Here is a 106587-nt window from a genome sequence, read left to right as displayed (position 1 = left end):
GTATTTTATGTAGTTTAGAGTTGTACAGTTACAACTTCACTTTTATCCTTTAATTCAAGCACATCAGTGCAGAAAAAGCAAATGATATGACAAATAACATCAGTTGGCTCTGATCCTGTTAATAATAATCCCTGCCTTGCAGCACGCATAAAGGACCATGACACTTTAGTCATTCTGTCAAGTTACTTTGCTGTCTTTATCATCGTGGAATCTGTAGTCTTCCTGTTGGCTTTAATGGCTAATATGTTCTTCTGTAGCAATTGTGCAACAAACATGCAGTGAAACTAAGTGTACACAGGCATTATTGGTTTGTGTTTGAGATGGAAAGAAAGGTGTCTTAGATCCTCTTAGCTTCTCCAACTTGGTTGCTAATTATTGCCAGGAATGAGCTTGTTGCTTATTCCTCCTCGCATCACTCAGAGGTCAAATGAAAACGTGCCACTTTTCCGCTTTGGAGAGGTTTTTTTTTTTTTTTTTTTAGGGGATGGTGAAAAAGATGTGTTGGCAGAGCGTTACAAGCTGCTGGTCTCAATGAAAACACGCCGGGCAGCAAACATTTGTCTGCTAAATAAAGATGACTTCATGTCACTTAGTTCAGCAGAACCCGGCGGTTCCTCTGGGTCAGTTTACAATATCTCGTCCGCACCAGCTGTAAATTTGACAGCTGAAATTTGCCCAGGCACCCAGAGGAAATAAAAAAGTGCACTGCATTAATCCATGCAGCACTGGACTTTGAAGACTTGTCTCTGGGGAGACAAATGCCAGGTCAGGAGGGGATACTAAAAGCAGCTTGACACAGAATGATTTTTAATGTGACCCTGGCTTTATGAGCGGTAGGTGATAGGGATGACGGAGGATAGTGACTTCAAGGTTTTACAGACTTTATATGGAAACGCTGATAGTTGCTAACAAATAACAATTGGACTCCTCAGACACTGAAAAACGCGCCGGTGTCCCAGTTCATACTCCCCAGCTCGTGTGTCATTTCTCCACTTGCACAATTTGCTTTGGGGCCTAAATTCAATCTCTGCTGTCTTCTTCCTGCAGCTTCAGGAGGCAGGATTCTATTAGCAGAGTGCAATCCACCTGTGTGCACCGCTCTGCAGTGAGAAAGGGAGAAAAAGCTGCCCGTGGCCTCCCCGAGAAGCGCAAAGTCAAACAAAACCTCAACTGAAAGTAAGAAGGAAACGCATGGCAGGGATAAATCATGTGGATGACTTTGGATAATTAGTGGATCATCTCACTTGTGGTGGTTTGAATGTATGAAGTTCTGCGAACTGTGGCTGTGAGTGCAGTCTCAGTGAAATAACTATGAGATTAGCCTCTCCCTCATTTCCCCAGAGACCCCGATGGAGCCCCCAGGCCCTCCGGACTTCACTTCAAATCCCACTGCTGCACCTATTGATACGCGAGTGTCAAGAACTTTCAAATGGAAGCGTGGAACAAATCCCACTAATAGTCTGGACGGGATTAAAAGAAGGGATACGTCAGGTCCTCTGAAAGTCATCACAATGCAGAAGTTACTCTTCAGCTGTGGGATTCAAGCACATTACAGTTGACAGATGGAGGAGGGTGGGGGGGTGGGGGCAATGCACGATCATTCTCCGTGTCATCCAATAGAGGGTACTGTTTAGTTTCCAAGACTGCCCCCCTTAAATCAGCATGCAGACCGAGTCCTGCTCCTGCTTCTTGTGGATGCAGGCTGCGCCTCCTTGAATCGCCTGGAAAAGCGCACGCATGCACGCAGACATCACGACCTTCCTCCAGCTCCATCCGACGCTGTCCGCGGGATGAACCCCAGCCTGTCTAATGTGGTTGCAGCCAGCCTGTGAAGGCATGTGAAGAAATGGGATATTACCCATCTTTATAGTCACACATGCCAGTCACAGCGTCAGTGGCTGCTGCTGCTGCTCAGTTTAACCTGCGCCACATTCATCACGCCTCCACCTCTTCACGAACCACAGACATCACAACATCCACTCCCACGCGTCTCGTTTCTCGTGGGAGAATGAGCCTGTATCAGAAGATGCTGCTGCTTGTAAACACCAGCTTCCGTGTTTGTGTGAAGTCGCAGATCAGGTGTTTTTTTATTTTCATTATTATTATTATTTTGGGGGGGGTGCACACAGAAGGGTCAAACAAGTGGCAAACACCAGCAGTGGGTTGGAAGCTGCTGAGTGTGTTTGCAGACTGTGACTTGAAGAAAACCCAGCTCACCTGAGGCTTCAGGCAGCAGGGAGGCTGCACCGCAGGAGGCCGCTCAGCAGGGTGGGTGCTCTGAGAAACACAGGGTGATCTTCACAGACTGTCCCCGGACAGAGGCACACATTGAATAAGGGTTATGTCTGGGGCTCCAGGAGGGGTTTTCATGTGGCTCGGTGTGTGGGCGGCAGAGCTCAGGCGGCTGCTGTTTGACTTTCCACTTCTCTGTCAGAATGGCATCATCATCATCACACACACACACACACACACACACACACACACACACACACACACACAGACAGTAAGTGGATGATTGCTTTGATTTAGCTGTCCTCTTTGTGTCGCAGCCTCGTGTCTGATCGGCCTCAGCTCCTGTCAAATGTGCCAAGCTGAGACATTACATAACACATAAAGTGGAGACATTCATGTTTAACAATAAAACCTTGGAAATGTGCACGCCTCACCTTATATTTCCAACAGATGCATCTCTGCATATAGATATAATATAATAATACAGCTACAGTTTGACCCCTGGAACAACTACAAGAGATGTGATCAGTGGCGCCCCCAAAGGGGGGGTCAGTGGGGCCCGTGCCCCCCACAAACCTTCTCTCTGCCTGCTACAAACACGGCGGCGGGGGAGCGCTGGCAGCTAGCGGCTTGTTAACCTGTTGAACATAGATTCTGTCCATTGGCGTATGGATCAGGAATGGATCCGCACCTCTTAAAGCATGAATAGATATGGGGGCAGAGGGTTATCCACAATCAGGTTTGATTGTATTGTTGGTAGATAAGATAAAATAGACTTTTATTAATGCCACAGTGGGGAAATTATTGCGTAACAGCTTAAGTTACTTATTTCATGTGCCACCGTAAGATTTTCACTGGCCCCATCCGGCCACCTCTATGAAAAGTTTCTGGGGGGGCACCACTGAATATGTGTTTTATCGCCTCTAAAACGAACCAAAGGCAGAGACGGCTGCAGCATTTGGAATTTTGTCATCAACACAGTCTTTTTTATTCAGATGTAATGGGGTGGGGGGGGTTCAACTAGAAATTAAATAATGCAGATTGTGGAAAAAAAACAAAAACCTTTTGCTCCAGATATCTGGTTTAGACGATAACAGGCAGCTTTTGTCGAGTTGTTTATTGAGAACATATTTCCTGTCACACAAGCTTAGCGGCAGTAATACACAAGTTCTGGTTTGTTATTGCTCAGTCACAGGAAGTACTGTGACATTTGCTCGGTTATGTCTTTTCAGCGAGGGACGTGATGGCAGGTTTTTCCCTTTTCTAATGTCTCATCCACTAACCCTGGCTTATATAACAGCTGAAAATGACCCAATTACTATTTTTATTATATATAGCTCACATGCAAAACAGTAAAAACATGTATATTTTATGTACTTCAACGCTAAAATATCCATCTAAAGTAAAAAATATTACCATTGTACCATTGTGCAATGCTGCAAGTTTACTACACTCTAATGAAGTACACTAATTGACTTTCCTCATCGTTGTTAGAAGCACGGGACCTGTCTGTGTCCCCCAGCCACTTAGTCTAATGGCACTGGCCGGGGCTTGTTCCTAACAGCCCCGTGCTTTTAGAGGCCATTTCCAGAATTGCGACCTGCTCTTTGCACCAGGTTGCGAAAAAGTGTAAATGGGAGACTAATAAAGGTGCAATTACAGCAATTGTGTGTGTACGTGGCGATACAGGCATTGAGGGGGTATACGCGCATCCTGCAGCTGAGTAGGAAGTTCGCCTGGATGCTTTACGGGGATGATAATAGATTGTTAAGGCACATGAAGAGGGACATTGGCCGTGAGAGGCTGTCTGAGCTTCTGTTATCTGTCCAAGAGAAAGCTGACGTGGTAATTCTCAAGTAACTAACAAGTAAATAACATAAAGGCCTAAATACAAACTGTATGAAACTGACTTGGCTGTTAATGTGAAACCCTAACACTGTGTACAATTAGTGTTGTTTTTCCATTTAATCTCCTCAAACCCAGCTGAATGACTCTTTCGAGACAGCCGCTGAAGCCGTATTGATTTGACCTTCAGCTAAAAGAACATAAAGCTGAAATGTAGCTTGTGAGAACATGTCGTGGATGGTTGAAGGAGGCCAGAGAGGAAAAAAAAATAAAAAATTAATAAATAAATAAAGCGAGCTTTAAGCACAGGTCATTCAAGACAGCAATAGACCTCTTGCTGCTTTCTAAATGAAAAGGCAGGAAGGGAGAGTTAATCACCGAACCCGTCACGCACAGTCGAGAGGTCTGGAGACCAGTGATACGTCATGGCACATGCATTATAAATGAAAAAGAAACAAAGGTGGAGGTGGTAAATATTAAAGGGTCGACACCTAAATTGTACGAATAAAGCGCTCCTGCAGTAAATATGTGAACTTCAGCCTTAGCTCATGCTCTCCAGGGATGTTCATAAACGGTCGATAAAAAACCTCAGCGAATGCACACATGCACAGTTCGAATACACTCACTCACACACCTACTGCACGTTGTCACATCTGTGTGGAGGGCACGTTCAAACACAGGATCCTAAAAGCCGTGAATGACCGGATGAGTGGATGGATAAATGATTTTATCTACGCAAATAAAAGATATTACATTAATATTAAACACAGCACAGAACAATAAACTGTGCATGTTCACAAGGGTGGAGTTTTCCAACTTATGGGTGTGTTCGATTGAATAAGGGGCAGTGATTTGAGGCTGAGTCAGCCATAGAGGGACTTATATCGTTATATCAAAACGACTACAGTTTAAGCCTGTTTTCCTTTCAGCGGATGAAAACGATGCGTAAGTTTCAATTAGGGCTCGTTTCACGCTGAGATTCCAATTTCCTTACTCCAGTGGTTCAAAAAGTGGATCCCCTGAGGGGGGTGTTGGGCGGGTGGCTGTTTCATTTCGCCATCATTTCATTTAGCACGTTACATCTCCGGCGAGCTCTCGGATGTGCAGACATCAAAGTCAAACATCTATATAATCTGCGCATTAACACGTTTGATACGGTCTAATGAATCACCTCAGTGTTGCAGAGGCTTGAAGCTGTTCACGTGTTTTGAAGAGAGAAGCTCTTCTTTTCAGCAAAGTGACCACGTGGAGTGTTTTTGCAGCTTCCTCAAGCTGATGATTCAAGATGATGTAATTGTCTAGAGGCTCTAATGTCGAGCATCCCCATAAATATAGTGAGATGGAGCCGACAACGTGCTGACATTGTGAGTGGTCACACACACACACACACACACTAGAGTAGTATGTCGACGCACCTGTGTCTTCACCAGTCAAACAGAACAAAGGCACAAGGCAAACCCTTATATGGTTGGGCATAACAAGATCCACACTTTTTGATTGGATGACACATAATCAAGATCCCAAAGCCGGGAGAATGAATCTTAAAAACGTACATCACCACCCAAAGGAAACAGGACAAGTTAAGTTCTTTATTAGGGTCAAAGGGTTCAGCTGTGTGAATCCAGTAGGCCTCCCACTGAGACTATGCATTCACCACCATGTGCCACCACCTCTAGGACAAGGAGAAACTTTTTTTATGTCACTAAATTGTAACGAAGCCACAGAACCATGATTTGCATGCAAGTAGTGTCGTGCCTCAGCACAGTCCACACATCATACAGCGGTCCTGCTGTAGTAGTACACTTCAGTAGTACACGTCATCTACGCACTTTAATGTCCGAGTGGTTTGGTTTACATTCAACAAAGACACCTTTGAAGACTAGATAAATGGCATTTCACTATGACCAAGTACTTTATATACAGGTTTGCTCTGTGCCTCTCGTTCTGTTTGACTGCTGAAGACACAGGTTGCATACAGCACACTGATCTGTACAAGTCTTTTGGTGGTACAGGAACCCTCTCTTTCTCTCTTTCCCTGCTCTTTTGATGCCATCCCACTGACTGAGGCCTGTAATTTGGAATGTGTCTAATGGATAAATTAGCCGTCAACCAATAAATCTGTAGAAAAAGGAGCCACAGAGGTTCATGTGATCTGACCCAGGAAACCGCTCAGTGAGAATAGCTGAGCCGAGAGGGACGAGCCGTGGGAGGACGGAGCGCTGTGAGTTACGGCTCTGCTTGGCCATAAACGAAACCAGCAAAGGGGCTTTTGAAGCCAACAAGACCATGGGTCAAATTCGTAGTCACAGACATTTGTGTGTCTTTGGCGTTCAAAGATGTGGCCTACGTTTGGCATTTATCTGGTGGAAAGAAATCTCACATATGTTCAAAAGAAGAGGGAAAGTAGAAAAAAGCTCTTACAGCAGGGTATGTAGAATCTCCAGTAACGAAAATGTGTCACACTGACGACTGACTGACGACATCTCACGTCATTTTTTGAAAGCCAATCCTGTTTCTGCCAGGCCTCAGTTTGGTTAAGTGGAAGCTTATGCGACACAGCCGCCCTTCTGGCTGACGGGATACTTGTTGCCTGTCTTGACCTTTAAGTCAAACTGCGAAGAAATGCCTTAAAAAAAGAAGCATCAGCAAAGCCAGACGGCGTGCGTACAGATGAAAATGATCGCGGTGCTCCTTGTTTCTCATCATCAGGGAATTTGAACTTCAACATCACGTTTTCCTCTTTTTTTTTTTTTTTTTTTTTATCAGTGGATGTTTTTTCTTTCTTTTGACTCCAAAATTTACAGACAGACGATATAAGACACAAAACAGTCACACGAGGCTACAAATTACAAAGTAAATTGCTTTATCGCACGTGTTTAGTACAAATCAGGTGGGCTGTGCGGATCGGGAAGTGACACAGCCTCATGTAGGTGCTGGCGTGGCAGAACATACTGTACATCATGCTGAACAGTGTTGCATTTGTTACCGTAAAGGTCATTTTAGAGGCAAGAAATCTATGAGAAGAAAATATGGTTTGGCTCGAGAGAATAACCACATGTAAATGAACTTATGATCAATATTTAAACCTGCACCATATATTACATTCTACCTGATAAGTCAGGTTCTTCCATGTTGTCCAAGATCGAATCTCTTTTCCCTGCTATTCAGCATTTTAATGTCTTTGCGTTGCTCCATCTCATGCTTGTGATAAATCAGAACAGAACAGATTGTGGATTTCGTGGTACATTTACTTACCTTTGAAGGATTTGCTTATCTAGCCCAGCCGTCAAATAGCCCATAATTTCACAGCAAAACACGCTGTTCTGGTTTTAAAGAAGAGTGATAAAATGCTGTCAAATACAATGCGGTTGTCACTTCTTTACAACAATCCCCAGCTGATCCCGCTGCCAGACGTAACTTTGCTGAAGGCAGCATGAAAGATGAAGACCCAGATGAGAGTCGTTTACATTTCTATCCAGCAAATAGTGTTTCTTCGCACATGCGTTTCGATTTTGGTACCTCTGAGGGCCGTGTTTGATTTAGTTAGTTTAGGAATACTTTGCAGCAGTGGATATTGCACTTTTGGAATAAAACTCTTCAAATATTCAAAGGTCAGAGACTAAAGCGCCTTGAGAACATGGCTCCACATCTAAGCGGAGCCTTTTCTGACTGATGTTTAAACACGATGGATGATGGGAACATGTGGTTCAGCATTTCTTTTTGTTTATTCTGCAGCTTGCTCTCTTTAATCCCAAGACGTGAGATGTGCTAACGCGGTGTCTGCACCTGCTGAACTTGCTGGAGCGATTAGCTGCCTCCGAGGTTTATCACAACATGCAAAGATAAAAAAAAAAAAAAGTGTGGATTTCAATTTAGGTCACGCAAAATATCTGGCACTTGAACTTGATGTTTCACCAATAGCTGTGAGTACACCAGTCTACTTGTAAATAAGGCGATGTGAGGGATAATGTCCCGGCTTGTTGAGCAGCTACAAGCCCTCAGTCTCCACAGAAAAGCAGCATCGGAATCAGCAGTGATTGCGAGGTGCAGAGGAGCCTCTTCCTTATCAGTTAATGGATGAGTACACTGGAATGTCGCTCTATTCTCCACGCTGACATTTAAAGTGATGAGCCCTGCTCTCCAGCCCAAACACAGGACTGTCAGACTGCTGGGGAGACGAACACTTTAATCCCAAAGATAATAAAAATACATGGTGGCAGCAAAGCCAGGTATGCGATTGGCTAATCTCCCAGCAGCCTGTGGTGATGGTGGTGAGGGGGGGGGGGGACATCTCACAATTGATTTCTAAAGCTTTTTGTTTGCCTTGCATCCCATATTGTTATCTCCCATTAAAAGAGTGTGTGCGGAGACTTGCATCCACACATAAATCACAAGGCTTGGGTTCAGCCTGCTTGCAGAGGAGTAATCAATTATAGTCCGAGCCAGACGTAGAGGAAGAGGCTGAGCTTGCACCCCTGGCTGCTCACATTATCATAATCATCCTCCTCCAGTGACGCAAATTCAAACCTGGAGACGAGCTCAGTTCGTGAACCACCTGACAAATGTTACAAAGTGAACACAGAACAGTGGCGTCTGCGATTAAAGGATGTTTTGTTGTGAAGGGTTAGTGCGCGGATAAGTGTCGATTGGAGCAATTTACGTTGTAGGATTGACTGGAGAGAGATAGAGAGGGAGGTTTTAACATGAATCAGTAGACAGTCATAGCTGTACTACCTCAGATTATTTCATCAGATAAACCTGCAGCTGCTAAACCATTTGAAATAATGACATATTCTCATACACTTACATGACTTTATTTATAAACTTGAGTATCAAGAAATAAAAAACGCATATTAACGCTACCAAAAGTGTTGTTCCCTCATTAAAAAACTTAATGGAAAGTGAGAAGATAAAAGTAGTCTTCCAGCAGCAGCATGGAGCTGCGTTTGTCCTCGCTAACGAGGCACTGAGCTGCTAATTGAAGGATCATATGGGAGTGAGGGTACGAGGTCCTGCTAACAGATGGTAGGAGCCTGGAGTCAGATAAATAAACCATTATCCCAGCAAGGAGATACCGCCGTGCGAGCGAGGGAGCCTCGTGCCAGCTTCACTTTCGACTCAGTTCCAACATGAAACGACAAGAGTGTATGATGTCAGATCTTAGTTATCAACTGATTGACCAACAACAGATGATGGAAAGAAGCTGCCACTGCAGGATCCACGTGAGGGAAAGTCTGTCACGATGATTAGAGAAAACAAATGAGAATGAAATCTTTGTTATCAACCTTCAGCTGTGTCAGATCTGGAGAAACGGGATCTCTACTGGGGGTTGGATTGTGTTGTGTTAATGCCACCCTGACTTATTCTTGCCCCACTTGGATGCAGACACAGCCCACAGTCTTCATTTAGCCTCAGGACCGCTGCTATCATTACTACAAGTTGGCAAATTAGCATGAACAGTGTCTGATTCTGTGATTCCATTAAGAATTCATATCCTCTATTTAAAAATGCATTGAATAAGCACGGAAGGAGGGTTTATTACTCACTGTGAGAGATAGTGAGGTTGACCAAGCACCAGAAGGGGACAGATTTAAAGAGGGTTTGGAAGCAGATCTGAACCTGTGCTACCATTTATCCTCGTACCTAAGAGATATCCTGGTGGATGTTCTATCACAGACCACTCTCTGAAGGATTACTGGATTTCCCCACACAGATTGTCTTGTCCTTGACTAAGCTTTTTTGCTTGCTTTGTGCTTCACTTGTAAGTAATGTTGGATAAAAGTATCTGGCAAATGACTAAATGTAAATGCTGAAGTAAGAGCCCAGTGCTTTCACCTTGGTCTAACAGCTGATTCACACTTTCCGCAACCCGTGTCAGCTTCAGTGCTCGTGACATAAATTTCCAGAGTCCATGAGGGTTGGAAGCAGACTTTCTATAAAGACATTTTGCGTGCAGCCCAAATAGTTGTCTCCTCACTGTTTGTGCATGTGTCAGGAAAGTAAACCGGACGCTTGTTTCATACATCGAAGACATGCGATGTTTATGTCGACGTCCTCGACACAGTTCTCGCGAAGCAGTTACACATTCGCTTTTGTGATCTTCACACTGTCGTGTTGTTCAGTGAAACACAACAAACAAGCGAGCACCTCTGCTTGCTGTCGCTCCTGTTCAGAGTTGCCATCGTGTTTTATGTTGTGCATTCAGGGAATGTGTCCATGTATGTGGAGAGCGCAAATTATGACTTGGTCTTAGGTCTAAATTTAAAATTTGGGGTCAAACTAGTGGAAAACACATCTGAGTTCCATTCACTTTGTGCTGTACAGTACGCAAAGAGTGAGCAGTTCCAACTAGAGCACACGCTCAGCAACGGAAACCATTCAATTCATACTATGTCAGCTCTTGTGTAATTTGAATTCCACTTGCCTCACTGTATAGGGCCAACTTAATACCTGTATAACAAATGACAGGTTGCAATAACATTTCAAACTTCATCACATATAAAACAATAATTTATTATTTCTCTGATTTTACAAAACATCAAATTGTGTTTCTAACTAAGGATTTGTTGAGCCGTTCTTCTGCTCACTACAGGAAACCCTAGGAAAACAACATCGACTACAAGGTGTGCTTGAACAGACAAACATTTCGAATTCAACAACGTGAGAAGCATCCTTCTCTAAACGTACACAATGATATCGCATGACGTTTTCTTTGTTACGCAACAGATGGCACATTGCTGGTGGTATTAATGTTATGGACATTAAATATGGACATAAGCACGAATAAAGAGAAATTCAAACTAAAAAAAGTGGATATTTTACAAAATTTTATTTTTTTAATTTACAAAAGTCCTTTAGAAAAGGATTATGTGTTCTACTTTGCAGGAAAATAGCATTGTTTCCATAAAAGCATTTAGTACGCATAACAGTAAAATACTGGTAAGAGATATATAGTACGAATAAAATAATGTAAAATAGTGTAAATGCTGGCTGTTTATGTATGGCACACAGTCTTTGCACACTTTCGAAACCTTCCAAAAAGTCAAACATTGCGTTTTTTTTGTTTCCAAAATTACTGAATAGAGCAAGCACAAAGGTAGAAAAGGTTTGAAAATCATCCTCATCGCCATGTCGCACTCATGTGCAAGTCCAACCATCATTTATAAAGGACCTTCTCTTTCACCGCTGTGGTGGAAAGTGTTTCATCCAGAAAAGGCTTTCCTTATTTCCTATTTACAGAATGTTGCCACTTTGAACGAGGCAGCAATCTCTACCCCAACTGGTAGTGTCCTATGTACAGTCCATTACACTCCTCTGTCCTGACCGGGGCTTAGACTGTGGTCACAGACAGAAGTGAGTTGTAAACCCTGGTGCCATCTGGTGATTTAGTACCATGGGTGAGCAGTTCCTGGATGGTCATCCAATTGTCAAATATTTTCTTATTCCTCTTTTTCATCATCTTTTTGTGGCTGAGTTCGATGATATTGGGCTCCTTTTTGTCCTCCGGGGCGGCCTGCTCCTTCAGACAATCGGCTCGGCTCTGCTTCATGAACTCGCGGCGTAGCCTCTGCTCCTTGGCGCGAACGGCGTGCTGCTTCCTCTCCTCCTTGCTCCAGTAGCGCCCCATCTTCAGCTCGCTGATGGCGTCGTCGTCTGTGGTCATCCCGCTGCGCTCCTCGTGAATGCGGAGCGCGCGCTCCCTCAGCAGCTTGTCCCGCACAGGTCGCTTGGTGATGTACCGTGTGCCGTCGCTGCGGATCTTTACCTTCCACTCCATTTTAGGCTCCAGGTCGCTCGGGCTAATGGGGTCCCGGCACATGCTAACCAGACTCATCTGGCTCTGGGCGTACTCCACAGCTGATTTCTGCTGGATCAGCTGCATGTAGCTCTGGTAGTGCTGGGCATGGGCAGGGATATGGGCGTGTTTGTAAGGTGAGTGCGGCTGGGAAAAGCCCCTGCTGGACTTACTCGACTCCCCCAGCTTCCTCTCCTTGCCCTCTGCCGGTAGGACTCCATCTAGATCCTTTGGGCACCCTCTGCTCCGGCTGGGGCCACAGGCTTCTTGTACAGGGGACAGTAGGGGCTTGAGCATCCGGCTGTTGGAGCTGGATGTCCCTGCTGTACCCTGGTTCTCTGCTCCTCGGCGGAGCGAGTTGTCTGGAGACAGCTCCAGAGTGAGAGGCGTGCTGCGGCAACTTTCCCCAGTGTTGTAGGCGCTGGAGCTGTCCTTGTCTGATTTCTCTGGCAGTTCTGTGATGTCTGAGAGCTCGTGGCGACGTGCGTCGATGCTTGTATTGTAATTGCGGAAGCCGCTGTTGTGGAGCATCCAGGATTCACGGCACTGCTCCCTCAGCTGCTGCATCTTGTGAGCACGAACGATATTTAGACATTCGAGCTCGATGGTGCGCAGCTCCTCGTTGAGCAGCTCCAGCTCTTTGTCCACGCCCTCCTGGTCTTGACCTTCTGCTCCAACACCTTGATAGTACAGGCTCTGGGCTGCGCCGCTTCTCATCTGGCACTTCAGCTCCAGGAGTTCTCTGAAGCGCTCACACTCATCAGCTGGGATGCCCAGGAAGTCAGTGTCTGCGTTGTCGGCAGAGATAAATGACTCGCTGCTGAAGGGCAGGTCGGTGCTACCCAGGGTGTCTTGGCTGTAGGTCAGCTTTCTGCAGCTGCCCAGTGTGTTGGAGGCCGTGGTCTGGTCATCACCAAGGTTCTCCTGCTCTGAACTCTCATCATTTCGCGTACTCTCATCAGTGCGACCCACACCGCTGTCTTTCTCGTGGTGGTTTGACAACAGCGTGGCTGTGTCGGTGGTGCCTCCATCCTCCTCATGCTTCTTCTATAAAAACAGACAATGAATAGTTCAGAAACAGTCTCACCCAACATAATCTATAGATGAGCATATGTATTAGTGCAGATGGATTGTGTGTGTGTACCTGCTGCAGCATGCTGGCAGTGAACTGCATGGCCTGATGGTGCTGCTGCTCCAGCATGTCCATGTGGAGGTCGTCCAAGAAGTCATTCCTGTCATCATCCATCCAGCCCTCGTCCAGCTGAGATGCAGAGGGGAGATGAGATGCCTCATTAGATACAAATCTGCCACTAAAAGCTTTCACTCCAAAAATAAAAACATTTACCTCTAGTTTGTTGACATGGAAACAAAAGTCACTTTGAAGGACATCTCAATCTTAACCTTTCCTGAGCTCACATCATAATGGTGCTAATTACCTGGATCTCTGGTCTGGCAACCAGCAGAGAGATATTCTGGTTCCCCTCGCTGGTCAGGAGTGCTACAGCGTCCTCCCGGTTCTGGATCTCAACACCATTTATCTTAATGGACACAGATGAAATATTATATATAAAACAGTTTACAACTGACATTGTACCTCCACCTGAAAAATCAGCTAAGATAAATAGAAGTACAGCTCTCTCAGCTAGACAGTGACATTACAGACGCCTTACCTGGATGATTTTGTCCCCTTCCCTAATTCTACCATCTTTTGCAGCAATGCTGTTCGGATCAATCTAAAGAAAACAGAGAAAAGAGGTGTAAGGTTACTACTAACTCACTTTGTCCTCTGTCAGATCATTGTTTATGTGTTTTAGTGTATTTCATGGCTGCACATCATACCTCACTAATGTATATTCCAGCTTCATCCTCATCATCAGTCCTATAACAGATCGTCAAGCCGAGTTTGTCTTGAATATTGGCTCGATACAAATCCACCTCCTGGTAAGACAACAGCACATATACATTATGTGTATGTGAATGGAATGAATATATTGACTATTAAACTGAGATCATGGAGTGGAGCAACAGCAATCTATCAGTTAGTGTAATGAATCTTTCAGCTGGAGGCAGGGAAGCCGTAGCTTTTCTTACAGACCCACTGACAGCATGAGAGATGATGCAGTGGACTATAGACAGACAGGGGCCCGTTTTTCACTTGTCAACACCTGTAGTCTCCCAGGTACAGATAAAGATAAGAGCACTCGTGTTCTCTGAGGGCAGAGGACAAGCTCTGAGACTGTTAACCCCACAAGAACTCAGTTGAATACTGTCCACCTAAGACGATCCTTAAGGAATAGCATGACATTTTGATACATGTAGAATCTTCATTTGCTTCCTCACTGAGAGTTTCACAAGAAGCTCAATAACTCTCTTATGTTTCTGAGGTAAATACAGTGCTGCAGGCAGGAACCGGTTGGTTTAGATTAGCATAAAAACGGGAAATGGGGGAATGACATCTTAAAATAACCTATTAGGAGACTGAGTCTCAAAATGCTAAACTATTCTTTTCCAGTTAATTTGACATTTCATTGTTGAGTGACTACAATGCACACTGAGTGACTGATCGGACCCAGGATCACTGCTTCATTTGTCAGCCCTTCTTTTCCAAAGCGGAGAGTCTCTCTTCAAGGACACGCGAGTTAGTCTGTGTGTATCTGCTGCGCATCTGCCATTAGCCGCTCTGAACTTCACCTCATAGGTCATCCATGGCTATCATCTGTATCAAACAGTAGGTGGCTGGGGTTTAATAGGAGGGGGTTTAGGTGTCAATGGAGGTCACCGAGGAGGCACAACAGAGGCTTGATCATGGCCTCATCAGGCATTGTTAGCGTGCATCATCAGAGGGATCACTGCAGACCTATTATCCCTGCCATCTAATTATCCACCGGGCCTCATCTCCACTGTATAGGAGCAGAGGAAGACTTATTAGGCCCTGTCACTTATAAGTAATGATGTTGCCGTTGTGCATCTGCTGGAACAAACCAGCAACTCGAAACCTGTCTGGCCTACATCTCAGTGGCCGTATGCAGGGATCATAACACATCAGTAGCAGTGTGCTATAAGGCCATTCGACTGGAGACACAAAGGCGACCTCTGGTCTGGTAATGGGGCAATAATGCACTGAACATCTAAATGTAAATCTTCATTGGTAGACAGTGAGGGAAGATGATGTTTACCTCATATTCCAGCTCCTCGCGTTCAATGTCCTGCTGTATGCCCTCCAGGAAATCATTGGGGTCAAAATATGCATGTCCAGGAGGATGCCTGAGAAAAAAAAAAGCATAGCTCTTAAACCGGAGACAAGTGGAATGATGATGAGTGTAAATTGAAACAGAAAAACAGCACTAACACAGTTGTCAATCTGGATTTAATTTTGCCCCAGAGTTTGACAATTAAATGAGAAGTAGGGAGGAAGTAATGGGAAGTCGAAGTAGAAATCACTCTCGAATCTGATGTATTGGAGCTACATCCGCAGGCTAATCACAAATTAACATGCCATGTTATTAATTTGACTCAGAAATCAATTAAAGAAATCACTATTATTCATTAAAGGGCAACTGCAGCTGCCATGTAAAAATGAAGCCACCCTCTCTGAGCTCGAGGGCCTAACACACTCACACGCACACACGCACACACACACGCGCGCACACACACACACACACACACACACACACACACACACACACACACACACACACACACACACACACACACACACACACAGGAACAATGGATGCAATTTGGAAATGTGCAAATGCAAATGAAAAGAACCATCATTTCAATGTGACTGTGTGCCTCAGAGGAGCTGTCATCTCCCAAAAGTGACACATTTTGCCTTCAAACGTCAGACACGTGCTCTGTGATCACAGCGGTGTGGTCTGGAGAACAAGATAAGGTGTTGGTGTTGCTCCCTTCATAAACTATTAGGGTGAAAGGTCGATTGTCTCCAACTAAAGTAGAAACCTTGAAAATATGGCATAAAATTGTCCTGTATTTGCTGTATAACAAGCTTTTTATCATGTGTTTCAGGCCAGTCTGCCTCTCTTACACTTCACTTCTCTGTACTATGGTGATGCATAAAATAAGTTTGCAAACAATAAGTTCCACCAAGCAGGTTGCCAGTGAATTCAAGCTCGTTTGTTTTTTAGTCTCCCAGCACCCACTGAGAACTGTACTGAACTGTTCTGGTACTTACTCCTCTGGAAGCAGATACTCCTCCAGTTCCGTCATAGGGGGTGAAGAGGGAGGCAGCTTGGTAAGGGCCATGATGTGCTGGAGGGTGATGTCGGTCTGGGTGCTTATGTCCGACACCTCCGTGTCAATAGCGGAGGTGACCAGTTTAGGGTGCGGGGCCCGGCGCAGAACCTGGACCATGATGGGCTCCTTGGCGGTACGGAAGGCCTCCACTGCCTGGTCGTGGGTGGCCTTGGACAGGTCCTTGCCATTGACCTGGAAAACAGAAAGAGAGAAACCAATCAGCAATTGTCATTAAAGTTTTTATGTTTTTTGTTGATTGATAAGAGGAAGGAAATTATTACACTGATGAAACAAGGGCACATTATTATTATTTCCATTTAGTGTTGCAATTTCTGAGACTAGAGAGGATATTCATTACACCAAACAGATGAAATCATAATCTCCGATGATTAAGGTTTCACATGAAGAACTGTGCCCACACAATTCAGCAGCAATATTCTGTTTGAGAAATGACTCATTACTGCCTCAGCTTGTTTTATGGGGTCACAGTCGGACCAAATAGAATAAGACCTTAATTAGGTAGAGTCTCTCTTTAATTAATCAAGGTTATTAGCTGAGGCTGCATGGAGGAGCTCTCATTTAGCTAACTAATTTCACAGCAGAGGATATATTTGACCTGCCGCCAGAGACAGTAGAGCGTTTGCCGCGCGTTAACCTGGGAAGATTCATTTGAGCACAAGGCAGCAGGGTGTTTCGGGGAAGAGCCTCATTAAGTTTGGTTGAGCCACTTAAGGCCTCTGTGTGCTGATGAAAGATGAGAGCGGACGCTTTAAAGTCCCTTGCTCCCAACAGAATGTGTCACTGGATCCAATGAGAATTACAATTAAATAAAGAAGATTTTAAGTCTCCACAAACTGTCTACCATGTCAGGCCAAGCATGCAGATTAAATATGAGGCTTCTGGCTTTAACCCACATGCTATCGTGTCACTAAAAGTGGTAGCCAGAAGACAACTTCAGGTACAGTTGCCTATACGGCATCTTGGGTCATTCCACTGGATCTCTGCCTTATCTGGCTTCACACAGAGCTGCTGTTCCATTTTCAATCACCACATCATACACAATTTGCTGGTTTGTGATTCCTGGATGTGTTGAGAGCTTTGATAGGATGTTAGTTTGGGGTTCCTCTCATTTTACCGGCTCCGTCTTCCTGTCTCTTCACTGCATACACAGAGACACACACACACACACACAGAGACAGATGCTCACAGCTGTCTAAGAATAAAGCTACTTCCTAGAAGAAGTTTGTAGTTTTGCAAGTCCTTAGGCGTGTCATACACCTTCTCACTCACCTCCTGATATATACTACGTGCAAATCAGTGTTTGAGGATTCATTTTCTGATAAACATGTGGCTGGTTGTGCGTCTGCCTCCAGCTTTGGACACCTCATTTATTTTATTTATTTATTTATTTTTTTGATCCCCTTAGGGAAATTGTTTCTGGTTACTGGTTTTTAAACCATCTCCAGGGAAAGAACTCAGTATGTGTACAAAACCCCGACTGCAACCCAGACAATCTAAAAGACGAGTGCATATTTCTACAAAGGAGTACATGCAGAAACCATTGCCATCACGCCTGTGTGTGTGTGTGTGTGTGTGCGCTTATAGGAAAGACAAAGAAGCTGGAAAAATAGTGGAACTTAATGCAGAAGTCAGAAGAGACTGTGCGCCCACTAATAGCCAGAGCAGATTAATGCTAATCCTGAGCCTGCAGGATAATTGGATCATCTCAGTGGACTTAAACTTCTACTTCGTCTACATCATAACTTGGTCCAAAAAAAACAAAAAGAATAGCTCATCTATTCGCAGTTTGCTCTGAATAATTTCACAGCGAGAAAAGCGAGTTCCTTCTATAGCACAATACTAATGGAAGAAATTCTTTAAAAAACAATTCCTTGAAATTTACGACCACTTGCCTCACAGGCAAAGAAGAAAAACAGCCTTGACTCTGAGCTGAAACACAACAAAAAACAGTATTATCACATCCCAGAGTCACAGTCCCTCCAGGTATCAGCAATCAGCCCTCTTAAAATCACATGGAACCTCACATCATCAACCATCTTTGTCTCCCACAGCAAGCCACGATGTTGCACATCAGCTGAGGAATACAGGGTGCTTTTGTGCTTTCTTCTCTCTGCATGCAGGCTCCAACAGTCAAACCTGGTTGCCAGGAATCCCGAGGCCACTTGAAGGCAGTGAACCAGAGACAAAGCCTTTAGCCCCCATCTTGTCGGGCCTGGAGCATTCTGCCTCAGTGCTCTCAATGGGGGCAGTCTCCTCCCCGCTGCGGAGGGGGGTCCCGCGGCCTCCATTCATTGCGCTCACCTCTGACACAGAGCGGCCCTTTGCAGCACACTGGGAAAAAACACACAACACTCCCCCCTGACACAATACACAATGCTTGACCACCGCTGAGCTCTCCAACTATGCTGTGTTAACCCTGTGCTTTAACACAGCCACGGTTTGGCTACTGGTGAAGGACAGTCCAGTTTACTTCAAATACCACCTTAACTTCACTTTTCAGCCCCTTAATCAAAAACTAGGTTTTCCTTTGTGAAATACCAAACACCTGAGCAGCATTACACATCGATGACTGACATGCAGAAATTACTCTGTCAAATTCTGGTGAATCCTCTGAGAGGGGTCTGTGTTAAACCCATTTTAATGACAAGAGGGCAGCAAGGCCCTACTTAAAGGAATACTAATTAGGTCTAAATCACACGTCTGCTGTGTCGGTGCCCAGAGAAGAATTTACGCAGCTGTGGCTTTTTGTTATTCACAGCCTATTTTCTTTCATTAAAACTTCACATTTCACAAGTCACATGTAAATACTGGATGATCTAAGAACATGTATCTCTTCCTACACAGGATTCATCTGAGGCCCTTCCAGGACGATTCAGGATTTCAGTTTTTCTTGACGCTTCAATAGCTATCAGTCCTCAGTCTTCTGGGTGATAATGAGGGGCAGCAGGGGTGAGCCATGCCGGGAGCTATCGGTGCAATATCACCCCTGAAGCGCATATCAAGCTGGATTGAGATGTTGATGTGCGAGCGCGTGTATGTGTGTGTCTGTTCAGTGATAGAGTCCACTGTCTGGCAGATAAGCATCTCTGGCAGGCAATCACTTTCATTATTTTCTTTTATTGTGGCAGATGAGGTGAGGCTGCTTAAGGTTTGCATTTTGAATGGACTGAATGTATTATCTATTCAGGTTGTCTTACTGAGGCTGAGCTTCTTATTCATGAGGAAAAAATGAACAACCACAATCATCAGTATAGCTTATAACATTATATAAGTTGTTTCGTATAAATTTAATCGACCGTTCACCAAGGCCTGCTGTCCTTGGTTACTGTTGCTATGTCTGTGGAGGGGCAAGAAATCTGCAGTTTACAATGACATGGAAAATTCCTAGTCCACATAAAACAACAGGTCCTTGATTTGAGACAGAGGCAGACAAAAGCAGAGTCAGTTCCAGAAAGAAACATGCTAAAAATGCTATTTCACTCAACATAACTCTTCGACTGCTGCTAAATTAAAGTTATGCTTCATTGTTCTTCCTACGACACAAACAAAGAGGCTCTTGGGTAAGGTACCTCAGAAAGTACAGTAAATATATGTTGCGTAATGTAGCTGCAGATAATAACCAAACATGCCAATTCATTTCTCAAACGTTGCTCCCATATTTTCATTCTTTTTTTTTTTGTGACAAGACAAACAAAAGTCTGAGCTCTTTAAAATTATGTGTATCTCTCATATTACAGCTCAATGCTGCTTCAACACACAAAGAAATCTAAAGCTTGACAGGCCTTCCATGTCTAGTTAAGTTGTTAAGCAATGATTGAATAAACAGCAGGGTGTTAGCTTATGGTCAATAATCTATTTCAGCATATTCTGTAAATAATGAGAAATATTTGCATACCCTGTTAAAAATGGGACCAGGACAAAGCAACCAGCAAAAGCTTCTGTGCCTGTAACAGGAGCTCCTGTTCTAATCATTATTATACAGATATTAAGTCATTTCACTCACTGTGTTGTGTAACATTAGTCTTTGATACGGCCATTCAATCACCACGTAATCCTTTAATAAAGAGGAGAACATCATTAAAGAGCCAGTGTTTCTGTTCTTTGGGGAAAAGCAGTGAGGTGAACAGAGTGGAAACTCTGCCAGGCGAACGGCGCCTTTCAGAGCTGGGCAGAGGAAAACCCTGGGAACTTCACTCTATAAGACAAGCATTTTAAAGAGCCTTGAGAGCCGGGGCTGCTCGCCTTCTCTTTCTGCTCGGATACACCTCTTAGATGAGTTCTTCAAAGTCTGTATTTCGGAACAGAGGCAGGCGCTGACGTGATAGGACGCACGAAGACTTGAAGGCTTATTTTCCGGAGGCCTGTATAGTGTGTGAGTGGCAGTCTGAATGTGGGTCATTCTACTCGATAAACACAGTTAATCCCTCTTTTATTTCATTTTCATATGAAAGAAATAAAATTCAAGCACTAGCTTATGCTTTCTTAATGCATGAGTGTGTAGATGTGCACGCTTTCAGCGTGTCTTTAAATCTGCAGATATTGTTCTTTTAACTGAGCGGACAAACAACTCTCCACAGTGAGGGGCTTGAAAACACAGCAGCCTTTATTTACTGCAGCGTGCAAGCTTACTGAGGTTTATAGAACAAACAGATGATAACGTAATGCTGGCTGAAAGAGAAACTGCTGTTTACTTTTACCTAACTGGAAACCAACGTAAAATGCCTAACGTAGAATAACAACTTGTAGCATCTTAAACCTGAAGGATGCTGGGAATGATTACCCAAGCAGACATCCTTCTCTACCCCTATGTGAATATATGACAGGTACAGAGAGAAATGAAGGGTGGGGCTCATAGGAGAGGTAGAACAAGCAAAAGAGCTGAAGCCCAGCACTCCACTAACAGACTTCCTCCTCTCCAATCAGCATTAGCAGCTCCACACACACACACCCACACACCCACACACCCAGACACACACAAAAAATATCTACACCAGAGTCAAGTCTGTTTGTTCTAGTCAGCAAAGTCAAGTTTGCTCCAGCCGGTGATCAAACACAGATGTACTGCACTGGAAGAGACAAAGCAGAGGAGAGGGGGGTCCGTGTGAGTCACACACACGCAAGCACACACACACACAAAATATGTATATGATAAAGTCATCTCCACAGAGGGATCACAGCTCCCTCCATGCAGGTGACATTCACAGTTAAGTCTAAATGATGCCGCAAGTAACACATATTGGCAGACTGTGACTCAGAAGAGGAGCAAGAGAAGAGAAGCAACACACTGGTGGCACACTCCTTTTAACAGCCTGATGATGGGAAATAATAATCCTTAATCATTCAAATGTTCAAGCTGGAGCTATTGAACAACTGCTTACAGCCCACATGGGCCACACATGTTTTATTCATTACAGAGTGAATAAACGCACACACAAACGAAGCACTTGTGTAGATGTATCTCATTTTACAATCAGGGAAACTCTTAATCATGTTCCTGCTGTGACTGCCTTTCTGACTGATGGAAAGTAAAAGCACTATACAAAGGGAACTAAGTCATCTGAGAGAAAATCCTACAAGCTCCTTGTGCATCTGCACAAATCAACCCATTCACGCCTGCTTGTAAAAAGGATCAGCCCGACTCCTCTGTACAGCACATTGTAGAATAACATCTTAATAACATGGATCATTGCGCTGACTCTTCTATTCCAGCAAATGAACTAGCAATGGACTTAGTTAACGTAATAATCTATAAGTGTGTTGCAAGCTCACATATGAAATGTTGTGTCCTCGTTAGTGAAGGATATGGAGTCACGTCATGGAAGGGTTAATAGGCATCTGTGGTTTGCAATGACAGTCTCATGGGACTTGTTAATCATGTCTGACATACACAATTAAAGTGACACTGAACCATGTCAGTGACATCTATATCGAGTGACATTACGAGTGCACGGCTCCCATCGAGGTGCATGGTCCTGCGAAAAAAAAAAAAATTTAAAAGGTACTTCATAGATGTAAAACTAAGGATGTATGTGGTGCATCTCAAAGTGTGTAACGGTTTAAATCTGAGAGCAAAACTATGACATGCACTTCCACAGTATCGTGTTGTGGTTTCACCTTCTGGTCCCCCTTCTTCTCCCCTACCCTGTTGACAGCCTGTTGGAAACAGGCCAACTGTTTTGCAGTGAAATCTGTTGCATATTAATACTCCCTGATACTCCAATTGCCTTTATGCATGGGCTTTACGCCAGTGAAGTAAAATTGCGTCTGAAGTAGTGTTAGTGGCGTGTTGAGTTCGAGGACAGTACATAATGTAGGTCATCTCCATTTGTAAGGCAGTATGGGTAGTAGTAAAAGTGTTTTGAAAGCCCGCCATTAAGATACAAAATGGCCTCATTAGGACAGTCACTCTGATAATGATTGGTTACCAAGCTAGCTGCTGATTGTCAGATGTCATCTCATAAAACAAACTGACATACTGTATCTCCCAACCATTTAAAGCACTGTAAGCAGCGATAATTTCTGCTAAAGTATGTTCTGGGTTGAATGAGAAAACGTCACTCTTGACGTTGATTTCTGCTACAGCAACATTGTGTTTCAATATGCTGTCAGTGCTAATTTCATAGTTCACTGCTGTTTTGTCCTGCTGTTGTCAGGATCTTGTTATGTCTCTGTTGATGCTGTGATCCCTCTGTGTCATTTGCTCTGAACTGACAGTAAGCACACGGGCTCCTGCGAGTGCTCCCCTGTGGCAGCCAGCCACCTGCTCCAGTGTTTAACAGATGTGACGGCACAACAGGGCTGATCTTAGCCGTTATTAAAAACACACAATGTCAGGCTCCAGTGGCCTCGCTCGGCGCTGGTGATCCCTGCTTTGTCTCAGTATGCCTTCCATGTCAAGCTTCATTATGGGAGCCAGGGGGCCGAACAGGCTGAGCTGCATCTCTGTTCTTTTTTTTTTTTGCTAACAGCTTTGATGGTGGGGTTTGAAGAGAATGAGGAACTGTCTTGTACAGAATTTTCCATCTCATTTTTCTGTCTGTCTAGTCCAGAGGATGTCACACTGAGACCATCTGCTGCTATGACAACATGACTTCTTGAGCCGAGCATGACATCTTTGCAGCCTTCAATCAGAAATATGGCTAATTAGGCTAACTTGGAAAGATTTGCATAGGAAATGTTCCAGCGGGCTCATTTGTAAACTTCTTTTGCTCAGCAGATCAATCATTTCTGGTTTGTGGTGATGTTCCTCTGCAGGAAACAGACAGAAAATTTGACAGAGAAAGACTGATACAGACAGGGAGAACTAGGCAAATAAAGGGTTCAGCTGATAAACTGTTGCCCATATCAGTTCAGCGTGGATCAGAGCCTAAATAGTGAGCTTGTGCTGAAGCTCTAATTAAGCTCTCGGTCTTGTAAGAGCCACTGCACGGGGCCACGGCTATTGCAGAGTGCTTCTGGAGAGATTAAGAATTCTAGGACTGTCAAACAGAGTTTCCAAGGCCTCTACCTTAAAGCTTCTGACAGAAGCAGCTGAGCTTACATCGCCACATGGTGCTTAACTTCAGCTTTGAAGAAAGGACCGAAGGGTTCAGTGCTGTCAGAAGGGTCAAGTTTAAAAGGGAGCACCGAGCTCACCGCAGCTCAGCCCTTTAATGATGATTACAAGAAGGGAAAACACTTCTCTAGGATGCTGCGTTGGCTGCATTTAATAGACCTTAACAATGGCTTTGATGGCTCTGTTGACCCGTATGCAGTAAACAAAAATTTGCAGCAGTGCAAAGCAGAAAGTAATGTATGCCGATAGCAAAGCTCTTAATTCTATCCAAACAGGCTGCTAAAGTTACAGAGCCAAGGGAGTGTTTCTAATCCTGTTAGGACTGATAAAATGACTCCAGGTAAAAAAAGAAAATGATGTTGTTGACTTTTATAAAACTGCAAAATGAAATTTTCATGCTTGCAACACGGGAGTTAGAGCTGAAGGTGTTTAACGAACTGGAAAGATTTCAAGTGTTCATGGATTATTGAGTCCTCAGAGAGATGACGGGTAGAGCAAAGCCGACACTCTGCCAGACTTTCTGATCAATAGGATATGCCTGTGTTATAGGTACAGAGAAATAAGACCACCTAGAATTCCCACAGGATGTACAAACCGGGAATGTACTTACTACTATATCGGGAATATCTGAAGGCAAGGAATAATCTGTTTTTTTCAGAGTCCAAGTCTGTGAGAAAATGTGTGAAAAGATAACAAGGAATGGGTGACACCCAAATGAATGTGCATACATGATGAATGCAGGCATGGATGAACTTGGCCATCTTTAACTAATTCTAGTAGCAGTAGTTAAAGTGTATGTTCACACATTCTAGTATAACATATGTAATGATTAAACAGATGAAGAGTGTCAGTGAGCTGGAGTAGTTGCATTTAGAGCGTAATGTGTGATGTCTTGGATTGATCATTGTGGTATAATTGGCTAAACTCACCATTTCTCATACTTCTGGGTAAATAAACAAGCTATTAAGCTCCTAGTTGTATTATTACTATAATTCAGTTACTGTCTGGGTTAAAAGGGAAATAATTACATATGAGAGATGCTGTTTAGGAACTTTACTAGGTCAAAGTTTCAACTGTTCCAGCATCACAGCAGACAAGTTCAAGTCAGGTCCATGTTATAACAATTTAAGTATGTCTCAAGTAAAAGTGTCCAGTTGATATCTCTGTCTTACAGTAAAGTCTTTACATAATTTCAGTCCTTTTGTTTCCTAGAAGTGAAGGGGAAATAAGGAAAATGTTTGAAGATTGTGGAGAATGTTTGTTTTGCTTTGTTTCTTCAAAAACCAAACAATGAAAAGTAGAGCTGGCATGGGCTGATTACTTCTTGATTATTGACCATTAGTTGGATTGTTGGTTAAGACAAATTAGGACATATGAAAACATCGCCTTGGAGCCAAAATGACAAATGACTTGTGACGTTACAAATCTGCACACTGACTCTTTGCACAGTGGCAGATTGAGTAACTGACTGCTGAATGTAGTAGGTGACGGACCTGTCGACGCAGGATAACTGACAGGCGAATTGACACTGTGACCGCGGTGGAGGCAGAACAAAAGAAATGACAGTGCTCCACCAGTCCACACACAATGTTTTTGCTATTGGTTGGTTGGGGGTGGACAAGTGGAGAGCTTTGTGACCCCAATATTAGCATCCATAATCCATTTATTATGCCACTGAAAAACCCCTTCTTTTCTTTTAGACAAGCCAAAACCTTTTAGTCTTTTTCTTTTCTGAGCAGACCTCATCAAAGGCGAACTATCTGCAGGCACGATGTCAGACTCCTCCTGTTATCTCCCCCTGACAAGAGGGAGCTGTTTTTTTAGGGAAGAATAATGAGCAAGATCCACAGAAAGGCTTGATCATTACATTCATTTTAACTAGCCACCAGCCGACCAGCACCCTGTGCAGTAAATGGAGATGTAATTTGGTGTGATAGCAGGATAACACTTGGCCAGGGTCCATTATGGATGAAAAGACAGAAAAAAAAAAGAAAAGTTACTGAAACCAGTTCTTAAAGACGTACGTTTGTCAGACTCATCCGCTGTCTGCTGTCAGACAGGTCAGTGTTTTCACTCATTAGACCAGACGGGCACTTGAATCCGAAAACACTCTCAGATGAATAAACCAGCACTCTGAGTGTGTTGTCTCAATTAAAGTTGACACTGCAGCAAAGCATGGAATGAGCAGAGAATGGCAACACGTTGTAGGTTTTTGTTCTGGAGCACCACATGCAAGTCACAGAGCAAATGATCTACACACATATTCTCCACTGAAGGAATACATAACAGTCCCCTAAGCCAGGCTAGATTTCATTCTGACTTCAGTGTGAAACATCTCTTTTTATGCTACAGCTACTGAGTTCATCTAAGGACAGAGAGAATCCAGACAGATAAGTAGAAGATTCATTACTCAACTGTCCATTGCTTTAAACGGCTGAAAAATTTGCATAATTTATGTTTTATGTAAAACCATAAATTGCATTTGATCATTTTCAATACGAGTGCATGAAGAAGTTAATAGATGATGACAAATGCCAATCACAGGCTCTCAACAGACAACAGTAGAAGCCATAAATATTCCATTTACTAGACTATAGAATATATGCTGCTGCTGATAGACTCTTGTGTATTCATTATTAGTTAAACAATAAATCAGTGAATCATTTCAGCACTTAATCAGCATTGTATTGTTAGGAAGTATTGTTTAATGACTCTTACAAACTGAAAAAAGGCAAATGACAAATCCTATTCTGTGCCCTCATGTGAAAACATTCTCTCAGTGTGTTAATGGTGCATCTATAACACGCCTGCTCTATTTTCTTTCGTGGAAAAAAAATGTGCAAAACAAGCAGTGGAGTGTTAAATATAAACTTCAGTGAAAGTCAAACAGGGGTTAAAGCTTGGAAAGCTCAGACTCAGCATTCAGTTGACAATGAGGAGGTGGGCAGAGATCTGCACACACTAGCAGACACATTGAGAGAGCTGTCACCTCTTCATCACCCCCCCTCCTTTAAGCACAGGGTGCCACCTCTTGCTGACCCCAGCGGCCAGAGTTCAGGCTGCTCAGCTGCAGGAGCGGGCAACAGCTCCACTCCACTTTTCTCTACTCCCACTCAGCGAGTGACCCCGTAGACATAAGCGGAGCTAACGGCCACGCTTCGACAAGTCAGTACATACAATGAAAAACAGACTGTGGCTACTGCCAAAATAGCCGAAAGTACAATAAGAAAACCTAAAAGCATGAAAGTGAGTTTAAAGAACTCTTCCTCCAGCTAGGTCACAGTACCTGACAGACTTCATAGAGTAGTTTATATTGCTCCTCAGGCTTCTGCAGAGTACAGAGGCTGCATCCCATGGTGGAGCAGATCACACCATCCAGACTCTCCCTCCAACTACTCCAGCAGGAGGAGAGAAGCAGTAGATATCTTCTTTTTCTTCTTCTACCCTCTGAACTGACTTCCCTCCGTCCGCTCTGTCTTTCTTTCCACAGCCACACAACCACTTTGGCTGACAGGATTGACTTCTCCTCAGCTTGTGGCTGAGCGCTCAGCCTCGTCTTTTACACACATACATAAAGGCGCGCGCACACACATGCACACACGCTCCCCCCACCTCCTCTCCTTGCATGCTCCCACCCTCTCCAACGCTCTCCAGCCTTCTGCTGAGCTTACGGAGGTTGGTGCAAAGGCTTCAATATATACACCCCCCTCATGTTTATTAAGCAGCCACTCACTGATTATTCATAAAGGCGGGGTAGGCTCCCCCAACTCATGAATGGGATAGACTGACATCACACAAAATGTGTTCTCAATTAATAGGCATCATTAGAGCTACAAGCTGTCTGACGGAAAGGCTTTTCATTTCATGACAGCATTAATATGTTTCTTTAAAGGGTGCTTGGAATCAAGTTTGTTAGCATCTGCAGACTTGTGATTTGAAATCCAACTCCACATGTATGCTTACTTCAAGGCATTTCTGAATGACAGCAGAATTAGCACCAAATATGTGTCTAAAGCAACTTTGTTGTAGAAATAACCCGTGTCCCAGTTAAATTAACACTTAGACACTGAGCATTCTTTCCTTGTGTATTTCTCTGCAAACGCACAGACTCAAAGCCAGGGAAAAACAGTAACACAGATAAATATTTATGCTGGCCCTCTCCAGTGCAGCAGGACAAACATTACCCAGCGGAGTATCTTACGCTTCGTATCATACAGTACAGTTCACTGGGTCCTTCATGAGGTCTGCTGTGTGCAGACAGCGGGTATGGCTCTATAAGCCAGAGCTGGCATCTGTCCTGCTGTCTGCTCTGGTGCCACACAGCCAGCCAAAGATAAATGTCCATTAGGAGCAACAAGGGTGACAAAAGCTCCTGCTGGTTACAATCGCTTGGCTTGTAGGGGTCAAAAATGGAAAACATTGTATTTCCACAGGCAGAGGAAGAATTTCACCATATGATTCCCCCTCCCTTCGTGATACAATCCCACTCTCGTGAAATATGAAAGATAATTTCAATTTAGTCCATACTGCTAAGCTGCATACCTGGATACATTTCATGGCAGGAGGAGGGGAAAATGGTCCTGTGGGACAAACCCTGACTGCTGGTGATAGTGTTATTTCCTCCGGCCAGATGTGTCCACTGATCCCTATCTATCAGCACTTCCACAGCTCCAGCGCTTCCCAAAGACAGATTCATTATTAGAGAGAAGGTTTACAGTCAAATGTCACGCAAATTTTATGTAAATTCTTTTAAATGCCACAGAAAGGAAAACGTTAAGCCTAAACAAAGCACAAAGGTCAACACTGTAAGTCAGCTATATTCTGCCATTTTTTACAGCGTAACATGCAGAAAGTTACTGTACTATGAAGCACAAATCTAAAACTTTATTTTAACAAAATCCAAATGCTAGTATTTGCAACATTTTGGATGAATCATAATTTACAATTTTTGGCTACAAACACTACCACAAATGTGTTTGGCATTGTTGTGTATTGGCAAAAAACCCTCCTGCCTCAAGCAAAGTTTTAGAATTTTATCAGAATTACAGTTTTACCAGTACTTTGTGTACTTTGCCTCTCTAATTTCTAATTGACCCCAAAAAACACTTCTCTCCATGTTTATATTCTATCCAACAGCTATTAATCAAAAGCTGTCTTTAAATAAATTATCTTCTTTTTTCTTCCCACAAGCTTAACTGCACTGCATACAAGGCTTTCTACAAAAAACTTTAGAAAATAAAATCCTTGAGGCAAAAGAAGTGATTGTGACAAAAAGTTGCCTCGGGCAAGCTGTGGAGGTATCTGTGTGAACTTAACAATCATTCATAAATACTCCAGGCTTTGCCTGTCTGGGTGCAATGCTTAAACTTTCATCCAGCGTAGCATGAAAACTAATTCTACTCTCACATTAGCCGTACTATTGTGCCTCGGGCTGGGATCAGTGGAGAGTTTTAGCCGGCACTTTTCCTTGGCTAATCTTTATTTCACATTGAGATTTTTCCCATTCACAAAGTCAAAACGGAGACGGTGCTCTGAAATCAACAACTACACTAGAGGTTACGGCAGTTGTGGCAGAAAAACGTGCGTATTAATAAATAATCAGCAGCAGTAAAATATGGAGCAGGGAAGTCAACTGAGGGTGACCTGTTCAACCACAAAGAGCAGACTGTCCGTCACTGTGTTCAGAGATTGTATTTCACTGTACCTGATTAAATTTCTTGCCCTCGCTAGCGACAAAATCTTTTTGCCTGTGTCCCAGTGGTGTGGTTTCATCTGAGGACTCAGCAGACACACACACTTCAGCTTTTATTCATTACTGGTCTAGACAGTGACACAGTGTCAAAGGTTCCTATCTCAGTGGGAGCGAGACCAAACGATAATAATGTCATGCGGTTTGTTATAATCAACATCAACATTTTTTTTTTTTTGTATAGAGATGAGAGGGCTAAAGATTACCACATCCACTCCCAATTAGGAATGTGGTGCTCGAGTTCTGTACATTTGATCTACTTGGTTGGATAATTCATATTCATAGCAGCTTCCTGGTGTTGTTTCAGCGTCCCACTAGACCCAGTTTCAGAGCTGTGGCTTTAACTGGAGCCACAGCAAGATCAGGTGGCCATGGTTTAAGCCATGTCTGTGTCTTTTCAACTCTCTAACACATCACCTTCCCTGCCTCTGAACCCTTTATGCACATCACATTCAAAAACAGACACGTCAATGTCACACCAAGAATACAAAGCAGACAGTAAGTAATCGTTATTTCTGTTTTTTCTTTAATCAACTAACCCGGAAATACCAGACAATAGCGAAAGCTGGACTTAACAATTGGCCTGTGCAAAAGTTCTTGTTTTGTTTGACCATCAGTACAAAACTCAAATCCAAATCCAATGTACACTGAAATGAAACAAAGAAAAGCAACAAATTCTCACAGGAACTGAAATCAGCATCTGCTGGGAATCTGTAAATAGTTTTAAGGTATAAATGAGTTGTACGATATTTTGGGAAATACTTTTCTGTCAAGGCTGATGGTGACATGAAAGCAACTGTCACCACTTATCTCTGCATGGTAAACATGCTGCTGGAATCAACAACATTAAAGATGAGGACATTAATTTTTGCTAACAGCTAAATAGACTTTTTTGCACGTTAGTTAAGTGTATTTCCCAAAATAATACTGGTTAATAATAATACTGGTTAATCTGAGAATTTACAGAATGTGTCTAAGTACTCATCACATATACATTACCCTCACTCTCTTCAGTCCATAGGATGGCATCGCTGCAGATCAATTAAAATTAACATAACCTGACCTCAACAGTTTAGCCTGCCTTGAGGAAGAATGCCAAGTCGTTTATCTCTACACTGTGGGAAGTGATTTCAGTGATCAGAGTGTGGAAAGGATTAAAGAAAAAAGGAGTTAGGGTGTGGAGACAAAGTCTGCGTAAAGTTGACAATGTTACAACGTGAAGAAACACGACACAGGTAACTGAGAGTGATAACACAAAGAAAAAAGATGTCCATGTCCTCTCACGTCTCTAATGCAATGTCCAGACAGAAGGATGGGGAGAAAGGAGGGGTGGAAGATGAGGAACGATAGAGTGACAGGGAGAACTACATTGGAAAAGCAGTGTATCTGGACATCTGCTGTTTTCATTTTGACTGTTCATTTAATGCCTCCATGCTGGCAACAGCTGTGGATGGAGGCATGAAGTTTTCAAGTTGTCCATCTGTTCGTCTGATTGCCATGAAGGCAATATCCTGGGATCACCTTTTATTTTCTCAAAATTAGCACAAATGTCAGTTTGGACTCAAGAATGGTTGCTGGTGTAACACCAGAATAGGATAAAGGGACAACCCTGATAACAGGGTGTCTTAAAAAATGATACCAAACATAGTTTGTGTGGCTGTTTGGACACCAAATCATATGCTGTAAAAAGAAACACTTCTTTTTGAGACGTGAATTTTTTTAGTCATGGACATGGATTAGAAGGGCTCCACTGAGTTGATTTTGGTCCTTTCTTAGTCCCCTTGCTTTTGGCTCGGACTTGAGCCCTCATATCAACCTTCTAATCTGTAAAGGATATGAGAGGAGGGGGAGCTTACAATACCACCGTGTAAATGGAGATTCCAGATGAGCAAACAGCAGCGGCAAGAGGGAGTGAAAGCTAACACAGGGGTTTAACACAACGTTAAAAGATGGTGTGAAAATAAAAAAAACAAAACACAGGAGACGGGATACAGACAGAACCCACAGAGGAGAAAACGGGGCAGAGAGAGAAAGTAAATGTGTGGAGGAGTTTAATGAGTCTCCAGATCCTCTCAGCTGTACCACTGGGGCCTGAGTGCACAAGGATCAGTGTGTATGTGGGTGCGAGTGTGTGTAGCCACCTCTGAAACACTGGGCTGTGCATAATTTATCAGACAGCTGTCAGCTTTGTACTCCTATTTACTCTACGAGCCAGATCCTGTGCCAACAGGGACCCCAGCCAGCAGGAATGGCAGTCACAGAAACAGTTTAATTGGAGACTCAAACAACTAATAATGCCATCACTATCACTTCAGTGTAATTACTCAAGTATGAGAAGATGTTTAACATGATTGATATGCTCAAATACTATGTTAATGCCCTTATGTCAAAACTGGAAATATCTCTGGGATATAGGCTTTGTTCTTATTGTTAGCTGGAGATGTACATTTGGAAAGCTGCTTCTTTTTATCAAACTCCCTCAGGCTGTTTCCCATTATCAACAACCTGGCAGTAAAATACACATAATTTTGCTCTGGGCTATATGAAATCACTTTCATTTTTTTCAAGGTTTGGGGAAAAAATGGCTTCAGGCATTTGTTGTGGTGCAGTCACTGAGGTGGATTTAAAAAAAAAACAAACAAAGGCTACAAAAGCCATGATTAGTATTTGCGTCTATTCACAAGAGAACGGCCTCTGTCTCTTTGCCAAGTTGTAGGAAGATTCACCACTTTTCTACAGAAAAGTTGTTAAGTTGTCTACATAAGAACAAACATCACTCACAGAAGAGTATCCACGACAGCATTCTGGCTTTCTAAATGAACCAGTATTGGTGCCAAGTGGATGCAGACATGTAAACAATTTAAGAGTACGGGTTTAAGAGTAAATTAATTAGTCTAGGTGTAGACAGACTTACATGGCAATAATTCTTTTGGCCTGATCCCTGGCAGACTACCCTACAACCTAAAAGAGACCTGTATTTAGCACCATGATAGGGCTAGTAAAATTACCACCTAACCTTTGCTAACATAAAAACCTCTCCACCACCGTGTGATGGCCAGGTATAATAAAATACTATTTACAGCTAATTATCCAAATGCCATGACATTCCTGCAGAAGGTAACTCATTGCACTTGTCAACACAGTTATTAGACGGGATATTAAAAGGAGTTATATTTCATCCGCTGCGCTGTACTCAGAGCGTGGCTTGATGATGTGACTCCAATCTGAGCCTCCCTGCAGTGCTCTGCCAGCCCTGGAGTCCACAAAGGGCTCCTGTCACAGGCTGGTTCCCCCAGCTATCACCCATCACTTGTTGCTGCTCCAGCATGTTGGCAGCCAGAGTGAAGAAGCGTGGGTGCTCACACTGCTGATACTGCTGATATGCTAGTCAAACGGATACAATGGCATAAATTAGACAAAGGGTGTTTTTAAAGATAGCTTTTATAGCATTAGAGCTGTTTCTGTCAGTTGAGAATTGAATGACTTACATCTTGTATGAACCACTGCGTACTCCTTGAGGCATGCTGTGTAAACCCCCTTGTAAATATCTGCTACCCTCTGTAATTATATAATTGCCCAGTGTGTGCCTCTCAAAATTTTAAACAACGTGGTAAGCAAACATGCAGCCAGCTCTCCTTGTTGATGACCGGTTTGGTCTGTGGGCACCTCGACTCAACCGCACTCAACAGCTTACATGTATAACACTGTTCTTTCTTCAAACACCACTGACAGCACTGCTTGCACCACAGAGCCTGCAACTTATTATCATCTTCTGAATAGGGCTGAAATGCAAAGTCTTGCTAAAGCAAGGAAAAGTGGAAATGGGAATAACAGCAGACCTCTTGACGATGACTACACAATAAAGCACATTTGGTTTACTTCCTATGGCGGGAAGAGGTAATACATCAGTCTGTTTGAGTGAGAGCTACTAAAGAGTGAGTTGTGGCCAAAAGGTCCATGTTCAGCGCTCAATCTCATTACATTACACTGCTCTTCCAAATGAAAAGCTCTGACTGAGAGCTGAGGCCATTGAAAGGTAAGTGAATGACATGTTGGTTGACATCACTCAGACGTCTCAATATCCAAATGGACGGCCAGGTTTAATTGGCCAAGTCAGTTGTGACAAATTAGTCCACTGCCATGGAGAGGGAAATATTATTTTTACACACAATACCGTCTGTAGCACACCACAGTAAATTTGATGAAATTGCTAACTGGATCTCTTGACCAGTCGGTAAATCTCTTGTCTACGTGACCTCCTGCCCATTAGCCAGGCCAAGGCAGTGACCCCAGAGGCCTTATGGGCAGTGGAGACCGATTCACAGCGTCCCTGTTGTTTTTGCTGAGCCAGTGAACAATTTCAAAGCAAGATGTTCACTCCTTTTCACGTGTCAGACTTCAGTGGTCACCAGATGACATTTACCCTAAACATCACTTTCACTGATAGTCATCATGTCATATGGCTGAGTAAACCTCTACCTATAGAGGTAGCAAAGGAGGAACATGTGAGAGCTTTTAGTCACAATTGGCAAAGAAAAATGTCTGAGTCCATTTTAATTCTGGGCTGGACTATTAAATCTGTTCTCTATCTTAAGGACTGGCTGAGGTAAATCTGCAATATCAACACTGTTTCTTTATATTATCTGTACTGTCTCTGTTGGATATTTCAAAGGTTAAAAAATCTATAACCAATGTTGGCTGCCAAACTACACTGGCAAAATAACAATTTGTAAAGCAAGTGCGTGACCAGTGTGTTTGAACGCTAAACAAATTTAAATAACTAATTATGCAAAATGTCATGAGTAGTCTGTAATGAATTTGATTTGGCCAATAAACTCTTCTCGAATGCTTCCCTTAACACATCTGCTCATGACAATACAAACCAGGTTTGCCTGAAGTAAATTTAATTATCTAGTCCCAGGAAATCCAAATGTGTACAATGCTCCCATTCTCCACCACTGATCCAATGATTACCCAAAACAGTGGGGCTTTTAACGAAGGAAATGTTAATTCAATTAGCCCAAGTGGAAAATTAATTTGTGACATATGTCAATAAATGCAGTGAAATGCTAGTGCAAAGTGGTTCTCAGGAGCGCAAATAGAAGCATTTAGAGTGCCAATGTGTTATTCAGCAAGTGTTCTAATGCTATGCAAAGCAAGCTCAGAGTTGCGAATTAAAATTGAAATATAAATTCTCATTTGCAAAAAAAAAAAAAAAAAAAAAAGTTGTACATGCTATTCTATCTCAAATAAACAAGGATATCAAACAACTCAGTCACTCATAATGAGGCTTCTTCTCATGTGTGGCTTTTTAGAATGAAATACATTACAGTATATGCTACATTTATGGAGACACAAAAGGATTTGGGACAACAGGACTTACTAATGTCTATATGAGGCACTGGCTGAAAGCATTTCATTTATGATTCAAACAGTGGGATCAGCATATTTCACATCAAACTGGGAATTGGAAAATGGCCCCAAAGTGCAGGTTTCTCCTTTGATGCTCTGAGCATCATTAACCCAAATATAATTTCTTGAGCAGTGTTTCCACCAACACATCTTCAGTAGGAGTGTATTTGATTGAAAATAACAAGAACTGCAAATCTCCCCCCTGCACCCACCCTCCCTTTTACACCCCATTCCCCTCCAAATGGAACGGGAGAAAAATAGAAGTGTGCTTTTAAGGAACCCAAGCCTGTAATTTCCATCTAGTTCCAGCTTCATTTGCACTGAAGTACCCTGCAAATGGTGCCTTTACACAGCACAATGCCGTGGTGATGCTAAGAGGACCTAGTCCATTAAGTCAAACAGGGAGAGAGAACCATCTTCTCTTTCATGAAGAGCAGAGAAGCAAAAGGGAGAAAGGGACAAAAGAGCAACAGACTGAGGGAGAATGGTGGATGGATGGGAGCAGAGATGCAGGGTAAAAGGGAGGGAGAGGAGTTTAATGAGGAGACTATGATTTTAGGAGGGAGCTTGGGGGTGGGAGGTGGTTTGATCTTTGACCTCTCAGATCCCTCGGTGCGTGTGACAGGCCTGAGTACAGAGGGAGGATTAAGGTAATCAAGGGTATTAATGAGAACAGGGCACACATTCATGAGCCTGGACACTCCCTGAAAGCAACAATTCTGCACCTTCTCCCCCCTCCTCTCTCCTGAGTTTGTGTGCCTGTACCTAGGCATCATCTTTGCCTGCAGTAGTTTACTTCAACATGACAGAAGGGGGACACAGCAGACACATATAGATGGGTGAAATATTGCCTCAGGGTCGTCATCAATAGGATACCGAGCCTTTGTCCCACTTACAAAGACGTACAGGATCTTATAGCTGGTATGGACTGCACCTAAATCCAACTTTACAGATGTGCATTGGAGGGAAAGTGGATGATCGTGAGCAGGACCTTAGCAGAGCACCAGCAGTCACTTTTGCTGATGTGTCTGTGTCTATGCTGGAGGCGTTCAAGTACAGAACAAAGTGTAGCTCATACATGATTTGGAAGTGTTCTGAGCTGAATGAAAACATGAAAACAGAGGTGTAAAAATAAGTTTCACTTAATTTACATTTAGTCATTTGGCATATGCTTTTATCCAAAGCAATTTACAAGGGTACAAGGTAGAAGGCAAAGGCAGGGTAAGAGTAAGAAGGTCTTGCCTAATGACCCCTACTGGAGGTAGGGCACAGCGGGGATTCGAACCCCGTTTCAGGTTGCAGTTATGCATGTACAACATGTGTTAAAATAATTGCATATTTGCTGATGACTGAAAAACGCAGCTGAATCACTTTCAGTGTAGACATGGTGTAATAGCAGCACCCTGATGTCTGCATATGATGTATAATATGCTGGAAATTATTCATTTCCTCTGTCCTGACACAGGACTTTCCTGAAATGACTTTCTCCAGGGTGGGACGTCTGGTCAACTGCAAAAAAGTCCTACATTAATAAATAAGTGTCCCCATCACACATTTTTAATGTTCAGTATGACTTTAGTAGAAGAAGATGCAAAGGAAAAAAAAACAGTTAGTGTAAAACATTTATGCAAAAACACAGTTAGTGTAAAACATTTATGCAAAAACTGTGCTATACTGATATGAATGCTAAAACACTGACAGCATTGGGAAAGCTAAGGGTACAACATATACAAAAAAGATTACTCAAGAAGACTCAAAGAGTCTCCTGACAAGGCCAAGAGGAAGGAGACACCAGTGTCTGCAGCTGACTGTTGACTGTTGAACATGACTTCAGCGACAGTCTTCAAAAAAGCCTGGCTTCGCTCATAACACCTACAAGGGGAATGTTCATAATGAGGATGCCACATGCCGATATAATCTTTCCCAGGCTCCATTTAACCAGTCCTCCTTTTGGATGGAGGCACGTTCACCGATGCACATCTCTGCCCTTTTTAAATCACGTTTTCAATTACTCAGGGAGTGCACACAACCGACTTGTGATGTAATTCAATAAAGACACAAAGATGCAGGTCAGCTGGTTGAGACAGCACAGCATTGTCCCAGGACAGTTGAGTGACAGGGGTGAGTTTAGGACCTCAGAGAGACCTCAGAGCACACAGTGGTTACTTTGTACCTGTCAGTCAAGCTGTGACATCGGCAGTCTGCCAGGGGGCTGGAGGGAGCGTTTTGAGGGCTGAGTGAGGTGAGAGGTCCTTGACCACAGGGCAGCCCCCCACTAGCAGGTGACTCCCACTGTGTGCCTTGAGAAAAACTTTACAGGACAATGAAAAGCATGCTCCTCCTGCACTGCTTTATTTTTACATTGGTGTATTTTTTGATCTAGGCCCCTCTGATTCAATTAAGAGCATTCTTAATGCAGCACACAGTGATAATTTTGACCAAAGCTGAGAGTAGTGTGTAGGAGACCCTTTTTTGCCTTACATGAAAATGCCACTGTGCACAATGCAAGCAAATGCTACTTGCTATATAACTATATAAGTAAACTATATAACAGGCCTTTTTGTCATCAGCAGCTGAGTAATACCTCAGGCTGCGGTCTGGTTTGTGGATAGCAGAAAACAGTTCCATCTTAAGGCTGTGTGCCTACTCACTAGTGCTTGTGTAAAAAAGTGCAACCCATACCCTTAGCCCTTTTGTGCAATGCAACATGACATCATCCCTCAAGGTGCAGCGCTAGTCAGGGTGGATTACTTTGCAACATGAACGCTGTACTGTAATTCTGCTGTTTACCTCCAGATCACCGTGACTAAATATCAAACAGTTGCAGTTGGTGTTCCACAGTTCCACAGTCCTATCTGAGTATTACGAACGACGGCACATGTTTGGGCAACACACACTCCATAGTTGCAGCTAGACATCCTGTACCATACCAGAACATGTAACCAAGCACAAGGCTAATGACCATGGTTTTCAAATGAGATATTCAACAATCTACAGTCAACATGTAGATGTAATTGGATATCCACATACGTTTGGACATGTAGAATATAATTAGTGGTCAAAGCACAGCCTGCATTTTCTGTTTTAAAGAAACTTTTTATCCAGCAGCTTAATACTACAGTGTACTGCTAAATCCATCTCTGTTTGCAGTATTCAAATGCACCACTCGGTGCCAGAACAGTCTGAACTCTTCTTTACACTCAGGTTCACACTCCAAACTCTTTCAGCCTCATCTATCTTTGTCAAAGCTTCTCACTACAAAGTACTCCTTCCTCAGTCCACCACTGGCTACTTTCCTTATCTACCGCTCTCAGCTAACACACTATCACTTAGGCTGCTTCCGAGCCAGCGGTCGTTCCTCAGCCAGGGAAAAAAAATAGATCAATTTTTTTTTTTGCAGTTGAGTGGTGGAGGTGAGGAGGTATTATGTGCCAGTCACGGCTGGCTGTGCTGCCAGCTGGAGGGAACGGCTGTGGACAGCAGATCACACAGAGGCTGCTGGATAAGACTAACTATGGCATTAGAACTGTACCTGTGTTCAATAACAATCAAGATCTCAGTGGAGACCTCAGACAAAAGACCTGCATGTGTCTCCAAGTGCATTTTTTCTTAGTAACTTTGATTGTGGCTCATACCTGACTCCTTCTGTATTTACCCGTGACTGTTCAGTAAATTACAGATGATAGAACTTCAAATCTGAAAACATAAAACTGAGCTCTCTCCACTCAGAATTCATTGTGAGCCGGTTTTGATGACGTTCACATCATGTGACTGGTGCTGCTCCATGTGCTCTAAGTAAAACAATTTTTTGCAGCATAATCTTTGAATCATATCATGCTTCCTGCAACCTTAAATGAGGTGCCACCCCTCGTTCAAATCAGACACCAATACTGACCAGTCTTGTTGTATATACATACATGAACTAAGTGCTCCATATAAAATATAGTTGCTCCTGTTTCAGTCATTGTAGGAGAGCCCCAGCAGTTCTTGCCTTTACATATCTTAAAAAATTATTCCAAATATTCCATATTTTTTTTTGATTACATTTTTTTGATGGCAGTATATCACTGGATTTTAATAAAAGAATAAAATAACTGAAATGAATCTGTGTCATTCAAGTTTAAATTCACAGCACATATTTTGCAGACTGAGGTGGACAGAATGACAAGAAAGTATATTCCCATCAACAAAAAGCCTGAACTGATAACTGCATTTATCATCCAAACTCTACCGATGTCTCTCCCCTCCTCCCTACTCCCAGGTCCCAGTGGGCTGTCATTAGCCACCCCAGGGCAATATTTCCCCCTGCTCCTTATTGAGAGACATAAATTGACATGGTGTCCCCATCCCACCCCCTTGATGCTGTTGTTTCCCCTTCGCCTCACCCCGCAGAGGCTCCTAATGGGAGAAAAAGGTGAACAGTGTAAAACCATTAGCCAGTCTCGCCTCAACAAGACAAAAACCTGACCAGAAAAACAGATTAGGGTAAGTAGAGACAGAGGTTAAATCTAATTTTCAGAAATTTTATTAGAAGATAATATTAAATGTTAATAAAGACCAAAAATGTTCAAGGAATGTTGTTGTCGATGCAGCCGCAATGACCTCGCTGAAAGTTGTTTTTTCCCAAAACACTAGTCTGTAAGTGTGTGAGTGTATGTGTTTGGGGATGAAATGAAGAGACTGTCAGGCAGCATCTGAGAGGACGGTAACAATGAAGCTAGTGCACACGCCAGGCAGGACCCCAGTCGCCAAGGAAACACAATCTGTTTTCGAATGTCACCATAGCAACCAGCACCTAAAAAGTGTCAAGGTCTCCCTTCGAGAGACGACGTCCCATTGACAACGATTTCTATGATGAGGTTATCGTTCTTCTTCAGTAGCCACCATCAGTGTATGTTAGAAAAGTGGTCAAAATAAGCTCTTATACAGTAAATGGGTGAATGAATGGGATTTTTCATCAAATTGATCCACGATTAAAGATTGTGCAAACCCGGTGAGATCACACCATCCTTTCAACTGTAAAATCTGAGATAATCCTTTCCATTTAGTAAGGAAAGACTTCAAATGCTGTTGTGCCAAAGAATGCTAATAACTACTGTAATTCTTATGCTTTTCCTACCAGACTGAGGGAAAAATGGATGCCCACTGGACAGTGAATCAACCCTGTGGCTTTACTGGCTTTGAGCCACTCTTACGCTTGACGTTCCAGCTTTGCCTTGAGCTCCGGCTCTGGTGGTTGTTCAACCAGTCCAGCTACACACATAGTCATGTTATGCAACCTGAGCCGGGCTGAGAATGTGATTTACTCCGTCCGGCCCGCTCTAATGCTGCCCTTGATGTGTAATGAGTACGAGGTTTCAGGTAAACTGGAGCCTTTGTTCTCCCTCTGTGTGTTCGCTTTGGTAATGAGATTAGTGGTTCAGATGGGAGTTGGGAGAGGCTGAGGGATGGCAGAGCTGCAGATGTATGGACTGCGTGTGCATGTGTGTGTTAGGGAACAGGGGGTGTGAGGGGGGTAGGTTTACATGCATGCCTGGCTTGACTGCCCTTTGGGGCTGATCAGCAAGCAACAGGGCAGAGATTAACTCCTGATTACATCACAAATCTGCCCCAAGCTGCTGTCCTCAGCCAATACATGCAGCACTAGAGATTTAGACTGTAGAATCTATCCCAGAAAACCTACATTCATAAACAAATACACACTGTCAGATTCCCCCATGTTCCTCTGCTGATTGAGAAACAACAACAAACAGCTGGTCCATGCAATACGTAGCAAATCAAACTATAACAAAGAGTGATGGGAGTCCACTGAGAGTTCAGCTGCTGTGCTGCAGTCCAGACAAGAAACCCTCAGAGAGGGGTGATCAGTTGATCTGTCATCTGACAGAGAGGTCATGAAATTTGAGAGGCATAGAAGATGTCCACAAGCAGAGACAGACAGCAAGAAGGAGACAAATCTAATAATCCTCAGTAACACAGTCTCCTGAGTTTTCTAAGCTCGTCCTTCTTTCCGTATCCTCCTTGAAAAGTTCATCTTCAGACGTTCAGTATCCGGCTTTGACCTTCCATGGAACTAACCACCTGGACTCCCGGAGGAAGTTAAGATATACTGATGTGAGATGCAAGTTCATCATGTGGTGGGAAAAATCCACAGCAGTCTAACCTCATGAGGATCCCACAATATGTGCTTTCAAATTTAAGCTATATTATGTAAGAATGTGCAACAGTGTGAGTGAAGTCATTTGTCCACAAACACAAGTTGGTCTCTACTTTTGTTACCATATTTTATCCTAACATACTACCAATATTCCCACAGACTGGGGGAATTGTAAGCATGCCACTGTCAAACACACATATTCATCTGTCTCATCACAAGCAGGAAGCTGAAGCAGTGAGAAAAACGCATTCATATTTTGTTCTATCAGAGCCGCAATGAGACATTGCTTTTCTGAAGGGATGTGAGATCAAATAAGGGCAAGAAGCAGGTTATTTATTAAAGAGAGCATGGAGTGTGCTTCTGAAGAGCCATATCGCCATCTACTGGTGAGGCCAAAAAAGACTGGGAAGAACGGAACACGTTGAAGCTGAGCTGCAAAACAGCTTCACAATGTTCAAAGCCTTGTGTTTTACTTTCTTGTTGCTCATGTAACACACAGACACTGTACTGACTGAAAAATGAAGTAAGGAGAGGAGATGTTAAGCTTTCTTTAAAATAAAAAGTAAGGCAAGGCAAAGGAAGTGGAGGGAAAAAAGGCATAAACAAGTAGACAGACATGAAGTGTGATTAGTAAGAGGGGGCATGTGGCTTTTAGCAAACTGAGAATTTGTGGAAACAGCTTCAACAAGTGGCCTAATCGCAGAATACTGTCCTGTGGGGGAGGAGGGGCCACACTGGTGTTTACCTGCTAGATTCTACAGTAGCACATCAATCTCATCGTGGGCCTCACACCTCCCGCTCCTTTTCCTTCTGGCATTTCATCACTCCTCTCTCCCTCCATCTGTCCTCGCATCATGTACCTCTCCAACGTGTGTGTGTACAGCATGTGTGTGTTTGGATGTTTCGGGTGCCCAGCTGGTTGTCTCTGCAGTGGGAGGAGAAGGAGTAGGAAAAAGAGGGAAGTGCTTATGGGAGATGGAGCCACGGCTCCAGTCTGGCATGACTCAGTCTGGGTGCATCAGTGCCCCTGGGGAAAATGCACAAAATATGTACCAAAAACACACTGCTCTCGTCTCTCCTGTAATCAGCGTGTTCAGATGGACACTTTCCCCCGTTTAACAAGCATTTCCATGTTTCTTAGCCCAGCTGCTTGGAGCAGTAATAACAGCAATGACAGGAGGGCGACTGGAAAAGCATTAGTGCAGGGTCTGTTTGAGTTTTCCTGCACAGAGGGAGCCAGGCTGCTTCTCTGCTCCAGAGACTCTGCTGTGCTTTGGCCTTAAGAATGCGACACCCAGGAGAGACAGCACAAACTGGACTACATAACAGAGGATGGAGCGTTTACAGCCTCTGGGGTGGGGGGGCTTAGCCCACCTGTTCAAACAGCCCCAGCTATCCCGAGGAAATGAAAACTTCCATCTCTTCAGAACTGTGCAGATCCTGCACGCCAAATCCCCTTTCACTTCCTCACTGACTCACTCACTATCCTTTGTTTCCACAGCTGAATCCAGGAGTGTCTTTTCCTGCCTAGCCGCACATGTACTCCCGGCACATAACCAAATAAAAATCTCTCAACTCATTCAGGTGGAAAATTAAAGTCTTAAATGTCAGTGTTTTCTGCAGTGTGTCACATATATGTCTATAAAAGTTATGGTATGCAAGCCAACTTAAAAGTGGGTCACAGTTGCCTGCTCCAGTGCAACCATAATTATTTACCAGCCCACTCGCACAGACAGACCCCACTGGGGTTTTTAGTGAACTGGTTGAACCTCTGCAGGGTCAAAGTCCTAAACAGGGTGCCATGAATGAACAGCAGTGAGAAGGACAGCGACAAACACAAGCTGTGACCGACCTTGGCCAGTTATTTCTCAGGTCACTGCTCGCACCGAGGTGTGGGATGACTCTCAGGGTCGACCTGGGTATTTTTCTGACCTTAAAATACTGTACAGCAAAAATATAACACATAAAAGTACAAAACTCGGAAATGTATATTCTCTATACAGAAGCATTAAGAAAGAAAACGTTATTATGTCATTTGCTGCTTAACTTTTACAATTTATCAAGTGCTGCAGTCCCTGCTATAAAGTAGTTCATAGGTTTCCAGGGAAATACATTAATTTACTGAACTGTACCACAGAAAAAATGGGAACAAAGTTTCTCTTGCACAACTTTACCCTAAAGCAAAAAGCAAACGCCTCCCAGACTGTGGGTATTAACCTTGAGTCCCTGTCTCTTCCCAGCCAGTCTCAGCCTTATCTGCAGACGCAGACTCCTGGCGTCGGACGGGACAGACTGCTGTACCTGGAAATAAACACCGCCTTAACTGCACCCATTGCCATAGAGACACCCTCAGGGGGCAGGCCAATGAAATACCTGTCAATAGAGGAAGAGTCTGTGAGCGAGTGCCATCAGCTTTTTTTTTTTTTTTTTTTTACGAGCGACTAATGTACTGTCATGTCAGGGCTGTTCCGTTTTTACTGCTATTTACTTAGACCTCTCTCGCAAAGACTCATCTGGTGACTCATGTATTGGAGCAGGAGGAGGAGAAGAAAGAGAGGTGCTGCTAATGTATTCTGTCACCTCTTTGCTTCACTGTAGGTTGAAAAGTCAGAACTTTTGGGTGTCAGAGAAGGAGAAGGTGCAAATGATCACAGCTCCGGCTGGTCCCTGCATGACTTGACAGTGAAGAGACAAGCAAGTTTTTTCCGTCTTCCACCAGAAACCTCTAATTACACCTTTCACAGTATTCATAAATCAGAGCTTGTTGGTTAAATGCTTTTGTGTCAGGCATAAAACATAAGGATGACAGGTGGAGAAAAGTGAGTCAGCTTGTAAATCGAAAGGAATGAATAGAACTGTGGTGGAGAGCCATTAAAATAAAAACTCAAACATTAACCACCAGCGACGAAATCCTTTCACTATCATGTTTGACAAGCAGCTTTGAAGAATGGCAATTGTAATAGCACACTGTGGCCACCAGGGGTCGCTCCATCCCTCCAGTGCTGTGTTTTGTCTGCAGATCAGGGTAAAGCCAGCTGGACAGCAGTCAAGAATGGTTTTCAAAGAACTGAGCGTCTATCCTGATACAAAGCCCAGCCTGCAGCAGGTCGACCTGCACTCTTTTAACAGACAACAGCTCAGGTTACATATAAAATGCATATTTTAGGGAGCATATAAATACTTTATGGAATTGCCACAGCTGGCACTGAAACTAGTAAATAATCCCTTCTCATTTGTGAAAGTATATGCCAACATGTTCCTTTGGGTTTGGATTATTACTAAAGTCAAACTCCAGAACTTGAACCCAGGATGTTGAACAATGCAAATAAAAAAGAAATCAATACAATGTCAGATTAAATAAGTATTTAAGTATGAAATCTGTGTGTTTTGCCAAAGTAACAGACCACACCTGAGAAGAGGAAGAAACATGCACACACTATGATGAGAAACGCAAAGCTCCCTGCTTAACATTTAACTCTCTCTGCAGATGTTGGCGACAAATTGATCTCCTTTATTGTAAGAGTCCAAGAGAAGAGCAGAGAGCGTGGGAGGTGGAAAGGGAGAAAAATACAGAGAGAAAAAAATAGTTGGATGTTTAAAGGCCTTTTGCTGGTCCCACAGGGAATTACAAGAGCAGCAATGGCACAGGGATCATGGTTGGCTTGGTCTATCATGGGCACATTCGTACTTTTTCCAGGAGGCAGACAGGAAGCACCTGGGTCCAAGGGCCGGTAACAGTGGGGGCTCACGACCCCACCCAATGCAACACATCATCAGCTCAACTAGAAGGATCCTGTGCAGGTTCCATAGCTCTAAACAGCACTCCCTGGCAGCGCATAAACAAACATACCTCCGCTGTACGCGGCACAGGGGAGTATGCTCTTTCATTCTGCTTCAACCCTGAGGCACAGAAAACAGCAAGGAAAACTGCAAATGGTGGAACTGTTGGCTCTGAGTCCTGCCTCTTTAAACTAAAATCCTCAATGAATTAAATGCTTTTCCCTTAGCTGGGGTGAAAATCCAAACTATGCTGAGCTGCCACTAGGAAGAGAAGAAGAAGAAAAAAAAGAGGATTGTATGGTGTACATGACTGACGGAGCTCTGTGGGGTTTTTGGGCGGAGCATAAGTGGCTGGGTGGGATCCTGGGTGAGCAGGGCCTGCTGGCAAGCACTGGGATGCTTTTTGGTGACTGTGCGGCTGCTCCTGCTGGGCTCAATGGGGGATGAGAGGCAGGCCACAGCAGCCAGAGGCAAGTGGCCCAATGTAAACAGCTCATTCTGGTAGAGAGGCTGAGGAGCGACTGTAATCACTGCTGCTCATGAGAAGATGAATAGAGATTTAGAGAAAGGAAGGAGGAAAAGTAGATGAGGAGGAGGAGGAAAGGGAGGAAGGAAAACAGGGGCATGAGGGCCAGAGTGAAGGGTTGGGGCAGGGGGCATGGTTCCAGCTCTCACATCGATCTTTATCTATCACATACTCGCAGGGAAAGAATTATTCGGAGAACAGGCCTGGGGCATGGAGTGCAGTTCACACCAGTGTTGCACTCTGAAGCCAAACACTTCTTGTTACATTCTCCATTCCAGAGGCCTTTGGCAAATCAATTCTGATGCTACTCAAAGTCAGAGCGCTGAAAATGAAGTTAGTGGAAATTCATTTTCCTATTACAATAGACTTAAATAAAAAAATAAATAAAAAAGTAAAATCTTTTCCAAGTTTCTCTTCTGCTCCCGTCTGTGTGCCTGTGACCTGACATGCCTAAAAGAAAGCTCCATGTGGGGTTATAAGTGATATATCCTTAAGTATTTCCCAAGCAAAACTCAGGAAAGAAAATATCTCTTGAAGGAAATGGAAATGGAACTGTTGATAGTTCGGTATTGTCAGCTAGACGGAAAAAGTATGCTGACTTTTGCACTTACATTGCTGTTGTTGATGATGTTTTCTGCTAGTTCCTTCTCCTCATATAACACAGGCCCCTTAACAAACCCCACAATGCTAGCCAATTAGCGCCTGCTTTTTTGCACCATGAAAACCTTGATCTGAAGTGAAAAACAAGTGAAAACCACTCGGGTGGCTGGTATTCTTTGAAGGTGCCTGAACAGCTGCCTATTAAGGGTTACTCTTTAACTTTGAATAACGAGTTAAAACTTCTGTGTGAATGATATGAGCCCCTTTGTCAAACATTTCTTTGAAAACCTGCGGGTTTCAAAGACTGTCAACTGTAGGCCACATGTTGAGAAAACAATGGAAATATCTTATACTATCGGTTCTAGTACTGATGTGCTTTATTAACTTTGTAACTAATTACAAAATGCTTTATCTAAAACTCAATTACACATCCAACTAAACTGAACGTGCAGCTAAGTGTACTGAGAGGATGAAGGTTATTTTTACCATATGTTTTCTGTTTTTCTGTTTTAATAATCCATCACTAACTGTGCTTTTTGAATTAATGTGCATGAATCATCCACAGGTCAGAAGTAGTCAGCACAGGTCAGGAGTAGTCAGTCCTTCTCTAACTAACAACTACTCTGACTCATCCTCTGATCCTTGCTAGGCCTTCCCTCTAACCCAGCTCTGATTAACAAATTAACGAGCTTGGGAATTTATCCAGGCTTCGGCTAGTGAGGCAGGAGTACATGACCCGACTGCTGGGGATTAAAGTTCTTTTATACCCAGATTACACAGCACTTAGTCCTCCGATAGAAAGAAAAAGGCAAGAAGGGTCTACGTTTTTGTGGGATTTGGAGAAGGGAGGGGTGTCAGGTGTGCACTTGCAGATTAGCGCAAAGCTCCTGGTAATGAAAGAAAGGACGACTGCCACTCCTCACATCGCCTTTGAAGTCCGATCAGAGAGAGGAATAAAAGGCATTTCCACCCAAAAAGGAGCCCCCAGAGGGCCAGGATCCACACAGCCTCCGAGAAGTCGACACTGATAAAGAGGATCAAGATTAGACCCATCCGGCCTTGAGTTCTCTCTGTCTATCACTTTCCATTATGTCAGTGAGCCCTGTACAGTGTTCCTGCCCTGATTCGATTTTCATTGAATTTCGAATATTGGAGCCTTAGGGGTCTTTAACTTTTCTTGCTCTTGATTGTGTTTGCCAGTGACAGAAGGTCAGCGTCGACCACTGAGGTTTATTGGTGCTAGTATGTGTGAGAAAGTGTAATACATCATTGGGCAGGACTCTTTTTTTATCAATGCAAGACCAATACAGTCAGGAAGAGAGGGTCAAGAAATTGGTTCATACACATTAGAAAAAGGAAAAGGTATTATTCATAATTAAGTTTTACTAAAAGTTAACAATGTAGGGCAGGAGGGTAAAGGCTAAAGATGGGAAACGTGGAAATAAACTGCAAGGAAGTCTAAAGCACAGACAGAGAAACTGGGAGATGGGGAGGTAAACACATGGAGGGAGGTGAAATGTGCGTCAGAGTTGTGGCTTGGGGCTCGCCCGCAGAGCAACGAAGGATGTTAGTGATGGACATGTTTGACATTGTGCTAACAAGCAGCCTGTGGATTGCACAGCACAAACCTACATACTGGACTACATATGCATGAGAAAAACACACTGTGCAGCAAACAAGCACGTACACATAACTGTATTTCTATCTTTATAAGAACGCTCCACTGACCACGATAGTCTCCTGACACACAACAGGTCTGCAGTTAACATCCTCCAGATTTTTACTACCTATGGGTGGCCATGAGCCACTGCTATATTGTATGTTTAGAATTTTTTTCCTTGTGGTATCCCTCACCATTGCTGTTGTCATTGGTTTTCCCATTACAACCACAACTGAATATTCTTTAAAGAAATCATAAAAGTTGATGTAGAATATCTTTGTTTTCTGTGGAGCTAATCATTATCTTGGAGCAAAGACAATTAACAATCAACCTAGGTTACATTAAATGCTAGGATCTTGGCAATGTAGGCAATTTGTCAGGTAAGGGGGAGGAAGGTTCAACAAAAAGATACCATTGAGTTTCATTATGTAAAATCTGAGTACATTTTTAGAGATTGACTGATACTTGATACTTAGGCAGTTCTTCCAAGTGGATTTCTCTGATCATATTTCATTTATCTCACTAGTACATAAAAACAACAGCCAACCACCAACCTCTGCCTTCCTGTGTTATTTCAACACATGACTACATTAAATGCAGTTTGTCTGAACACAAACTTAAAGTCAGCATACTGTATCATGGCCTTTAAACTGTCTCCTGTGAGCTCAATTACAAAGAGAGCATTTTAAATCAATGGAATGTCTTTTTCAAACCAAGTAAATAAATTATCTATGACATTCTGAACTATAACATGTTTAGTGCAAAACTTTAGCCTGAAGACAAAAATCGGCGAAGGCAGGAATGATCTTCAGTCTGAATTTGTTCATGTTTCCATTTTTGTGGAAAGACAGACAACAAAAGATATTCTCACAAACACATTTTTCTCTCTGAGCAACTTAGTTGATCCAAGTCATGGTTCTAGTTGCAAGATGGTTTTACACAGGATGAAGGATTCTGCTACCAATCCTCGACAAGGGTAAGAAGAATGTGCCTTAGCGTGTGAGTCGCTCTGGGGGGGTTACACAATGTACTAACAGAAGATTTGTATCCAGCAAAATGGGCTCCCTCTCACTGTGCTGCAGTCCAATGAGGTTAAATTAAAGGCAAGCTACACAGCTTGCTATGTTGGCACTCTCTTGGTTAGAACAGCCTGGCTCATTTTCAAAAGATCTTCTCCCAGATAAATGTCAGTGACCTTGTATTCATTTCAAAAAGATTTGAACTTTATGTTGAAGCTGGCTTTGACACTTTTGAAGGGTAAAGTGGCATTTGAGCCACATCTGTCATTATGCTGCCAGCCAGTCTCAACTTGCTGTCATTTTCACACTGATGCCTCCCCAGATGCCAAGCTGCTGCCGTCACTTGCCCTGATGATGTGGAGCTGCTAGCACCAATCCCTGTCCTCTTTTATTCTTTGTAAAACTCAGTTAATCAATGTATGCCCCCTTGGCATCTTCACTTGACTCCCAGTTAGCTGAGGGGATTTGGAGTTGGAATAATGGAAGCATAAACTAAGATTAAATACAATGGCTAGAAAGAGAGAGGTTGATGAAAAACACATGCGTTGTCAGAGAGACAACTCAGAGGAAAGAGAGAGAGAGAGAGAGACTGTCATCCAGTTAGTCACTAGTACTGTAGATGAAGTACTGAGCGGCAGATGGCACTGATAGCATGAAAGTGCTGGGTAGGGGGGAATGTAGAAGGGTAAGACAAGGCTCATTATCACCTCTCTCTGCATCACATGGCACATCAACCCCCCGCGCCAGCCCCGTACCTCTCGCTTTTTGTCTGATAACGGTGCATTGCTCCCCCAGCATGGCCTCTCGCCTTCTGTGCAGCAAGAAGTCTAAAACCATTCACTATCACAGATACTTTTGCCCACGCTAATTAGAATGACAATAATATATTCATCCTCCTTGACAATTACAGTAGATGTCTCGATATTGTGGGGTAGAAAATTGTTTGAGAATTGTTTGTTGTTTCTTTTATCTGCAAATGAATTCATCCATCTGTTTCTGTCTTCACATAGCCTCAGCAATAGCCATATATGCCTTTCCACCAGATACAGTCTAATTCAAAAGAATACTTTCACAATAGCATCACTCTTAACTGAGCCTATGATGATCTGTGATCAATTTGATAATTTGTTATCAGTCATAGAGGTTCATGCTGTGTGCTCTTGCCCACATGATGTTTTATCATGTGGGTAGCACTTTGTAACCTCCTGCTCAAACCACTCACTGTGCGTTTTTACAAGCAGCCCGGCCAACACCAAACCACATAAACTGAATGAGTTTAGAATATGTGGTTCAGAGTCGGTCGACTTGATTTTTCTGTTGACCTTCCAGAAAAATTCTAATTTCAGATCATTTGATAGAGCAAATGCGATCATAACTGTTTATAAATACTGAGGGGTACCTCAAGCTTCCCTCAGTTGTAAACCCTAAATGCAATTGAGGGTAGTTAGCAGCCAAGTAAGACAGAATGTGATCTCTATCTGAGGTCATGACTGTGTGGTTGTGTGTAAGGGGAGAATACGAGCAGGCCAGCAGAACTTTCAACGGTTAAGGATATGTGGTCTGGCCAAAGTGGACGAAGGTTTGGAAGGGAAATGAGGTTGAATGTGAGACTGCACAACATGGTCTGTTTCCCGGTCCCAACGGTCGGGTTGGCTGGCCTCTTTAGAGAACCGAGTTCAAATGTTCTATATAACCAAGGAACCAAAATACACTTTGAAAGTGGTCTAAGGGTGATGCAGCTGTTTCTTCTCAAGAAAGGCAAACCTAATGGGCAAAGAGCGATGATGTCAGTCATCACAGGCAATATAAGGATAGAGTTTGGTCATAAAGAAAAGTCTCTAGGTTCAAAATGTGGTGAAAGCTAAGGTCAAAATGGGAGTAGAAGCAGTTTACTGCTCCTACTCCCATACTTGGCAGCTTAGTCTGGATGAAAAGATGTGTTCTGGTTTAGCAGTAGTTTCCTCTTCTGCTCGTAAGGTTGTGCAGCGACGGCACCATTAGGATTTATCGATTTGATGGTGAAACATCACTACGTCATTCTTGCGTCCTGACCAGCCACACTACTGTGCTCTTCTTTATCTGCCAACATGGCTGTTAAATCCCTAGTCCCTCTATGGCTGACTCAGGCTCAAATCACTGCCCCTTATTCAATTGGACACACCCATATGTTAGAAAACTCCACCCTTCAGGCCTGATAATCCTTTCCCTTCAGACCAAGGTGGCTAAATAACCAGATTGTGAATGCATTGATAATGTGAGTGAAGGCAGCAATTTTATTTACCTTGTTCATTTGCTATATATATTGTTGAATGTTTAATATTAATGTAATATCTTTTATTTGTGTAGATAAAATCATTTATCCATTCACTCATCCAGTCATCTGTTCACCCTTAAGTTTGCCTGCTATGAAAAATAAATGGTTGGAACGGCTTTTAGGATCCTGTGTTTAAATGTACACTCAACATAGATTTTCTATGCATCAGCGCAACCAATAACCAAGTAGCTGTTTAAATAGGCACGGTTTCTGTTTGAATTCTGTCCAGGGATGGTGCTGCAGAAAACAGAACTAAACTGAGATGCAACACTGTGTCATACATCAGCTTTTTTATAATTTAATTATTTGCCTACCATTTACTGTCCATTTTTTATCGTCAGATTCTGGTATCAAAAGTTCTGGTAACAAAAGTTAACTAACATGGCACCCCCTGAGGCAGACATGCTTTTAGATGCTGCTTTTTTTTAACATTAGCTCTGTACCCCAGAGTGTGACAGCATCTTGCAGAACTGTTTTGCCCTGGCAAATTGGCATGTGTTTAAAGCAGCAGCCACACAGGAGGACTCTTCTTTCAATCTAGAAGACTACGCAGAGTATGAGAGTGGGTACATAAACACTTGTGTTGACATCCTACGCATCATACAAGTCAGGAATTTCCCCAACCATAAAGGTTACAGAGCTGGCTGTCGACTCAATTCTATATTTAAACCCTCCCTCAATCAAAGCACTGTCCCCATCTGCTTCAAAACCACCAGGATCGTCCCCCTTCCCAAGAAGAGCCCACCAACTTGCTTGACTGACTATAGGCCAGTAGCTCTCACTACAATGATTATGAAGTGTTTTGAGAGATTGGTGCATGTCCATATTCAAAGCAGCATATCGGATGAACTGGACCCCCTGTAGTATGCATAATAACGCCATCGTCAGACGCCATTGCCAGTGCCCTCCATATTTACCTTTCCCACCTGGAAGATAAGGACACCTTGTCGTGATGCTCTTTATTAACTACAGCTCTGCATTTAACACAGCCTCACTCCACAAACTTACCAACAAACAGTTTACACACTGTTACACCCCATACTTTGCAACTGGCTCCTAGACTTCTTGAATCGCAGGCCATAGTGTGTCAGGGTTGGAAACCTCCACCATCACCAAAACAAACATTACCCCACAGGTTTTTTTTCTTAGCCTCATCCTCTAAACACTGTTCATACATGAATCTCCAAACAAGATAACATCATCCTGAAGTTTGCTGATGACAATGCAGTGAGAGGACAGACTTCAAATAGTCCATATTAGTGAGGACCTCACCTGGAAACTCAACCCAACCCAGCTGGTTAAGAAGGCAGCAGTTGTATGTCCTTAGGAGACTGAGGAAATGTGACATGTTACCCATGATCCTCTGCAACTTCTACAGCTGTTGAGAGCGTCTTGACCAGCTGCATCACCGTGTGATATGGATGTACCGCTGAGATGGGCTGCAAATGTCTGCAGTGAGTGGTGAAGACTGCTAGGAAGATCATCAGGACTTCATTGCTTTCTCTGCAGATCATCTACCACCGCAGAGTACACAAAAGAGCTGTCTCCATCATTAAGGACCCCCATCCACACCTTGCATATACAGATGTATATATACGTATACTTTTATTTCTATTTAATAACCAGTTTTAAACTATCTTTTATAATGCTTGTATATGTGTATATATTTCTGGCATTCATTGTGAACAGCAACGAAAGAATTTCATTTTACAGGGAAAAACGTTTTCCTCACTCTGCACATGACAATAAACACTTTGAATCTTGAATCTTGAGCTCATTCCACTGTTGACTTTGTTCATTGTTCACGATAAGGATGTCAACAATTTCCCCACAATGTTAGAGTCTCTTATCTTTAACAACCCCTTGTCATGCAGCCCTTCTTTGCTCCCCGTTGTCCCAGGATATGGCTGCGGTTGGGGAAAGACAGGTGGCTTATGTAAGCAAGAATTATCACTCTACAGTGAAGTGCACAATAATATGTTTGTTGGTGTTGATGGAGGTGTGCTGCAGTTTGGGCTTTTTATTGGTCTTTCTACTACTAGAAAAACTTCCAAACAAAACTTCCTAAAAATGTCACTGCCTCATTTAAAACTTCTTCACTTTTTTAAAGGACAATATGAAGATCAAGGTGTTCCTTGATTCATTTCTTTACCTCTTTCCTTAGGGCCCTACCTCTTCACCTCTTAGTAAGGATTACACACACTGTCACTCATATGTTTACCTCTGGGATATTAACTTAATCACGTGCTCCAGACTGGAAGTTACCCTTTAGCACTAGCTAAAGGATTATGCAAAGGAGTAAGTCAATACAGGTTAAGTCTATATTATTGCACAGTCAATACTCTCCTCCTGGCACTAAATTGCCACCACTAAATGGCTCCTTTTGTGGCGTCTGCACAATAGAATGAGTAGGAGCGATAACGTCGGCTTGTGTCTGTAATCAACGGCCAGGTTTGACTGACGCGCCACATTATTAGCATGACACAGGCTGAGGAATGGGAGCTCCCAGATTACAATTTACACACTATCTTCTAACGCCGCTCAAGTCAAGAGCTTGTCACAACAACAGGTACCCTGGGGATATCACTCACACACACACACACACACACACACACACCCACACACACACTGGGAAAAGGATGTCAGGAAGAAGGAAATGAAGGAAGGATAGAGAACTTAAAATTGTGACACTATACTTACATGACAGAGCACAAAAGGCTTTTTCTCACAGTAAATCTTTCTTACCTGCAGAAAAAAAGAGAAGAGACAGAAATGGAGAATGTTAAGTGTGTTTCTTTAGCCGACGAGATTCGTGTCACTTGTCGGCCAGTTGGTTTGGTTCATTCTCCTCTCCCTTCGAGGCAGAGAGGGCGACTGGATGTCCATATTTGGCCGTGTGGGTGCTCCTCTAGACAGTCTCTGTTTAATAACACAGTGCCTGGTCTCAGCTGGTTGAGCTGATGGGCATTATTCCTCTCTTCACAGTTAACTATTATCTTAAACAAGCCCAGACTCCACAGTCCAAGTTACAGGATTTACACGAGTAAAGCAACACTACTGATGCTACAACAAATACCAACAATGCACTGAATCCTGCACATTCAGTAAAGTGACATGAATACATTTACAGTTTCTATGCAAAAATATATATATTGAAATTTAACTGTTGAGGTGTACGAACATTGACATAGCTGTATATTTAGCAATCTTCTATTTTTATTAAATAACAGTTTAAATCATAAATAAATTAATAATTATGAATTGTCAGTTAAAGGTGAAAGGTATTGTTCAAACCCACAAAAAATTATAATGGAACATGGCAGTTCAGTGTTACATACTGTTTAGTGTGTCTTTCACCTCATTGTTTTGGTTTGACAAGCTTCAGTTTTAATGATTTTGTTCACTCACTCTGGCTACTTTCACCAAACTCTACCCCACAATGGACATAGAAAAGTAGGTAAACACAGCAGAGCATTGGCTGCTAAAGTTAAAGACAAGTCCCAATGTTTTGGTGGACTGAAACAAAAACTAAAGAAAGGAGAGAAAATACATTCAGTAAATAGCCAATTCATTTAGTTTAGAACAATGTTAGAAAAAAATGCTAGAAAAGTAACATTGATTTTTTTTTTTGTATTAGTAATGAGAATAGTATAATCGGCTTAACCAATCTTGTATTTTTCACCCTGTTTAGTTGTTTTAATGTTGATTAATATAAAATTTAAATAATATAAGATAAAAAAATGTTTGAATCCTAGAAATGTTGTTTACCAATAATAATAAAAAAAAACTCTCTGCAGTAGCAACATGTTGTCAGTAGAGCATGCATACAATTCATGGGAGAGAGACCAAGAGAGGGGTTGGGCTTCCTCTTAATTCCCTGTCTAATTACTCGTCCCCGGCTCACCCCAGGTCAAAGACCCTGCAGGTCCCACTCTAATCCGTCTCCTCGGCCCACTTCAGAGGGCCCTGATTACAGGGAGGAGAAGAATAGAGTGAGAGAGACAGAAAATGGAAAGACGGCAGGATAAAAGGAAGCAAGTATAGGAGGAAGCAAGGTGGACTGGGCCAGAATGGAAACATATATTGTCTGTCTTTGAGCTGTCTGCCTTGTGAGGTCTGCTCAGCTACCAGCTGAAGCTTCTTCATTGGCATAGCTCAGCCCTGGAAGGCACAAGCCATGTGGAAATCTGCATTTGAGGATATGAGCGTACACACCCAAAGCCCTCTTTTCCCTTATAAAAGAATGGTAGACTGATTCTCAGTGCAGCAATAAAAACAAGCAGACAAACTGCAGCATAATAGCAGTACTGTTTCTGCAGACATCTGTGTATGTTTTTGAATGTTTTCCAATCTTCCTTTGAGACTCTCTAAACTCTCCCATCTATTACATGATTTGAGGAGCCAAGGCATTCAGAGAAGAGATAAGGAAAGGCTGTTTAAGTACACCAGGGAGCGTGAGCCAACATTTTACAGAACAGATCACTATTTTCATGATCCCACAAAGGTACGTCAATGAGACTATGTGTCTCCCTGTGCCAGTCGGATGACTATCAATTTACTAAAAAAACTAAATGTAGAAACAAGCTGTCAATAATTTGCTAATGTTGCATCTTATCATGGATGTTCCTTAGCTTTTCTCTTGCCTTTTAATTTCTTCAGGCATGATGACAATCTGCTGTTTCACATTTTATTTACTGGTATTCCAAACAAACCAACTGGGCTCCAGCTGAAACTATAAAACACATCACTTCCAGTGTGCCGGAGGATTTTTTTATTCTGGGAAACATTCTCCCAGGTGCTCATAACAGCAAATGAAAACAGCTTTGGTACAAATTGAATCACTGTTGTGTTAGATCCATCAGCAGCTGACAAAAGACAGATGTATTTGCAGGAAAATGTTGTGGATAATTAGTTAAAAATGACAACTTTGTGAAGCCAAGTGACAGTCATGAAAGGATTGAGCATAGCACATTGTACAATATATTTTATCCCAGCAACCAAGTACTCTAATATATACATGTTTTTGCCCACTGCTGGACAGTCCGGAGGCTGGAGAATACAAGTATAAATTCAAAGCAGGAGTTTAAAGAGGTAGGAGAAACAGATGAGGGAGAGTGAAGGAGAGCAGAGGAGGGAGAGACAGGAGTAGGACGGACTCAAAAGGTTTGAAGCTAGCTCTTCCTCTGTCTTGCTATGCCGTGGATGATCAGTGGCTGGAATGAGGCTGGCTGCTGGCTAGACTCGTCTGTCCACAGGTTTAAATTTAGGCTGGATCAGATGCGACGCCTTGGCCCTCGCCCTCACGGCAAGCTAGCCACTTATGAAAGCAGTCCCCGACGCATTATCATTTCTAAAAGGGATGTGATAGTGAGCAGTCTCCTAATGGCTGGTGCGAATAGGATTAAGGGTTCAGCAAGAAAAGCCTGTTTCAGTGTTCACATAAGCACCTGACTGCGGTTTTAAGACAGACTTGAAAAACTGTGAACCTTTAAGTAAAAATACATATACCACAATGTGAAAAAAATCTCACCAGTAAAGATAAGTTTACTTAATCTTTTGGCAAAAGTAATGTGAACAAAATAAAAGTAAAAATACTTGCAGAAGGCCTTTGTACTGTAGTTACCCTTGCTCACTGCTGTATACAGATGATAAATATGTGCTCTGGGGCACTTGTGATGCTCAACTCTCATGTCTCATTCTGAGTAATTGCGGTTTAAAATTGCAAGCATACTTCCCACCTACAAATCAAATCTTAACTCACTGTATACACTGTGCTCTTATATTCTAGACCACCAACTAGATTTCCACTGTATATATAAACAGACAGAGGGTGGTTTCCTCATCAGACTTTCTTTATGGTTACTTAAAAAAAATAAAAAATCATTATAATTCATATCCTACAATGAGCTCTCCTTCAGTATCTGATCTGGCAGACAAAAGCTCAAGCAGAAGTAATGATGATAGCGACGTGTCTTATCAGAGGGTTTTGATGTGGAAATTCTGACCAGCATTCAAATCAGCAAATAACGTCTAATTGTAGACGGGCTCATTCAGATCTTTGAGGTGCCATCATTTACAAGCTATTACTCACTTCCCTTTCTAGCTGGCTCATTGTCCACGTCGTGCTATCTTGTCTGTAATTGCGTCTTATTATGCTGGAGTGATAAGGGAACGATGAAACGGGGACACCGCCTCTAATGTAAACATTTGGATGTCATTTTGGCTCTTGCTATCTGTGCTGCTCTCTCACTCTGTGTCTAATGTGTGTCTGTGGCAGGGTGGGACTGGGGGTGTAAAACTCCGACGGGAGACATGCCGCGACCTTCCCAACAACAACTGAGGAGAACAGACAGCATGGAGTCTATGCAGCTGTTTCTCCATGGCCTCAGAGGGGAGCTTTTAATTGAATGTGAATGCAAGTTGCAAAGGCTTTTAATTTGGCCTTGGCTGGAGAGGAACACACCAGGGGTGGGTGGGCAGAGGCTTAGCTTCAGAAGGGGGGGGGGGGTTAAGGGGAAGACAGCCCTAGCCTCATCTCCACCATTACATTTGGACCCAGCTCAACTCACTCCCACCTTTTTCAGCCCACGCATCACACGCCTCTAATTACTAGCCAAGGGAAAGCTGGGAAAACAACAACATTTTACAACACGCAACAACAACAAGACGTCATGATGTGCCAAGATCAAGCTGTAACATCCGCTGAGCCCAAAATCAAATTAGGGAGCACAGACCAAAAAAAAAAAAAAAAAAGAAAATACAGAGAAGGGAATAAAGAAGGCTCAGCTGTAGGCTTGCGTAATGAGCAGAGGAACAGACATGTGATGGCTCCAGCAAGGCAGGGGCAAGGGGCCTGTGATCAGCATACGTCGGCCCCATTACAAGGCATGTCTATGTATTTAAACAGCTGTAATTGTGCGATAACTCCATCGGCTGGGTGGGAAGAGTGTTGACGTGCAGCAGAGGACGGCCTCCATCCCTCTGTCTTTTCTACTGCACCCTCCCTCTGTGGAGCACATACAGCACCTCAGTGGAAAACATTGCATGAGGAACAGACGGAAAACCAAGTGCAGAGTCATTTTTCGATTCAGCAACTCACAATGCCTGCGCCATTGGCATATGGGATTCATTTGTGCTCTGCTGTAGGTGAAAGGGGGAGAAGGACAGAGAGAGGTGGTAAGCTAATAGCCTGAGATAACCAAACTTTCATCAATGGCTTTGATTATGGATTTAACGTCCTTGTGGGGGAGCTGCTTCCTTCAAGTACTTGTTAGCTTGAGTGCACTTGCATTATTGTAATTGCAAATGCAGAGCAACAGTCAGTTCTGTTTGCTTTCTTCCTGAAATACGGTACTGTTTAATGTCACTGATGAGCCCAGTTTGTTGTTTGTTGTAGCACTCCCCCTCGCCCCGCCCTGTGCATATGTGCGTACACACACACAACCACAAAAAACACAAGCCGACAGGCTCGGGGAATGTGAGCCTTGTGTACCCATCCATGAAAAGCACACATATTCAGCACTGTTCCACACTGCTGGGCCCTGAGACAGAGCACCTTCTCAACAGACGGCACTAACTCATGGGTTTGCAGTTAAACTGCCCCAGGCCACGGTAGTGTTGGTGTGAGGGCCAAAGGCATGTAAACACCAGACGACAATGAGCAGACTGACCAGAGTGCACGTTTCTGTCATTCAAACCCTCTTTACAACCCTGTTCCCACAAACCGCAGAGCTGCACTGGAAAACAATGCACTTACTTTGCATCACTCCTAGACTGTCAAGTTAGGCTCTGTTGGGCCCAAGCCGAAGGGATAGTAAAGCTCCAAACCGGAGAAAGAAAAAAAAAAAAACCCCTGTGCATGAACTCAGTGGAATGCTGCCCTGGTCGACAAAGACGAGTCTTTGAGGAGTTCTGCGTTTTTCAGTCAGAGACAAAGAGAGTGAATTTACTGCAAAACTTATCTCTAAAAACATGATGCATCAGTCTGCTACAGAGAGGAACATATCATCTTAAAAGTCTCATGAGCCTGTTTGGAACTTTTTCAAATTACATCTGGAGATGTTTAAATGTCATTAAAATATGTGCTGGCTGAACGGGCCGGGCTCGAATTTCAGTCCCAAAATGGCTGGAGAAACAAGCGAGTTAAGCATCTCTCCATAATGCACACAGCTTGATCAGTCAAACATTTATGCTCCGTTAGTGTGAAAACTGGTTCAATGGGAAAAGCAGATAAAAGCCTTGTTTCCTTGTAAATTTATGAAGATGAGAGCAGAGGTGGAGATAAGGAGGGATGGGGTGAAAGAAAAAAAAAGAAAAAGAAGTAGTGATGGTGGGTGGAAATGGTTGGGAACCTCAGTTCTGTGTGAGTGTCTGTGTGCAGCCCTTGCCAAGAAAAACAAGGCTGGAGCGACGCTGGGATCTGATTTCAGTGTGGAGGCAAGGCAGGAAACTGGTTCCTCTGGGGGTGAGGGTGGGTGTGTGTGTATGCGTGTGTGTGTATGCGTGTGTGTGTGTGGGGGTGGGGGGTGGGGAGTGCAGTGCATGTCCTCACAGTGAAAGGAGAAAGAACAACCGTCCTGTTCACTCATCACCCATCCAGCCTGACATGTAGTCACTGTTTGAGTACATGGTGCATTTTAACACACATAGAACTGCTCCTGCCAGTTACACTTTCACAGTGAACAGAGTTAGGCACGAGTTTCTGGTGCAGATCTGTGTGCCATACAGAGGTCAACTCAGTCCAGATCCTTGTATCTGCATCTGGATCACAGCTCCACTGCTGGAGAGCCAGAGGGATCCTACTCAGCACATGTGCAGAGAATTAGCTCTGGCTACGCAGTGTTCAGAGGCTTAAAAACTCTTTGTTACTTAGCCTCCATGTAACACACTACTCCATGTGTGTACAATTGTCTTGATCTTATTTGTCACTGACTTGTTTTTACTGCTTCTAGGCAGCTTTACAATGACAGAGACTTCCACTGTGCTCCATGGTAGCAGCAAGCTGCTGGCACTTCACCGCAGGGGCTGAGTTCAACTACAAGTAGTAGAGGAATAAAAAAAGAAAATGAAGATGATGGAAAACAAAGGTTCTGTGCCTCACAGGATGCAAGGTATGGTGAGGCCTCTCTAAAAATGAAGAATCTACTGTGTGAGGGAGGATGAGAGAAGCCTGTGTCAGAGGCTTATGTCAAATGAAAGTCATTTCCTACATAGACAAAGCAAGTTGTCTCTTGCTTTTGTTTTTCTTGCACCATATTTCATGTAAATTCTCACTGAGAGTTGAGAGTTTCTAGAGTTAATACAAATTTGAATTTCTCTCACTCACTTTAAAGCTAAATTAAAAAACACAACAACAAAAAGTTTTAGGGATGGGTGTTGTTTGAAATGTTCTGGAACAACTATGAATACAATACCTGGGTTTCATTACGAATACCAAAAAACACAATGGATTTTTTTGATTTTTTTTTTTTTTCCTGTGCAGAGCAGAACATATTTCACATGGTTTTAAACTCTAATTCTAGTCTATTCACAGGAGCTGAATAGGAACCTTGCTTATAGAAAATTAGGTCTAGGTTGATAAATAATACCATTGTATGAAAAATTGTACTAATAATGTAAAGAGGGTATTAGCAAGTCCTTTGAAGCCAAATCACTAAATAATTAGGGCTTGAATATGGTTTGGCATTAAAACTGTTTAAAAGTAGGTATGAAAGTAGGCTAAGGTCAGTGGAAAGGTTTTCTCTATTCAGCCAGACCACAATCTTTCCCTGATGTTAACCAAAAGCAGAGAATGCTCAAATATAACCAAATACAATTTAATGATGGTCTAGTCGTTATATGTCGTCTAGCGTTATATGGTTGCAATAGTGAAATATAGCTTAAAAATCATCGCTAAAATAAGCTATTTTCTGTTATCACATCACAAACAATTAATCAAGAAAATACCCAACCGATTAAGAAGACTGAAAATAATCATTAGCTGCAGGACTAGTCGCATGTTGTTGCCACACAAACACAGGTACAGTACAGTTATTACCTACAGTTATTTTCTGATCAACAAGTAAGACAACTACGAATATCAATCAATGCAAGCATTCAACGGCACCTTTTCGTAACTGTCAGTTTTCAATATTCTGTGGTACAAACAGATGTTGGTACCAAAAGGGTATTTATTACTGGATATTTACCAAAGAGAACTTTAGCACTTAAATTGACCGGCAATTTCCCCTATCTCTCTGTGTTGCTTAAAGCTTCAACACAAGACATCTCTGAGTAAAGAAATAGTGTTAGCACAGAAGGCTCAGTCTTCCAATCTTCAGCGTCAGTGTGCAGGAACACCTCGAGGGCATAGAGGGCAAAACAAATGTGGGGTCCGACCTGCAAACACAAACATAGCCATGTTGCTTTTAGCTAAAATCTTACATCCAGAACCAAGGTCCCTCCGGGAGCCCACTCCAACCCTCTCCCTCCTCCCCTAAACTCTCTTCCACGTTGGTCAACCCAAAGGTGGAAGTAACGACACCAGATGTGACCAATCAAGCTGATAAAGAGCAGGTTCTGCTGTGGACCGCCGCACAGCTGTGGGTGCAGCTGTGCACGGTTGTCAGGCCAGCCAGCCAGCTCGTTCAGAGAGAGAGCGCAAAGGAGAGACAGCCGTACTGTCCTGAGATAATCTGCTCAGATCAAAGCACTGACGTCTCCAAAAGATTCATCTTCCACACTCCTGTCACTTTAAACCCAATAAAGAATTTGTCATTGTGTTTTCTCCTTTTATATCCAATTCTCCTCACCCTCTTTCTCTTCCTCCCACTCTCTGTCTCTCTATTCCCCGCTTGTGCTGGGACATGGGCCTGCTCAACACATTAGCAAGATATCCTGTTCTGACAGCAGCATTAGCCCAAATCCAGCCTTCATGAAGAGTTATGCCATTGTAGTGAGCTGTGCATTTGGGAGATATAATATGAATCAAACCTAGAGGGACCCGGGGGAAGAAGAATGGGAAAAACTGCTCTCGTAAAAACAGCAACAATGATGGAAAACTGGAGGAGCCGCAAATTTGGAGACGTCCCGCACGACGGGCTGACTGGGTTCGCATGCAGTCAAATCATTTGATCTTCAATTTGTTCAGAGACAGAAAAGAGAATTTATTGAAATAATGCATACGTGTGTAGAAAACAAGCATTTTCAAGAATGTCTAGAAGAGTTTTCATACTCCTTCCTCTAAAATCTACTTGCATAAAATGTGTGATATAATTCAGCCCAATGCAGAAATGTTTTTGCAGCAAGGGAGCTTGAAACAAAGCAGTAGTAGTATTAGGTACTAAGAAAATGGCACTTGACTCAATAAGTTTGCATGGGGATTTTTTTTGTTCTTTTAGTATACCTCTATAGTAAATTCTTTGCTCGTTTTATTTATTCGTTTTTTATTTCTTCTTGACTGAGTTCACACTGAAATGATTTGTTTATTTGTTTCTCACATCTTCCTTGGCTTTAAAATTTGAAAGTAGCACAGACTTGTTTGCTTTTCCTGCCATGTTTATTTTCCTTATGCCTTTGTCTATCTGTCTCCCCTCCTGCTTTCCCTCCTCTGCCTCTGAGTGCAGCCATCTTATGAAGAATCTGACCAAATGAAGATACAGCTGCAGCAGACTGACAAAACAGCATGTAGCCAGACATTTTAGATAAAGTTATGTGATGTTTCCTGAGGCAAAGTAAAACAGGCAAAAAAAAACAACATCTTTCATTACTTTATTTTGGGCAGATAAGATGTAAAGCATGTCTTGAATTTGGGTTTGTAAATTGAATCTAGCTAGATGAATGAGTCTGTTGACACGCTCGCTGTGTATTTTATAAAGGTGCTTGCTACACTGTGATGTTTGCAACTTGCCAGTTTGCAAAAGATTAGAGACTGGTCATGTACTTCATCTTCAAGGCAATTACAGTGATTGTCATGTTGGTGCTTTAATCTAAGTAAAGTAATTATCAGAGTAAACACAACCTGATTAAAAAACATGCTGTTTTCTGCTGCTTCTTTCATTTTCTTTGTGCATGTAAATAATTAGAATTATTCATATTGCCTTCAGTTTCTCTGACAACATGGCAAGTGGTGACAACCAGCATCTCTTGTCTTGTTAAAGTAAATAAAAAGGAGAGATCAATGACAACTTTTGGTGAGGGCTTTTAAAAACATGAAAAGCAGTTTTCCCAGATACGTGATAACATGAAAATAGTTTAAATGAGATGTCATCGTTATGTTCAGAGTAATGATAACATTGCATCTATGCGAATTTAATGATGCGTCTTGTCCTTGAGCTCTGTGGCAGGGATGAGTGGTAGGGCAAGTTTTTAGTACTGGGTTTCTGCACTGCTATGTTGTCCAAGGACGTCATTCATATTGCTCGTGATTGACTCAGTATCATTAGAATCCAGGCTTAAAGACGACTAAATGTTGCATACAGAAATTGGATTCTTAACCAAGGCATTTTTTAACATCTCTCCCGAAGGAGCTGACGCAGCTTCAGACCAGTCACACAACAGGCGCTCTGTTGTACGCTTGGCGAGCTCCTGGCCACTGCTGGGCCTCATCGGATGAATGTGGACCTTCAAGAGTAAACCACATATGCGCACACAATCAGGGATGAAGGTAGGCAAAGAGAGACACACACACACACAGAGTTGGGAAACAGTGCGCACATGTAAAAGGGAGTTACAACTTTTCATAATTAAAACCCTATGTCACACGCAGGATGTTTGGATCTGAGCAGCACGTCACTCCTGAGAATCACATAAGCAAACAACACAAGCAGAACCTGAGCTGGGATGGGAGAGAGCAACACCACACACAGTGTCTTTCAGTGCACAACAATCTGCAGGAGAAAATACTTGAAAAGTTCAGACAGAGCCCTCTCTCACTTTCAGTCTTGCTGCTAAAAGCAGGCCTCCAAGGTGTAAGGATACAAATGACCTAATCCAAGATAAACATATAGCTGGGCAGTAGAGGAGAAGGTTTATATGTCTGCACTAAGGAGTGAACAGCATGCCACTGTTTTAGCAGGCAAACTACCCAGAATACCTCTGGGTTGCTCCCTGCGCAAATGGAATACCAACATTTGAAAGTGCCAGCTATTAATAAGGACTGTTTATGAGCCGTCACTCTGCCTCTTGGATAGATATGTGTTTTTTTTAATGCACTCAGCGCTAGTTTATGCAGGTGGTTATCGGCGTAAATCCACATGAAGGCATGTGCAGGCTGGAGATGAAGTTACACGGCTATGTGCTCATCAATGCTATTAGTTTCCACCAGCACTGACTGCTTTGACACTTTGTGCCATCCAAGCGAGGCGATAAAACCTATCAGTTTTGCTTGTGCCAATTAAAGGCTGATATACAGCTCCAATTTCAAGATGAGGTATCAATGCCAGGCTGAGAGCGTGCAAACTTGTAATTTTAGGAACCCAAAGAAGATAACTGAAGTCTGAAAAAAACAAAAAAAAACACAGTTCTCTGCAGTAACATGCAAGACCAATCATGATGGAGCGCTGAGAATAGTAGTGGCACCTGTCATTGGGTGGCTACAAACTGTGAGCTGTCCTGCCAGGGACTGGACCAAAAACAGAACAGTACCCAGACATCACACTAACATGATATCAGGTTTTAACACAACGGTTCTTCGTGTAACCTTTGAAATAGAGAATTCTTCAAATAAAAAATAAAATGCAGAATTTTAAGTCAATAAAACACTATCCTGCTCAGTTCAATACATTCAATTACCATTCTGGATATGAACAAAAGGTTCGTAGACTAACTTTCAGAATGGCATGATTGTTTGATTTGTAGCATGGTTAAGTTCTAACCAGAGGAGACAAACTTTGCATCGGTATGGTGCTAGCCTCATTTAGCAGTCAGCAACTAGTTGCAGCAAAAGAGCGAGAAATTTCTCTCTGGAGTTGGTTGAGGCCGAAAGAAGAGTGAATATTGGACTTGCATTTATCTGATGGAAAAAAACAAAACTGAAAATGGATGCAGACTACATAAATAAGAAACTGTTAACTTTACAAGGTGATAATATGTCTATGCTGTGTTTACAGCTTTAATGTTAAGGATGTTAAGGATCCAAAAGCATTATTTTGTAACATATCATTTGTAAGGGCTTGACACCCAAAAGAGTGCTTAGTCAAACTGTCAACACCAGAGAGAAGATGCAAGTCCAATAGAAACAACACTACTAAGTGTACTAAAGGTTTTTTAAGAAACAACTGAAGACATTTAGGTCATTACTAAAGCTGATGATGTCTAACTCCAACAATGTGACCGCACAGAGCAGGAAGATATTAATGATCTCAGTAAATGCACCACTCCTGGTCCAATCGCACACAGATGAACACGCACATGCACAAATACATCATCTGCTTCTTCACTCTGACCTGAGTCAGACCAGGGAGATGAGCTCAGCTCCAGCTGGATGCTGAGGCAAGCTTTAACTCAGTCAACCACTCCCCTGGCCCTGCACAGCTCAGCACAGACTCGCACTGCCAAGTTTAACATGGCTGTTTGCTACAGTCCCTAAATCAGAAGCACTCTAAATCACGCTCCTGAGAAGATACAATATTTCATTTGCGTGTTGTTGCCAACCAGATTGGTGGATGGGGGCGAACAGAGGCAATATACTAGCAGTCTGCTAATCAAATTAGAATAGCTCATCTGTGTGGACGTGAACACTGCTTCAGACTTCGGCGAGCTGCCCATGCTCTGACTGGGCCGCCTTTAAGCAGATTTATGGTCTCCGGTGGGGGAACAGGGGGATTTTTGGTCCAGACCTAAATCATGACTGAAACGACGAGGAGCTAATTAGGAGAGCAGCGGAGCAGGAGTCTGGGGACTGTGCAGTTTTCAGTAAGTCCACCACCACTGAGCATTGTGCCACATAGAAAAAGCCTTTCTCTACCATGCATGGTACCTAGCAGCAATGTTAAAAGTGTGCAAAAAGCTATGCTGAGATTTGTTTGGATCCCGAATGCTGAGTCACCTCCAAGTCCGATTTTTTCTGGTGGTAGTGAAGTAGCCATCTGGGCAGCTTTTCAGTAGTCACAGTCTTACCCAGAGAGCTCACTGCTACTAGGTTTTCATGGTTTTGACAAATGTGTAATGTGCTCTGGGTTCCCTCCCTGCATAAGCTGAGAAGGAAACTGGTTTTATTTGCACTGCGCAGAATAAAAGTAAAATGGGGAAAAAGCGTCTTTGAAATCCACTGATTTTTTTTCAGGGATTAATCAATCATAAATCATCAATCAGTTGTACAGTCCCCCTTTTTTTTTTTAAACAACAGCTGTAGGAAAATGGGAACACTGAAATGCCAACAGAAGTAAAAGACATCACTCTTGCTGTGAAGAATGCTCATCAGTAAGCCTCCACCGCCTGCAACAAACTCAAGCCCACAACCTCCTCTAACTAGGCAGCATATGTTGGTAATTTGCAAGCAGTTGATGTTGATTAGCTGGGTTATGACACCCTGCGACCTCGGATGTAAGCAAGTACTTAAGACACACATTCTCCAATTAGCCCTGTGGCGTTTGGCTATCAGGCTTTACGGGGCCATAAGAGGAGTTATGTGAAAAGTCTACAGGGCTTTAGTTAGTCCATCATCATCACACTGTGGCGCACACACATACACACACACCCCTACCCAAACAGACATAGTTGCACCCTGAAAATTCACGCATGGAAGCAGTAATACTATTATTTATACTGCTACTCTAGTTTAGCTTCACAGAGAATTCCACATCCACCCAGACACCTAATGATACATAAAGCATAATGTGCCCCCTTTTTTTTCCTCATAACAAGTATGACAGCTCCCAACTGAACTGCTGTTACCCACTACACGCACGAAATATGAGCTCATAACAGCAAAATTGTTCTTAGGTAACTTTGTTTATGCAGGCATACTGTTGCTGGGAGTGTGAAGTAATTCAATCTGTCAGTTAGAATAGTGTCGTGAAACAACAAGAACTCAAGAACTACGCATTGACTTAAACCACTGCTTTACTAGCTTTATGTACACTAGAAAATACACTGCAATATAATAAATCTAACAAACATTAGCATTACGTTAGCACCACTCGATGTACATTATTAAATGTTGACTTGCAACTTTGGCTTTACAACTGTAATTGCTAGAATTATTTGTCACTTAGATGATTTTTAATAAATCAATCAGTAATTACTTGCCAACAATTTTCATAATTAGTCATGTACAAAAACAAATCACCAGTAGCAATGTGAACTCAAGAAAAATTAATAAAAGCCCACCATACACAACTTCTGCATTCTAGATTGTAGTGCTTGTTTATTGGCCTACTTATGTTTACAAAAAACTCTGTGTTTCCCTTTAGACAGGAAAGATGTATGACCTGCATTAGAAGTCTAGAGCCATGCTACTGGCTGTACTAATATCATACAATACTAAAGACCAATTCAAACTTTTTGCTTGCTCTTGGATGGACATATAGTTGCAAGGGATGCGATGATTTTCCAAATCTTTGGTTCTGGACACAGCTTTACTTCCCATACTGTAGCTGACATGAGAATGCTGAAAGCATGAATTGGCCTTAAAACAGTTGGTGCTAATGCTGATGGGAATTATATTTGTTTGGTTATAAACCAAAGCGTTGGGCAAATTCAAATGTTTAACTCATGTTGAATAAAAAGTTAAGTGGCACCAAAATATGACAATTCATCCTGAGATGTAGGCAGTAGGCATCAAGACATTCTCTTTAAATCTACAAAACCTCACTGTGGCACTAGAGAATGTGTCATGCCAAAATCCATGGGATTAATCTTCTGTGGACCATGAATATCTTTACAAATGATGATGGTAATCCATCCAATAATTGCTGAGATAATCTGGACCAAAGTGGACTGGACCAAAAATCCCATAAAGGCCTATCTGAACATTTTTTTTAAAACTTTAAGGTGTTGGTAGGAAAATGGTTCACAGTCTCATCAGTCAAGATATTTTTACTCTTTGGTTCTGGCTGGGCAGAGAAATCTTGTGATATCTGGTCAAGCACACAATAAAGCAGTGGATATTGGATATGTGATAGCAGATAACAGTTGGCAGAAAAACATCTACCAGATAAAATCCCACAGAGCTGAGCCCAACAGCAGTGTCTCCACCTTGATTTACTCACTCAAAATGACTCCATTACTGTGACAAGAGGTAATATTCTAGCAACAGAGCCTTCTTGGTCTGCATTATAGACAAGAGACAGATTTAGTGCTGTTCTTGGAGCCTATGGGGCTGAAATAGCTTAATAAAGTGAAGCTGACATTTTGAGTACAAAAGTGGAAGTTTGAAGCTGAGAGGTTAGAGCAGGGACGCCAGGACTGTTTCCTATCCAGTTAGACGTGTGCGTGAGTGTGCAGAGCTGCAGAAACCACCACAAACCGATCCACAACAGTACATGCAGTAACTGTCAGGACCCTCTTTTACCATGACATTACTGTGGACAGAGCCTTGGCAACCATTACCAGATTCTCAAGTTGACTTCCTGTGTGTTAGGCCTAGAGCAACCAGAGGGACTAAAATGAAAGTTGAGATATTGAGCCACTTCAAACACTGCACTGACCTTAATATTACAGAATAGCTTGAAAGTTTGCAGATTTGTGTTGATGTTAATCTTAATAATCATACAATGCTTGCTGGGACACAATACTTTATTAATTGCCTATTCTATAGCAAACATAAATTAAGTTTGAGACCCAAGGCTAAAACAGAGTGGGCCAAAATGACTTTACTGCACAAAACTTCTGGACTCGAATGCTCAAACAGGATCTCAGAAAGCTGAAAACCCAAGAACACAAAAAAGAGTCAATTCTTTACAGTTAGAGACTCAAACACAAAAAGAGTGCAGCAGTTAGTCCTGTGCGTTTCATAGCTAGACCAGTTCTTTGTGTGGGTGAGAGAGATTGTACCCCTTCTCCCTGCCCCCCTTTCTCTTGTCCCACCACTCCTCTGCCTCCCAGACGCACTCTGATGAAGAGATAAGTTGAAGGTCATCTTGAGAGAACAGAGGCTCCACTCAGGAATGTGTGGAATGACACTCTCTTGTTCTGTGGACAACAAGCATATCAGAGGCTGGTATTGTATCATATGGGCCTGTGTCATTACTGCGGTCAATATGAGGCAAGGACTGATGACTTGATTAGGGAGGGAATGGAGGGTGACACATGCATAGTCAGCAATAACAGTCTCAATTTTCTTAGATTGTTCATTTTTATTATGAGAACAATTCCAATAAAATGAGATGGGAAGACAACAAAACCATGGTTAAATGATGACATAGGCAGACTTTCTGTCCAAAACTGAAATAATTTCAAATCCATGCCTTGTGTGCAGCTGCTGATGCAACCAAAGCAGTTGTTATGGTGCTAAAATGATCCAAAAACAGTACGAGGCAAACTAGTAAAGAAAAATGGAGTGAAAATGGGATGCAGTTCTGAAGACAGATCTCCTTAAAGAAAAATAAGTACCATTTTTACTGCCAAGGTGTCTGTTTTCCAAAAAGAAAAAAAGTTTAATTCCAGATTCTGATATCACTTTAACTTAAGACCCACTGCCATAAAACTAATGAAATATGAACACATTACTGCATATCTAGTTGGAAAAGTGATGCTTAGATAGGCAACAGAACACAATGTTTTTCTCCACACCAACCCATTAGTCTCAGGCTCATTACTTAAAACCATAAAGAGATCCAACTGATACATCAAGAATATGGACATAATGATAACTGAGCTCTCTATTGGCAATGTTAGTCTTTCTCTACTCATACACATTAATGTTTCTGTGACATGTGAGCCTCCCAGCTGTTCCCAGTCAGAGCTGTGGAGGCTAGATGAGTCAGCATGTGAGCTGGAAGAAAATGAACATGGCTGCAGATCTGTCACAAAGCGCAAGAATAGCCTTCCCAGGCTCAGTGACATGTTAAGATCCAATAATCACCAAAATGTACAAGCACTGACATTATCACTGAAATCAAGTATGGGAGGTTTCAGGCTTCAGGAATTAAACATGATATGCTGTAATTGATCTACATTTTTCCATAAGCAGGGATGAAACGCCTTCTTTTTCAGCAGATGGAGCTTGAGTCATCAAACTAATGGTCATTTGAGGTTTAAAGAATCAGTATTGCACACAAATTCCATACAGAGACTAAACATTGTTTCTGCTCACGATTAATGTTTGTCTGCTTTTTCATCTGCGCCATACACCTCCACTGTCCAAGAACATTAAAATACACATTAGGATTATCTACGCTGCACTGACTGTTGAGTTTCTTCATTATTTATTCATGTGAACTGAATATTTGTTAAAAATGTTCCCCTAAAGGATCATTTCCTACAGCAAGCAACAGTCAACTGTGCATGTGAATGAGGGACATATGGCATATGTGATTCATTGACAGTTAAGAGTGTTAGCAAGGCACCACAAAACATAGATGAAAATGTAAACAAGCATGTAAAAATACAGCTATGAAAATATTACAAAAAAATGCTTTCATGTCAAATGTTAAATGTAGACCGCTAATCTAATTGCATGTGTCTTAGTGTTCACACACTGAACCCTTGAGAGACAGTTTGTGCATTGGGATTTGTTTCAAATGATTCTTTGCGTTACACTGCATATGGAATAGACCAATGAAGCAGCTAAGTGTAAACTGGATAAATATGTGAGTTAAAATTGCTCACTGAAAGAACAAGAAAAGTCTGCAGAGCAGTTTTAAATACACAAGGCCCAACTGTTGCTAATGAAAACACAATTTCTCAAAGCAGACAGATAGAGCATAGTGCTCAGTATTGTGACATTTGGTTTCTGGTGAAATCCTGACAGGCCTCCCCTGCTGACAGAGGCCACAGGGCCTTTCCTTGACTTTGGTGGTCCCTGTGCTGCCAGCCTTTTTACCACACTCACAATGGACCACACATCCAGCTCAAAGGAGGAAACATCAGGGCTGTAAGTGAGCAGTGGGTCAAAAACTGGACCAGACTAGATGTGCTTAGATAAGCAGAACCGGAGGCATCTGCCCCTTAGAGCAATACAGCAGACAGGGAGCCAGCCGACAACCTCCAGGCGCTGCAGCTTTTGAATTAACCAGCAGGGATATGGAGATCCTGTTTTATTTCCACTTCCTTCTTTGTCTCCTATCATTTTTTCTTTCATTAATATGGTTTTGCAGCCCCCCCCCCCCACCCCCGTGCTCCAGATGGGAAACTGTACAGGAATGTTTTCTCAAGCCTTGTCTATGCTTACTACACATACACCGTCCCCTCCTTTGTCCCTTCTTTTTCTACATGATACAAAGCTCCTTTCACTACCTCAAAATCAATCTTTGTAAAGACTTGATGAGGTGGTGATGTCACACTTGCTAATCAGTGTACAGCTTGCCCATGTAGCACAATCCTTCACAGCGGAAATGTTGCACCTAAAAAAAAAAAGCCTGTTCCTGTTCTTTCTGACGAACAGCCAACATCTTGAGCCAGCACACTCCAACTCATGTTAAAACTCACTTCCCCTCTTTCTTTTTTTCTATTTGAAAATGTCAGCAATCGTCATAATTGCTACTTTTTGTTTGTTAAGAATTTAACAAGCTGCAATCTGCAAAAACAGTGTTTCTTCAACTTAAAAAAAAAAATTCAATATTTCTTCACCTGCCAGCACCTCTCCAGCACTGCTTCCAATCTGCCAGCAGTGTCAGGTTCTAAATTAACTCCTTCCAGGTTATTTACAGTTTCATTAACTAAAACATCCAATATATTTAATATTTAATACTTTTACTCTTGTATGTAATATTAATTATAAATATTATTATTACTTCAGATCCTCCCATCTTAAAAGACATGCATGTTATGTTAATTGGTGACTCTAACTTGCCCGTATGTGTGAATATGAGTGTGAATGGTTGTCTTTCTCCGTCTACCTGCCCTGCGATGGACTGGTGACCTGTCCAGGGTGTACCCCGCATCTCGCCAATGACAGCTGGGACAGGCTCCAGCACAAGCACTTAAGGAAATGGATGAATGGATGGATTATTATTATTATTAAATAGATTAGATGGAAAAAAATCTCTTTTTAGAAATCAGTCAAATTTGTGGCTACATTTTTGTGCAGTGTATGAATAGGAATGGTTTGAGATCTTTTTTATTTGATTGAATTCACCTCTGCTGCTGATTCTTACATCTCATTGATCATTTTCTTCTGATATGTCCACTACCTCATTACTTTGTCAGGGCTGTGAGCTTGTTTGTTCACATACATGTGTACAATTTAAAGATTAAGCTCTGGAATGAGCAGCACAAAGGTAAGATATTTCTGAAGATGTATAAAAAGCTTTCTTGAAGGAACAGGCTAATTGACTAAAGTGAATTGTGTTTGTGGGCAAACGTTCCTCCTCTGGTTCCAGCTGGGTGATTTTGTTCTTGTGAGGAGGGGAGTGCAGTTTTACTCTCCATGTTGACTTTTACTCTGTGTGTTGGTGCTGCTTTCACAGCTCAGTCAGCTGTGAAAGCCTGTGTAACGGTTTCCTCTGGAGACACGACAACAAGGAAAAGAGGGTGACACTACAACTAGGTGATGCAGGTTGAAGATTACAGTAATCCCTCTTTAAGTGATGTAAAAGATATGCAGCTGAGTTGTGTTTCTCCCCAACTTTAGCACTTGAACCTTTTCTTTCCCACAATACGTAAAAAAAAAAAAAAAAAACACACTACATTGCACTTCATTATTAAGGTGTATTTTTGTAACTCCAAAGACACGGGCATATACAACTCTAATGATCTTGGTTTGGTTTTACTGCATTGAATGCAAGAGTCATGGACAAAAATTATGACACTCACTTTCTTCCCAGGTCCAGACTTAATATTGAGCTCCATATTTGGACACACCAACAAGAAACGAGGCATCAAAACCACTGAATTGCATTTTTTCCTCCAAGAGTCATACTTGATTAATCAGGGGCTGGGGGATGAGATAATAAATGTGTGCTCAAGATGAGTAGAGAACCATCTGAGAAAACAGTAAAGAGACACTGAAGGCTGACAAAGAGCGCAAGGCTTTCAGAGTCGAAACAGGCTACTTGTCATTTCAGCACGACAGAGTGCTCTTGGAAAAAGGAAAACCAGGAGAGTTATTCCACCGCCCCTCACCACTGAGTGAGTGAGTGGAGTCTCCAGTCTGGCCCCCTAGAGTTTCTGCATCATGTAATTTAATTCATGGACCACAAAACACAAGCCGAGAGAGGCTCAAACAGAACGGAGAAACATAACCACAGCAGCCATTTATGAATGATTTTTTTGTGTGTTTTTACTGCTAGACAAATGAGTGCAAAAACATCTGAGAAAACATTTCCAGTGATTGTAAGAGCAAAGTTAATCTGTTCTCTAGTCTGTAAACACCGAGTGGTAGAATTTGAGCTTGCTGTGAGATTGTATACTTATCCCTTTCCATACCGGTACCAGTGGTGGCCCTTTTATAGCCCTTGACCTCACAGTGTTGGCATGCTCTTCTCAACACAAAAAAGGGAAGATGTGTTTATTCAATTCTGCAGAGCTGTGTCTCAGCTATTCTTAGCGAGGTTCTGGGTACATAAATGGATTGTTACAGCTACAGGAGTACAAAGAAAGGCTAAAATGGGCTTTAATTGTCAACACATACTAATTACAGCCATCATATGTAATGCAGCTCATCATCTAGCTAGATGATTGTTTTAGAAAAAAATCATGGCTACACTGAAATACATTCTTAATAATAAAACCAATGTGTTCTCAAGGAGTTCTTCAGTCCTAACCTCTTCCTCCCAATCATGTCACGTTCTTCATTTGTTTTTACGTGCTGTACAGTGAAAGGAATTTAACTTCTGTCAATGCAATGTGTAAGAGTGAAGTAAAAAGTTGAGGGCAGTTGGAAAGGTAGGTCATGGTGGGAGGGGAAAGACGCACAAAAGTCTTGGCCCCCATGCATGAAGCTGTGCTCAACTCACTGGCGAACACCCAGCTTGACATATGATTACCCCCGGCCTGGTTAGAGGCTTCTGTGAGTTGAGTCAGTGGAAGGTCATAGATAAAAGAGACGTTTGATCAGAGCTCTGTCGGTCTGCGCCTAATGTACATGCTTACATAAATATTGACTGGATTTTGAGGGCCGTGTAAATTGTTCAGTGGTAGAAGAGCAGAGAGATAGCTGGAGCATGCTTGACGGAGTCCTTTAGGCTTTGAACATGTTTGAAAGTGTTGACTTTCGTCACTTGATGAATCACTCGCCCTTCAAAGAAATCCTGTGATAATGAACTGTGTTTGCCCATTTGAATGGATGTGAAACTTACATGCTGACGTTGACAGTTTTAATGCAGCTTCAGGCCAAATCCACTTATTTAACACTAGCAAACAGATAGTGATCGATGACAAAATCATTTGTCAGGACACATTCAGGAGGAGCCTTCAAAAGGTTGGCTCAAGTAAGGATTTGTATATTTGTCTAAAAACTTGCCCGATGACTCCTTGACAAATGACGCTGAAAAAATAAACGCATAAATTGTAGAAAAAGATGAACTTAGGAGAAGTCCTGGTCTTACTGTTCAGCCAGAGAAGAGCTTAAGAGAACTGCAATGGTGGAGAAAAAAATGTCTGTTGTTGCTCATGTTCATCTACTCAACACGCTAAGTCTTTCAAAAAAGGTCGGAAAGCATAGCCCATTTGGTTCAGATCAGTAAGGTCATGACCCACACTAGGTTTATTTGGACCTTTGCACCAAAATAATCACAGGGCTCTGACTCTGCTGTGACAGACATTAACAGTCTGGAACCACTTTCTACCTGAAATGTGAACTTATGGGCTAGTCAATGCCACGAACATTTCCTAATTATTGTTTGAATTATGTGAGTTCTGAAAGAGGAAATATTTCTTACAGAAGGTGAAATGCTTTTCTGAAGGCAGGAGAGTATGTCAGTATTATTTGCTGCGGTTGTGGTTTGTCTGCAGGAGCAAGTCAGCTTCTTGGAGGTAAGGGACTGGGAGGAGGTCCAGATTAGACAGTGAAGCTTTCATTTTGCCTAATGTATCCCTTTTAGTGCAAAATTTAGTCTGATATTTGATTCTTACTTTCACAGCAAGTTTAACACAAAGTGAAACAGAAACACTTTTTTGATAGCACTTTGCTTTGATGTTTTTTCTCCTTGACTTAGATTTTGTTTGCTTGGCTTCCTCACTTGTAAGTTGCTTTGGATAAAAGTGTCTGCTAAATGATTAAATGTAAATGTAAATGTGATAATCTTCAGATATTATGGCTGTATATCTGGTCCTACAGAGTTTGTACTGACCTCATATTGTGTAAGGGTGTTGTCTGTGACCAGACAGAGCAAACCATACATACTGTTCAAACAGCACCAACTCAAACTCTCCAACAATCTAGTAAAGGCCTTGTCTTGATGTGCCAAGGGACAGCTGGGAGAGGGCTTACATTTCTTTGGCTGCGATTCAAGGAATTTGCGTCGTGGAGCACAACACACACTCTTTACCTGAAATGCCTTGTTTAAATCTTCAACTCCAAGGTAAGACAACAGCTATGCAGAACATCAAAACCTATAGCTTATCCAAACACTCAAGGTTTCACATCAAACATGAATAGTTGTTTCTATTTCTTTTAATAATAAATATCTAATACAGAGTTGTGTGTTTTTTCCAAGTCATAAGCCCAAAAATAAAGGCCCTTGTGTAAGATCCGGTGTATGTGGAAGCCATACCCCGGCAGTCAGCGTGCCTTTGCTGAGAGACAGCAGCTGTTGGCCTGATATAGCATGGCAAGAGAGCAGAGAGGCCACAGTGTTAAAACCAACCCTTGTTCTTTTACAGGCTCTCTCTCTTTGACTAAAGGTATTTAATGATAGCAGTGGAAAACCAGAGAAATTTATGTTCTTTCTGTAGCTATTGGTGCAAAAATAAGATCAAAAGAAGAAGACCAAGAAGATCAAAGGAACAACGATAAAATTGTAAAGTATTTCCAAGTCAAACAGAGAAATGCCATTTCCCCTTATTGTGGCCCAATTCTGCCTTATCTACATCAATCATGATTCAGGTGCCTGGATTCCTCAGCTCTCATATTTTCCATGTTGTTTTTTGTTCTGTTATCGCCAAGAGTGCATGTCCTGGCAGAATAAGGCCAGATGATGCCAGTGATATCAAAGCAAGAGAAATTGATATCTGATTTAAATCCAGATTGTTTCTGGGAGATGCTGGAGACCTTGTGTTTAGAAAAACTAGACAGAGTTAGAAATTCAAGCAATGAAAGTTAGATTAACCCTAACCCTAAGCAAAAACACCTTTTGTAAAATAAATTATGTCAAATGTTCTTAACAAATTCTCACTAGCTAATTCAGTCTTTTGGACTAGAACTGTAAAGCAACAATTCTTTGTGGCAGGTACAGTAGACAGGTACAGAATGCATTTCTTTAAGCATGTTTTAGGCTATGTCACCTCACAAATGCACATCTGAACAATTCACCGCCCTGCAGGAGAAAAGGCTGTCTCCCTTATACCCTGCAAAATGTTTCCATCTTTTCTCTTGGCACTCACTGACTCACTCAATTTACCTACAATGGATTTAAAGAGGCATATTGTCAAGCTAGGATAGGCATGAGGTTGAGATTTTAGACTTTAATTGCACTTTTTTTATGTCCTGGCCTGCTTTGACTTTCTGCTTTGAGAGTACCGTAAGATGGCAAGGAAGAAAACATTCTCTTTTCAGGTAGCAGGGAACACTTACTCAGAGGGATATCCTTTACCACCTGCATAAAACAATCACCCATTTGGCCAAGTGCTCTTCTGGAATATGGAGGGAAGAAGGGGAAAATGTGCTTAGATCTCACTTCAAGATGCAGACAAAATGGCTGCCACTGTGTGTCCACTGGCATACCTCTCTGATTAAATGCTACATATTCTTTCTGAGGTTCTAATCAAAGCAAGCCTCTGTTAGCATGGAGTATGAAGGTAACTTTATTGACACCTTGGCGTTGACCTTGGCACAGGGTTATATGCTCTCAGCCGGTGGTCCGGAGCTGCTCCTGAGCCAGCCAGATATTTTCTCTCCCTAAAAAGCATCGTATGTCATAATCTACAGGAATTTGTGGACACAACCTATTTAATCCCAGGTACAACATGTACCATTTTAAGGGGAGAACAAAATGTGCACTGGGCAAGAGTGAATACAAGAGACAAGTTATTTAACATGTGCTTTTAATAGAAGAGTTTGATAGAAGTCTAAGCTCATGAATAGTGAAAAATATTCCTTTTTACTACTTGAACTGAATAACTATTCACCCATGGGGACTGAATATATGCTTAAAAGTTATAATAGTTTAGCTTTCTTTGCAACATGCAACATGTATCACTACTTATATATAGTTGGAATTAAAACGCAGTAAAATGTGCACTTGCAGAGAAAGTACTGTATATTCTCAGAGACAGAGGAGTATGGAGAGTGAATACTTTACTTCCAAGTACAGAATATCTCATGCTCTAAGGGGAGGAAAAAAAACCTAGGACATAAGCAGGGGATATCTGTGGGAGGCGCCTGCAGAACATCTCTCTCTCTTTTTCTTCCTGTCCATAAAAAGCTTGCTCAATGAGCCAGTTCTAGCCATTTCTCCAGGCTATTTGTCAAAAGGGAAGAGGAAGTATTGAATGAGAAAGAGAGGTAACACTTGAAAGGCAACATCTCTCTGAGGGTAACAAGAGAAAGGCCAGAGCAAAGAGGCCGAACAGAGATGGAGAAGCAAGCTGATGAACAGTGTTTTCTATTTGCACACATTTGCATAAGAAAAGGCAACGCAGCAGCCACCAGTTTCACTAGTTGGCTGCTGAATGGAAAGGAGCCCTAGACCTTCACAAGAGAGGCTATGGAAAATAGGAGTTCAGTGACTCTGAAGCAGGTTGTCTTTGGGATTAGTCAGTAGAGTAAAGAAACATTTTTATAAGGAACACCAGGTTTCCACTTAACGCTGCTAGTTCAGCTAGCAATTGTTGTATGCCACACACATACTAGATGCTAATACCAGTCACTACATAAAGAGGGGATGTTCAACATGTTAACATTTAAAACAAAGCAGGTGTTCATATCAGCATTGCACTGCAGGGCTACTACATACATATATCAAGTTGAGGCACATGTGCAATATTTCACTGAAGAAACTGTGTGTTGATGTTGTCCAATTAGCTCGGATATTACTGAACATCTGTCATGTACAGGAGGGACAATTATGCACGGTGACGCCAACCCTGGGTGTTTTGCATCTGTTATGTCCTAATGGAGCCTTACAAAATAAACCTAACATCTGTTGGCAGCAGTTTTGGCCCCAGCTACACTGCTGCAGAGTCTTATTAGGCTCACTTTAGAACAGCGTCAGACTTGTTTTGAAGGTCAGACTTAAGACGTAAAGGACTGATCGATTTTGGAAAAGTCATGTTGCTTTTTCTTATTTTGCGAGGAAAGATCATACAATATGGATAAAGGACTGAGCAAATCTAGTAATTTTTTCAAGTATATTTTTAAGAATTTAGTTAAATTTAGGAAAATGGCTGTACTTTGGAACAAATGACCAAAAAATAACAAAAGGACATGCACAATGACCAAAAAGATATATATACAGTATATTCACAAATCTACACAGGCACATACAAAACCACAAGAAATGACCGCTAATGATGTGACTGCCTCATTTATAGTTGTTTAGTCTCTTTCAGTCTATGGGGCCAATATACTGTAGTGTAGGATGGTTAGGGGGCCCTTTACCTGTCTGGGCCCCATACTCCACGTACACAGTCCATTCAAATATGCTCCTGAAAATTATTTGTGGTAATAAATAGGCAATGCAAGGGCTAAACTTTATTCAAATTCAATCTGAAATGCCAACACTGACAGAATACCTACTTTACATGATTAACAGCGTGTTGAGATTAACGTCACACAGAGCTGTGGGAAAAGAAATGAAGTCCACTTCATCATCTCACTGGAACAACAACTGTAATAATTCCATATGAGTGCAAGACAAGCGTATTATGGCATTTTGATTGATGAGCTAAATCTATAGCCTATAATCTGCCGAAGGACCAGTGCTGGATCACACAACGTCACACAAACCACATTTAAATCACTGTCAGCCCATAACCATTTCCATAGAAACAAATACACGTGTCACAGTGTCTCCTGCCAACAAGTGAGAGAAGGAATCACTGTAATAAAACAGGAAACAAGTCCCCCCTGGGTATCATCCGAACGTTGGTCATAAAACACACTCTCGACAATGCAGTTGTATTGGAAGAGATACAACTTTATGCCTTGCTCAATGGAAAAATATGTTTGTCTGAATACTGTAATTCATATGAAAATAATAAAAAAACAAAAATACTACAAAGCAATTAGCATGCATGTCAACATCTTGTGATTTTTTCTCAAATCTGACACTGAGACTTGGCAGCCTGTTTCTCCACTTAATTGATTTCCCTACATGGGGTATTCCCTCAGTCACCAGTCCTCATTTACATAGTTTTTATGTTTGCTATAATGTCCCCATTTATCAGAGTAAACTACCACCATAGAGGCCTAACGTTAAGATACTAGTTTCTTTGACAAAACTACCCCAGTGAAGTATTTTACTGTGCAGAGTCACGGCTGTTCCTAAAGCTCATACAGAGTAAGAATGAGTGGGAAAAACCAATGTGATCTTTGGCTCTTCTGGAACAGAAACCAAACAAAGATTTACAACTTTTTAAATGCAATAACACAGAGTTTTAAACTGTGGTCTACAGAACGGAGGATAAGTCTGTAGAAAACTGTCAACACTTTCGTTAAGCTGATGGTTTTAAGGCTGTGCCACTGTTTCCCATTTCCCTTGCGAGATTCACGCTGTGATCATCTCAGATATTGTGAAAACTACATTGGCATGGTATGCTATTGTTAGGAACAGTACCAGAAATGTTTCAATAGCTGCTGGTGGTTATAAGAAGACTGAAAAATAGATTGCAGTGCTTATGCACATAGTGAATTTAAATTGTGGTTGTTTCTCTGCCTCACATCTTGTTTATCAATATGTGGAAATGTTGGTGTTACTTTGGCAAAAATACAATGATGTTTCATTTATGTTTAGCAGTCAACTATAACTGTCATTCCTAATAAAGCAGATAATATTTTTTTTCATTACACATTTTTAAACTTCCCAAAGCTGAAGGCGATCTATTTCAATAGAGTATTTTATTATTAATTTAAGGAAAAAGTATGTGAACCTTTTGGAATTTAGTGGGGTTATTTTGTCTTAATTTGATATAAAATGTGATCTGATCTTCATCCAAGTCAAGAGTATTAACAAATATATTGTATGTAAAATCACCCAACTTCTACAGAGTTTCAGCTGACTTACAGACATTCTCACATTATTCCAAATAATATTTTGATACACTTGGGAATTCATCTTGCCCCCAATCACTGCAAGTTAGCCAGACCCTGATGCATCAAAGCAGACCCAAATCATGATATTTCCTCCACCATACTTTACAGTTGGGATGATGTTTTCATGATAATATGCTGTGCTCTTTCCAAATAGTTCAATCTTAGTTTTATCAGTCCACAAAACACTTTACTAATACTGCTGTGGGGTGCCAATGTGCTCTTTGGCAAACTTCAGGCATGCAGGAATGTTCTTTTTAGTAAGTAGCAGCTTCCTTCATGGTGTCCTGCCATAGACACCCTGCTTCTTCAATGTTTTACGTACTGTAGACTCATGAACACGGATTTTAGCCAGTTCCAATGATGCCCTCAAATCTTTGGCTGTCACTCTGCGTTCTTTGTTTTGCTCTTGGGGTCATTTTGAGTGGCTGCCCACCTCTTGGTAGAGAAGACGTCCAAAGTCTCTCCATTTTTAGATAGATTGTGCCCAACTGTAGACGGTTCTTCTCAATAAAGACATGAAAGTTTAGAATTGTTTTTTTGTTATTACTTTAGGCACATTATATGTGTTAATACTCTTGAATTAGATAAAGATCTTGCAACTGTATATGACAAAGAAAACCATCATTTGAGAAGCTCTTAGCAGAAAGGTTTTGGTTGAAAGTTAAACAATTAAGGTGTTATCAAGTAAGATTTGTGGATAAACTAATTGATTTACAGCTATAACACTTATATATCTTATCTATATTGTGAAATGGTGTAGAAGAAACAATGATAACTTTTGCATGCACATGTTTGGGTATGTTTCCTTGGCGTGATCATTGTGACTTATACTTTGTGACTACTTGTAAAGAGTAATATTTAGAGATAATAATAGCAAGTGGAAATGGTGAACAATAACCTGCTACTATCGTATACTACTTAGAAGTGTGTGTCAGCTAATTACAGTTTTTGCTGTGATTGCCTATCAATCTAACGATGGCTTCAAACTTTTTTTGTCACAGGAATTCAACCAAATGGAAACACACTTGTGTCAAGTCTGTTAAGCCTCTGCTCTGCTAGGGAAAGAGCAAGGGTGAGAGACATTAGGAACAGAGATAGAGAGAGAGTGAGAGAGAGGGGTCAAGAGTGGGCGGTGATTAACATGCTGTAGTCAGGATGCATTTCACAGGGGCACTGGGAGGAAACGACGGGCCATTACAGCACAACTAAGGGTTTGTTAATCAGCCTATTAGGGTTTAATTGAGGGTAGTTAATTAGGAGTCGGTGGGCAGTCTCTGCTTGGAGGTCAGGGACTGACATAAGAAGCAGCTGGCAGAGCAACCTGAGACCATTGTTGCTGATCCATTTACACACAGTCAGTGATTGATTGGCAGGAAAATTAACCTTAATTACACCTGTCTATTTCTGTCCCCTTTAAACCTTTTAGGACCCACCAGCTCCAACAAATGAGTAGCTGGCTAAGGCTGTGTTGAAGCAGAGCAAACACATTTACAGTAGTCCCAGACTGTGTGTCTCCACAAAAATCATCAAGCGGCGGCTCGCCTTTGAGGACGCAAGCTGTTTAAACTGACTGGAAAATACAATATTGTGTGTGTGGTGAAGGGCAGAGACAAAAGCAGCCTTCTGGCTGGAGCAAAGCATAAGCTCACCTCACACCATCTCTAGACTGAGACGACTCCACATCTTAGAAATGTTTTTTTCCCCCCCATCAGGAGTTGTGGAAAACAAAGCTGTGCTTGTCCTCACTTGTTAAAACCAGCTCTGCATAGGGCAGTGGCTACCACCAGAAGCTGATTATGGACTCTTTAAAGTTAGATTTGATTTAATGTTCCGCTCCTCCTGGACCACGGGGCACAGGAATGTGGCTAGCTGCTTGGATTGGTCTGCTTAATCTGAGGTGGATTCCTCCTGTCTAGGGCCTGATAGGAGCAACAGAGCAAAGCCACATTCAGCTTGTCTGTCTTGGGAATAAACACACTGCCCGCAAAGGAGCAAAAATCCAATAAAGGGCTGGACAAAGGCCTGTTTCTTGCCTCAGAATGCCAAACAACATGTGATCCCCCTTAGGGAAATAACTTCTGTGTCTATTCCTTATAGCCCTCCGGGTCAGAAATAGTGCCTAGGGAGCTTTTGGCACATGTTCTGCTGAAGATATGTACTCTGATGACTTACAAGTGACAGTAGACTTGAGCCAATTCTGACCTATTCTGACATTTTTTTGTCCAAGAGGACTGATGACCTGCTAAATACACCTTTAGGCTGCTGTCGGATTCAGTGACATTACAAATACGAATACAATAACTGATAGGGGCTCCATTGATGGCCATTGCTGAGTTCCACTGTGTTTACATGGACTCAAGTGACCAGGTTACTGAGAGAAACCAGGTTTCTTGGTAATCAGGGAATGCATTTACATGCACTCAAGAAAGCTGGCTACTGGAAATCTGAGTATACATGCAGCAAAAGAGTAATCTGATTTCTTCTGTGCCCTGGGCTGATTTTGGAAGCCTGGTTCACAGATTTAGGGGGGCAGAGAAGACGCTTCCAGTTCACCTTTCCTTTCTTTCTCTCTCTTTCTTCCGCTCTCTCTCTCTTATATCCTTTAAAAACAAGTAACAAAAAGTAACATTAATGAATAGTAAATCAGTAAAAGTACTACATTTCTAGTGGAATTCAATTAAATTTTATTTGTAAGTAGCCAAATCATGACAAAAGTCATCTCAAGGCACTTTGTACCAGGAATGTTCCTGGTATCAGTATATGGAAATTGGTCCATTGCTCTTGAATCCTTCCCTATCCTGATTTTCATGGCATAGTTTTAAATATGCCAGTTGTATAAAATGCTGCACAGTGTTTGACCAATCAACAATATTTAGCACCACAGGCCCTAGGTCACAGGGAATTACACAATTACACGCCCAGAGCTAAAATTTTAGACCTTTGTTCCTCTGGTGGAAATGCAGGTAGAAAAAATGTTCCTGCAGTAGAAAAAAGGCTTAATGAAACTAAGCATTTTGTCATCACAATCTCCTACAGTCTAGCATATCTGCAATGTAGATAGGAAAAAGTGATGCGGTTAATTTGTGGCAAAAAGCAGCATTATGCTTCCAGTTTCTCCCAAAACTACTCAAATAGCTTACCCCATTTTGACTTGGATGACAGTCCTGACACCAAAAACGAATAAAGACTCATTAACATGCGTGCTTCCAACACGCCTCCAACACAGCTCACTTCCCATTTCTGTCAATCACTACTAAGTGCTATCTGGCTTGGTGACTTGATACTTAAATAACTGCGGGGAGGTTTGAGGTGTTTAGTGGGTAACCTTGCAACTCTTTCAGCCAGTGACAAGTAAGAGACTGCAGATGTGCTTCCTTAAAGAGAGTCACACTTAGATGAAAATAAAATGCATTATTTCACAGCACTAATGAGATTAACTATTTTTCTTTCTTGGATTTTAAACTTCTAGATGGCCAAATCCCAGTGACTGATAATACAGTATAAACTGTTGCAATATGATCATGGGAACAGGTTGAGTCTAACATAACGAAGATGATCTGGGCGTCTGTACAAGTGTTTAACTTTATATCCTTGTTACTAATAAATTTGGTGCATTTAGAGCAGCCTATTTTGCATTTCAGACACGTGTGATTGTGACCCCTGGCATTTTTCCACCACGTTCTCCTACTCTTCCTCTGGCTAATCATGCAAAAATGCATTATGCATCTCAAAGACGTTGAAATGAACAGAGGTAACTGCCAGCTAATTCAACTTGCATCATCTGTTCAAAACTGTGCCGGCACAAACACACCTGCTATTTTTGGTCCACGCTTCAAAATAATGTGCAGTAGTTTACACTGAATGAAAAGGTTGTTCTGTTGAATTTTACCAAGTCAAATGACATCCAGTGTATATATTCACATAAACTTTGTCTTGGCTGAAACGCATTCCTGCCAGCTAGGCCCTCCTTCAACCCAAAAACACACGCACACACACAGCCTTGTCCTCCACATTAAAATGGGCATCTCCCTGTGTCAGTTTATTTTAACGTAGTTGTTGCTGTTCACCCTTTGCGACCTAAGAATGTTTGCTAAGGATTTACAAGGCGACATTGACAACAGCAGCCAAGGCATCTCCATTCTCTTCCTATTTTCACACTAACAAGCCCACACAGAAAACATCCCTTGACCCTGAGAGCTCAGGCATGGTCATTCCGGGATTGTGACATTGGCTTAGTTGTATTGCACAAGCAAAGAAGCTTGGAAAAAAAGTCATTTTTGCAAAGCAAATACACAGCAACAAAACAAGGTCTTGCCGGACTTCCAGCTTTTCTCAATATGAAGAGAGACAGCAGCCAAAAAGCTGGGATTACATTTACATGGTAAACACAGAACATAAACAATCAATCAGCCATTTGAAGCCCTGATTAGAGAATAAGCCAGGGCTTCAGAGCAGAGCCCTTGCTATCAGAACTTATTTATCAAATCCCAGGGGCAAACACGGGTAGATCCTGACCTGAGTGCTAAGAATCTTTAGCCTGCAGAGGGGCTAGTGAAAGCAAACAAAGCTCGAGGTTTTTATGAGAAAAATGTCTGGCTGAACAAGGAGGTATTCATGTGTTGATTCATACCAGCCTGTAGCTCAGTTAGAGGACAGCCATCTGCTTATCACACTCCCCCGCTAAGAGCCTGTTATAGAATGATGAGCCGTGGATCATCATGTACATGTTACATCCATATAGACTTACTGGAAACTAACATCTCGACTACAGGAAGAGAAAACATCTATGTGGCTGTTGACAGTGCCGGGGTTTTTTCTGCCTCCTCAGGTGAACATGCTTTTCACTGCACCGTGTAATATGATTGTCCTTTTACAGAGCAGTTGATCCCCAGAGAACAGTTATGCGATAGATTGTGCATGGCTGTCAAAATTATCATCTGTGTAGGCTTAAAAGCCACATTTGATGTGTCATTTTTTCTTCTGATGCTGTACTTAAAATGTGCGTGAAGTTAAAATTCTTTGACAGAATTACAATTAGCAGTTTTTGGATCCATCTTTCAAACTTCAATCAATATTTTTATATTAACTGTGGATTAGATGGGTATGTGTAATGGAAAGGGGGTTTATAGTAACAAAACTCTTGAGAATTACCACTAAACTCTGCAGTCTACAGAGCTTTGCTGAGCCATTTAGCCTCATTGACATGACATTTTTCACCTTCAACTGACAAGCATGTTTGATTTTTAAGCTTAGTTTGAAATATCAAATGCACAAAATCCCATTTATACTCTACTGACATATCTGATTTATTTATTTTTTTTTAATGTTGTGTTCAAAAGCAACTAGAAGACATCACCTTAGGCTCAGAGAACCTATGACCACATTGCAAGATTAAAAGATGAATAATAAGGTTAAAAATAATCAATATATTGACTGATGAAAAAAGTAACTATGAACTGCAACCCTTATCTCTACAGTAAGGCTCACATCCTGTTTAATTTGAACACATCCTTGTAGCAGCTATTCTACAGATATGATACCTGACAGCCAGAGATGTAACATTGTGGTGTATGTGCCTGTAAAGAAAAGAAAAAAATAAAGACTTCCTGGAAGTGTGATGACAAACAAGATTTAAAAGGTTTCTGCTTCTGAGTACCACACAGGATGCAAACTAGGACAAGGTTATTAGCTGTTGGTTTCAACCCACAAATTGAATGAATATGAAGAAACTGCCTTTAGGCACTTGGGATTGAATTCCCCTAATTTACCACTATCAACCACAGACTTAATCATGCTAAAGATGCAACTGCAAATGTGTTGCTATGACATTGCACTTCTTATTGTGGTTTTAAAAAAAAACCATGACATTTTTTTTTCCTACTTCAACAAACTAACAAAGAGAGACCTTCGAAATATGAACCACCTCCACTATCAGGTTTCCCATCTGATGAAAAGCCGCAATGTGGAACAACAGCTCTGAAGTGTCTATACATTTCAATTTCAATGGCTGAATGATTTATTTCATTAGGTTTTGTCTAATAATCCCTCAAGTCTTGAAAAGAAAAGGTCACTTAATAGGGTGCTTTGCTACCTCCTTAGGCTCTTCACATCCCCTCTTCTCTCATGTGTTTTTCTCAGTGGAGAGATTCTGTGACTTTAACCACAATAGCACAAAAACAAGTGCAGCATTATCCTAAAGCAAAATCTTTTCTTTAAGCCTGTAACATATGAATGACTATCTCATGTCTAAATCCTACACAAGATATCTTCTCAAGTAACCAAATACAGCGACATCTGGCACATTAACATGATTTCCCAACCTTCCTCGCGCCAGGGCCAAGCTCATAAAAAACACACACTGCAGATGCATGCAAAGACACACGTCCACTCTTACACTTTCGTTGGATATCTGAGCTAATCTCTACTCACTTATCAGCTAGTGGCCTATTTGGAGTCCATTTTTGGCCTCTAGTCTACAGGTTCCCAACTGAATTGATGGTTCAACCTGTCCTTTGTTAGGGGATTTCGTGACAAATCTCAAGTTGCAGAGAGCTTTGAGACACTTAATTGTGGCGTTTGAAGAGATCTGAACTGAGGACATGTCACATCTTAGTTATGGTGTTGCCTTATTTACAACCACATGATTTAAAACCATGGCATGAGGCTTGTGCCAGAGTGCTTGTGGCAGTTTCTTTTTAAGTAGTTAACATTCAATTGCATAAACGACAGGATAGAGTGATCAACGCTGTCCAGATGTCTGAGTCTTCTTTTCTTGTAAACACTTTCCACAAACATCTCTGTGTGCAACGTGTTGGTCAAAATGCTCGGAGGCAATTTCACTGAGGTTTGACAATAAAGCCAGAGACAAACCATATTTGTCATCTTGCGGCACGCGGTAATACACACTTGCAATCCACATAGACTTCTACATTCAATAGAGGCATTGTGTAATATTCTGGTTGACAACTGTTCTATAAAAGCAACCTTTGTGATGCTGAGGTTTTCAATGTACTCCTCAAGTTGACCTCAGAGTGACCTCGGGGTGAGCTTGCCTTTCCACACAAGATTCTGTTTAAAGGCGAGAGGAGGATGCTACACGGCAGCTCTGTCATAAGGGATTTGTCAGCTGCGAAGAGAACACAGAGCTCTTTCTCACTCAGCAAAGCTAAAGACAGACAGCCTCGCCTCAGGTGTATCTCAGCCCATCTGCAGAGATGTCCCACTTAACAAAGCCTTCTTCCGAGAGCTGATTGGTAGACGTGTATATTGGAACTTTAGCTGTCTATAATAAGGCAGCTGAGCCAAAACAAAAGACCTAAACGTAAAAACTCATTCAGTGTGCCTGGCAGCTTGAGTTTAATTTCCGGAGGTCTCTGGATTATGAGATTTGAGTGATGGTCTTGTGCTTCCTCACTGTCATCATCTTTACAGGGCAGACAGTAGCTGTCACATAATAATCAACATTAGTGTAGGCTACGTACCTCTATTATTCTGTCGTGGATTTGAAGGCCTCCTTCCTTGTCTGCTGGACCATTCTCAATGATCTTGGATACAAAGATCCCTTCATTTGAAGTGCTGTCATTGTCATCCTATAAAACAAAATGCAGGTATTATCTAGAAAATAATAACAGCACAGTGCTCAAAATGTTAAGGACAACAGTAGTGTACACATTTTGACAGTACCTTTGAAACTAAGCTAAAGTTACCAAAATCTAAACAAGAGAAGTGTTAATTAAAAAGTTGAATAAACCTTTGAATAACATTAAGTACCTTTCTTTTAAAAACCCTGGCAACATTCCACAGGCATTCACAAAATGGACCAGTCTATGAATGTCAATGCAACCAAAAAGCTGTGTATCCAAGTACTGATGTCATAAGAAGCAGCAATGTCAGAGGTGGACATGAAACCAGAATATCTAAAAGGCTGAGCACCAGTAGAGATAAATGGACAAAATGCTTCTTTTTGTGATTTACTGACTCTTTAACCCTGCACTACTTTAACTTCAGATCCCTGGATGGTTGACAATGGTCTGCAAAAGGTCTGAATGTTGACATGGACATGAGTGTGGATGAGTCTGTATCCAGCACTATGGCCATAACCTCAGAGTCAGAGATGAGTCAGGCTTACAGGGCATTCACACTACTAACAACAAATTCCAGTTTCCTGATTATTTTTTAATTTTAACACATTTTGTAAGGTATATTACCAGGACAAGAAAAACAATGGCTTGTAAAAACAAACTGCTGACATGTGGTGTTTCTGACAGTTATGTTTTGACTAGTCATAGCATAACAGGTAAATACACATGCCCAACACAAACATGCCCCTACTGCTTTTTCAGATCCCAGCGATTTGTTGTTTGTAATGTCAATGCCATGTTAAAAAGAGAAAAACTGCTGCTAATGTCTCTCTTACCACTCTTTCAAACCACATAAAATATGTTCTTAAGCTCCTCCTTAGCTGTGCAACACAACTATAATTTAATATCCAGACTGCTTCCACTTTCAGTGGTATCATATACAAAATTTAACATTAAAATCTTGCAAATTTTTCACAAAGCTTACTGCTTTGCTTTACAACTATGCCTATCTTGAGAGCAATAAACAGTCTAACCCTTCTAGACAACACACAACCTGGCATCTGATGACTTACCAAGCCATTTCAGAATAACAGCCACATGAAACACATGTCAAAGGCTATGGCAATACTATCCATTTTCATTTGAGTGAATAGCTTGAGCTTGATACATGGTTTCTGTCTATGGACAGAGCTCATGTATTTTTACACAGAAGTCTTTTTATAGTTTCCCACTATAAAAAGTTTTACTGCAATATGCTGTGTGGCTACAGAAAAGTGTGTCACTGTAGCAGTGAAAAAACAGACCTGTAAGAGTTGAGTACAGCTCAGTGAAACAGATATACTGAGCATGATTTCAATTGGACCTGCAAAAAGAAGATCTGTGTATGGATGATAGACTTGCAACCAGTGTTGAGATATTTCCAACCCTTCACTCAGCAGAGCGTGTGGCATCATTAATGACATTCACTTCAGAGCCCTGAGGCAGAAAACTTAGTGGCTGTGAAAGGATCAGGCTGGGAAAAAAGACCCTTTTCTCCCCTCTGTGTTTACCTCACCATCAAAATCCCCTCAATTAGAGACAAAACAACTGTGGTCAAAGCCATAATGCCAGATTTAACACTCATAAATGTAATTATAGTTTTTTTTTTTATCTGAAATGCCAAATCCGCTAAACCCCAACCAATATATAAACACAATAAAACTTGATAGATGCGGTCTGTCTATCCACAGACTAGAAAACACTTGACCGTCACCCACATGACCGTCTAAGCTGTGTCAGTCAGTACAGTGAAAGTCTGCGGTGGTTAATGTTCTGTTTTTTCCTGGGTTGCCCTAGCACTTGGATGATGACTGGTGGAGAGATGAAACCTCCAAGATGCTCGGCTTTCAACCTACCGTGCATGGCCTTCCTCCTACAATGTTAAAACCCAGAGATCCATCCTCACGGAGAAGGACAACTGTCACGTTTTTTGTCTCGCTTTCCTACAGACAGAGAACAGACATGTGAACAAAAGTGGTGGCTGGAGGTTATACATAATAATCATCATTAAGTCCATGTAAGTGAGACTATTATTCAACTGGGCACTTCAAGAGGAAGAACTGATCAGAATGAAATGACCATCAAATTGTCAACCTAATTAGCAGACAGACATAAAATTATAAATGGAACAAAAGTGTGGAGTAAAAGAGAGGTAATAATAACCTTTTATATGCATTCTGATGTGAAAGTGTAACAGTAAAACACACCTTCAATGGGACTGAATAACTCATTTTATATGAAAGAGTGCATGAGTGCAACTTTCAAACAATATAAGCTAAATAAATGACTTAGTTGAAAGTGTTTTAAGCTTTGGGAAATTAGACTTTTACGTGTTTATTTCAGCAGCTACAATGACATTTGTCGCTGACAAGTTCCACTTAGCTCTAGTTTAGCAATGCTAATTCAGCGACTAGGCCACACAGCATACACCAAAAACAACAACGGATGCCATTAGTGCTTATGTACTAAGGGTTTCTTTGAAAGACATCCAAATAATTGACGATTCTCCCTTCGACACGGACAGCTAAATAACTGCCTCGAGTTCAACGAAACAGGTAGCTAAAGCATTATGCTAGCTTGATATTTGTTGAGTAAATATATCAGACAGCTAGTGAGCACAGTTGGTGGAATTAAAGTCATAAATATATCATGGAAAAAAATATATATACAGTATATAGTTTTAAAATTCCTTCTAAGTGTGTCACCTTAAAGCTGAGAAGAATCTCCACCTCTGGGATTCAAGGCTAATCGTTTCTTGTGAAGCTAATGTTAGCTTAAGCTGCTGCACAACAAAAGCGTTTGTTAGTCGAATGACAAGCACAGCATGAACAGTCAACTCCAGTATACTCAAATGCTACCGAGCATTTTCAAAAATACCTTTATGAGCTAAATTAAAAACCAAATTTCGACAAGGTAAATGCTTTAGCACGGCCATTTTAATCATTATGTAGACATAAAGTAGGTTTGATCTTGAGCGTGTTTAGTACAACTAACCATAACAACAGACCTTCTTTAGATTTACAGAAAATGATCACAATATAACAATGGCGGTACTGCTTAGAAGAATTGCAATTGGAGACTTGTTAAACCCTAAACTTCACCATTTTCCAAGGCCGACCAGATGAAAGAAAGGCCAACAGCCCTTCCCTCTCACTCACTGTGATCCTGTGTAAATGAATACACCAGCAGACCTTTTACTCAGTAGCAACATGACATGAAAACCTCTGGGAAACTTGCAGAGTCAGCTCTTAATCTGTTTTTTTTTTGTTGTTTTTTTTAAGCTGGACTTAGAGGGGAGTTATGAGGTAACTCATTTCAGCTGCCACTTCAGTATGCTTCCGTGCAGTGGGACTAAATATAAAGCAGATATCGTTGGCGTGTACAGTGTCCCTAACTGCCGTGTAGGCTAAAAGGGCCGTCATGTGCATGTCAGGCCATGCTGGAATGTGCGCTCCTGCACCGGGTCACGGCAGCATTAGCAGCACATGCTTCCGAATTATAGCGTCTACAGACGTTACTGTCAACGAAGAGACAGTTGGCCACAGCAGGCATAAAAAAAAAAAAAAAAAAAAGGAGTTGATTATAACTGAGAATTTGTCAGAGTCAGTGGCTACAAACATACACATTTCACCTGCAAGAGCCATAGCACAGAACACAGTAATTAAGCAGCACTTTCTTCCACATCTGCAACCACTCTATAAAAGCTCTAATTCCTAAGACATGAAGTGAATCTCTTTAGGTGGTTGTGCATTTGCTAAAACATTAGGTATGCCTAGGTGATTTGAAAAAAACAAAACAAAAAAAAAAAAAACATTTTATTATCATGCAGGCATTAATTGCGGGCACACACACACGGGGGCTGTGTCAAGTTAACAAATGCCTAACCATATTCTTTATGGAAAAAGAACAGGGCAGCTGAGGAGAGAATGTAAACTGGCAGAGAAACTTTGGTCGGCTGCTCGCTGGTGACTTGGCACATTCACGATGAGCGTTCACCTCAGCGCCAGTCACACTTTCCGAGGCTGTCCTCCATCAAACTGCCTTCCCTTCCATCTGCCTTGTGTCTCTATTCATAGTATATGTAGAAAAGATTCATGAACTGTCCCGTCCTCAAGGAACTGGTCACCTGAGCTTTTCAGCTTGCGGATTATATGTTAGATTTCAATATCAATTCAAGGACTATTGCTCAGTGACTCTTTCAAATTGTATGCCCAGATGTCACGTTTTCATCTACTTCTACACAGCTTTTATTAACGGGGTCTCTGTCATACTCAATCGACACCCTAGTGTTGGAGTTTACTAATGGGATACATTATGGTGATAAATTATCTAATAGATTCATGCTTTAAAATTAGTCCACAATTAGCCTAATCAGATTGAGCCTGTGATTACCCACAAAGAATTCAACAGAGGCTCAATCTGTTTGATGTCTTGTGATTTTGATGGATGCTCTTTATCACATCAAGGGGTGCAAGCACTGTCAATCGTGGCAGCTAAAGAGGAACAGAGAGATCCGAGGCTGAATGGAAAGTGTGACAGCAATTCTGGCAGCCCTGAAGGGAACAAGATCCGAGCTTTTTGTTGTTCCTTTGTTTTATTGCTCTTCCTGGCTCACTGAAGAAGTATAAAAAGTGTTAGTACTATTATTGGAAACTTCAGTCAGTTATTCCACACAGCCAGGTCATCCTGTCTTCCTTTACAGTCGCTGTCTGCTTATTAAAAGACAATAAAAAAAAAAAAACTCCTCCATCAGGCTGAGGAAACCTCAGCCCAGGACTGACGAAGACTCTGAAACATACTAAAGTAGGTTACCCGTCAAACATTGCATGCAATGATGGGCCTGTATTCACTCTCTGACAGTGATTCGAGGAACAAATATGTCATAACAAATCTGCATTAGAGCCTTTCCACAACAGCTATTTTGAATTGTCAAATACGTCTAGTAACGGATTCACTTGATTTACTTGTTCCAGCTCCGTGGTATTGTGAATGCTGGCCCAGTAGCACGGCTTCAAAGGAACAGAACCACCATGAACGTCATTACCTGGACTTCTGCTGCTATAAAAAACAAAATAGCCCCTATGAGAGAGGTTTAACAGGCCCTAACTTTAATCATAACTGATGACAAATGCTCACAGAAATCACAAAATCCAGTGAGGCTAGATTTATAGCAAGGGGGAGTAGACACCTACAGCATAGGTGGAGTTGGTGGTGCATGTCCGCCGCGTCCATAAACTTTGAGGCTGCACACACATTGCTGTAGGTACGCCGTAGCCTTGTAATGCATAATTAGAAATCCAGCTTTGGCACAGAGAGAGTTTCAGTGGCAGTCTGTAAGTCGCCCTACTCCCATGGCTTATCCGACTTGTGACGTTCAGTTTAATACTGCCATGTCTGCACTGAGGTTCTGCCACCAAACAATCCTGTTCACTGCTTGACTGGACTGGCAGTCAGAGCCTTCCTATTGGGAACAAAAAAAAAAAGCTTTCCACCTAACCACATCTTGTGCTAAATGTTTCCTCTCTCCTGACCTACTCTTTCTCCTACGTGGATGATTTCCAGAAGACTTCCCGTGACTTTTATGCACATTCAAGACATACCCAGAGAGCGGAACGCTATTTCTTCAGTTTACATTGGGTCTTGCTACGTGCACGTCTCAGCGGTAACTCTCTGAGACGCTGCTGTCAAACGAACTCTGATAACCAGCTGGGCTACAGGCCCAGCAAGCTTCTTTATACCAACACGAGTGATTTCACCATTTCTCCACATCAGTGCTTTTGATGCACAAATTACCAGCCTACCGGAACATATTTTGCTGGGAATAGAGACTGTGACGAATAAGTGAAACCGCCAAGGAAAAGAGGAAATAAATTAGTGGTAACTATTAGTGGCAAAAGAGTGGCATCTTTAAAAAAAAAAACAAAAAAAAAAAAAAGGCACGTGTGTGAAAAACAGAATGAGAAAATAGAGTTTAGGGGTAAATTAAAGTGTGGACAGCATCTAAGAAAAGTTGCCACTCTACTTCATTCTCACTGTTCTTCTCAGACTTTATCCTGACTACAGTCTGACCACTAGAGCAGTGCAATCACCATACACTATTTAAGTTGATTAACTTTCAGTTGAGGCTTATGAACTTGTGCCTGCTTTATGATATTGATGATCGGCTGTAAAGTTTTTACATTTAAGCCATAAAACATCCAGACAATACATGTTCCTGGCTTTTTTTTCCCCAATGAGGCCATTCTCACTCTCTCAGTGTGCCACATCTGTAAAGACTGAGGCCTTTGAGACGCTCAGAACTCGGGCGCGTTACCGGCAACTCCACTCCACCCACGATTCCAATATGTTGTGATCGACTCAGTGAAAGGTCTGAACATCCGATGACAGAAAGCCTCAAACAAGCACGCCGCCAGCAGGCAACATCACTGGAACCTGGCTCTTGTTGTGTACAGAACTGCAGTAAATATTTGGCCCTCCCCCTCTCTTTCTCTCTCTCACACACACACACACACACACACACACACACACACACACACACACACACACACACACACACACACACACACACTGACTGCCAGCTGGCCAGAGGCACAGCTGACATCCATGTCTGGAAGCAGACAGCCAAGAAACAAACTTCCTGAGCATTAGAGGACTCCTGAAAAGTTGCTTGCACGAAGGATAATCCTCAGGAAAAGTTTGACTTCCATTTTCATCTGGGATGAGGTCACGACTAAGTAACTGGGGGCCCACAGCAACATGGAGGTCCAGTAAAACTCAGAATCCCAGAATGCAAGCAAATATGTTGAGGGTTTTTAAAGCCTATAAAGCTGGCCTTTAAACATTGGCACAGCAGGATGTCACTACAGATGGGTCAAAATAAATACTGCTGGTACACAGCCTACTTTGGGAGAAACTGGCTGCACTCTGCGTGAACCCGTGGGAAACACTGTAAAAATCTAGATCTAGCTGTTTTCTTTTGATTCACCTTTTTGATATGATATGACTAGAATGCTGATTTCTCCTCAGTGGCAGGGGCAGAAAATAAAACCTCCAGAGACAGAGGCTGGATCCACTTGTGCTCCCTGACAGCAGAAACTTTGTTGCTTACCTTGCAGGAGAAAGCCACGGTCTTGGTGAGGGAGTCGATCCTCTCGCTGTACTCGGTGAATTTCTTCTGATACTTCAGCGCTGTCACCTGCAGCTCGCTGTGCACGGCTGAAAGTTGCGCCAGGAGTTCCTTCTCCCTCTTGTTGGCTTTAATAGTCTGCTTCTTGAACTCTCTATCCAGGCTCAGCATTTTGCACTGCAGCGCGCTGTTGTGCGCCTTCAGGGCTCTCAGGCAGCAGTGGCCGTTGAATTTCTGCTCCTTGTGGGTGAGCATCAGTCCGCAGCCGCTCTCGCATATCCCCACCGCCCTGTAGTCGCACGTCTCCCGCATGTGAGCATCCATGTCCCGCAGGTTGAGCACGTCGTTGCATCCTTTATTCCTGCACTTCGCCGGGGTGTACTCGCACATCTCGGCGTGCTCGGCCAGATGCTGGAGCTTCACCACCGCATCGCAGCCCCTCGCGTAGTTGTCACATTTGATCTCCAACTTCAGGATGAGGTTTTTCAGCGGCAGGACGTGGTTCAGCTCTTTGGCGGAGATCCGCTGACATTTGACGGGGCAGCTGCTCTGCTGCACGACCCAGGGCAACACGCAGCCCGAGCAGAAGACGTGACCGCACGGAGTCGTCAGCGGGTCCTCCAGGACTTTATTGCACAAGTTGCATTTAAAATCCGGGTCCACTGTCCCCTTGAAACGGTCCAGCTCGAATCCCATGTTTTTTAAAGTCCAAATGGAAACTTGTGGACTCCCCACCCCCGCAGATCAGAGTCGGAGCAGTGGGGCGTTTTTAGCTGGTCATTGGTAGAGACTAAGACTGAGTCACAGACTGAGTGCAGGCTCCCTTCACTGTCTAAACTCTACTAATTGACCGAGACTTTTGGTGCCTTCAGGTGCGCCTCGTAAGTTCAACTTTCAAACTTTGCCAGCTGACTTTAGAATCACCTTTGTTCACTTCTGAAGTAGAAATAACGTCCTCGTTGAACTACGAAATGGAAATAACAATGTGACATAATGCATATGCTGTTAAAGCATGTTCACAACACTCAAAACACGACACAAAGTTAAAGTAGCCCGGTATTCTATCCTAGTCTGTAGTATGCTATGATGTTATTCTCTATTGATGACTGAATATACGTGCTCTTTCAAATGCAAACTGACACGTCGTAAACGGTCAAAACAAGTAACCTGACAGACAGTGAACGCATCGATCCTTGGGGCAAAAGTGTGGAGGAATTCTTTACCGTAACTACTACAATATGTGAGCACGTGACTTGGAAACTTTGGCATATACATATTTTTTTTTTTTATAATATACCTGTTGTAGTGCAGTGAGAACTAACCCACGTTTTGGTTGTTGTTCATTTAAAATATATCAAGTAAACTTTGTGTAGTGAGCAAGAGAATATGTACACCTAAAACGTAGAAGGTTCTTATTTCCACACACAGTCTGCAGGACTGTGATATATATCTACATCTGCATAACTTCTTATATTTTACCTAGCAATTTAAGCCTTATTTTTACTCATTTATCATGTCTTGTCTTGCTTGTCATGATTCCTATATGTTGTGTGCTTTATTAGTTGACTGGCTGATTGGCAACTGACCAAGGCACAGTTACAATTAGTCTTTTGGTAAACGCTGACACATCACACTTGTGTTGTTTAATGTTTTAATGTTTAATCATCCATATATATATATATATATATATATATATATATATATATATATATATATATATATATATATATATATATATATATATATATATATATATATGTATAAAGCTTAAATATACTTTAGGAGTACAGATTAAGTCTACAGCTATTCGCCACTTGAATATTGCTAGCTGTGAGTCAAGGTGACATGACAGTTGGATATTTACAACACAGCGGGTGATCGTTCAGGCATGCACGACACTTGTGAAAACAAGCAACTTTGGAAGGACATTACCAACACAACCAAAAGTGAGACCTTCAAGTTGCAACACAGTTTGAGTAAGAAGGAGATCAGGTGAAAGTTAGAAAAAAAATCAACCTGGATCGCAATGTGCAACATGAAAATAAATATTTGAGGCATCTCTGCAGGGTTCGTGTCGGAACACACACCTGCCATGTAACAAAAGCATGGTATTACACTGTTTTACTTTGATTCTGGTTCATTTTCAGTCCTAGCGGGAGGTCCTGTAATATTGAATGTATCTGAATTGTAATTGGAATCCAGCGGGCACACTGGATGTGCTCAGTGGAAAAAAAAACAACTCGACTGCTCAGGCTGAAGGTACTTCTGTTGGATCTGACCCTGCCTTGATTAGATACCCATTCCTACTCTTTCGGAAATCTAGTTTTATGCAATGCCATGCTCAATAAAACCTTTCCATATGTGCATTATGCAGAACTAAAAACACGGGCTTATCAAAGACTTGATGGACAAAGTGTGACAGAGATTGTCTGAGCCTGTGGGTAATCCTACACTGATGTTATGGGATGCCAAAGATGGAATGGAAGAAAAACAAAGTGTGCAGAACACGTCAAAGGTCCTTGTACTGTGTATCTACTACTTCTTTCATACTCACTGTGCGATTACATATTTTTCTCAGCAAGTACTCTTTGGGTTATGGCTTGATTGCTTTGAGAATAACCTTTAATACGCTTAATGCAGGGTGTGCTGAGAAATGTTTAAACAGATGTGGGTAAATGAACACAGGAAAAATTAAAGAGAGCCTGATTTTTTTTTTTTACTTTAATACCTGTTTCATTGGTCAGTTTTCAGAAGTTAATTGGATTTTTTTTCATGCTGATGCACATCAGCTTTATATGACCATATATTATTTCACGGTTCAGAGCTTCCAGTTGCTGTCAAATCTAACACCTTTATCCAATGTGCCTGGGAAGTGGCGTGTTGGAATTTGGTGTTCAGCGCTGCAGAATCAAACCAGCAGCCTACCAGCTACACACAGCCATAAGACCCCAGGACCACCTGCCACCTGTGATTTATTATTCCACTGAAGGAATAAACAACCTGTCGGTCTGCGCATAGCTGTTTACTGTGAAAGTCATTTTGGTCTGCCTCAGTCGGAGAAATGTTTGCTCTCAAAATGGAGTGAGAATAAATAAGCTGTTGTTTTTGTAGACTGTGTCGGAGTCTGAGTGAGCAGACAGGAATGAGAGAGTGAGGCATTTGGATTTTTCCTATGATGCATGTTGCAGAAAGTGATATGCTATCTGCAGGAATGGTGTGTTTAGGAATGTTCACCATGAAGCTGCAAAGTGGCAACAGAAGGGGCTCAGATCAGTGTGTGTCGGGTCCGGCCTAAAGACAGACAACGTCCCAGTGGAGATAAGAGTGAAATCTCCTTCAATCTACCTCAAACCAAACTGTGAGTGAAGGCTCAGGGCAGACTGGACTTAAAGTAAATGTTCCTACCTGATCTGTAGATCAAAACAGCTTTCAGAGATCCATTCCCAGTTGTGTTGGTTTTATTAAACCAGATGATTCTAATTTAATAGAACAGCTTGACATTTTGGGAAACGCACTTATTCACTTTTGTTGCTGAGAGCTGTTTGAGATGATTAATACCACACTCGTGTCTATAAGTGAAATATGAAGCTACAGCTAGCCACTAGTCAGCTTAGCTTAGCATAAAGCCTGGAGGCAAGGGGGAAAGTTTGACTCTGTCTTAGGTTAATGAAATCAGCCTCGTTGCCCTTCTGAAGCCCTGAGGGACTTCCTGGTTGTCGGCTTTTCTGTTATCAATCGGACAAAGACCAGATCAAGAAAACAAATCATCGTTAAAAACCATTACCCTGCCACACAACGGACGCACACATGATCTGAACAAAAAGGTGCGAAAAGTAATGCATGCTGACAGAGTGGTCTTGGGTTTTACTTGAAGCCTTTGTTGTAAAGCAACAGAGAGATCTAGGTTTCAGCACATGTGATGAGGGTGCACTGTATGTGGCTTTGGAGTTGGGCCATTTAGTAATCATCACCACTCTTCTTTAGATATGTCAAAGACATGAGGGCCATGTGGGAAACTGCAAAGATGAGTTATTGCTCTTCGGGACGCCTTTTCATGTTGCGCTGAAACATGATGTACTTACAAAAGGAATACACTATCCATCTCCCTGTGGTTTCCCATGCGCTTGCAATTCTCTTGGGAGTCAGTAATGTTGTCAAAACTGAGTTTAGTCCCCAAATGATTTATACGCCAATAGTATGGTTTGTTTTTCCTTCAAACATCAATGACTTATTGCGCCTCTCACAAGGGGAATCGGAGCTTTGTGGCCCCAACGCCTTGAGTGAATGAGTAACTTTAAAGGCTGTTTAGAAAGGTCTCAGGGTGACCTTATGGACAGGTTGGGCTTGTGGCTGGGAACCAACAAGGCTGCATTTGCCTTCCCTTCTGACAGATGTTGTGAACCAAACAACAGCTCTAGCCGTGTTAGTCTGTTAGAACAGCAGCTCAACCGTCACAACATCCTCACAGGCACAAACATGTGAATGGTAATGATTGCACAACACAGCATCAGCAGTGGTGTTGTTGAAACCTATACTCTTATTAGTATATACTGCGTGTATGACACTCCTAGTTAAAGTGCTGTGCCACTCAACACAACTTCTCACTAACAGTAATTGATAATCAAATGCAGAAAAAATCAAAACAGATCCACAGAAGAGATAGTGGTGTGCAAAACATCTGCCGATGGTAAAAAGATCATTATCACAAACTGCTATGTGCACACGAAGAAAAGCCAATAAATATTTTTGCTTCAGTTCACACGGTAGATCGTGATTCTCTCAGGGAGGTTAGAAACAGGATGTGGGTCAGTGGAACCCAGATTTACCCAAAAGCAAAACTGTACAAGGAGAGAAAATCCCCATTTTACATGAACAAAGTCAAAGTCTGTGACCTAAATCTGCAGTCACACTCAGTAGCTAATTAACTCTGCATGGCAGATGTGTACAGTCTGAGCATTCAGACACCGTGCCTTTGGCCTCTTTAGTTGGAGGACCTTTCTCGACCAAAGAAAATAATAATTATCATTATTACAAGTTTTATTGGTGTTGCTGCTACTATCATAACAATTATTATGACAGCGTCAGCCCTCTGTGTCTTGGGCTGTGCATGAATGAACATGTGAGTTCTTTATTATTATGTAGATGCTTTTTAGTTAGTAGTTATGGTTGGGTATGGGATTGGTTTGCATGTTTGCTTGAGACTGATTTATGACTGTTCAGAACGTATAATTTGTATTACTAAAATGATGTTACGCAGTTTGAAAACACTTTTCCCATGACAGGAATAAAACAAACCAAGCAAATAAAAAAAGAAAATGACCTCACCAGAAGCAAGTACAACAAATTCTATGTAATAATATTTAATGTAAAAATATTAATTTTGCGCTATTTACTCTATAGGTAGGTATTTGAAACCGTCTTGCTCATGGATGGGCTGTTGCTGAACGGGTTTACTGGGCACATGCTAACGGGCCCATGTAGTTAGTTGTGACCAATTTTACTACTTCTTTAAAAGTTATAGAGCTTATTTAAATAAAACCTAAATGACCAGAAAAACATAAACAGTTCCAGAGTGACCGAATGGCGATGCACTACAACCATAAAAAACACACCACTACAAACTGACACCAAACACCAAAAAAGAGGCACAAAAGGACCAAAAAGGGCCACAAACTATAAATAAAGTAGCACAAATTGATACTAAAATGACACAAAACAACATAAAAACTCAACAAAATAACCCAAAACCAACTCCTTCAGTCAGAGATTTTTATGAGAGCGGTGAAAGGGGGCATTTTTCCTGCCTGTGCCCAGGGACCCACTTACTCTTCATCTGTACATGTCGTTGCCGAATTAGTTTCTTTACATTGTTACACACATAGCTAATTGTCGAGTGGGATTACTTATGTTTAACATAGTCTCATAAATGAACAAACAGGAGGAAAGAAAGTACGAGATGTTAAAGCAAGAGCGCCTTTCACAAAGCTGCAGGCAACTAATTATTACTAAATTATCCAGCTTCTTACACCCAGTTCTTTTACATTTTATCTCTGTAAATATCATTGCCTCTACAGTTTCTTAAAGTTAAGAAGTAAAACTAATATTTGGTGAGATATAACTCACACGATACTGTAGCCTATTCAGTAAATTAGATGTTTTTTTTACCAAACAGTGCTATACTACAGTATGTGATGATAATATTTTACAGATACAGATTTGACGAAGAGTGTGTGTTGAGAGGAAGACTGTGAATTATGACCAGTGCCGAACCAAATGGATGTGCATACACTGCAAAAGTGGTGGGAAAATAGTGGCCTATGTGGGTCCATTCTGGCTCAGAACCCCACATTTTTTCCATAAATCATGATACTGTAGATAACAGTGTATACATAAGGATAATGGAAATCCCTGTAGCATTATCTGTAACTGAGGATGATAACTGTGGAGTTTCAGAGCAGCTTTACAGTGTGCAGCTACAGTTTGGGTTCCACTTGGCTGCCACCTATTTACTGTATGTTAGCAACTGTTCTATGGGAAGTAATGCCATCTTCCCCCAGATAAAATTCCAAAACAGTGTTTTAGAACAAATTCATATTTTTAAAGAACAAAATATCTATGTGTGCTTGCTGTAAACAAACAAACAAGCACACAAACAAAAAAAAAGGTCCTGATCTACAGATTCACAATGTCAAGTAAGGATAATGTGTCATCACATGTTCTCTACCTGAAAGCAGAGTACGATTTGCTATAGAGCTGTGGGAGTTGGGAGCATCGCACAATCCCAGAATACATCAGTCAAATGAAAATGCTGCCATGTTAGCAGGCGTACTTGGATTTGACAGAGTGGCCTGTGATGATAATTTCAAGTCATGTGGATAAATAACCAGATCTACTAGCCAAAAAAAAAAAAAAAAAAAAATCAAATTTACCACCCGTTTCTTAAAGGGCACAAAAATTTATCATATAAGTGCCTCTGATAAAACATGCCTCCTACTTGTACAACTGGATTTAACATTAAACTGTGTAAATAGTGTAATTCACTGTGATCAGTTGACAACATTCTGGCAATAAAGAAGTCTGTGGGGCTTCAGGAAATATCTTCAAAGGCTCTATGAGCGTAGTTGAATGACTTCACAGACTTAGAGAACGTTGCCATGTATCGATGTTTTTTTTTTCGTTTACTGTCTCTGTGACTCCTGTGTCAGGTGAGCGAGGCTCAGGTGGGGGCTACAGGTCTGTCACGCTGTCGATTCCGGCTGCTTCAATATTCTTGAAAGGCACTCCGAGTGCATTCGAAGGGTCAGTCAAAAGTTTAATCATGAGCTCAGTGTATTTGGAAATAAAGTGTGCAATAAGCTCTAATGGCTAGAAATCCATACTAACGCCATTCATCTGCACCGATGATGTTCCTGCCAAGATGGCAGAATAAACAAAACCGGTCACGTGGCGTCCAGAGCTCTATAGATCTCACATAAAGCCTTCAGCATTTTTTCAGACGGACTAGCATAATGCATTAGTTACAGAGGTTTCCAAGGCACAAGGGTGTAATATTAAGAACAGATGAGTCGCTCTGCAGGGGGGAGAAAGGGAGGAAGGCACTTGAGAATCTCCAATCAAACGTTCTTTTCTGAAGCCTGTGAAGCTCTGCTGATTTTCTAAGAGCTCCGTTCCCACTGGGTCCATAAATAACATTCAAAGTATACTTGGCACATCTTATCTCTGTGGCTTATTAAAGGAACAAGTGATTAAATAAAGATAAACCACCAAGTTTAAAGGGTTTGCTTTCACGTCCATATAAAGCACATTTAATTCTTGATGTCTATGTTTTGTTTTTTCTGTTTTTTTTTGTATTTTCGTGTCTGAACTACTCTGGCCATCATTAAGGCCATGTCTGACACTTTTCACAATTCACATCGTGTACTGACAGCTTAAATGAATTTTCATTGTTCCACGAGGACACTAAAGCATGTGGTCCTGATTTTCCATTTAACCCCTCCATCAAGCTACCTATTCCACTTCTTGATCCTCAGAGTATAATCTGTACTGTACACAACCTTCTGATCTTGGCTTTAGTACCATCAGCAGCTAAACATTTTTCACTGAAAATACAAGAGCTGTCAAATTCTAAACGTGAAATGTGCTGAAATGAGCCCACTAGTGCTCCTCAGAGGATCGCAGCTTTCTACTCAACGAGTTTTCCTGCTTAGCAAACGCAATATTTTGGAGGATTAAATTAACTGCGCACATACAGGAAAAAAAAAACAACCTTTTGGATTTGATGACCCTGTGGTCTTTCATCTGAAACCCAAATTATACTTTCCAAATCTGCTTAGCCGCAATGGTCTGCAAGAGGTGGAGTGATGTAAAATTGGTCATCTTTTCATGTTCACAAATGTCGTCCCCACACCGCCCAAACTTTATGACTGAACTGATTGGAAGGAATAAATGCATGGTTATGATATGCCGACTCAGTCGGGGGAATTCATGTTGTTCCCCCACACTCTACTTCTGAGATTTGGAATGATAAGTAATTGGTAACATTGACATTATACATACCATCACTCAACATAATTTACAACCATCACTGAAATTCTTGCCGATTACCTCTTTTAGTTTGTCTTCTGTGGTAATTAAAATGCCCTACTGCGTGAAAGGATGGTAATAGGCTTAACACTAACAACTGAAACATCTTGTTGTGTAGTATCTTCGGTGGAATTAAATACGCTACGAGTGAATTTGGGTTTGTATATTGTATATATGATATTAAAATCAAATGGAATCAATTTAACATAAGTCAAATAACTATTAAAACAAAGTGAACGTAGTCACCTGAATTGATGAACCTGCAGAGAAATATCACATGAATCTGCAGCGCCACTCACCTTTATGGAGCTTCACAGCGAGTCTCAGCTTGTTGTTTAGCTGTATGGCCCACAACGTTTCTGTTTGGATTCAGTCTCATTGCTTTCACTGTTGTTTAAAGAATGTTGTTATTTCTGGATACATATATATAAAAAAATATTATAATGTGATGATAGAGAAAAATTGTCATCGCAACTTGTTTCCACTGCCCCCACGTGGCCAAAACAGTCAGTTCCTGCAGGTTTAATTAAATGTTCACATGCACATTCTTTCCAACGCCATGTCACATTCGCTGTTTGATTTAACAGGCAACAATCTATGGTGTTGGAGAAGCTGTTCTTTGCTTTACTCTAACACCTGAAGCAGGGTGACAGCAGGACTGGAGCTGAAGATAAAAGCTGCTATGCTGAAAGCTCGCTGATAACGACAACAGCGACCGTGAACCAGCAAGCTGTGACTATAGTGTTGACAGGTCATCCAACAGGCATAGCTCACACTTGCACACTCCTACTAACTGCTCATGCACGGTCAGTGAGCACAAGCACAATGGGATTCTTACTTTTAGAGACACAACTGAACTGCTGTGGATTGTCCTCATACATTTACACCTGGTACAAAATCTGACAAATGTAGAAATGTTTGGATAAAATGAATCAGTTCTACAGTATAGGAAATCCAGAAATAAGAACAGCAACACGTTATGAGAGATGGATTCAAGGGTTAAACCTAAAAGTACAATCCTTATCAGTTACTTCAGCTGACCCAGCATGGGTTTCATGAGTTCCCGCAGAAAGTGAAGCCAGATTTCAACTCAACCGAAACGGAGGATCTGACGGCGCAAGGGGAAGTCGTATTTCCACTGCCACTCTCTCCCCCACAAAGTCTCTAGGCTAGCTGTTCAGTGGCCACTCTGTGTCACATCACATGCGGGCGACTGCTGATGAATGTGACAGTATTCCCCTGCACCCATCCCAGCCTGCCCCCCACCCGACTCTGAGTCGAGGGAACGAGGCATATGCAGATGCTGTTCTGTTTTAGCTCTGCCATGCAATTTTAATGCATCTTCAGCAAACATGGACAATTCTGAATATAGCTACTGAGCAGTGTAAACATTTTTCTGCTTATATTATACAAGTCTGCCAGCAGCTCATTAGATGACTTATATTTGAATATGGTAATGGCAATACAAATGTTACATACAAATGTAAGAAGACAAATGCTGAATATGAACACTGACTGCGAGCTTCTGTTATTACATCTTAAATACGAAATCCCTCCCCACCACAAAAATCACATTTATTCCTGCATGTACATTAAAGGGCTGTTTTGGCTTGAGTTCACTTCACATTTGTCCTGTCTCCCAGGAGTGCAATGCAATAATGTTCAAAATAGGTCAGCTCAAGATTAATACGTTGGATAGACTCACTCATAACTTTAGTCTATGGAGTGGTTTTTCACAGACCTAAAAAGGAAACTAAGGAAATGTTCTGTCTTGTGGTGTCTTTGGCTCTATGAGCCCCATAAGAATACGTAACATATTTCCACAGGAGTAGCAAGTTGTGACCTTTTGTTTTTAAATGAAAGAAATGGCTCTGATGGAGACTGTGCGCACCAGGAAAATACAAGCATTCATCACTTTTACAATTTAAAATTATCCATATTTACATTAGGAAATAGAAGAAACTCTCTCCGAAGCAATTGCACATGTGATGGTAAAATAGTTATATGTTGGGAATATGCTGCTATTACCACGGGTGTAAGTGATGACAGCATAGATGTATTAGGAGAACTGGATACCCCACTCACTTAACTGGAAACTGTCTTATAGACGTCTTTGCATGAGAACTAAAACTTAATGAAATGAAATAACTAAGTTATTTAAAGTTATCTTTAAAGTTACCTTAGATGACGTGATAAATTAAATGAAGCAAATAATGTGAACATGTGATAGTGCTACAAGCTTGCTGTCTTACTTGCCTATTATAGTACAACAGTTGAATCCATAAATGGGACTTTAAGGTTTTACAATGTATTAAAAACGTGGACTGTGTTTTGTACAAGTCTTTTTTTTTGGCAGTGTTTACTATATAGTTAATATAATACTGTATGTATCATATTACTAATATTACTATATAGTAATATTAATCCAAATTCATAAAACTAATTGCAGTAAAGAAAGCAGTAGGATTGCAGTGTGAGGCCAAGAAGCCATGTAGACATGAGCTCTTTCTTCTGGGAGCTTTTTTAGGACCTTTTCAGAGAAGTGATTAGTTGATTAGTTAAATCAGAAACATGCATCAGGTGGCAAATACATGGATTTAAAACCAACACTAATGGACTGATTGTGTGTATGTGATGAAGGACAAAAGCAAACATCCTGATTGGAGCAGCCAAAGCAGTTTCTGCAGCAGCACACCAGCAGGGGTTCACTGAGGGATAACTCAATATACACGGAAACAAGGCAATGGTCTGTGTAAGTAACATTAGGGGCTAATCGGAAACAAGCCCCTTCTAATTAGCCAGTACCAAAATAACAGGCTGAGGTCATAGTTATTGCTTTCCCTTAT

General features: G+C 41.9%; 1 protein-coding gene across 2 annotated transcripts; it reads right to left on the bottom strand.

The window, feature by feature from the left end:
* Positions 1–10891: 10891 nt before the first annotated feature.
* Positions 10892–95979, bottom strand: pdzrn3b (PDZ domain containing RING finger 3b). Of its 2 annotated transcripts, XM_026346939.1 has the most exons (10): positions 95141–95979; positions 89889–89975; positions 87895–88002; positions 16068–16321; positions 15049–15136; positions 13712–13810; positions 13543–13605; positions 13309–13410; positions 13017–13133; positions 10892–12919 (listed from the first exon to the last, which is right to left on the bottom strand). In XM_026346939.1, the coding sequence occupies exons 1-10, from the start codon at positions 95852–95854 to the stop codon at positions 11408–11410; spliced, it is 3144 nt and encodes a 1047-aa protein (XP_026202724.1). In that variant the 5' UTR covers positions 95855–95979; the 3' UTR covers positions 10892–11407. The 2 variants fall into 2 exon arrangements, with proteins under 2 accessions (XP_026202724.1, XP_026202725.1); XM_026346940.1 differs by lacking the exons at positions 87895–88002; positions 89889–89975; positions 95141–95979 and adding an exon at positions 18175–26175.
* Between the last annotated feature and the right edge of the window lie 10608 nt (positions 95980–106587).

The sequence above is a fragment of the Anabas testudineus genome, chromosome 5 (assembly GCF_900324465.2).
Source record: "Anabas testudineus chromosome 5, fAnaTes1.2, whole genome shotgun sequence".
Taxonomy (NCBI): Eukaryota; Metazoa; Chordata; class Actinopteri; order Anabantiformes; family Anabantidae; genus Anabas; species Anabas testudineus.
The sequence above is the reverse complement of the archived record's forward strand: the minus strand, read 5'-3'. Positions and strand labels throughout refer to the sequence as shown.

Coding starts and splice junctions, on each gene's coding strand:
- pdzrn3b (XM_026346939.1), bottom strand. CDS start 95,854: ATGGGATTCGAGCTGGACCGTTTCAAGGGGACAGTGGACCCGGATTTT. Junction 16,322..87,894: donor TCCACGACAGAATAATAGAG/GTACGTAGCCTA, acceptor TCTGTTTTCCAG/GTCAATGGCAAGGACCTGTC. Junction 13,606..13,711: donor CTGGAATATACATTAGTGAG/GTATGATGTGCA, acceptor TGTTTTCTTTAG/ATTGATCCGAACAGCATTGC.